The sequence below is a fragment of the Hemicordylus capensis genome, chromosome 5, assembly GCF_027244095.1.
Source record: "Hemicordylus capensis ecotype Gifberg chromosome 5, rHemCap1.1.pri, whole genome shotgun sequence".
NCBI lineage: Eukaryota > Metazoa > Chordata > Lepidosauria > Squamata > Cordylidae > Hemicordylus > Hemicordylus capensis.
The window spans coordinates 181,569,804-181,706,874 of NC_069661.1; the positions used below are offsets into that span (position 1 = coordinate 181,569,804).

Consider the following 137,071-nt stretch of genomic DNA (forward strand, 5'->3'; position numbering starts at 1 on the left):
TTTCCGGCCTTGTATAGTCACCCACAGGGTTTCTGTGGAGGACTCCAGTCCACTTAGGTTTTCTAGCTTGTTAGATTCTATCCCTTCTTTAACATACAGTGCTACCCCTCCTCCAAGGCGCCCCTCCCTATCCTTTCTATAGTTTATACCCAGGGATAACAGTGTCCCACCGGTTCTCACTGTTCCACCATGTTTCTGTTATGCCCACTATGTCTATTTCTGCGTTAGCAACCAAGCACTCCAGCTCACCCATCTTGGCTCGGAGGCTTCTGGCATTGGCATACAAGCACCTATACACTGAATCTCTCCCCTGATGTATGCTATTCTTTTGACTCTTTAACCTGCTGGCACAGGCTCCCGTCTGCTCTTTATGCGGTTCTGCTCTGTCTCCTTCTGTTTTATTTGAATTCTTTGCAGCCTCACACTTTAAAGGATGGCTTTTGCCAAACGGGATACTGCCCAGCTCCCATTGGCTGTTCCCCAGGTGTCATTTTAAAAGCTGTTCTGCAACCTTTTTGATTTTAAGTGCCAGCAGTCTGGTTCCATCTTGGTTCAAGTGCAGCCCGTCCCTTTTGTACAGGCCTTGCTTGCCCCAAAATGTGTCCCAGTGCCTAACAAATCTAAACCCCTCCTCCCGGCACCAACGTCTCATCCATGCATTGAAACCCCTCAGCCCTGCCTGTCTCACTGTACTTGCGTGTGGAACAGGTAGCATTTCAGAGAATGCTACCTTGGGGGTCCTGGACTTCAAAATGCTACCTATCAGCCTAAATTTGGCTTCCAGGACCTCCCGACTGCATTTTCCCACATCGTTGGTGCCGACGTGCACCATGACAGCTGTCTCCTCCCCAGCACTGCCTAGGAGCCTGTCTAGACGCTGCGTAATGTCTGTAACCTTCGCACCAGTCAGGCAAGTCACCATGCGGTCAACACGCGGGTCACAAACCCATCTCTCTATCCCCCTAATGATCGAATCACCCACTACAAGGAGGCCCCCAACCCCCAGAGGAGTATCCCCTGTGCGAGAGGATATGGGTTCATCATCCATGGAAGGGGTCCCTTCTAAAGGAGCATTTCCCTCTTCCTCAGACCGATGTCCTCCTCGCCCAAGACCTTCATTCTCCCTGACAGCAGAGGAGCTACCAGCCCTGGAGTGGGATGCCTCTATCACATCCCTGAAGGTCTCGTCCACATGCCTCTCTGTCTCTCTGAGCTTCTCCAGATCCACCACCTTGGTCTTGAGGGAACTGATTTGTTCCCTGAGAGCCAGGAGCTCCTTGCACCGAGCACACACCCATGACTTCTGCCCATGGGGCAAATAGTCGTACATGTGGCACTCTGTGCAATACATTGGGAAGTGCCCCTTCCCCTGCTGACCTTCTATCTTCATACTGTTTTAATTGGCTCTTTACAGTATTTAGGGAGCTTATTGTCCATTTATTAGAACGTTTACTAGGATAGGTCGCAGCTGTAATGGTCAGCTGTTTAACTGTCTAAACAGCCTTTCCCAGGAATATGAGGGATACGAGGGAGGGATATGTACTTACGTTCTCTTCTCCACCAGGCTCCTTGTGCTCCTTGTGATCACAGGGCTTGTTCCAGGCTCCCCCGCACACTTCCCGCTAAACTCCTGCAAAACTCCAACGTCCTGTTTGCTATCCCTGTTCACTATGCTCTGTTCGCTATGCTCTCGGGCCTTCACCTCATATGTAGAGTAGGCTTCCAACTGTCACACAGGATGTGAGTCAAAGGAATTCTTTTCTCAAAAAAAAAAGGGTGGGGGGAAGCCAAAAATGCAGGAGAAAAAGGCAGGCTGGCAGCAATGCTCAACAATGGCAGCATGGCTGAACGATGGGGGCAGCAAGGCTGAACAATAAGGCAAAAGCTCTCTCCTCTCCCACATGAGGCAGCAGAAAGGAAGAAATGGTGCCCGCTGCCCCTTTAAATACCCTGCAAAACCCCTCCAAAAATCCCCCCCACTCTTGCCACTTCTTTGACCTCCCACTGGCCAATGGGGGTGAATTTTACTCTTGCAAGCCTTAGAAGAGCCAACCTGGAAGAAGGAGACAATTGCCTGCAGATCAGCCCATGCTTTGCTATACCAATATGAAGGCTGGAAGGGCGGGAAATTCAAATCAGTGTCAAACAAAAAATGGAGACTGACTCAGAAATTGCCACAAAATGGAGGTCTGATACAACAAAAACTTTTGTAGCCAAAGCAGGGACTATTTGTTTTGTGCACAAAATTTTCAGAAAGTGCTAAAGGGTGATTCGTTTTGGCTAGAAAACACACAAAACGGGCTGTTTGGGGTACAGATCGTTCTGTACCCGAAACATTGAGCACATCCCTACAAAACATATCTCTTACCAGTACGGGTAAGAGAGATGTTTTGTACTCTGCAGGATAAATCCACCTAATGGCGCAGCGGGGAAGTAACTTGTCTAGGGAGCAAGAGGTTGCTGGTTTGAATCCCCACTGGTATGTTTCCCAGACTATGGGAAACACCTATATTGGGCTTTGGGCAGCAATGATATAGGAAGGTGCTGAAAAGCATCATCTTATTCTGTGCAGGAGGAGGCAGTGGTAAACCCGTCCTGTTTCTACCAAATAAAAACATGGCTTTGTGGTCACCAGGAGTCGACACCGACTCGATGGCACAACTTTACCTTTTTACCTGCAGGATAAATACTATCCCCCTGAAGAAGAGGATGTTTTTTTCATGTGTTTTATGCTGATTGGTTATGCACCACTTTTTTTGCATCTTCAGCCTTGGTTTTGTGGTGCCCCTCTTTTCTGTGTATCAACTAGACAGTATCCAGATCGTCACAAATTTTAGAGATGTTTGATCTCAAGGGATAACAGATTTTTTGTGTTTGTTCCCCCCCCCCCAACTTTCACAGTCGAGGGGTTCTATGGCGCTGCTTGATAATGGTGTATATTTTCCTGCTAGTTACTGCCTGCCACTCTGTAATGCTGGAGGTATGTAGCTGTGAGTCCTTGGGGACAATACAAAGCACACTCATTATTAACAAGCATGAATAATTGCTGTGTGAATAAAAGCTTTCCTGTGTTTAGAGCAACTAGGAAACGGGTGGAAATAATTATCTATGATTTATGTTATATACAAAACCATATTGTCTCACTTGGAAGAAACTGGATGTGTGTTAATCCCTCTGAGGCACCATTCTCTACATATTGCAAGTCTGAGGAACCAGAAATTCACATCATTCAGAAATTCACATTGTCGACACATAATACTATGTGTCATGTTAAAACTGCTCATTGTACTCGCTCCTTGGAGGGCATAGCTTCTTTTCATTCACTCCTTATATAAAGTTGCTGTTATCCAACCAACACTGTAAATCAGTATACAAATATCGAAAATATTATGCTAGTTTTCTGTTGCAAAATATGCATGTATGTAAATGCCATGTAGATAAAGTGGGGTAATCTTAATTAATCTCCAGACTAATGAACAGGATGGAAAGTAGGGTATCATTAGAATTAAATAATACAAACCATTATTTTTGCATGTTGCATTTTTAAAGCTTTCATATTGAATCTCTCCCTCCACCCCCAACATTTTCCTCCTGGTTTTCAATTTCCCTGTCCTTTCCCAACTATATTCAACTAGAGATTATAAGCCTGTGAGGCAGGGTAGCAGCTGGCAGAGGAATGGTAGATAACATTTCTTTCAAGAGAAATTCCACAAAGGTAAGATGGTCTAAAGATATGTTCTATTTTTTCTTATGTTCAGCTTGAAAGGTGGTAGGACAATTGGAGGTATTTATAACACAGTACAGTGCATTAAAAAAAAAAAAAAAAGACCAGGGAATGAAGAGAAAAGAGAATACTGCCAACAGTGTTGTTATATAGAAAGGGAGAAGCCCACAGTGCCACCATACCCTGAGTGCCAAAGTGATCAGGATCAGACTGATTTTGATTGGCTTGATTATGCACATGCTGGATCCCTCATCAAATTGATCTGATAGCATGGGTTACATTAAGAACATAAGAACAGCCCTGCTGCATCAGGCCCAAGGCCCATCTAGTCCAGCATCCTGTTTCGCACACTGGCCCACAAGATGCCGCTGGAAGCCTACAGGCAGGAGTTGAGGGCATGCCCTCTCTCTTGCTGATACTCCCCTGCAACTGGGGAGTTGCAGGGGAGTACATTGATCTGATGCATGTACTAGGTGATGGAGGGCTTACTTTGCAGTGATGTGGTGGACAGTCCTTCAACAGGCAGCATCAACATTATTTAAACATGCCATTTTCTTCTCCAGCCAGTAATGCTTTGGGGATGTTGTGTCCTTTCTCCAATACATTATTGGAAGGGAAATGGCTGCTCCCTTTGACCACCCATAGCATTGCCACAAGGCAGAGATACACTCCTCATCCCCAGCCCTCTAATCCAATCTGACCAGATGCCCTTGTACTGGATACCCTTGTATTGCATCTGGCTCTGTTGTGCAACTCATCAAACCCAATCCAATGAAAAAAATGTTTGATAAATCAAATTGATTTCTCAAAAATGTTTGATAAATCACACAAATCAAATTGGTTCTGGTTATCAGATTGATTCAGTGCACAACCTTAATAACGTAAGGAATCACTAAAAGTGCAAAAGAGACATGACACAACATTCATTTTTCCTAATGTTAAAATTATCCTAATGATTAAATGAGTGTTAATTAGCTTCATCACAACATAATGTTAAACTCTTACTAATAATATAATGATCCTAGAGAACACTGAGAAAATGAAAATAAAATGAAGCCAACTTGTGCTGCACACCACACACTCCTGCCCATGACCTTCACTCCTCCAGCTCTACCGCCCTCAGCCATCCAAAGGTGTTCCTCTTGCTAACTGACCACCCCACTGCTAACTGAACAAAGAGGCACATTTTAGAAGTGGTGATTCTCTTTATTTAGCAGGGGGAGAGCAACTGGCCCTATCCATCCCCAGCACAGCATCCCTCCAGTGGCTGTTGCTGGTGTCTCTCTTATGTTTCTTTTTTAGATTGTGAGCCATTTGGGGACATTTATATCCCCAAATAGATAGATTTATATCTATCTATCTATCTACCAACCACTTTGCGAGCTTTTGTTGAAAAGCGATATATAAATATCCGTTGTATTTGTATTTATGTCCTGCTCCCTCAAATGACTCAGCCCTTTCTCTTTTGCTGCCCCTTATGCCCTTGAACTTTCTGCCAGATCACCTTTTTGTTGCTTTCTCTCTGTCTTCCTTCAGATCCCTCCTCAAATCCCACTTTTTCAGTGGTGCCTTAGCCATAACCCTAGTCCCCACACACTCTTGTAACTAAGCCTAAATATATTTACATTAAATAATTGCATATTTTCCTCCTATTTACCTTGCATCCACTCCCCTTCTCTACTGTCTACCTTGTGTTTATTTCTAGATTGTGAGCCCTCCATGGGAGGGGCCTTTCATGTGCTGAAAAAGTGCCATGTTCATGGATAGTGTCTAGGGTGACTCTAGAACTAGTTTGAGGTAACAAAGGGGTGTAAGGAACACGATTGGGGGAATGAGAATGTTGCTATACAGTAAATACTTACAGAGCTAAGGTGATTGTCGGAGATCCCTGGACGGACTGTGGGTTGGGGCGTGGGAGGAAGGTGATACCCAAGAGCTTACCCTCTCAGAAGACATCGTATCACTTCTGTCCAGCTCCCTTCCAGTCCACGCCTTTCTGACTCCTGATGCAGCCGCCACCTCTGGTCTGGGAATCTTTGTCTGTTCCCCACTGTGTCGAGACAACACCACTTAAGAACAAATTCGAGGGCAACTCTCATGAGAGTTCAGGCCGAGGTCTCGTGAGGCCGTGGAATCTCGCAAAAGCTCCCCGTGTCAGGGACTCTATAAAACAGGGCTGGCCAATGATGAGGGGCCAATCCAGGAGGAGGGCGGCCAGGAGAAGGAGCTCTGTTACTCCTTCAGATTATCTGGGGTGGCAATGTGGGAGAGCAGCCTATGAAGTCAACAGGTGGTCTACATAACCAAGTACAGCCAGTGCCAACCAGGGGCCATAACTCTGAGGCCTACACTGCCCCCACCCCTGGCAAAGGGAAGTAGGAACTGACTGTAATTAATATTAGTTTACCTACACTACACTTGATCTTAGCCAAAAGGCCATGAAGTGATAGTTATGGATGAAGTGGGATATGTTACGGCAAGAAGCCAATCTGTCTACAACTTCCTTCAGATCAAGAGACGTTAAGGCTTTTCTCATGAGCAACCTAACCCAGTCTAGAGCAACTCAGCCTGGATTAGGTTGCTCATGTGGAGTGATCCCAGCACTCCCGCCCAGTCTAACCTGACTTTGAAGCCTGGCCTATAACTAGGGTTAAGGGCCCAAGCACACCATTAACCTTGGTGCCTGGGTTGTGCGGGCAACTAGAGTGCCTGAATCCCTGGGGAAACCCGCCAACACACTGCAGTTGGTTCATTCTGGGATTTGTGGAGGCCGGGACTTGTTTTCACAGCCGGGAGCAGCATGGATCATGTGGGTGTGTGGTGGCATTTCAAAGACATCAAGGACCATCATCTGGGGGTGGGAGAGGTAAGTTCCACCCTGCCTTCTCTCCCACCCACCAGGTTGTGTGCATTCCCCTTTTGGCAACTCTTAAAAATACTCATGATAGCCAAGTCCCCTTAACCTGTCGTTTATCATTTGGTTCCTCAGGTAATGTTGAGAACATTATACTGTTCTTCCTAAAGCAACACTTCATAAGAAGATAAGAACAGCCCTGCTGTTTCACACAGTGGCCCACCAGATGCCACTGGGAGCCTACAGGCAGGAGCTGAGAGCATGCCCTCTCTCCTGCTGTTACTCCCCTGCAACTGGTAATCAGAGGCATCCTGCCTTTGAGGCTGGAGGTGGCCTATAGCCCTCCAACTAGTAGCCAAATACTCACACAGTTCACACATAATTGTGCAATTATTCTGTCCAGGCAGCTGAAATCTGCAGGGGAGATGACCCTGCACATATGGTCTCGCCCAGCCCAGTTCCTAATCAGGAAGGAAGTTAAGGGGTTGGCCTATATCCTGGGATGCTGGAGGAATCAATCTACCTACCTACCTGGTTTCTGCTGCTTGTTGCAGGGTAGCGAAGTGAGTGAATGAGGCATTTTTAAACAATGGAGGCCTTTTAAAATAATTAATTCAAGCTATAGGATCATAATCTACTATGACAGTAGTGTGTGACGCTTTGCTGTTAAGTTCCATTTTGATGGATGGGGGAAAAAGAGGGAGGGGGAATATTTGAGGGGAAGTGCTTGCTACCTCTTGGAATCATCCTTGATAGTGTGTGTTTGATTTCTATACAGCCCTTCCAAAAATGGCTCAGGGTGGTTTACATAGAGACATAATAAATAAATAAGATGGATCCCTGTCCCCAAAGGGCTCACAATCTAAAAAGAAACATAAGATAGATACCGGCAACAGTCACTGGAGGTACTGTGCTGGGGGTGGAGAGGGCCAGTTATGCTCCCCCTGCAAAATAAAGAGAATCATCATGTTAAAAGGTGCCTCTTTGCCAAGTTATACTACTACTACTACTACTACTACTACTATTACTACTACTACTACTACTAATAATAAATTTTTAGTTTAATTGAAATCTGTAAATATTTGCCCATATTGATGCATTTTACTATCAGAATAACATTTCTATTGTCTTATAGTCCTTGTTCAGTCAAATTCCTGATGAGGTTTTTCATGCCATAGAATATCAAAGTTCTATTAACAATACTGGCACTAGATGGCAGTATGTCACATTTTAAGAAGATATTTCTTCCTATGACTCCCCCGCCCGCCTCCCCACACACACTCACTTACAAGGTGAATCAAGTCTCATTTTAGCTAATGGGAATTTTTGTGGATCATAGCATTATAGCCAATCCTAGAATGTGTTTCTTCAACAAGTAAGTGCTTAACTCCTTTGTCCACACAATGCCACAAGTGTTATCCCCATGCTAATCCTGGCATAAGTGTTTAGTATTGGGGTGTTAAACAAAATTCTGCATTTAAAATTTTTGAGCAGAATCTAAAAGTTATACACCTTTAAATCCAATTTATTTTGGTGAAAAATGTTTAAGCACACACCAGTTTTCCCTCTAATTTATTTCATGTGTGTGTGTAATGAGTTTTGTTCTGGGTGGCAGTATCCAGGCAGTGTGCATGCCCATGCATTCAGAGTGGGGTCTTCCTGATTCAACCACATTTGAGAAGCAGACACCCTCACATGCTTTACATCACTGACTTTGCAAAATAATATTATCTAATCTTAAAATTATGGACTGTTTAACCTTTGAAAGAGAGACTGTACTTTGTATTTTTAAAAAAACCTTTTAAAATATGCATTTGAATCAAGGTGCATACACAGAGTTTTAATTGCTCTAACAGGTTGGCATGTCACATTACATGCATTTGTTGAATTGGCACCTGCATTCGTCCAAAGTTAAGACTATATTGCAGTGGTTGCTAAGAAATATATAACCAATATAGAACAAATATATATATATACTGCTTTTTTAAAAAAAATCCCAAAGCAATTTACATAGATATAAAATAAATAAATAAATAAATAAAATTAAATAAAATTAAATAAAATGTCTCCCTGTCCCTAAAGGGCTCACAACAATCTAAAAATGAAACGTAAGATAGACACCAGCAACAGCCACTGGAGGGCTGCTGTGTTGGGGATGGATAGGGCCAGTTGTTCTCCCCCTGCTAAATTAAGGTAATCACCACTTTTTAAAAAGTGCCTCTTTGCTCAGTTAGCAGGATAGAAGATTTTATTCATTCATTTTAAATTAATACATATTTCTTATGTTTACCGGATGGTAACATACTGTGCTATCATTGGGCACCTCTGCAGCAATAGAATATAGCCCTCTTTCCCCCAGCACATCCTAGCTCCTCTTCTGGGTCAGCCATACCGACTGCAGGATCTACAGGGGTTCTGTGCCATTACCATTCCATTCCTGTAGACCAAAGACATGCTGCTGACGTCCTGCTTTTGTTCTGGACTGCCAGGATTAGCAATATTGGACAAGCCCTTCTAATCTCAAAGCTATCAGCAAATAGCCTCCTTTGAACAGGGTTATGTTTACACAGGTTATAGTTGGATAACAAAGGTAATCAAACCTCTACTCTTTGGAAATGTAGGGAAAGTCAGGATATGTGAATATAAAGATGGGATGTGTTTGTGCACAAATGGTCTTCGTTTTTCAATTTTTTGTAAAAGAAATGTGATACCAAATTCTCCGGTGCATTTTACTTTATGGTAAAGTTTCTGATTTGTGTGTATTAAGTTTTATTATGCATCATCTGTATATAAGATGTAAGCAACTGATAGAAAACATCATCATGTGCATGTGAATGGAAATAATAATAATAAATATTGGCTGACATCTGGACTAAATGACTCAACAGAAGTCCTATTGAAATTATGTTATCCTTTAGAGAAACTCTTGAGTAGTACAGTTGGGTAACTTAGTTGGTGTGTTTACTTTTAATCCAGGACTTTTTAGAATTCCTTGAGAAGCACCTCCATATCATGCCATAGCAAAATATGACTTGTACCCAAATCCTAAACATATCAACACAGAAGGGATCTCACGGATTTCAGTATACACACTTGCACGTGGTTTCCTTAGGATCTCAGCCCAAACCGTAAGCTAGAAGTTCAACAAACTTTTCATAATATCAGTTGGGGATAATGTTAATTTTTGCATCTGGCCAGGCCAGGTCTAATAAAACACACACATGCACACACAATCAAGCTGTGACTATCTTCCTGTAATTCTATAAAGATTGCATTCCCATCACATGATAACAATCTGTTATAATGCAATACTATAGACCCCCCAAATTCTATGAAGGTTAATTTCTTATGACCAACAACTGACAAACATAAAAGAAATGTACCTGATACACTTCAACAATGACTTCTTGGGGCAATTCAGACAATAATGAGTGTGGGTGGGCAGAGTGGAGAAGACAAGGATTAGCCTTCCCTTCCCTACAGACAACCAAGCCCTGGATCTTCGGCGCACTTCCCGTACACCCAGATGAGCAGCGTTCCGAGAAGGAGCGCAGATTGATATGCAGCTGGAACCTGTTGTTCTGGTCACCACATATCCCACAATGCACCGTGCTACATGTGCATTGCATTGGGCAGGGGCATAACTACAATTAGGCAGGGGGAGGCTGTTGTCTCGGGGGCCCCCGCCTTGGGGGGGGCCCTCAGAGGCTCTCCCCCACCCGATCTTCCTTTTGAAGTCATTTAAAAAAAATTCTCCTCCTTGTTCTGGCGCTATTTCCTTGTTGTTTGTCTCCGAGTCCACCCTTGGAGGGGCCCCTCAGAGGCTCTCCCCACCCAGCTCCTACCCGATCTTCCCTTTGAAGTCATTTTTTAAAAATTCTCCTCCTTGTTCTGGCGCTATTTCCTTGTTGTTTGTCTCCGCGGGTCCACCCTTGGAGGGGCCCCTCAGAGGCTCTCCCCAAGGTGTTATCTATACCTTGCAACTAGTTGGGATAGTTAGCAGAGACATCGGGCCAGAGGAAGGAGAGGTAAGCGGTGACGGGGGGGGGGCATTTAAGAATCTTGTCTCAGGGCCCACTCCAACCTAGTTACGCCCCTGGCATTGAGGGATTCCCCGGTCAGACGGACATTCTAGGAGCCCATCTCTGTGTCTCCTCGGGCTGAACTCAGCGCAATGAGACACACGGCACCCTACAGCTGGGTTGCATTTGCAGCCTTCACCTTGCCTAACAGCTGGGTTGGTTTGGAGGATTAGGAGGGCGGGAACCATCGGGATCTGCTGGGCTGCCCTTGCCTGGCTTAGGCTGGTTGTGAAAACAGTCCTGTTGACTACTAGTGATGGCAGCAAGCTGAACTTAACATGTAGTTGAGCCTGTGTGAGCATAGTTAGCACTGCAGTAATTGGTGAGTGGACAGTTCTCAAGTTTGGCACACAAATGGGCCAAATGATGTAGAAAGTGAATTAAGCATGATAGGGCACACATGGATTGTTTGCATAGGCATGGTACCTGTGGCTACCATCACATCTGTTTTGGTCCTCAAATATAAAAATTGAGTTAAAGAGGCATGACCAAAATGAAAGACAAAAATTTCAAGAGCAGTTTACAATAGCATATTTGTTGGAAGTTAAAGGACTTTGCGCTGTCTCTTGACTCAGACAGTGCAGGACAGACTAGTCAGAGGGCTAGAGGGTCAAGACATTGGTCACCCTTTCTCCACTGCTCTGACACTATCCCTTTGGATATGTAGATTGCTAATCTCAGGGATTAACTTCCTCTCTCTCTTCCCTTCCTGCCCTTCTACCTTGCAACATGGCAAGCTTCTCTCCCTGCACCATGTGTGCAGAGAAGATGCAGAATCCATCTGCATCCAACTAGATAGATATATTAGAGATCCTAACTTCTCACTTTCCTGTCTAGAATGGAGTTCCTTAATAAATGCCTTTTATATTGATTTGAAACTATGAATTGGCCCCAAGTTACTTTACTCTCAGCATACATGCATGCCCAACTAAATTTCCGCTGTGTTGTGCCTCTGTGCACTCTGCTATAATGAGAAAGGGATTCTCTCACCACAGAGAATTTCCAACAATATTTAGAGCCAGCAAAGTCACAGTGAAGGCTTTATTTGGATGATTTGTGTTTAAAGTCCAAGGGTTTTAACAAGTGTTTTTTAGACTTGCTAATTAGGAACAGTGTTTTAGACAGGCATATGTGTTGTGGTGCCAGTACAGTGTCAGAAACTATGTTAAATTGATGCTGAAAAGGAGTTGTGATCATCTTGCAAGCGGATATGCTAGTTCAAATATTTAGAATTGGGTGTCCTTTGTGTATGGTTAAAATATCGAAAGGTATGCAGCCTTAGCAGTAAGGGGGCAATAAGGCACACAAGGAACCTGTATCCAGACCCCAGAGATGCTCCCCACCCAAGCTGGTCTCACCTGACTGTTCAGACCTAAGTGTACCAGAAACCTTTTACATTTCACTGCCCACTCTCTGACATGGAATGCATCAGATGAGAGGTGGCTGAGACACAGTTAATGCTCAGCTCTGAGCTGGGGTGTTCTCCTTTAAGCATCCACACTCTGCAACAGAGGGGCAGAACCTGTGGGAGGTACGCACATAGCCAAGGGATATAAAAGGGCTCAAGTAGAGCTGGGATTCCATAGGACCAACTTGCTTTCTGAAGTTCTGCAGATTCATCTCACCTACCTTGGAGGGAGACTAGCAGGCTAGTCTATGCAGACTGGAGGTGGCTCTCCAGAAACTCAGGCAGAGGTATTTCTCAGCCCTGTTATCTTAGCTTCTTTAGGAGGAGATGCTGAATTAATACTGTTACTTTCTGCAAGTGTATTTTTAAAGAATTAGTTTAAATTTTATACTATGCTTTAAAAATCCTTATATTTAAATATCTTACAATACTCCAACTGCAAGCATAACTCAAACATCTATATATATATATATTTCTCCTGGGTGTGCCCAGGAGAAATGCGTCCCGGCAGCCCAGCTGATTGGCTGGATTGCGGGGGCGCCTGATTGGTCCTGGCAGCACACCCAGGAGAACCAGCGGGCCAGGAGTGTGGGCGGCCATGGTGGCCGCGGAGCCAAGGTGGCGGGCCCGGCCAGGTGAGGCGGCGGCGGGCCCGGGTGGAGCCGAGCCAGCGGCTGGCGGGCCCGGCTGCGGAGGCCCGGCCGCGGAGGCAAGGCAGCGGGCCAGGCGGCGGCGGCGGCAGGCCCGCTTGAAGCACAGATGCTCTGTGCCCGGGTCCACTAGTAGAAGTACTAATACTGATGCTCATCAAACCAAATAAGTTAATATATAAAATTTGCAAAGCTGCCTATCTGATGTCTCTGGGTGCCTCAGTGCCAAAGGCACCCCAATATAATCAATAATTCAAAATAAACTATTCTCAAATATCTAAATAACTACAGAGAGAGAGAGTTGGCAGTTATTTAAGTGTGTGTGTGTGTGTGTATGTGTGTAAATATATACTAAATAACAAAATACCAAGAAAAACAAATGTGTCAAACTGCAGTATATATTAATTTAAAACAGTAATAATAGCATCCAATGGTGAAGTAGCTGTGCTTGTTATATAATTTAATACTGGTTTCCAGCTCAGACAAGTATTCAAAATCCTTATGACTTCTTACATATGCAAATAATTTGGCCAGTTTAGCTAAATCTCAACGTTTTAAATAACCATTCAGACTTTATTGCTCAGTTCTGATCTTTCCAGTGCCTGGCCAGAATAATACTTGCAGCTGGATCGCACCACAAAGCACATGTTTTACAGTTAGCTATAGTCCCCTCCCAGATTTTTATTTCATTACTTTGTTCTCCTTGGGTGTGATTCACAACCTTGTCTGTATTACTTGGGTGTGATTCACAATCTTGTCTGTATTACATTGTCCCAACCCCACCCAATTCCCTGCCAATGCAGATGCAGAAAAATTCATGCGACAACCACAATAGCTGCTGCAATTAGTTTAACTATTCATTATTTTAACTTCAGCAATTTTAAGTACCCTCAGTGGGGAGAACAGAGTCCTACTGGTTTATATTTCTTGGCACTCCTCTTGGAAGCAGTGGAACTGCTCCAGTCAACCACTGCAATATCAGAATTGCAGCAGTGTCTCTGTACCATAAGGTATTCTGTCTCCCAGTTGTCCTTGGGAATGCTAAGGTTTGTCTTTCTGCACTAGCATCCAATGCTCAAATGATGCAGGGTGGAGGGGAGGTAGGAGGTTCTTAATCTGCAAGGTCCACCTACAATTTTAGTTAGCTTCTGTTCTTCTCTAGCTTTCTAAAAATAGTAAACAAGGTAGCCATCACAAAAAGTTTGTAAGTTGTGCCCCTTTTGTCCCCCCTCCTGGTAATTCAAACACTTGTACGGGAATCATGTAAGTGCAGCTGTTGACTGGTATGTAATCTAGTAATTGAAACATTATGGCATATATTTAGGAGTATTCACTCTTATTTTTCCTGCTTTCCCCCACTGTGTACAGTTTCTGCCATTCCTTTTCAAAGATATTTATTTTTCATCTTGATCATCAACATTCATTTTAAGCCACTCATCTTTTGGACAGGGTTAAAGTGGTTACATAAGTCATGGGGCAGAAAAATCAGTCATGAGAGACTATGTATTTTAACTTTGCATTTCTTGAGCATGGAAATGAGCATTTTATAACTTTCTCATTGTATCTCAACCAGGAAAGGGGCTTCTTTTACTTAAGGGCAGGGTCCCAACCTTGGCTCCCCAGATGTTATTGCAACAAATTAAAGCCTTTGTCTCAGAGCTAGCTCACATGGGGGGACAAGAAATGCTGAGTCATCCCTGGTGAGCTGCCTGGCTGGGCTTCTTCTAAAACCTTTCTATATTTCCAGTAGATTTAAAATGCTGCCACCAAGCACCCTAAAACTTGTAGAGAACCAGACCATCAGGTTGGGTGTTTTAATCCAAGGTCCCTCTGTAACTGGGTATTGGGCAAATAGAAAAAAACCTTCCATGTATAAGCTTACACAGGATGAGAAAAACTAATAGCTGCGGAGTGCTTGGGGATGCTTTTGCACCAGAGAAATTCCCCTTCTGCAACACCCCCCCCTTTTCCTGAGTTAAATATCAACTCTGAGAGACTTGTATAAAGAACAAAAACACACACACCAGTTTTATTCAATTACTCCAGACTGCTTCTGTCTGAGGCTTTCAGGTTTTAAACACATTCAAATACTCAGTAGGTTACAAAAATAGGTTGTCCTTAGGCTTCAGTTTCAGGTTAGGGTTTAGGCATTTAGCATTAGGCATTGAGCATTTAGGCATGCTTAAAGGTTTACAGAGTCTTTTGCAATGCCCAAGGTGGGTTGAGCATAGGCTAGTGTATCTTATTTCAATTACATTGCAGGTAAACCATATAATTGAACAATATCAGGAATATGCAAAGCACACACAAAGAAATAAGTTTCTAATGCAAAATCTAACAAACTGTTCCCTATGAAAACTCACCCACCACCTGATGAGAATCAAGCCATAATCCTATATTTCAAGAATATGCAGTTATTCCTTGTGAGAAACCTCCATGCTGATTTTGACCATGAGGGGGCAAAAACTCCATTCCCCTCAATGAGCCTTTCCACCCACACTTCTCTTCCACAAAGACCACTTTTCTTGTTCCCAGAATTCCCAGCAACCACTCTCTAGGTCCCACCCACCTGGTGTACTGATTGGCTGTCCTGGAGTTCACCAGCCTGTCAGTTGAGACAAGGGTTAACTCCCTGTTTAACCCTTTAGAGAACCTTGGCCTTCCAACTGTTTTTGAGCTACAACTCCCACCATCCCCAGCCACAATAATTGTGGCTGGGGATGATGGGAGTTGTAGTTCAACAACAGCTGGAGGGCCAAGGTTTCCCACCCCTGTTTTAGAGGGAGGAGAGGCTGACTGTTACAGTTGTTGTTATTATTATTATTATTTATTTATTCGATTTCTACACCGCCCTTCCAAAAATGGCTCAGGGCGGTCTACACAGAGAAATAATAAATAAATAAGATGGATCCCTGTCCACAAAGGGCTCACAATCTAATAAGCAACATCAGATAGACACCAGCAACAGTCACTGGGGTACTGTGCTGGGGGTGCATAGAGCCAGTTACTCTCCCCCTGCTGAATAAAGAGAATCACCACGTTAAAAGGTCCCTCTTTGCCAAGTTGAGCTATTCTGGAAGGGTGGTATACAAATCAAATCAAATCAATAAATAAAGTTAGCAGGGGTCTGAAGGGGTCTGTAACATTTGAGGATCCTTGATCTAAGGCATGTGACATTTTCAGACTGCTGTTCACGTTGTTGTTTGCTTCAGCCTCACAAACCATTCTCATTATCAGGGCCAAACTAAATATTATTTTTAAAAGTCTTTTGGATCCTGTTTTTGGAATTCTCATTGTCTTTTTTTAAACCAAAAGTAACTACACAGTTGCTTGTTCTGAACTGGGACCACAGCATGGGTGAGGGAGTTCAGCCTTTTCCCCTGATCACCTGCTGAAATTTCCCCTACAGTTGCTACTTGCTCCCCAAAGTGGTGTCCCATCCAAAAACCATCCAGGACAGGGTCATTCCCACATGTTTCTTTTGATCACAATACCTTTGCTGTGTCACTGCCTCCATTTATGTGCGATGTGCTGTCCCATCTTTCTGCGTCTATATGATATGCTACTGCATGTATTTCTGCATGGTGTTCTTTCTGGATTATTATTAAAAGTGTTTATATATTCTTTTCCAAAACTTTCTCCAAGTGGTTTATATAACAAAGCATATGAGAAGATGGCCCCTGGTCCCAGTAGGGCTCACCATCTTAAAACACAAACACAGATGCGAACACACAGAGCAACAGCCACTATGCTGGGCTGAACTGGGTCAGTTGTTCTCCCCTTGCTAACTATAAAAGAGCCACTACTTTAAAAGGTGCTTTTTGTCCATTTAGCACGGATGGATGCTTCTGTGTGTAGCACAGAAGAGCTGCCATAACTTCACTTGACTTGCAGTTTATGACTTGGCAAGCTTACTCAGTGAAGACAACGTACCTGCCAAATAGCATCTATTAATAACATATTTTCATGTGAAACTATTATTCATTATACTTACAGCAAATGGCTGTCAGCTGTTTGCATCCTTCCAGAACAGCACTCTTCCGAAGACATTCCCCTTCTGTTCTTGTTCTTCGCCACAATGTGGCAATGTAGGGCTCCATCAATGTAGGGCGATCCTAGGATTGCAACCTTAGCAAGTTCATGCTATAGGTGTGGTTTGAACTGAGGATTTCATAGCTCACACGCAGAGCATGTCTACTATGTTGCAGCAAATCACATCACTTGGTTTAGGACCCAGCTAGACATGTCCTACGGAGGCATGGAAGCATCTCTGACTGTTTTACAAATGCTGTAGCAACCCCACAGGTGACTGGTTTAGTACAGCCTAATCTGCAGGGAAAGATGGCTCAGTGGTTGGAAAATTTAACTTTTTACATGCACAGATGTTTTTCCTACAAGGACAAATATAAGCTTCAGGGTAGGGATTTTAATTGGGGAGATTTTAATTGGGGAAATGGTACAGGAGAGAAGGGTTAAAACTTCCTTGCCTCCTCCACGGTTCTTATCTAGACTGTGCCCATCTCCACAGCCTCAAATTGTAATTTTTAAAAAAGAAACAGAGGTGCATTTCGTCACTGTACTGGTTAGTTTAGCTGCTAGAGCTTATTGCTTCTCCAGTGACTGGATCCTTAGCACGAGGTTTAGAATTCTTAAATATGGGTTGACTTTTTTTTTTTTTTTAAGTGCATAGGGTGGTCTGCTTCTTGATAACATTGCTCGAAGCATGGAGATGTTCAAAAACGTTCCTGCTGACCCAAGCAGTGTTTCCTTCCAAGCTTGTGATTTGAGTGTTTCCTTAGCCTTAAGATATAACATGCCCATGTCAAGATGCAGACCTGCCAACATGTCCCTACTTTCCCATTCACTTGAATGGGAAAATAGGGTCATGTTGGCAGAGACAATGATGTGATAACAGTTTACTGCAAATTGCCACAAATGAGAGGCAATTGCTACAGGAAGTGGCACTAAAATTAGCAGTGGTGTGGGAAGTTGAGAAAGACTCATTTCACCAGGACTTAGCAAGCTGTGTTGTATTCCACTCACTTGTGAAGTGAATGGTGGTTTTCAAGGCCTGGATAGTGATTTTTCTTGCACATGTGAATTCTGTTTCCTGATTGATGAGCATAAGTGAAATTCTAATCTGCCATGTAACTGATCGTTGCATGACTGTTTTCTTTTCTTGTTAACGACAATGTTGTAACAAAGCAAATAAAAGTTTCCTCTTATATTCCTGGATCCTAAAAGCCATGCAATAAAACATGAGATCTGGATCATCTCCTTCTCTGTCTCCTCCATTCTTTATTGTCTTTCTGCTCTGCAATGCCAAGTCAGTTCAGAAGAAGACTGAAATTGTCCATGATTTGATCATGGATGAGGAAGCTGACCTGGCATGCATAACTGAGACCTGGTCTGAGGAGGCGAGTGGACCAGTGTGGGCTCAGCTTCTTCCTCCAGGTTATTCTGTTGTGGAGCAGGCTAGGGGAAGTGGGCGGGAGTGGGTGGGTGGAGTGGCTGTGGTCCATAAGAATACCATCTCCCTCACCAGGTCCCCTGTGAGACACTTGACTTATATTGAGTGTGTATTTCTGAGGCTTGGAACTAGGAATAGGTTAGGGATTCTGTTCGTGTACTGTTCACCCCGCTGCCCAACTGACTCCCTAACTGAGCTGACGGAGCTGGTCGTGGAGCTGGTGTTGGAGTCTCCTAGACTTTTGTTGCTGGCAGACTTCAAAATCCGCTTTGGGGCTGGCTTGTCTGGTGCGGCTCATGAGTTCATAGCAGCCATGACAACTATGGGCCTATCCCAACTCATGTTGCTGACCACACACGCGATTTGGTCTTCTGTTCGGATCGGGGGGTGTTCCGTGGGTGGGGGATTTGGTGATTTTCCCATTGTCATGGATGGACCACTACCTGGTTAAGGTTGGTTTCACAGCCACAACCCACCCCTGCAGGTGTGATGGACCTATTAGGATGGTCTGCTCAAAAAGGCTGCTGTACCCAGCAGGATTCCAAAAGGCCTTGGAGGGTTTTGAAGTTGATGCAGCCAGTTATTTTCTCGATGCCCTGGTGGGAACTTGGAATCCAGAACTCACTAGGACAGTAGACATGATTGCTCCTAAGTGTCCCTCCTAACCTGCTTCAAAAATGACCTCTTGGTATACTGAGGAACTGTGAGAGCTGAAGCGGCTGGGTAGGCAACTGGAATGCAAGTGGAGGAAAACTCAGCTCGAATTTGACAGGATGCAGCACAGGATCCATTTTAAGGCTTATGCGGTAGCGGTGCGAGTGGCAAAAAGGGGATTTTGGTCAGCATGCGTTGCATCTGCAGGTTCATGTTCGGCAGAGCTATCCCAGGTTGTGAGGAGTTTAATTTCTGCTCTCTGTTTCAGATCAGCTCCCAGAAGTGTTCTGCTGTGATGCTTTTAATGGGTTATTTGCAGACAAAATCTCCTGTATTCGGGCCGACTTGGACTACACTATCTCTGCAGGATCTATGGAGGAAGTGTCCAGCAATCCCTCTTGAAATGTTAGGTTGGAACAGTTTCAATATGTGACTCCTGAGGATGTGGACAAGCTGCTTGGGGCAGTTCGGCCTACCTCTTGTTCTCTGAATTCTTCTATCTACCAGGGAGATTGTTGGTGGTTGCCTGGTTAATATCCTAAATGCATCACTAAGGAAGGGTTGGATGCCTCCATGTTTGAAGGAGGCAATGGTTAGAGTTGGGGATGGGGGCACAGCTTTGCAGTGGTTCCACTTCTGTCTCTCAGGTAGATTTCAGATGGTGAAGCTTGGTGACTCTTGCTCCTCAAGCTGTTATATGGAGTCCTTTGGAGCTCCATTCTGTCACCAATGCTTTTTAATATCTACCTGAAACTGTTGGGTGAGGTCATCACGAGATTTGGTGCTGGGTGTTATCAGTATGCTGATGACACCCAAATCTTCTACTCCTTTTCATCTGCATCATCAGGAAATGGTGTTCATTCCCTAAATGCCTGCATACAGATCTCTCAGAGGTCCTTTTAGATCTCTCAGTGGCTTTTGACACTATTGATCATGCTATCCTTCTTGACCGCCTGCGTGGGTTGGGTATCGGGGGCACTGTCTTACAGTGGTTCCATTCTTACCTTACTGGGCGTGTCCAGTTGGTATGCACTGAGGACAGATGCTCTGACCTATGGCCACTCCTTTATGGATTCCCCCAGGGTTCAGTTCTTGCCCCTGTCCTTTTTTATTTATTTTATTTAATTTATCAAATTTGTACACCACCCCAAACTTTCATCTCTGGGTGATTTACAATAACATAAAACCAGTTTAAAACATATACAAAAGCTTAAAAACAATTTAAAAATAACCAGAAATTAAAACCCCAAAATATTAGGAAGCTGAGAAAGATGGGCGAAAAGATGGGTTTTCAGGTGTTTTTTGAAAATTGCCAGAGATGGGGAGGATCGTATTTCAGCAGGGGCCACATTCCACAATCTCGGGGCAGCGACTGAGAAGACCCGTCTCTGTGTAGCCACCAAACAAGTTGGCAGTAACTGGAGATGGACCTCCTCAGATGACCTCAATGGGCAGTGGGGCTTGAAATGAAGAAGACACTCTCTTAAATACCCGAGGCCTAAGCCGTTTAGGGCTTTATAAGTTATAACTAGCACATTGTAGTTTGTCTTTTTACCATCTATATGAAGCCGCTGTGTCAGGTCATTTCCCAGTTTGGGGTGAGATTTCATCAATATGCTGATGATACTCAGCTATATATTGCCATCCCAGACCATTTTGGGGATGCTGTTTCTGTTTACTCGATGCCTGGAAGCTATTAAGGTCTGGATGAATCAAAACAAGCTCAGACTGAATCCCACTAAGACTGAATTACTTTTATTCAGCCCTCGTAATGGCCAACAGCTGGATGTGAACCTTGTTTTAGATGGGGTGGCGCTGCCCTCAAAAGAGCTTGCTCGTGATTTGGGGGTCCTTTTGGACTCGCGCCTCCTGCTTGAGCAGCAGGTGGAAGCTGCGACCAGAAGTGCTTTTGATCAGCTTCATCTGGTTCGCCAATTACACCCTTACCTTGATTGGCAGGCATTAATGACAGTGACTCATGCCTTTGTTATCTCCCGTTTAGACTATTGTAGCGCTCTATATCTAGGGTTACCTTTGAGGACGATCAGGAAGCTGCAGTGGGTCCAGAATGCAGCGGTTCGCCTACTCATGGGTGCCAGAAAATATGACAGGGTAACACCTCTCCTACAGTCATTGCACTGGTTGCCTATTTGCTTCCGAGCTCAATTTAAGGTCCTGGTTCTGACCTTCAAATCCTTGTGGGGCCTGGCGCCTGTCTACCTACAGACCTGCCTCTACCATCCAGTTACATCCCATCTGGTTAGATCATCATAGATGGCCCTTCTGTTGGTCCCTGATTTCTGAGATGTTCGGGGCTCTAGGACCCATGAAAGGGCCTTTTCAGCTGCTGCCCTGCTCCTTTGGAACTCCCACCCCCTATAGATCCGGCTAGCCCCTTCCTTACCGATCTTCAAATCGCTATTGAAAACTTTTTCTTTGCCAAGCTTTTGCCCTGCAGTTCATTTTTCTGTTCTTTGGTAGTTAATTTAGTTTTTAATTTAAAATGTAATTTTTAATGTTGCTTGTTTGCATGTTGTTGTGCACCACCCGGAGTCTTCGGAGTGGGCGGTATATTAAATGTCTCAAACAAACAAATAAGTAAATAAATACAGGCAGTAATGGGCTGGATGAGGGGTAACAAATTGAAGCTGAATCCAAGCAAGACAGAGGTGCTCATTGTGGAGGTTCAGAATCTGAGGGATGAGTTGGATCTCCCTGTTCTGGATGGAGTTACACCCCTACGTACCTTAAGAGTACTCCCAGGTGAAGGTATTGCAGGTGGAGGCTATGGCCAGGAGTGCTTTCTATCAGCTTCGGCTGATTCAACAGCTATGTAGGGCTGCCTTTGTACATAGTTTGGAAACTTCAGTTAGTTCAGAATGCGGCAGCCAGATTGGTCTCTGGGGCAACCCAGAGAGACCATATTATGCCTATCTTGAAACAGTTGCACTGGCTGCCAATATGTTTCCGGGCAAAATACAAAGTGCTGATTATTACCTTTGGTGATATTACCCTCTGGTCTGTCTCCAGTTATCACTGGTACGTCTGTTGGCGAGTCAGAGGAGGGCCTTCTCTGTAGCTGCTCCTGGACCATGGAATGCACTCCCTGCAGAAATCTGTAATTTGAATTCTTTATTGGCTTCCAAGAGAGCCCTCGAAACCTATCTGTTTGGCCTGGCCTTCCTTCCAGGGTTTTTAAATTGTTGTAAATGGTTTTAATGTAGTAATGGGGTTTTTCAGGGGTTTTAAATTGTTCTGATAGTTTAATTGTTATTTTTATGGTGTTTAATAATTTTTGTTTTAACTGTTAATTTATTTTAATTGTTTTGTTTTTAATTGTAAACCACCCTGAGCCATTTTGGAAGAGCAGTATAGAAATTGAATAAATAAATAAATAATGTACTGATGAGGTGTAAGTATGTGCAACCTTGTGAGTTGATAGTGGCAGGATAGAAATAAAGCAATGAGGCATTTGGGGTGTGAGTTGGGGGAAGCGGAGGTAATGGCTGGTCACACCAGGAGTTGTGACTGATGTTCTATAAAAAGATTTTTAAAACCACCCACTGCTAATTATGAAAATGGAATCAGAAACAGCTGCTTGGTGTCCTTTTTAATGAAGATGATCTGGATGACAAGGCATATTCACCATAACACTCTTATTATAACGGAACACAAACATTCATATATAAGTAAAACTAATACTGTTGAATTCTTCAGCTATAGACAGACATCTGTATTGACATCTGTAGAGTTATTGAAATTGAAAGAAGGAGAAGCAGCAGCAGCAGCCGCCACCTTAAGTGGCACAGTGGGGAAATGCTTGACTAACAAGCTGGAAGTTGCCCGTTCAAATCTCCGCTGGTATGTTTTCCAGACTATGGGAAACACCTATATCGGGCAGCAGTGATATAGGAAGATGCTGAAAGGCATCGTCTCATACTGTGCGGGACGAGGCAATGGTAAACCCCTCCTGTATTCTACCAAAGAAAACCACAGGGCTCTGTGGGTGCCAGGAGTCAAAATTGACTTGACGGCACACAAGAGTGTGCCTTTAGAGTTATTGAGAGGATTTGTCTCCAGAAAGGGAACAAACGGTACTCAAGTTATTTGTTTACTATGACTAAGAAGCGATTGCAGATGCTTTTCATATATTTCACTTCAGAATTTTTCACTCCCGCTGCTTTTCAACCAGCAGATTGATGCTTTAGGGTCACTTAAGGGTAAATATGCAAACATTCAGTTATCATTACTAAATGAATTCTTGCCATTTACATATCATTATCCACACATGTGGCTACTAAAGGAAAATATTGAGCTAGTGACCATTTCATTGTACCTTAGGACAGAGGTTCCAGTGGGGGTAATTGATTAAAACTACATGTATTTTGGATTACATCATTACATATATATCTGTCTATTTAGCAACAATGTACTGGCAAACTTTTCCAGCCACACAATTCTGTAACATAATGTATGGTCCTGCCTAGTTAACCATGTGAAGAGATTTGTTTCCATGGAAACTAGAGAATTTGAAGTGGGGAACAGAGTTAGAACAGTGGCTGCTGCAGACACAATTTGCTTTACAGCCAAATAAATGAACATAGCTCACTTTAAAGATATTATTACTTTGACATTTCACCAGGAAAAATATCCTGGTTCAAGTGAAGCCCAGTAAACATGAAATCAAGCAGTGATGAAGAAAAGAATTGTAGTCTATAAAGAGTTTTGAGCTGATGAGCTTAAAGGAGATATGATTTACTCAGCAAATGAAAAAAAAACCATTTTCCAAAATATAATTAAAAATTGGCATTTAATGGAAGGCTTTGCTCACATTTTATAAAAGTGAATATCAGTCAGGAAAGTCATATGGATTCAGTGTGTGTTAAGGTTCAGGAGACAGCACTTCAATGAAGCTAAAAGACCATAAAAATAGGGTATTGTTTCACTGATTGTGCAGTTAATCTAGGGTGTTCACATTATTAAAATTGATGAGGTAATATATTTTAATAGATTACTTCATTTAATAGATAAGTCAATCCAATCAAAGATGGGGGTGGGAGGGAAGGAAAGGTGGAAAATCATTCATGGAGGATCTCATTTTTCCAGCCTTCCACTTTTCAGATTTCTGATAAAGCTAGTGAGCTAAGTACAGCTATATATTCTATGACAAATGATGAATGTTAGAGTTAACTGCCAAAAGTTTCTGTGAAACCTTCTATGAAGTGGTGGAAGGACCAAGTTCTTTGCTATTTTTAAAATTGATATGACCAGTGAACTGCACACAAAAATATGTAGACATAAGGGTTCCTTTCTTTGTAATGAAATTATATTTGTTTGAAAATATTTGTTTATGTATGTTCCCATTTGTCCATATATTTATCCTAGAACCTTTATTCTAGGCATTGGGACGATGAGACAAATGACTACGCATTCCCTAAGGAGAATTTTTAGTTTTCTGTATCCCCATATCTTCTTGGAGTTGTCAGAGTGATGCACTTCAGGAGAGCGCTACATGTCTTTTGAACCTGACATTGGTAGAGGTTTCAATTCTGACAATTCTCTTTTTTAATCCTTTCTTTTTGTGCTATTTATTGCATCTTTTGTTACTAAACATATGCAGCCATAAAGCTGTTGGGAAACAGTTGGCACACTGGGAAAACGAAATAATCTTGTAAACAGGTACATCAAGATATTAAAGATCACAAATCTGCATTTCCCTCACTTGCTATATTATGTCATCAACATCATTACGTTGTATGCTATATTATGTTTTATATATATGTGTTATCATCACATCAGGAAATGGCATTGACCCAGGGGCGTAACAGGGTGGAGTGGGCCCAGAGACAAATTTTTTAAATGGGCCCCTCGCTGATACACATACACATACTTCACATGTGACTTGCCTCTAGGGGGCCCCCAGGCAGCCGCCTCCCCTTGCCTAATAGTAGTTACGCCCCTGCATTGACCCCTTAAATGGGCTGGATGAGGGATAATAAACAGAGGCTGAATCCAAGCAAGACGGAGATGCTCCTTGTTGGGGGATGAAATCTGCAAGACAGGATAGAACTTCCTGTTCTGGATGAGGTTACACTCCCCCAGAAAGAACAGGTTTTTAGCTTGGGAGTATTCTTGGGCCCAGGTCTCACCCTGGTGCCTCAGGTTAAGGCTGTGGCCAGCTGTGACTGATTCAGCAACTCCACCAGTTTCTTGAGAATGACCTGAAAATAGTGGTGCACCAGCTAGTAACCTCCAGGTTGGACTACTGCAATGCACTCTATGTAGGGCTGCCTTTGTATGTAGTTTGAAAACTTCAGTAAGTTCAAAATGCAGCAGCCAGATTGGTCTCTGGGGTATCCCAGAGAGAACACACTATGCCTGTTCTCAAATAGTTGCACTGGCTGCCAATATGTTTCCAGACAAAGTACAAAGTGCTGATTACTACCTTTAAAGCCCTGAATGGCTTAGGTCCGGGTTACCTGAGGGAACACCTTTCTCTACAAGATCCCCACCGCTCACTGAGATAATCAGGAGGGGTCTGTTTTTGGGTGCCACTGGTCCATCTAGTGGCAGCCTGGGATTGGGCCTTCTCTGTTGTCACCACTAAGTTGTGGAACATGCTTCCCGTGGATATAAGAGGGTTATCTTCATTGGAAGCTTTCAGGAGAGCCATAAAGACCCATCTTTTTAGCCTGGCTTTTAATATTTAGTTTTAATATTATGTAGTTTTAATTGTAACTTTAACCTGCTTTTAATTGTTAATTGATTTTAATTGTGTGTGCTTTTTAATGTAAACCACCCTAAGCCACCTTTGGAAGGGTGGTATATAACTAAAAATAAATATTAAAATAATCAAATATTGTTTTCATTGATTTTGCACAGAAGTAGAATTGACGTCCACTGATCAAAGTTTTCTTTCAATACCATGTATGTGAGTGCTTTTAAAGCAGCATCATTTCCCATGCTCCAAGCTCTGTAACAGAGAGCCAGTGTGGTTTAGTGTGCCAGCCTAGGACCTGTTTTCCATTTTTTCCTAATGTATTCTTGCCATTTTGGCCCAATCAGCTTCTCAAGGGGGCTTGCATTAATAATTCATTAAAAATAAAACCAGGATTAAAATGAACACATAAGAGTATTCCACTACCAAATGCTGAAAGTAAGCTTGAAATCATAGTAGCCAGCATTACTAAGGATAAAACAAGCTGAGTTAAAACAGGCAGGAAGCCCGCCATGCCATTTCATTGGCCCATTGGAATACAAAAGTCTATTCCTAAAGCCGTAAATGAACAGTTGTTGGCCCACAAACAATTTCCTTCTAGCATACTGAAGAACTCTTTCAGTTCTAACTCTCCACTGCCTCATTGGTTTCAAGGAATGGGTAAAACTAATCGAAGCAAATGTGTAGCACACACTTGTCTGCATGCCTCCTCTCCCTTTCCCTCCCATGGTATGTCATTCATTAGGGAGTCCCACCCGCCCTGCCACACATGTTTACAGGGACAGCAACTGCGTGTGTGCCATCCACTGCTGTGCCCTCAATAGGCCTGACAGTCCATCTAGTTGTGACCTCTGCATTAATTAAGCTACAAGTTACTTATTCAATAAACCATTACTGCCCATGTTCCTAAAAAATGTAAGGCAGATATCTTGAAGAGCAGTTGCTACTGGGAATGTCAGCTTTTTCCTGATAATAGCCTCACTCTCAACCTTAAAACCTAATATCTGTACTAAGGATCAACTGGGTAAAGAGGTGGAATTCTGGTCTGTCCTCTATTTCTAGGACAGTGTATCCTCACATAGATTATGCTTTGAAAGCTTTTTCTGTTTCTCTGAATTTCTCCCTTGAGGACATGTGAAGGACACATAATCATGCTTTCAATGTTTCTATGAATGTATCCATCCATGTATCCATGTGGCTAACAAAGAGTAATTCTGGCCAACAAAGGGTAACTGTAGTTGCTCTATAATGAGTCGAGTCAGGTCGTTGGTCAATCTAGGTGAGTACGGTCTGCCCCAAATGGCAGTGGCTCTCTAGGGTTCCAGAGAGGGGATTTTCCAGCCCTTCTCAGTTAAGGATTGAACTTAAGGCCTTCTGCACGCCAAGCAGATGCTCTGTCACCAAGCTACCCCCCTACCCCAAAGTGGGTGACAGGCCTGTTGGCATGCTCATTGTCTAATCTTGCTAGATTTAATACACATTTTTATATTTTAGATCACACTCTTCATGTTTAAAAACTGAATTAATGACGGTGATTTCAGAATTTACTACTTTTTTTTAATTTACACACATCATCATTTACATGAACATCTTTAAATAGGAACAGCACAGAGAATGACAACGAGAGCCAGAGCAAAAATGCTACTGTGAGTTCTTCAGTAACCCGAGTGGACGTCACTCTAACCTGAACATAGTTTAGGATTTTAGAAAGCTGATTTCATACCACAGTCTAAATTCAATTCTTACATAAAAATACTTTTAAAAAAACCAATTTTGTTTTGGTATATGCAGCACCAAAGAGAAAAAAGTAACATACAGTAATTTGAAAAACAACAGCTTAAACATTTTTCTATTGAGAGTTTGTACTCATGTTTAAAACCAATGTTCCTTCAAGCTTCATTCATACCTGGAACAGAAGCCTGAGAAAACTATAAAGATGAATTTGTAGTACATGAATAATTAAAATACAGAGTAAAAACATACTCCACAATTTTTCAAGTATGCTATACAAGGTAGTGATTACATCTTTTTTTAAAATGAGGGGCCAATTTAGTGGATAAGATTAATCTTTTGAGAAAAACATTAATAAAACAATACAGTCCTGTTTTACTCAAAGCCTGGATGATGTCCCAGGAAACACCAAACAAACCATGAGTGCTGTTAAAGCACACCACTGCTTCTTTAACATGACACATATATATCCTTGGGCCTTCTATACAAGACTGTTTCTGATAGTGATAATACCACATTTGTTACAGGCTGTGATCCAAAGCTCAAGGCTCCAGAGTACTCACACAAGCCTGTGCTACAGGGTCTGCCCTTTGTTATGCTGCGGTATGCAGAGTGTTTCTTGAACAACAAAGGGAGCAGAGTGCAATAACTCCTATAACTGAAGGACAGTTATTACACCTTGACAGTGGAAAGAGAAAAGCAACTTCTTTATGAATGATACAAGTATCATTTATTTTGTTTCCATTGCTCAATGTTCCTCAGACTCCATAGTGTGCCAGAAATAGCCCTAATATTTTAAAAATACATGTTGGCATGTTTAAGTTATATATTTATAGGCATCCTCGGGATCCTCTGCTCGGTAGTAAGGTTATATCCCCCCTTCTATTCTGTTCAACATCACATAATCTTAAGAATTTGATGCAAAAAATCCCCGTTTTCTAGTTTTGGGGTTCCCCTGTTGGACACAAATGGCAAAATATGGAGAAAGGAGCAGTTCAATTCATTTCTGTTTTTCCACCCAATCCCTAAACCCTCATGTGTCATCTAGATGCATCCCAGAGGCAATGCTGTTTTCATGCCCTGGCTGCTTTGCAGTCCTGCACTTCATTGCCTCTTGTGGTAGCTGCTAACACTGCAGGCAGAATCATAGGCTCCTGTAACCCTGAGCAAGCCCCACTCTAGAAAACCACTCACTGGCCTCTTCCTGTAGGAGGAACTATATAAAGCTTCCTGACTGAGACAGGCTTTGTCTCAGTATTAGGGTCCTTTTGTGCTGGTGTGGTGTTTTGTTGCTGCTGGTCTGCTTGGTGTCCTCTTCGCAACTGCAGGCTTGTCTGACCCTCTGACTCCTGGTGATCACTTGGCTCTGACCTTCAGTGTGTGCCTGACTCCTGACTGATCCTCTGACCCCTGGCCACTGCTTGGCTCTGACTCTTGGCATGCTCCTGATTTCGGGCATCTGTCTGACCCTCTGACTCCTGTTGACTACTTGGCTCTGCTCTTCCGTGTGTTCCCGGCAACTACTTGATTCTGATCCATGGTATGTTCTTGGCTCCTGTCTGACTCTCTGGCTCCCAGTGTCTGCTCAGCTCTGAGTGTTCCTGAGGATGCCTCTTCGAAGTGGAGCTGGGCAGCAGTGGGGCTTCAAAGATTACACGTTACAATCTTGATTTGGAGATCTGCTGTGGACCCAAGATGCACCTCTCACTGCCTGCTGCAGCATTCAGTGGAGGTTTTCTAGGTGGGAAGAGCCCACAGTCCACTGGTGGAGCACATGCACAAGGTTTCAGGTTCAAGCTTCATCTTCAGTTAAAAATCTCAAATAAGTGGGGAAGACAAGGACTGCCTGGGACAGGCAGAACTTCTGCCAGTAAAAATAGAGAGTACTGGGCTAGATAAGCCAAGGGTCTGACTCAGTGTAAGTCATTTTCATTGCTCATGGCAGAAGGGGCCGATGAGGATGGTGCCGGGGGGTGGGGGGCAACAATGATGAGATGTACCTTTAAACCCTTTGCTACCACTCATACCTGGCAGTCCCTTCAAGCAGCGGCACACTGCCCAGCACCCTGTGCGGAGGCTGTCCTGCCTATGGCACTCATCTGGTCACTGCGCATGCATGGTACCCATTTGCATGGTCAGCATGGTGTTGCTTTTAAAAAAGTACCTCTCGCTGCCCCACCTCCAGGGCCACCCCCCACTCTGTGGCTGCCTCTGGCTCATGGGTACATCTGGGCACACATAACACTCTGGATCACAGCACGGAACATGAGTGGGCACAGAAGGATTCCATCTCGCTTTAAAAAATAATCCATGTAACAGAGAGAACTATACTGCAGTAAACAGTCAACTCTGGCAGTTAATTAGGTTGTGCTCTTGAAATTGTGCTACAGTAAACAATGCAATTATGTAAGCTTACAATTTGTTTTAGGCAACTTTGTTACAAGATAAGACAGAATGGAAGCAAGAAAGGACAAATTTAGCTGAATTATTTGGCTACAAACACTTTTTAAATTCATATGGATGGACTACTTCAATACTTTCATTTTATGGAGTACACAGCTGCAAAAATAGATAGCATCCTATTTATTTACAGTATATATATATACACATATGCAAATGAATCATGTCCTACAATACAACACAACTGCATAGATTCCTTAAGAAAGAAAGAAAGAAAGAAAGAAAGAAAGAAAGAAAGAAAGAAAGAAAGAGATGTGTACAGCACGTGAGTATCAAGGTCCCACCAGCCCTGTACATAATCAAGTCATTCAATGTTATCTTCACATTTGACAATAGAAGGCCTCACATTCACGAACAATGGACACATTCAGTTAGAAAATCCCAAAAGGAAATACTTTCCTGATGCCAAGTGCTCTCAGATGCTATAGGTCTGGATGAGGATAGAGGATATATCCCTAGTCAGAGAAAATCTGAGAGGCTTCTGAAAAGCCATTGAAGCCAATACATTCTACTGAGATTTCAGCCCTATTCAGATATTATGTTGTACAGGAGAATCTTGATATTTGTGGAGGTTATGTTCTGTGGTTGTACCGCAAATATGGAAACCATGAATATTGAGGCATTGTTTCAATAGGGAATTGGGGGTTAGGTTCCTGATTGCTGGGAAAATGCATACAAATGTCTATTTTTTGCCTCTCTCTATATATATTTTGTGGGGGCTGCAGGGGGGACTCCTTACCATGCTTTGCTGCTCCCCTGCATTATGCTGTTCCCCTGGAATTCCTGAAAACTGACTGAAAATCACCAGGCTTTTTTGTTGTTGTTTTTAAAAATGGGAGCCATTTTGTGGCTCCAAGGGAAAAAATGGAAGCCAGAAATAACCTCCACAGTCATTTCTGGGCACCTCCGACTTGTGGGTACCTGGGGGCGATGTGTCCCCCCCCCGCCCACATATGCTGAGGTTGGGTGTCTTTTACCGGCCACAGATCCATGAACTCGCAGATAATGAATACACAGATAATGAGGTTTCCCATACAGTTGCCTGTATTCATGAGCCCGTTGTGTCCCTCTTAAAAGTGAACTTGGGTACAGGCCCCCTCGAATGCTAGGCACAGATAAGAAGTGTACTACTGTACATGCAATGAAGAGATTAGCCTGCTTTGAACATCAATGTGGGAGGGAACACTGTACTTGCATTCAGCATCCCAAGAGTGCACCGCAAGCCTGGTCCTGGTGCTGACACACTTGGAAGCATCACCTCTATGCTGTCCATGCTTGTAGTGTTGGTCTGAAGAGACAAACACTGTAAACATGAACAGATTCATTCTGTGATTAGAAGGCTGGGGCATTCCATTTACTGTTAAATATGGGTAGTGGGTGGGTGGGGCTTTGGAGAACATCATTGTGGGGCAGGCTTTAGGTGTGCTTTCACGATGCTGTATTCACATACAACACCCCCCTTTTTCAGTATCTGAAGAGGGCTAATGTCTGAATGTGTGCACTGCACACAGATTGTATGTATGTTAAAACTTAACATGTGAATAGGGCTTTTGTCTGAACTACATCAGAAACATGATTGTGGGACTGGGACCAAGTAAAGAAAAATGAAACATTCTTGTTTTCATTTTATCCAGATTGTATTTGGTTTTCCAGCAATAGTGCAATATATCAAATAGATGAGGATTAGCTTTGCTTTTTCCCTCCCTGTTTTGCCACACCCAGGACAAAAAATTGTGATTTGAATGCAGGCAAAATGTGATTTTCCTGCAACAGACATGCTAGGTGGGGAAAAATACATTTAGATTTCTGCAGTGATCACACGTTTATTGTGCTATAAGTTAATAGCTGGAACAGCCCCTAGTACATAGGAGACTGGCTGGAACAGACCACAGGTCTAACTAGACCAGGATCCTGTTCCCACAGTGGCCTACCAGGTGATTCTGGGAAGTCCAGAATTAGGCACAAAGACAATAGTTCTCCCTTGGTATTTGCCCTTCAGGAACTGGCACTCATGGCTATACTTCCTCTTAACATGTAGACTCCATTTAGCCATAATGGTTAGCAGCCGTGGTTAGGTCTGATCTATTCTCCAGTAATCTGTCCAACTCCCTTTTAAGGCCATCTAAGATAGCAAGAATGTAAGCTCCTGGGCAATATCAAAAGGAAAGGCAGGGAAAGTGTAGACTGCGCCTGGTATAGGCTGCCAGAATTTTACTTTCTTTGAAATAATTCTGATTAAAATTCCAAAACACATTCATTAGATTTTCCATCTGAAATGGAGTTCATTAATTGTAGGGTAGTGGATTTGCCTAGTAGTGTGGTGTTGCATTGCAAAAATTAGTGATTCCTCGACTAAGGGAAACCAACTATCATTCAACTTTTGACAGCTTTCCTGTCAGTTCCATTGTGTGACATCAGGGTTCCCCCTTTATGGTACTTTGTGTGCTATCACCCCTCACGTTGCTAACAGCTTAATAAGCTCTGATAACTACTCACTGAGGCACCTTTTAAAGTGACAACTCGCTTCTTTTTAGTAAGGGGACAGCAACTATCCCTATTCAACCCCAGCACAGCGGGGAAGTAACTTGCCTAGGGAACAAGATATTATTTTCGGTCCAAATTCCTGCTTGCACACCTATATTAGGCAGTAGCGATATAGGAAGATGCTGAAAGGCATCATCTCATACTGTGAGGGAGATGGCAATGGTAAAGCGCTCCTGTATTCTACCAAAGACAATCACAGGGCTCTGAGGTTGCCAGGAGTCGACACCGACTCAAAGGCACAACTTTACTTACTTTACAGTCCTTCCAGTGGCTGTAGATGGTATGTTGCTTATGTTTCTTTTTCAATTGTGAGTCCTTTTGGGAATGGGAACCATCTTCCTGTTCTTTTTTCTATTTAAACTGCTTTGATAATGTGTGTGTGTGTGTTTTAGTATGTACATAGTCTTAATAATAATTTACAGTACCTGCAACCATACCAGAATCCCAAGATAATATATGGGAATCACTGGGCTGTATTGCTTTAGGACCTTTTCTTTGTTTTTATGACAATACATTACAGCACTTTATACATTGGTTCAAATCCAGCCACAATTAGCTTTTTGTATTATACACAAAGTCTAATGGAAAGATGGCTGGACTTGGACTAGACACTAAAGTTTAAATTCTTGCTCAGCCATGAACCATTCTCCCTCTCTTTTGATCTTGGTTCTCTATCTGCAAAATGGGACAATGTTGTTGAGAAGATAAACAAGACAATGCACTTTGCACACTTAAAAAGGGCTACAGAAGTGATAAATAATGACATTTTAAAGTTCTACACATACTAAAAAAACAGGCAAAATATTTACAAAAGCAGTTATGAAACAGTACCAGTTAAATATGTACAAGTTAAGAATTAGAATTTTGGTTTTAAAATATACAGGTGGCTGAATATCAGTAGGATAATAATTCCAGCGCCTGAACTAGATAAAACAAACACTGGTCGATTCAAACGGAGGATACTTGTGGTTCAGATATCCTCATTATAAACCAGGCCAAGGAAGATTTTTATTTTTTATTTTAAAAAGAAAAAAATCAAGTATTGGCTTCTACACTTGATAGCAGGCACTGAAATAACGGGCTACAATGCAGAGAGAATATATGCAGGTTGTCCACACATGACCCAGTATGCCCTGCTTTCTCTCTTTTTTAAAATGGACCACAACTTCTACTGTGTTGGAGGCTCATTTTTTATATTTTGGGAACAGTTTATTAAATGAAGTAGGGGCCTCAAAAGCCCTACTAACCATGCAATCCTTCGGACTGCAGACTTTGTCAGCTATAACTTCCTTTTCATTTGTTCCAGAACAAATCTTTGCTGTCTGAATACTTACTGGGGAACAAAGCTCTCTATATGCGTAGTCTATAAGTTCATACAGTTGTTCTCGATACTATTTGAAATACATCTTCCTGTATGGCACTGAGATGGAGAGCAGTTTTACTGTATTTACCTGAATCCAAGACTAGGGTTTTTCCAAGTTTTTTGATATCAGAAATCAGGAGGTCATCTTAAATTCAGAGTCCTGCTCCTTTCAAGTAAATGCAAGTATATCCTGTATTTAACCTCTATGTTTTAAGGGGGTAGCTTTAAATTCAGGGCCATTTTCAGTTTGGGTATATACAGTAATTAGATGCTCTTGGCTGGGGTAGAGATAGATTTTCACAACCTGTTCTGAAATACTCTGTATCTTAGCTGGTTTCTTGGTAGGTGGAATTTGTTGTATGCTAAACTCCCTTCATACTTAGAATGTGTTTACTGGGTTTTTAAAGCCACTTTTCAGATTCAAATGTTTCTAACATGATTTACAAAACAGATTAAAACTAACATCAGAAGTTAAAATCTCTTTAAAATATGTAAACAAACAAACAAACAAACAAACAAACAAACAAACCCCCAAACCTAAAATACACAACACACACATACCATGACCCCATACCATGACATAATAAACTAGGAATCGACTTAAATAAAGCTGCAGCAGCACAACACTCGTCTGAAAATGCCTAGCCCCCAGCAAAAGCCTGGCAAAATAAAAACATCCCCACCAGCCTCTAAAAAAATAACTTCTGGGGCAGGGCATTTCAGAGTTCTGTGGCTACCATGCTCCTGTAGAATAAGATAACCAACAACCAGAATAGATAGAAGCTGGAGCAAGTTTTCATCTGTAGATTTTAATGCTCAAGGGAACACAAGGGAGAAAATACTCCCTGAGATAGTCAGGACCCAGAACATTTAGGGCTTTACAGCACTATAAACTGAGCTCGGAAACAAACTAGTAACCAGTGTAAATGTCGCAAGATTGCGGTCTTATACTGTGTCAGCCCACTGGTCTATTTAGCTCAGTATTGTTTACAACAGAGGTTCCCAACTTGGGGTCCCCAGACGTTGCTGGACTACAACAGTGGCTTTTAGTCATTGTGGCTGGAGATGATGGGAGGTGTAGTCCAACAACATCTGGAGACCCAAGGTGGGGAACCTTAGTCTATACGCTCTGGCAGTAACTCAGCAGATTTTCAGACAAGGGTATTTCCCAGCCTTACCTACAGATGCCTGGGATTGAACTTGGGACCTTTTGCATGTAAAGCATTTACACACCCTCCTATGGTCTAGTCGCTTGTCAGTATTCAGACAGCAGCCCTCTGTGCTAGCTGACATTTCCAGACCACTTTCAAAGGCTGCACCAGTATATTACATGCGTCTTTTACCACACACCTCCATATGATGTGCTGTAACATTCTCCCTATAACTGATAAGGATACTGACCTTTTAACTTATCACTCCATGAATATGACCGCATAGTAATCAGTGTCTTATCTGTTTCCAACCCTCTTTTAATAGGGGACACTCACCAAACTTGCTCTTCTCTCTGCACTTAAGTTACAAGGTCTATTGGTCTCACTTCCTGTATGGCCTAGCCCCACCCCTGTACACAAACCACAAGTACAGCATTTGTCTCTTCAAACAAGCACTATTGTGAGTCAGTGCAAGGGGGGGGCTACCTCACACAGCATGAGGCTGTGCTGTAAGCATATAAACTGCATGTGGTTACAAGACTGTCTGAATTACTGAGCATATTTCGCTTTTGCCACATTAGGTTGAGAGGTCTCTCTTCTCTTGTCCTCTCCCTGCTTCTGTTCACAGGGAGGTACAGAGCAGTGAGCTTTCGAATCCTGGGCACTATAGCCCACTGACTGAGTGCTGCAGCTCTCTCTCTCTCACACACACATTTTCTCTCTCTCTCTCTCTCTCTCTCTCTCTCTCTCTCTCTCTCACTGGGTAACAATTGCACACATTAAAAATTGCCATAAATTCTGAAGACAGAATCAAGGGAATGGCATTTAAGATGCCTGTCTGCAGTGGCTTTTATATGGTTCATCTGTAATTCTTCTGAACGCCTCTTTCAGAAGTTGCACCTTCCTGTGGGAACAAGATCTACTCTCTGTAAAGGAAGGTTCATTGTTGCTTTAAATACTTCGTTTCAGTGTGATTGGGGCCCTGGTCTGAGGCTAATTTTCAAAGGTTCTTGTCCAACTGGGTTGGGAGGGTTTTGGGGTTTTTTTTTAGTTGAGGCAAGCACCTGTTTTGCTGCTGTGCTCGTTCAGTTTCATAACTATGTGTGATTCAGACTGGGATACTATTTTTTAGCTGCTGGGCCAATGACTAAGCCAATTGTTTCTTCTTTTCCCATGTATTCCTGCAGTTCCCCAAACTGAGTGCTTATTAAGGGGTCATCAGCACTGCAGCTCCAGTCTGAAGGGTGACAGTTCTGAAACTGGCAACAATCTATCCTGTCAATGCCTTCACATCCCCAAGGGGCATCTATTTTAACATAGCCCATTTATTCAAGCAAAACAAAACAAAAACACATGCACAGAACTAAGATTATAAATCAAACCAAATGTACCAAGACAAATCCTACAAAGGTGAGCTAGTAAGGCTTTGTGTACAAATTCTGCTGACAGAAATCAAAGATCTCACAGATTCACTGATGCACCAGCACAGCCAGGCATATGCAAAATTATCTCCAAGGAGGGAGAGCCAATTTTGATCAAGGCTGGCAAACTGATCTTAGATGAGAACACAATGGTGTATTCACTTGCTAGTATATAACTTGAGTAAAGAGAATCCATTGTTGACTGACACATACAAAATACCTATGGCCAATGAACAAATCTTTAAGAATGGAAAACTGTCCAGACCAACATTATAAATTTAATACTGATTCACTAGCTTTGGGGAACATGGAAATGTAGCATCTTTTTAAAAAGTAAAATGACTTTCTTCTGCAGGAAAATACATTCTACAGATATTTTGTTATTTGAATGTAATGTAGGAAACTCACAAAGAATGGGACAATTGACAGAATGGGGTCGTGGTGATTTTGGTGAGCAGCAAAATGGAAATGCATTCTTCTCGATGTCTCAATAACCTCAGGGGCTTTAGTCACTGTCTTCTTTCTGTATATACCCAGTCATAGATGACTAGAGGAATGCTCACCAGAGAAAACAATACACCTAGTGCAAAAAAGAGAGCAGCCTGGAACCAAAAGGAAAAAAGTACTTCAGCCAATAGAACTTATTTCCATAATGAGATGAACACATTGATAAGAAGCTTCAATGGCAAACAGATCTCAATAGTAAGAGCAGAGAAGATACAACCAGTGGTCTCTCATTTTTTTCATCTCTGTGTGGAATGAGTTTTGTTCTGGGCGGCAGTATCAAATCAAGGCAGTGTGTGCGCACCTGCATTCAGAATGGGGCCTTCCTGATTCAACCTGAGCGAGATCTAAAATGAACTAAGCAGATATCCAAAAACTTGTGAGCATATGCGCACTCCTTAGAGGGAACAGTGAATACAACAACTACACATTTAATCATTACTTTTGCAGTTATTCGTGGAGAATTGCCTTTCATACAGGGTTTTAAGTCCTGAAATGGAAACTAATTCTTACACAAGCCATATCCTGAATTATGCAGTGCTGGAAGGCCAAAAAGTCTTGGTTCTACCTATTGATGCGGCCTCTGCAGGTGTTGCAACACAGCCACAGAAGTCTTTAATTAACTCCTTAAGCTCTCCCTCTTGTTTGAACAGTCACAGAGTTTTGGTGGTAGCATTTCCTTTATGTATTTCAGATGCTCAAACCCATCCGTCCTGTATTTTGGCTCACACAAGGCAGTGAGTAGCCAAGCTGCACAAAAAGAGACTTCGGATGGGGCTTCCATCAAAATATGGGAGAGGCTTTAAAGAGCCTGTTGCCGGGGTCTTGCTGAACATGAGGTGCATAATAAAAGGGGGGTCAATTTGCTGAGAATCAGATGGGAAGCCTGTGGAGGCCAGACTGAGTGAGCCCCAGGCCACCTTGTTTACCATTTCAAAAGACTCAGATTAATTCTCATAAGTGACTTCCTTACTTGAAGACACTTGCAAGCATAATTCAAGAACCACAGCAACTACAACAAGGTGATGAAAAGCAATATGAGGCAAGGAGTTTCGAGGTCTTCTCTCCAAGCAACAAAAGCTTGACCAATAAGTAAAATACTTCAAAACAGGACAATATCATATAATAAATGAACGATCAATTTATTCAAATAATAATCTGAAAATGTAAAAAAAGCAATAAAATAAACTCTCCTCAAAATTGCAAATGTTTGTTTTAAACTTATAATACACAATGGGGCTTTTCACACAATGGCGAGCACGGGCAGGAGGGAAGGAAGGATTCCACTTACCTTCCCCCAGACGATCGCTCCTGAGCTTCTCGGCATGCAAGCCGCATGCTCACACAACCTGTGAGACTGGGAGCAGCGTGGAGCAACAGAGGCCAGGACTTATTTTCCTCCACATATCCCACAAGGCACCACATGACGAGCGCAGTGCCTTGGGGGATTCCCCCATCAGACGAGTGCTCTAGGTACCCATCTCTGCAGAGCCAAGGAGACACATGAGCCCGGCAGCTGGGTTAAGGGAGCATTTGCTCTCCTAACCTCAACTAAGAGCTGGGCTTGGGAGCGGGGTTAGGCTGGGCGGGAGCTCGGGGATCTGCACGGATCCCAGAGCTCCACACAAGCAGCCTAGCCCAGGCAATAAACAAAGAAGTCATTCACACAATCAAAAACTATGTTCTACCTGGGTTTGGGAACTGTGCGTGCTCCCAATTTTTGGTTGTGTGGAAGCAAGGTGAGAGGAAAACCTGGGTAGAAGTGATTGTGTGAAAGCAAGGGAGGAGGAAAAGCTACCCAGGTTTTCCTCCTACCTTGCTTCCACACAACTGAAAATTGGGAGCACATACAGCTTCCAAATCATGGTAGAACACAGCTTTTCATTGTATGAATGACCTCACTATTTATCACCCAGCTGTGTGTGTATGTGGGTGTCCCTATAAACTTCACAATGCCTGGACCAATTTGGAGCAAATTTAAAACAGTTGTAGGGACACCTTAACAGCATAGTTTGTGATGGTGTTATCCACCCCAATTCAAGATGGCAGACGTGAAAGTTTGAGGCACACATGGGCTAACTTGTGAACTGCTAAGATTTGAACCAAATTTGGTACAGTTGTAAGGACACATAGGAACACCTCAATGGTATAGTTTGTGGCGATGCCATATACCCAATTCAATATGGCGGACATGTGAACGTTTGAGGTGGAAGTGGGCTAACTTGTGAAAGTGGTAATTATCAATTCAGATTATTGTGAAAGGAAAGTAGGCAGATTAGTTCTTACCAGAACTGCTTTTATAATATTGTCCTGCTTTGAAGAATTATGCTTGCTTATGAAGAAACCACCAAGAAGAGTAATTTAAGAGTAAAGCAAAAACTGTTTATCCTATTTATATGAAACAGAATAGCAATACTGAAATTTTAAAAAAACTTCCTCCCCATTTCTTTCCTTTATCCAGCAATCTGAATTGCTTTTCTCATCAAGTAATAACATAGGAGGGCAGGGCTACATGATTCACATGCAAATAGTGGTTCATGAACAGGAAGAGGAAGAAGAAGAAGAAGAGGAAGAAGAAGATGAAGAGGAGGAGGAAGGACTCTGTTGAGCCTGTCTGAATGCTGCAAACTCCACAACTCAGAAATATGTTGTCCTAATTCAAAATGTGTGAGCAACTGGTGTAAGGTGAGGAAAATGTATTCTACAGATCATCATTCTTACGTGGTAACATTGTTATCACGTGCAGCCTAGCCTGGGTTAGGCTGCATGTGTGAAGAGATCTTGTGTGCAGATCTTGGAGATCCAGCCCAGCCTGACCCTATTTGTAAGCCTGGCTTTTAGCCCCTAACCTGTCTGCTGGGATCATGAGATGGGCACCTAGAGCACCTGTCCCATGGGGGCATTCCCCAATGCACTGTGCCTGTCAAGCGGGGCATTGTAGGATGCCCAGAGGCCAGGAGATAAGGCCCAGATCCTCAAAGAAGTGCAAATCATCTGGGAATGTGAGGCAAACTCCCAGCAGGTCTTTGGATCACCTGGGGGATGGCAAAGTCTGGGCAACCTCCCCGCTCCCTGCATGATTAGGAGTATAGCCTCAGTATGTTTCAAAACTGAGTCCTGGCCATCAAAATAAATTCCAGGACTAAGCCTTGATTCAGATTAAGCCCTTAGTACAACTAACTGTGGGACATATTTTTAGTGAGAGTTACACAAAGATAGAAAGGAAATGGAACAGTAGGTACAAATCCTATGCAAGGAAAAGAAACTAGCTGCCATTTCTATCTCTAGGCCCTAGAAATGGCAGTTGGGTCTAGAGTCTAGGTAAGCAGTGCCACGGACATTACTATTTCCATCTTTTGTCTTTAAGTTGCTAGTTATCAGTTCCTAAAATCATGTTACACAGCTGACTTGAGGGGTTATACAAACATCCCGATGCAATCAAATCTTGCAGTCGGCTCTGAGATTCCAATGCTCGATCCTTATATGTGCAGATTTGCCCTCCTCCTCCAATGAAATGAATGAGGATGTCTCCTCACACAGTAATTCCATTTGTTATAAGAGCACACTTGGGGCTTTTGACTGGGTGGAAACTAGGGATGTGCATGAATCGAAAAATGGGATTTGATTCAAGTTAAATTGAAACACATGGGATCCAATCTCCCCGAAACAGGCCTGATACGATTTGGACTGATTTTGATTTGAGTCAATCCGAATCAATTTGATTGCCTTTTAAGTTTAATGGGGGAGGGAGGCAGGAGAGGGAGGAGAGCCTCGTTTCATCATTGTTTTAAAAAAGAAAGAGGCGCTGAGGTGCCCAGTACCTTTGGAAGTGCAGAGTGCAGCAGTGGGGAGGTGGCAGCGATGTAAGCCGCCACCCCTGCGGCCTGCTGGTTGCTGATTCCAAAAAAAAGAGGCCCTCATCGGAGTGGTAGCTGCAGAACACACAGTGGAAGTGGTGAGGAGGTGGCGGCAACCTGACCCACCCCCAACTACTCAACTCACGCTGACTCTCACAACGGTACCAGATTTTCCTTTAAGTGGCCTCTGCACACGCACATGGAGGCCACTGAAAACGATAGCCTGGTGGGGATTTTTGCTAGAACGCCAGTGTTCTCGGAAGAAAAATGAAACAAAGCAAAAAGCAACCAACAAACCACCAGGCTATCCCTTTCAATGGCCTCGACGTGTGTGCATGGAGACCATTTAAAGGAAAGCCCAGTACCAGTGTGGGAGTCAGTGTGAGTTGCGCAAAGGAGGGATGGTTGATTGGGTTGCCGCCTACCCGCTGCTGCAGGCTCTGCAGTAGTACTGGTCCTGCCATGAGTCGTTCAAAGGTGCCTCTGCACCTCTTCTTTCTCAAAGAAGCCACCAGCGGCCTCAGGGGGATGGCAAGCAGTCAGATCACCACCTCCCTGCCGCCAGCTCTGCAGTTACCACTCCTACCAGGAGTGGTTCAAAGGTGCCTCCATGTCTCTTCTTTCGTAAAGGGGATGGCAGGTCAGGTCTCTGCACAATAAAAGTGATTTCGGGGCACCCCACTGCCTCTTTGTTGTTGTTTTTAAAGGCTGAAATGTGACTCTCTTCCCCCTCCCTCCCCCATACTCAAATTGATTCGAATAGATTCGATCTGAATCTGGCTGATTCAATTCAACTTCAAATCTAATCACCCATTTTAGGGTGATTCAATTCGAAGCTGAAACACTTGAAAAACAGCCAGATTTTAGGTGAGTCTATTTGAGGCCGAATTGATTTGCACATCCCTAGTTGATATGCACATCCCCATCAGAATCCTGCACTTTGCTTTCATTATACTTCAGGAAGTCTTTAGTCTTAGTCTTGCTTTAGAAAGGATTCCTGTGACAAAGCTTAGAATACCTGATCTATAAAACTTACCCAAATCCTCTGAACCAGTTTTGATCCATCTTGGTGTGTGATTTTTAAATACAGAGATGATGGAAGAATAAATATCAGCATATTGGCAGAAGTTACCCCTGTGACAACCAAACACATGAGTTTTGTTACAACAGACATATTCAAGCTTGCCATAAGAAAAAAAAGTTTCATAATAAAATATAATTAGAATACTGTACCTACAACTCCAAAAATATCCTTCATGGAAGGTATGAAAATAACTAACAGGTTGATAAACACCAAAAGGACCAAAGTAACCACAACATGTCGGCATAACTGAAATTTGGTTTTTCTAGCCAGCTCAAATAAAGATGAGCGCACCTGTAGGAAGAGGAAGACATCTGTCAGGCAAACTTTGCATCGGGCAGCCAATCTTCTGGCTAATACCCATCACACACACTGAGATTTGCCTAGCTTCAATCTCATTCCAGAGGGCTTATACGTGAGTGTGTGCATGCGCAAGGGGGAGTGGAGAGAGGGAGCAGGAAGTATTGTCTTTATTGCCACCAGATGCTGTGTATTTAAGTAGAAGGCATTTTATGTTAAGATGGCTTGTTCTAGTGTCAAAATTAATTACTCTTCTGCTAGGATGAAATTAATACTTCCCTTCACAGAGCGTACAAACTAGACTCCCGGTGAAAAATCACTCTCGAAAAGGATGAAACGAACTCAAGCCAAATATGTGCTGTTTCTGCTTTCTGGTGGCTCTTCTATGCTTACATCACAGCATGGAATGATTCCTACCAAGGGGCCAGGAATGGTGTCATGGGCCAGGAACTCACAGGGACAACTCCTGTGTTTTCTCAGGAGACCCTCATCTAGTCAGCCTCCATTGCAACTTGAGCTTATGTACTCCTATCCGCTACACCTCTTGTGACCCCAACCCTCAGTAGCCCAGGCAAGGACTCAAGACTGTTTTTGACAGGAGCTGTCAACGCTCCTGCTTCTGTACTTTAATGTTGATAAGGGAATGCAGAATGAAGCAAGGATGATATGGCAGAGAAAAATGCCACACAATCGTTGCTCCTGCCCCCTTGCTGAGCACATGCACCACACAAAGTTTAGTCGGGGAAGAAACAATGCAAAGTATGAGTGCAGACCTGTGGAAGTGGTAATCCAGTGTATATTTAGGTAATCTGGAAAGGTTGGGAAAGAAGAGCAGCTCTGATAAATAATGCTTCCTCATGGGAGTTGTATGGCACATGTGTAATAGGGCCCCACATCCCCCAGTACATAGTTGTCCTTGACACGCCCAGGAGAAAGAGGGGGGACACATGGGGAAAAGGAACTTTTCTTGGGTGAGAGGTAAGGGAAAGGCAAGGATCTGAGGATTGCTTCCTGAGCCTAGCAAGTGGGGCGGGGGGAATATTCCTTTGGGAGAGAGTCAAGAATCAGTGGGTGTGGGAATTATGAATTGGTACTTCAGCCACCTAATGGCACAGCAGGGAAATGACTTGCCTAGCAAGCCAGAGGTTGCCAGTTCAAATCCCCGCTGTTATGTTTCCCAGATTATGGGAAACACCTATATCAGGCAGCAGCGATATATGAAGGTGCTGAAAGGCATCATCTCACACTGCGTGGGAGGAGGCAATGGTGAACCCTTCCTATATTCTACCAAAGAAAAACCACAGGGCTCTGTGGGCACCAGGAGTCAACACCGACTCGATGGCACAACTTTACCTTTACTGGAGTTCTTAATCTCATTTGTGATTTTTATGAAATTTTGTACTCAGAGATTTTAAGCACTGCTATGGTGGCACTTTCGTGGATGTTTAGAGGGTGCAGGTTGCTGCTATACCATATCTACCCTTGGCAGGAGAAAATGCGGACGAAGAAATAAACTAAACAAAATGATAGTAGCAGCTGGGAATTTGAAATCTATTTCTGTCTTTCATCACTGTTTCCGGTTGGAGAAGAGACTGCTGACTTACAGTGAAAAACAAGACAGGGACCGTGAGTATGACTGCAACAATGACGGCCACGCGAACTGTTAAGACGAGGATGTCATCTTTACTCTGGTACTTGTGAAGCAGATCCGACTGCACATTTTCTGTGGGGAAGACAATGAGAGGACTGTTCAAGCAGTGAAGCAATTAATTCATAGAAGCTGTCACTTAGCAAGAGCCACCTCAAACAAGAAGTGATTAATCTGCAAACAACAGGGCTAGTGATGACACAAGTTGGATCAAAAACAGCATTTGGAACCATGCTTCACTGATCCCATCACTGCACATTCAGGCTGAAGCCTGATGCATACTTCCTTGGGACAAGTCCCATGAAACCCAGTAGAGCTTACTTCCAAGGGAACCTGCACAGTGTGGGCTGCCAATCTGCTTTGGCCCTGCTGGTGGGAGAAGGTGGTGCGGAGGCACTAGCTCAGTGGGAGAGTATCTGCTTTGCATGCAGAAGGTCCCAAGTTCAATTCTTAGGATCTACAGATAGGGCTGGGAAAGGCTCCTGACTGAAACCTTGGAGAGCCACTGCCGATCAGTGGAGACAAAACCGAGTTAGATGTACCAGTGGTCTGACTTGGTATAAGGCAGCTTCTGATGTACAGGAGCTTAGCCCAGAGCATTTAATGAAGCTCCTACTAAATCCAGCAGGTTGCTGTCAAACAGTGCAGGAATAATGACATTTGAAATTAAATCTATGGAACTATTATCATTTGGGATATTTTGAGAGTTTATAGCATAAAAAATTAATGAGTTTTATTAACTGTTTTCTTTAACTTTCTATATTTAAATTGTAGCTATTTTTCATGCGTACAGAACGCAATTAAGTAAATTCAACACAAATGGGGGTGGTGGGGGACACAGGAAAAGCACACATTATTTATTTATTTATCTATTTATTTTTACATTTTATATCCTGCTCTTCCTCCAAGGAGCCCAGAGCAGTGTATTGCATACTTAGGTTTCTCCTCACAACAGCCCTGTGAAGTAGGTTTGGCTGAGAGAGAAGTGACTGGCCCAGAGACACCCAGCTAGTATCATGGCTGAATGGGGATTTGAACTTAGGTCTCCTCGGTCCTAGTCCAGCGCTCTAGCCACTACACCATGCTGGCTTTTTTATTGTGCCAAAGGCAAAGGGTAAAATAAAATAAAAGATTTTTTTAAAAATACAGAGAAATTAAAATGCAGATCATAATGTAACATCTGAAGAAATGAGAACTCTACAGAAAAGCAGTATGAGTGCTGCAAACTCAGTATAAATCTGTCTAGTATTTATTGGCTCATATACTGTGCAGCATCCTGCAGCATTTTAACACAACATGCATGCAGTTGTGCATGAACACTGTGGTGCAAATACCAGAAATTGTACAGATGCAGTTGTGCAATGATACAGCCATTATTTCCATTACTTGCGACATTTGTGCAAGTACACTCTTGTGCAACTGTGCGCGTGCTGTGTGAAAACACCCACAGGATTTTGCACAGTATGTCAGCCACTGTATTCTGAATTATAAGGATGTACCAGATCATTCTAAACAATAAAACTCCAATGATAAGAGAAGGGGGCAAATTTGTTCTTGATGCAGAAGCTCTGCTCAGGTTACCCTTTTCTCTTAGCGAAAGGTTTTTGTTTTACTTTTTTTTTTTTTTACATTTTATATCCTGCTCTTCCTCCAAGGAGCCCAGAGTGGTGTACTACATACTTGAGTTTCTCCTCACAACAACCCTGTGAAGTAGGTTAGGCTGAGAGAGAAGTGATTGGCCCAGAGTCACCCAGCTAGTATCATGGCTGAATGGGATTTGAACTCAGGTCTCCCTGGTCCTAGTCCGGCACTCTAGCCACTACACTACGATGGCTCCACTTGGGCCCCCAGATTTTGTTGGACTACAACTCCCAGAATCCCCAGACATGGCCTTTGTGGCTGGGGATTCTGGGAGTTGTAGTCCAACAACATCTAGGGGCCCAAGGTTAAGAAACCCTGATCTATAGGATTTCCTGTGTCAGATATTACCTTTTGTGAGTGGCGAGGAAGAAGCAGTTCATCCCCATTTCACATAAATCAGGGGGCAGATTATAACACATGAATTTTTAACACACAACCACCACCGAACTATATTTTCTAACTTTTGTTCCAAAAGCACAGTAAGGCGAATGAGGCTACCTAGAATGTCATATGTGTTAGCAGGCAATGGTTACGTACCATAAAATGTCAAATATCCAAAAATAGCTGTCAAGAAGTACATGGCAAACATAGCAAAGAAAGAGATATTGGAAACCATCTGCATTCTTTTCTGCGAACGACTGCAGAGAGAGAGAGAGAGAGAGAGAGAGAGAGAGAGAGAGAGAGAGAGAGAGAGAAGGTTAAAGAACACTATACTTGAGTACATGCTGCAACAATATGCTTTGGAGCAAGCAATTCATCAGCAAGACAGCAGACTGCTGTGATCTCTAGGAGGTGACGAAGGCAAATGACTTGGGCCAAGCCCACTGTCCACTTCTCAGTATCTCCAGCTGGTAATACTGGTTCACAGGCTGCTTGCCTACAGGTGAGCCTTCACAGGTCCTTTTGGTCCTGAGCATGCTAACTGGGCAGCAGACAAGTCTGTAGTACATAGCTATTTTTGCAACCAGTGACTGAAAAACTTCCAGCTACTGACTGTATATACATGTCAAGCCCAGGTCACACTAACATCTCCCATGCAGTTATGGCACAGCAGCTGATAGTCTGTAGTGGAATCGGAATGTCAGTGTATGAACTAGCTCTAAGTTCAGCTAATAGTGTCCAACTCAGATACAGAACAAAATGAATTTGCACCTAAGACTCCAGCAGAATATGGGCAAGCCCCCTTACTCACAGAGATTCCGTTCCTCGCCTGCTACCATGGGTAATGAAAGCGCGAGTAACGAGGCAATGTGCCTATAGAAAAATGGGGGTGAGGTTCCAGAATGGGGGGAAAAGTTTAAAAAACAGCAGCAAAAAACGTCAAACAGTCAAAAAAAAGGTGACAATTACAAAGTTCTTACTGTTAAGGTTAAGGTTCATGCATAAAGAAATAAGGCCTCTGCCAACCAAAGGGTTCAGCTAACTGCCTTTCAGACATGTTTGTTAGCATCAGTGTTGGTTCTTTATATAGTGAAAAACAGTTTGAACATGGCAACTGATGTAAAGTGTATGAATAGTGAAATCTCTCAGATAAAATAACAGTCTGCTACCAGCCCAGATTTAGCTAGCTGCCTTGGAGCTAGACAGTGATTATTAGCTTCTGTATAACACCCCCTCTTCGAAAGTAATTGTTAGCACTGTTAATAGCTGTGCAGATCTAAAGAAAGCCCCACAGCCCTCTCAAATTACACCCGGGGTGAGCTGAGCCTTTCCAGTAGAAGGAGGATCCTGCTGTTTTCTCAGATTAGCAACCCTTTCCTCTGAGTAGCTGGAGGAGTTCAGCGTGGAACTCAATACTAATCTTCCACAGACAAAGCGGTTCATTAAACGACGAAACAACAAATTCTCTCTTACTCTTTCAGCTCACTGTAGATTGGAAGGACGGATGGGTGGCACACAAATGCAAAAGCGATGGTGGGCAGAGCATATACGGTCTGTTAAGAAAACAAATAAATGGAGCATCAGGAAAGAGACATTGTTCCCCAAATGGCATTTAAATAATCTTTAGCATTTCAAATATATTAGCTTGAGTTTTCTGCACTTTTCAGCAAGACTTCCCACTTTTCTTCCGGGCAGGGCTCGCTGGCTGTAACAACTGCATGACATGTGTGGTGCTGCCCAGCGTGGCAATGTTGCATTTCTGCCTGCCATGAAGATTTTAAAGTATCACAGGAGACGTGCCAGGCAAGCAGCTGGGAACCCTGTCTTGAAATGAACAAGGAGTGTTTTGATGAATGGGGAATAGCTGTCAAATAACACCCACAAACAAGCCCTGCTCAGACATTACATTATACATGCATACAGCTGTCTGTATACATATTTCATTTTTAAAGGGGGTATAGGCCCCTTTCAAATGTAGGGTGCAGATAGGAAGTGAACTACTGTGCGTGTACTAAACATAACATGTGAATTAACTGGACATGTGTACAGATCTTCAAGAACACCTTTTCAATGTAAGGATATCTCTGTGTCTAGTCAACATGGACCATGCTTTTTCTTGATGCTGATGTGCTTTTCTCCTTGAATGTTACTATATGCTTAAATTTACTGAATGAGGCTATTCTCACGATGGAGAAACCCCGGGCTAAGGGAGCCCAGCCTGGCTTCCCTCCATCGTGAGAACCACTGGGCTTGCAGGTGAGCCCGGTGGTTCAATGGCGGCTAGCCCACTAAGGCAGCCCTCCCCTTAAACGAGCACTCTGATAACCCCGATGTGAAGATTGTGAGACGCCCCCCGATCCCTGCCGCCCCTACTGCCTCCATGACAGTAACCGTGTGGATGGCCGATCTCGCTGCCCAGGGCAAGTTAGGCTCTACACACAGATCATGTGTAGAGCCTCTACACACAGATCATGTGTAGAGCCTCTATGTATGTGCATTTGGGTACCACAGTGCAGAAAATTCTGGGGGGAGAGGGGGGTGAGAGAGAGAGAGAGAGAGAGAGAGAGAGAGAGAGAGAGAGAGAGAGAGAGACACACACACACACTCACTCACTCACTCACTCGATCACTAATAAAGAATGATTTGCCCTCTAAATGATCTCTAAATAAATAACAAAGCAGAGTTTTGAAACTGTCTGTATAGAACTGAAATGACAATTTTATTGTGAAAAAACATACCTTGGAATTAAAAGTAACATACTTTGGCTGGCACATTTCATCAGCAGCAGCAACACTGTTGGAATAGTTCGAAGAAGCTGTTCCATTTGAAATTTTATCTTGCAGAAGAGGACAGGGTAGTTGAAATTTCTTGTAGACAACCTGAAATAAAAGAGCCACAATTGAACATTTTTAAACACCAGCTTTATATTAGAAGATAATGGATGAATTCGAACTGGCACACACACAAAAACAAACGCAAACCCAAAAAACTTACCACTATGAGAAAGAACACCATACAAGTCAGGGAAAAGCCACTTGTGTATCCAAGATATCCTAGAGAAATACAAAGGAAAATGTATTCAATAATTCATTCAGTCATCCCATTTATTTGCTCAACTGATCAGCATTTACAACTATAGTTTAAGTTTTGGTATTTTATACGAAACATATACCAGGACCATATGTTGCAAAACACATAGGGAAAGGCCATAGCTGGGTGGCAGAACATATGCTTTGAAACACAGAAGATCTCAAATTCAGTTGCTGGCATCTCCAGCTAGGGCTGACAAATATCCCTATCTGAAACCCCACTGCCCTTTGTTGCAGTGCGAGGTGAGCTCACTGCAAGCAGCAACTTTGGAGGTGAGGGAGTATACCAGCGAAGGACAGCAAGTCCTGTATTGGTTTAATTGCTATCACCATGGGGTGGTAATTTGGATTTTCTGTCTGAGTAAAGAATTCTGAATACACAACCTTTGGATGATAATGAGGCGAGTCTCGTTAGCGTGGAGAGTGGGCTTAGCCCGCTCTCCCCGCAGAAGGTCAGGCAGGGAGCCCTGGGTGGCCGGATTGGCCACCCACACGACTGCTGGCTTTGTCATGGAGTCGGCGGGAGCTGTGGGGATAGGGGGCTGAGCAGCCCCCAGAAGTTCCAGGATGCCCTGCGCAAGTGCACAGGGCATCCTGGGGAGAACCCCAGGGCCGGGAGGCTTGTTTCAGCCTCCCGGCAGGGGTCTCCTCATGTTCTGCTGTTCTGCTGCAGAGCAGCACCACAATAACACACAACCGAATAGACGGGGTTAGCGGAGCGCTTGCTCCACTAACCTCCTCTAAGGGGAGGGCTCCGTAAGTGGGTGACCCGCTTTGAGGACACTGGGCTCACCTGCCAGCCCGGTGGTTCTCACGCTCGCCAAAAAGTAGGCTAGGCTCCCTTAGCCTGCTTTTTGGCCATCGTGAGAATCACCTCAATGTGGTAAAGTGGTTAGACTGTCAGGATGTAAGTCAGGATAGCAAGAAAGATGTCTTAATAAAAGAAGATTAGACAAATCCATGGAGGACAAGTCTATCAATAACTATTTGAGGGGTATTTGAGGGACCGCCTGCTCCCAAGGGTTGCTGCCCGCTTGACTAGGACATCTGGGGGGGCCCTGCTCCGGGTGCCGACAATGAGGGAGGCCCGGCTGTCGTGCACTCGGGACAGGGCCTTCTCTGTTGCTGCTCCTAGACCCTGGAATGCTCTCCCGGTGGCCATTCGTTCCTCGGACTCCATCACAGCTTTTAGAAAGCTTTTAAAGACTTGGCTTTTTACCCAGGCTTTTACATAATCGTTTTTTACTGCTGTTCTTGTGTGTTTTTTATCTGCTGTCTTGTTTTTATGTATGTTTTTAGCTTGATGTTTTTACTGCTTTTATTATATGTTTTAATTTTTGTAAACCGCCTTGGGGTTTTCTTTTAACGAAAGGCGGTATAAAAATGTAAAAATAAATAAATAAATAAATAAATAAAATATTGGTACTGATGACTATACACTCTCCACGTTCCAGCTGCTGGGGAGCAGTATTGCATTTATCTCCTGCTCAGGCGAAGGCCATGAATACACCTCTGGGGGAGGGGGGCGGCTTCTTTAAGTGTAAACAGAGCCGGTGCTCCGTGCCGCCCAGCAGCCCCCGCGGCAGGGAATCGCTTCCGCCACAAACCTGGCTCCCATGGAGGTGAGCCCCCACCAGCAGCCAGGTGAGTGGCGGAGGGGATTCCCCACCGCGGGGGCTGCTGGGCAGCACAGAGCACCGGCTCCATTTACACTTAAAGAAGCTGCCCCCCCCGCCCCAGAGGTGCGTTCATGGCCCGCGCCTGCTCCTGCTTGTGGGCTTCCCAGAGGCATCTGGTGTGCCAAGATAGGGTTTGGGCCTCTTCTTAAGTATTCTGAGCTCCTTGGAGAAAGGGAGGGAGATAGATAGATAGATAGTATTTATCTAATCTTGACTTAAAATTCAAGCTTTGTGGGAGGAGAGATTACCCAAATTATGCATTAAGGGGCAAGCTCCAAATGGAAATGTAGAGGGTATTTGGTTACAAAACACAATTTTATTCTCACATTTTTATATCTGCAAATGAATGAGAACTGAAAGCTTTCTCTGAATGAAGAAAACTTCCTATACACAGGCTGGTCCAGACAATACTGTCCAACCAGTGAGGAGGAGTGTGTGTGTTTGCATGCTTCCCACTTCCTACCTGCTATGCTATTCTATCCCTGCATAGTCATGGGGTGGGGGGAGGGCAGAGTGTCCGAACTGCCCTGAATCACAGGATTACAATACTATTTTAAAGGAGTGCTGGAAGTCCCCAACAGGCAAATGGGTTATGTTCCAAATGTTTGTAAGTCAGATGTTCATCACTCAGCACACATAAAGTTCCCAAGAGACGATTTGATTGTATGTGCTGGATGGCATTTGTAAGTTGCAGACTTCCTTAATGTAATATATTATACGCATATGAATACAACGAATATTTATATACTGCTTTTCAACCCAATGCCCAAAGCGGTTTGCACACAGAAATAGATAGATAGATAGATAGACAGACAGATATTAAATGGCTGCCTGTCCCCAAAGGGCTCACAATCTAAAAAAGAAACATAAGATAGACACCAGCAACAGCCACTGGAGGGATGCTGTGCTGGGGTTGGATAGGGCCAGTTGCTCTCCCCCTGCTAAATAAAGAGAATCGCCACTTCTAAAAGGTGCCTCTTTGCTCAGTTAGCAGGGGTTGGCAGCATGATTGTGAAGCTTTGTTTGTAAGTACAGGTGTTTGTAACTTGGATGATTGTAGCTTGGGGAGTGCTTGTATTTCAACAGCATGATTAGAGGTGATTCAAACATTCTGCCTCTCATGTGATAATGATGCACAGGGTAGGGTGGTAGACAGTAGGGATGTGCATTAAATGGATTTTGCATTCTGAGTTCAAAATGAAACATAAATTGGCCAAAACCTTTGGTTGAAACAGCAGTCGAGCCAGTTGAATTTTGAACAAACTCAAAATGTGTTTGAGTGTGTCAGCCAAATGGAAGCCTGGAGAACACGAAACATCCTGTTGTTCCCCAAGGTAGCTCCTAGGGACACCAAAGTCGGTTGGGTGTTAGGGCATGATGGGTGCTACCTACCACCCAACCAAGCAACCAACCCACAAAAGAAATGGGCAAGCCAGCAATTTTTAACAAATTTTTAACCTTTCCCCCAAACCCCTATAGGATCCTAGGAGTGCACAACACAGCAAGTGGTTACTGTCTGGAATTTAAATAGAACCACTTACATTCTTACTGAAACTGAACCAATATTGTCCTTGTTTGGGGAATGAAAAAGACGTAATGATGCTGCTGGTTTTGCTTTCCTTCTTTTAAAAACCAGCCTATTCTATTTACCCTTCCTCAGCTGTCAGATGTTTAATGTTTAAAAACAAGAAAGCCAAATGAAGACATTATTTTGTCTCGGGTTCAGACAGCCAACTGTATTCAGACTGTACCAAATTGTAACCTAGCCTTCTTTATTATATGGTTCCCTATGGATAGTTTATTCTGGGAGCAAGGAGTGTGCATAAATCAGAAGACAGCACACCGCACTTGAAAAGATACCCTGAATGCAGCAGACAAACATTAAAACCATACTCTATTCTGAAGAAGGTAACTTTATCCTTACCTAAGTTCTTAAGAAGACACAAAGGAAGGATTATACAGAATGTCACAGTTACAACCAGAAGTCGCCCATCCACGTACCAGGCTCTGGAAAACATTTTCAAAAATGCAGGGTTAGCATCACTTTCTCACACTTAATTCTCTTTTTTAAAATGTACTTTAAAAACATGATCTCATGTGACTAGATACTCAGAAACTGAACCGTGTCAGGATATCCCAGGACAAGTATTAGACCATATAATCAGGAGATTTAGCTGTACTCTAAAGTAGCTCTTTGCTAAATGTGAGCCACAGGACTCTGCAGACAACCTATTTCCACAAAGTTACTGAGAAAAGTCTTGCCCAAGTGGTGAGAGCAATGCCAGGGGTGGAGCACACACACATGCCAACTGGCATTCGACATGGCCCAGCCTGTCAACACAGGAAAGGATTGCTCAACCAGGCAGACGGTTATTGCAGAACACCATGTGCTATGGAGAGTGATGTTCATGGCTAGCCAGCCGACAGCATGACCACATCTACCAAATGGAAATCCACACTGCTAGACATTCACGCAGCGCTCCATATTAACTTATGTCTTTGCATGTTGCCTAGAACCCACTTTAGTGATGACAGGGCCTGCGGTCCGATATGAGGTTTTCCTGACTATTCCTTCCCTGCAGGCACATCATCCAGTCAGCACTATTTCTATTGGGAACTGGTGCTGATGCTACTCAACAGCATGCAGATACATCAAGAGCCGTTCCCGGGGAGGAGCATGCAATGTGGAAAGGGGTCTGGCCAACACTTTACTTATGGAAAGATCCTCCCTATGATGTGGAACGCTGAGGTGCCCCAGCATTTTAATCACAAGGAGGAACTCTTCACAAGTACGGCACTTGTCTCTGCGAACAAATGCTTTAGTGCAGAGAGAAGTAGGGGTGGGGCTCATGCATGTCACAGCAGGGCCTTTCAAGCACATTCTCAGTAATGCTGTATCTCCAGTCTGCACAATTTATTACTTAAATTATTTAATTAAATGTGCCTTGTGTGCATGTGTAAGTAAGATAAAGTAGAAAAGAAAGCAAAGGAAAACCATTTTAAGTCTAATGTATAATCTTAGCCAGTTTTAGTATTATATTTAGAACTGTGTATGCACCATGATTCTGGGAAAGTGGCAAACACACAATAGATGTAACTATCAACTTTCCTTCAAAGGGCCAAACTAGATGAGACATCTATTGTGTGACTGAGGACTACACATTTGCTTCTTAAATCAAATAGTCGCCACACAGGACCCGAACTCAGATTAGGGCCGAAGTGAGGGAAGGGGGCTCCAACCCTTTGCCCCAATCCCAGTCCAGATTGGATCCCCTGTGGCTCCTACTTGCCCCATGAGGGAATGGGAGATTTCCTTTTGGAGTAAAAGCTTCCCACCACTGAGGCCATAATCCAGATCAGGCCCATGCAGCTGCTATTTACATTTACAAATATGCTGGCCCCAATCACGCAATAGGCATATCGCCTAGTTAGAGAACACAGACCCTCAAGTGGCAGGGAAATCATCATTTTAAGCTCATCCTGCCCCTTAAAATGTTCTGAGGTAACGTTTGGCATACACAAGCAGCATGACATCAGCATACAAAATTCCTAGAACTGAAGGCCCTTAAAGAAAAAATAAATCTAGTGCCTACCTCATCCAGACTCCAGAAGGCATTTAAAGTCAAGTCAGCAAAACCACAAATTAAACTTACGAAAATGTTTCGTCTTCTCCCATAAGAAACTTTATGGCAGCGGGTAGTTCATTTTTAACTATGAAGAGATAGCTCAGCATTGCTGAGGGAAACAAGGTCTTGTTAGAAAGTGAACATGGTAAATCATGACGACACCACACAGCAATGTACTTGGGTTTTCACCATACTATCCTCAGGGCTCATTCAATAGAGGCTTGTATACTCAAATATGATCTCTGAGCAAAATACATCCTCTGGTCTGCTTCAGACCAATGGGACACCATGGCTTCCCACTGTGAATAAGTCTCAGCCAACTGTGGGCTCACCTATTCCCCCTCCTCTTCTTTTGAAGTAGGGGGGAGAAGAGGTAAGGTTTTTACTTCTGCTACGAAGTAAACCACAGTTTTGCATTATGTCCAAACTCGGCAGCTATGGGTTTCCTGTTTTATCTGAACTGGGCATGTCTTAATCGGAACAGTGCGTGTATGTATTTTTAGCTGCTTGTTCCTTTAAAACACAGCTTTAAAACATGTGAGCAATATATGTATTTTGTAATCAGGAACCATATCCAACTACAAATGTCTCATTGGAAATGAGCTTCACAGTGCAATCTATGAAGAAAGCATCACCTCTAGGTAGTCCTACAGTAACTAATAAAATGACCAGTGCAAGTAATACTTTGCAATCTATGATGAAGAAATAGCTCCCAGGTAACCCTACAGTACCTAAATAAATGGGCCAATAAGGTCATCATTTTGAGTCATTCTAGGAAAGTCTCCAAAAGTAATTACCAGGCTTCACTTGCCTTTGGTACATATTGAAATTACTTTATTGGAGCTTGTAGAAGTAGAAAAAAGGCCTTATAAGGGATGAGGCAAGAGTTAGTCTGAACAGACAAGAATGCAAAGGTCAGTTGCTTCACTATGAGAAGCACCCACTACAGTTTTTTAGCATAATGCAGAAAATTTTATTTATTTTAATGTTAGATGTATATACCACCTTTCATTAAAATAATCTCAAGCTGTTTTACAATAAAAATTTTTAAAAATACAGAACTATTAAACAATGAAAACAATACAAATATTAAATTGGAATATAAGAAAAAATAAACATCTATTTAAAAAGTTAAAAAATATATACACATTAACACTATAAAACACAGCACAGAAGCTCATAGTTCAATGTTGTCATTTGGAGACTGGTGCTCTGCAGAGCGAGAGTTACTGAATGGAGTTCCACAAGACTCCATACTGTCTCCAATGCTCTTTAACATCTACATGAAACCACTAGGAGAGATCATGGGGAGATCTGGTGTATGGTGTTATCAATATGCTGATACCCAAATCTATTTCTCCTTATCAACTTCATCTAGAAATGGCATCACTTCCCTAAATGCTTATCTGGAGGCAGTAATGGGCTGGATGAGGGATAAACTGAGGCTGAATCCAAATAAGACAGAGGTACTGATTGCAGGGGATCAAGACCCAAGCAATGTCTAGATCTGCCTCAGTGGGGTTACACTCCCCATGAAAGATCAGGTATGATGTTTGGGAGTGCTCCTGGATCCCAAACATACTGTGGTTTCTCAGGTTGATGTAGTATCCAGGAGTGCTTTTTATCAGCTTTGGCTGATATGCCAGCTATGCCCATTTCTGGAGGTAAATGACCTTAAAACAGTAGTACATATGTTGGTAACTTCTAGGTTCGACAACTGTAATGCACTCTACATGGGGCAGCCTTTGTACATAGTCCAGAAACTACAACAGAATGCGACAGCCATGTTGGTCTCTGGGACAACCCAAAGGAACCATATAACACCGATTTTTAAAGAACTACACTGGCTGCCAATATGTTTCCGAGGGAAATACAAAGTGCTGGTTATTATATATAAAGCCCTCAACAGCTTAGGTCCAGGGTACTTAAGAGACTGCTTCCTTTGTCATGAATATTGCCACCTATTAAGATCATCTGGGGAGGTCCAGTTACGGTTGCCACCCGCTCATTAGGGATGCGCACAAACCACTAGGGCGACCACCAGTGGGGTGGGGAGTGGTTCCCTTAAAAAGCAGGTAAGCAGCTCCTTACCAGCTCACCTGCTGCCACCACTTTTCCCGCAATGGCGCCTGCTCTCCAAAAGGCTGTGTGCAGCTGTGGCACAGTTCCCTGCATGCTCTGCTCTGGCCATGTGCATTCATGTGCATTGCAGCCATGCAGAGGCTGCAAGGAACAGTGCCGCAGTTGTGCCCTGCCTTTGGGAGAGTGGGCACCACCACCGAAAAAGCGGTGGGGTGGCAGGCAAGCAGGTAAGAAGCTGCTTACCTGATTTTAAAGGGAGCTTCTCCCCACACCACTGAGCCAGTTCTAATGCCAGCACCCAAGCCAGTTCAGCGCTTCCCAGAGGTGGTGCCGAACCAGCTCGTGCACATCCCTACAGCTCGTTTGGTGGAGACTCGGGACCAAGCCTTCTCTGTGGCTGCCCTGGGGGTATGGGATATGCTCCCTGTCAAAATAAGAGCATCTCTGATTGCTTTTAAAAAGACCCTTAAGACACATCTGTTTATAAATATGTTAGATAGATAGATAGATAGAGCTACAATGGTACCACAGATGTTGCCGTACCATTAGTTCAATATTGCCGCTACAATTATGCTACAGAGACTGAATATTTATGTAGTTTCTGCACTTTGTCACACTATTTACCTCCAGTATTCTGAAGAGATGTAGATCCAAAAACAATCACCTTTCCTGGGGTGCCAAAGACTTGCTCACCAAGTTTTTCATAAACCATGCAGCCTGGTTAAACCAATTTGAGAAGTTGGAAATGAATCATGACAAGGAACAAGAAGATCAAACCACTATAATTCCTGTACATTTACCAAATCTCCCATTCCTAATTCTGTTTTCATCTCTTCAAGGAGGAATTGCATATAGAGAATAAAAAGGAGGAGCCGATCCAGCTTATCTGTAACCTCTGCTAACTGTGCAGAGACGCACCTTTGAAGTGCTGGCTCTCTTACATTTAGCAGAGGGACAGTAACTATTCCTATTCTGCCCAGCATAATGTCCCTCCCAGTGGCTGTTGCTGGTGTCTCTCTCCTTTGCCCTTTTTAAAGACTGCAAGATCCTTTGGGACAGGGAACCATCTCCTCATTCATTTTGCTATTTTGTAAACTGGCAGCTTTTGCTGAAAAGTGGGGTGTGTGTGTACGTGCATGTACACATACATACTAACTAATGGACACTTTCAAAAGTCAAGGAGTTGTCAGTTACATTTTGAAAGCTGTGAATTCAAAACAAAATTAGGCCCCTTCAACTGAAGTACCTCCTAGCCACCAACATTTATAATACTGAACAACTCAGTCAGCAACTTAAATAGAAATATTTAAAAAGCAGGGAATTATGTATCTCACGTTCATGTATACAAACAGGTATTCTAATACAAGTGGAATACCAAATGTTCTAACTCTGGCACTGGTTTAGACAATACATCCAACCAGCCCCATCGGTGTTCTAATTTTCTCCATCTGCGTGTGGATAGAATTTTGTTCTGAGCGGCAGTATCAAGACAGTATGTGCGCACGTGCCTTCAGAATGGGGCCTTCCTGATTTAACCTGATCGGGATCTAAAATTAACTGAGCGGACATCAAAAAACTTGTGAGCATGAGCACATGCACACGCCTTAGAGGGAACACTGAGCCCCACTGATTATATGGGGAGGAGTGTGGATGTGCTACATAATTGTTTGGGAAGCACAGTGTTTGAACTGATTTAAATTGCACATGATTCAAATCTCATGCACAGTACCATTAAAAAGTACTATTTAAAACACACTGTAAGGGGTGACCTGGACATCCTACCCAGGGCTTACAATCAGGGAGGGTCTAGGAGAGTCCAAGCCTTCCCAAAGATTTTAAGGGAGGCTTAAGGAAAGTGCGCCCAGGTGCAGTCATGATGAAGTTAGCTTCCAAAGTTCCTCCCAAATATATTTAGATTTTATTCTCTCCTCTCCCCCATGAATATATGGCAATGAAATGGTGCACTAGGTAGGAAAGAGATCTGTGCTTCCATGCTCTCCCCCTATGACCTGCTGGAGCCAGGTGAATGTTTTGTCTGAACCAGCCACAACATCATATTTTTGTTTATTGAACAGTCGTGTAAATATAGTTGGAGCACAAGTAAGGAAACAAGGGATTCCCAATGGCCATACTGCTTTCAGCACTGAGGTGTGCTGCTCCCCTCCTATTCATCTGTTTGATGTGTTATGGAATTCTCCTATCATACCAAGCCGGTTTGAGGAAGGATGCATATTGTTTGGGGCTGGCCAGTCTGTAGAACACTTGACGTATTTTGCAAGCAGTGGGGATGCAATTTTCTCTACCTTACAAACCCACCCATCTTGTGTACTCTGCTTATGTTGATCCAAGACAATGGGTGTCCAATCCAAACCCATGGGAAGCAAGGTGATATAACTGAGGGCACTGGGAGTCTCAAATGAGGGACACAGACAGTTGAACCAAAGCACCGTATTCCTGTGCTACCACAGCATTTTACAGAAACTGATGAGGAGAAGAGTGTTGGGAAATGTGCTAGCCTATCCTCTCCCTCCTGACCCAGTTCCTGTTCTGCTCCATCCTCATGGAAGGGGGAGCAGAAGGGCGGGACATATGGATGGTATTTGGCATGGCATTTAGTGGCAGCAGAGCCTGGGGGATTACTGCAGCATTTGGCAGTGGGGCAACATTTGGTACTGCTATATTAGGTGCCGAAACAGCATGGGCCACCTCCTGTATTTATACCCAGATTTTCCAAACTCAAACAAGAAGCTAAGATCACCATAGATTAAAACAGTAAGTTAAAAAACACAGAACCACCACAAGAATAAACAGCAGCATAGAATCAAGTCTGTATGTTTAATGCCAAATTTAATATACTGTAAGACTGTATGAAGGATTAATCATTTTCACAAATTAAAGTTGCACCTCTGTACTCAGTTGAATATACTTTGTCCTGCTGAAGTCATGGCCCCATCCAGCTCAAGTCAGTAGCACTTAAGTACAACTGAAATCAATGAAGCTTCAGTTAGTCATGACTAACATGTTCTATTACTCTTAACAGGGCTTAAGCACAACCGATTGTCACTATGCTGGAGGCCACTGTGTTTAATCACACTCAAAATTGCAGCCTCAAGGAGCGATCTACCAAGAACTGCTGCTGCTCCCCTTCCTATAATTTCATTTTTGTCTGCATGAGTATAGGGGTCAATTAATCATTTCTTTCACATACAAGTACAAACAAGAGTTTGGCTTCAGTTACACTAGTTAAATAAAGGGGATTTAAATCCATTTATCCATTGTACTAAGAGCCACTACTGTGCTTTTTTTCTGTTTTATAACATTGACAGGGAAACTCAGAAGATTATAATCGCCTTCATCCCTGTCCTCTTCGTTGGTAGGTACTGAGTTAATGTAGTAGTTTTGTTTTTTAAATTACCTGTTTCCTTTGCACATATTAACAGAAGATTTATTGAATAAATAGACAGCAGCGTCACTGAAATCAAAAGCAACCTATAAAAAAGGGGAAAGAAAGAACTCTTATAATAACCAAAATGTTGCACAACACTGCATCTGGAATGTTAATAGAAAGATTAGTATCTTTAAAACAATGGTCCCTATGGAAAGCCCCAATATTATTTTGCCTCCTTATTAAAACCTTAGTAAAAATCTAACATAGTTGTGCAGATCCACAAGTAATCAACTCAATATTTCAAAGTTTATTCACCCTCATAAGGGTTGTAATAACAACCATGCAAATTCCCCATAATCCCTGTTAACAATGAAATTAGTCATTAGATCATACAGTATTATTAAGTGATTCTGAAAAACTGGAAGACACAGCTCATCTTCAGCTACTTAATAACAGATTTTTTGAATTTATGAATGTGATGATTTAAATTTAGCAAATTCCTATATGCCAATCAAATCTACCATCAGTCAAGTCTAGTTCAGTTGAAACTTTATATTTTTTGATTTCCCAACAATTGCAACTGAAAAGTTTCAACTACTTCTAAAGTTTAATCCAATTTTATCTACTATTTGTGTTGCAATTGAAAACAGGTATTTTAACTGGAGCTTCACCTTCAAAGCAACAAAAACTTGGAGCTGGAATGAAACTGAACAAGGAGAAAAGCTAAAGTTAGGAGGATAAATTATTCATCTTGTTGAAAAGATTGCAAACATCAATACTAAGCAGGGGGGGAAATTGCTCAAATATTAAGATATTTCCTGCTTTTTGCACAAGAGGTAGATTAGAACTTTGAACACAGAATCATGGGCCATTCTTTTCCCTATGAAGTGTGATGAAGTTTCCTAAATATACAAAATCACTGTATATTTAGTGAAAGTTATATCCTAGACCCTTGGTAAAGGGGGTCGCGCTCTCTCTCTCTCTCTCTCTCTCACTCACACACACACACACACACACTCATACACACACTTTAAAAAAAATAGTTGACAAATAACAGGACATTGTTTTAACTTTCCAAATATTTTCTCTATTCCTGCAAGACCACCAGTTAAGCAGGCGAGCATAAACCAGCACATGTTTATACAATGTTGCCCTGTTAAATTATTGTCCATGTCAGCAAACTATTAGAGAAGGGAAAGTTATTGACTAGACAGTCTAGAAGGTGACTGTAATACAAAACCAATTAAAGTGCTTACATAGAATATTGCTAAGTGGTTAAACAAATCAACTGATATCTTTACAGGGGTGGAGTCACAGACTTATCAGTGATATACAACTTCTGAAAATGAAGTTTATGGATATGTCACAAGAAAATTATTTAATTTCTAAAGAGCAAGTGGCTTTATGTTGCTCAAGAATCAAATGGAGTTAGACTGAATAATAGTTTACAATGCTTGAGTAAAAACAACCTATAAGGTGTAGACACAGAGGGAAGAAATGATATTATTTAAAAATGAATGTCAGAAAAATGCCAGGTGATGAAGTCGGTCATACATTTGCAGGTTTGTAATCGACCAGAAGCTATTTAGATCTAATTCAGAAGTGTGCAATCTTTAAAAAAAACAACACTAAAAACAAAACAAAACTGTTAAGACGAAGAAAACAAAGTGTCAACACATGGTAAATTGTAGTCAGACCTAGGATTAGTGATCATAGAAATAAATATCAGCAAAGGGGAACCAAGTCTTAAGATGCTAGAATATAAAGCTATGCTGATGACCAACCCAACCCAGATTAGGGCATCCAGCCATGTGCAGCGCCGGGATTGAGCCTGATCCCGGAGCTGCCTCAGACAGCCTTTCACCAGGGTTAGAGGGCACATGTGCACCTCCACCCCAGGGCCAGGATTGTGCATGTGCTCAGGCTTCATGCAGCCCAAGCACATACAGAGTCACCTGCCCAATGTGTCCAACTCACAGGGGAATCCCCCAATGCACCATGCTCATTGCATGGTGCATTATGGGATTCCTGGAGGCTGGAACTCGTTCCCCTGGCTTCTAGTAATCTGCGCTGCTGGAAGCAGCACGGACCATGTGGGCATGTAGTGGCATGCCCAAGAAAACTGGCGGAAGGTAGGTCCAACCCTGCCTCCCCTCCCCCCACACTCACCTGCCTTAGCGACCAGGGATTTTGATCGTGAGAATAACCCAGGTCTGCACAACCCCCCCAGCTGTTTTTTAACTACAACTCCCATAATCCCCAGCAACAGTGGCCAATAGCCAGGGATTATGGGAGTTGTAGGCCAACATCTGCAGAAGGGCCAAAGTTGAGCAGGCCTGGTATAGCCTTTATATATTTTAATGGAAGCCCCAATGTGTTTTGCCAAAAAGGCCTTTTTCAGGGGCAATTACATTACTTAAAAAACTTCCATGATCTCACTGGTGAAAAATACACCTAACTAGCTTAAATCTAACTAGATTTAATTACCCCTGAACCCTATTTTGGTTGAAATATGTTTGGTGTTAAATATTAAAATATATTTTATAGCATCTTGAGACCCAAAGGCTATTCTCACGACTGCACAAAAAAGTGCTAAGGGAGCCCAGCCCAGTTTTGCACGGTCATGTGCAGCACTGGGAGCTGCATGGCGCCTGGCTGCTAGCCCTCTAAAATGCCCCCCACCCAAGATTAGTGGAGTAAGTGCTCCACTAACCCGTTTTTGGGATCGTGAGTTGCCATGGCCTGGCTCTTCACCATGACAACTCACGAGACCCCCGATTGGGAGGCTACAACAAGCTTCCTGGTGTCAGGGGGCTCCCCAGGTGGCTCCATGACGGAGCTCCATGACGGAGCCGGTAATTGTGTGGGTGGCCAATTCGGCCACCCAAGGTGGGTTGAATGCTCATGTGTGGGGAGAGAGGGTCAAGCCCCTTCTGGCTCTCCACACTGCTCATGTGGAGAGCCTCCCAGTCTCTCTTTGGTAGCATTTTGGTGGATGCTTCCTGAGGTTGTGTGTGTGTGTGTGTTTATAGAAATAAATGAAAACAGTTTCTAGAATATTGTAGCATGCAGACTATAAGAAACCAGATTGTCTGTTGAACCACTAGTGACTTGATCGGAACAAGACTTCACTCATGTACTCTATGATTTCCAACAAAGTAGTCCATATTAAACAATTCCTGGCCAACCCACTTCGGTCTTCAGTAACAGAACATAGCATATATGTTCACTAAGTGGATGCTATACAAAATCAGTTCCTGAGAGCTTGCAGACACAGGGCATTGCTTACATCCGCTAAATCTACAGCAGATGCCCCCAAACCTACTACTCCAAAACATGTGCTAGACAAATTAGGTCCATACATTGGAAAAGCAGCACAACGCTCTACTTTTAAACAAATATGGCATGACTATAACATGAAAGCTTGTTACAAATGCAACTATTTTGAGTTAATTTGACTATATAGTTCCCTATTCAGAAAATGTCACTTAAAGTAAAAACTTTTAAGTCTCATTGACCAACTAGGAATTACATGCTGCTGTAGTAATCTCCATTCAATCCATTGTTCTTTGTATTCAACAAGGAAATGAATAATGTCCTTGACACATCTGTCAGCTGTTGTATGGGCACTTTGGAAAAAGCAACATCCCTGTAGGATTTTTCTATGAAAACATCCTCTGCCCACAAAAATGGACTCCAATAGTAGATAATGAGGTCATTCACACAATCAAAAATGGTGTGCTCCTAATTTTTGGTTGTGTCGAAACAAGGAAAGAGGAAAACCTGGGTAGAACACAGTTTTTGAATGTGTGAATGACCTGAATACTACATCTGAAAGTTATGATCAGTTTTATGTTAAAAAAACCCAGTCTATGATACTGTATATCCCCCCAGAAACACTGTACTACAGTATCAAATGGCTAAGGAGGTGAACACAGCAGTTCTTGCAAGAAGCTAACAAGAACTGTTACTAAGCATGTTTTTACTCAAGCCATCAATGGCGCTGGCCAGTGTTTGACTTGGGTAGGAAGAATTCTCCAGTGGCCAGTGCTTAGTTGCAGATGCTTATTAAGGAGCCCCAAGTAATACGTTCTGCAAAAAATAGCAATGAAGCTCCTAATGTTAAATTCCCAATGGCAAGCAAAGGATGGTCCTACAGAAGAAAAAGGAACAGTTACAGTATTCTAATCGGCTGCCCTTTCCTGCCCTTAAAACTCTCACAGGCTGCTGTGTTTAAACTTGGCATTTTCCACAGCTTCCAATAAAGCAGCATGAAAAGACTGTTTGTTGTAGGGGCTGTGGCTGAGACAGTTGGACTAATGCCAGTAGCATCCCAGGGAGTTATATGAAAACATTAACATGACTGGCCTTCTGCAAATTCAGAACATACGCAGTGAACCTCAGAACATTCCACAATGCCCAAACAGTTCTCATGTTTCATATTTGAAACCAGACTAACAAAATAATGCTTGTCAAAATCCAAAACTAATTATGTGGAGAACATGTCTGTAGTTTCTGAAAAATTCTCTTCAGCTGATTATTGCCTGCTCCACACATGACTTGAAAACGGGGTGAACGTGATAGTGCCATTTACTTTGCCCACACTGCACACAGCACCATCATCTTCTAGCATCTTCTCAACACTGATGCACTGAAGATAGCTAACTATTCTTCAACTTGTCCTGAGAAATGTTGAATATGCACGAGGCAAGTGCTTCTCACCTTCTGCTAGAAACATGAGGCTCTACATAATGTGTTGCTTGTATCCTGTGAACCTTAAAGAGCTTGATGGCATCACATCTATTAATAAGAAAGGCTCAGAGCAGGCTGTATGCAGGCCAGAAACTTTAAGGCTATTCAGAAAATGTTGAGGAAATTTGAAGAGAGCAGGACGAGAAAGGGAATATCAGATTTAAAGTCATTTATTTTAACTTTTTAAGAACTCTTTGGCAGCTGTGCACCCCCCCCCCCATTTCTGCTGGAGTACACATTAGGAATGCCAGCATTTTTACTAGGCACTGTAGCTGTGCCTTCAATTGCAGCTTGGTGTGCAAGCATCAGCAGCAGGCATGAGAGGAGCCTATGATGTTTTATTTCTGGTCTGTTGGCAACCCCAGCCAGGTTTTAAAATAATAATAATAATGGCAAAGTTATTCTCACTCTCCCTGTGCAATCTCTTACAGGCTGATGTGACATTGGGCTACGGATAAAATGTGACTGGAGCAAGCTTTGCCTACTCATGAGCAAAAACCTTATGCCCAGCATCTGGCTGATCACTGGTCTTGGTGGTATAAGAATACATTTCCATTCCCAGGTCAAGCTAGCTTGTTGGCTTGTGACCCTGGAAGGTATCCTTCCTCATGACATATGTTATTTCTCACTCGTCTGAGGAACATGGATCTCTTTGCTTCGTAGGCACATTGCCAGGAGTTCACACTTCATTTGTGGCACATTTATCCCCAATTCTGTAGGTTAACTGAGACGTAATAACTAGCCCATTAGTTGCCAAGCCTCTCCCTCCTTCTACGCTGTCCTCCTAAAACAGCTCAGGGGATGAAAAGAAAGAGAAACAGAGCAAAGAAGGAGCATCTTCCTTTGCATTCACTCCTGCCCTTCTGTCTCTAGCCTTCAACAGAGTCATTTCAGACAGAAATGACTCAGAGGGTGTAAGGATGAGAGACCTTATGAGCAAGTGAGTGGAGGAGTCTCTCTCTCTCTCTCTCTCCCTCTCTCTCTCCCCCCCCTCTTCCACTTACTCACTCATCCCTGCTTGTTCCTAGCATCTTCCCTTTCTCCTACCACCCAAGCAGTGTGGCAAGAGTGTGAGACTACAGTCAGAGGTAGGTAGGAGGACAGGCATTTAGGAGGCCAGTGGGAGTAGCAGCGGGCAGGTATGGATAGGGACTTGGCTCAATGGATCCCACTTAAAACAGCCCACCACCACAACTAACTTCAGATAGTCAATCCACACAGGCACACACAAAATGTTTCTTTAAAAATGAGTACTGTTTCAGTACAGAAAATACCTTTAATGATACCATGACTCCACTAGAGAAATGGTGTGTGTGTGGGCGGGAGGGTTTGTACTGCTACTTAAAAAATAATTTTTTTAAAGGCCCAGGATTTCATTCTGCTTTAATGGGCTGTTATCTTAGAGCAATCCCATGAACTGACTAGCTTTACTACTCTCCCCCCAAAATCTTTATTTAAGGCCTTGTGTGAGCTCGTAATTTTTCCTGCACAAACTCCAGAGGAATGAATGGAAGCTGTGCTAGAACACCACTGTGTTCTTGCATGATTCCTATTCATTTCAACAGAGCTTGAACAGAAAAACCTCTCCTTGGGAAGTGCATCTATATTCTGATCCTGATGGTTGTGCAGATTCAAGGCAACATAGTTCAGATTAAGAGCTTTTTAAAAAGTTTTATTTCACTAGCTGGAACTCTAGCAATGCAAGTCTCTGCTTTTGATACACTGCAGTGCTATATCAAAACAGTGTAACCAGGGCTTGCCTCAGAACAGAGCTGTTTAGTTACAGTGTAAAACAAACAAACCTAGCATCCACGTAGGCCTCAGACTTATCCTTGATTATATGAAGCAGTTGTTTCTTTATAACACCCCCAAACCATTAAAAATAACAGATCTGAGTACTGAGGATCCATTCAAGGTCAGTCTTGAGTGTTTACAGCTTAGAATGTTATTCAACCTTTTCCCCTTTCAAAAGTAGTGTTTATGAACACTACTGTGTTCTTGCATGACTCTTCTTTATTTCAATAGTGACTGAACAGAAACATCTCTCCCTGGATTGTGCATGTGCATTCTGATTCTATGCATGATCATGAAAAGCAAAGCCCCACTGAATTCAATAAAACATATTCCCAGCTACGTATGCCTAAGACTGCAATCTTAGTCCATCTGTCCTGGCATGCTCAAATGAGTAATATGTGAACTGCTTTTAAAATCTCAGTCATTTTAAAATATCAAGTGCCTCTGTCTGGAGCCCAAACTAATTTTAATGCATGTTTGGGGGACTGGCACCAGTCCATTTTTAATCTATAAAATGTGTCTGGTTTAGAAAAGAGAAAGAGGAGAAGAACTTTTCAGGGAAGGAGAACTGTGTTCACAGAGGCTTTTATTTAGACCATGAAGTCACTGCCATGTTCTTTTCACTCTTTGGCACTTGTGGAAGATTGAAATAATTGGTGCTTTTAACACCTAAAGCAATTCCATTTTAATTAATCAAAACTTCTCAGGTTTGCTTGTTCAATTGCTAAGAAAATAGGGCAACTGATGAAGAAGCAAAATATTTGTTTTTAGAAATATATTCCTAAATAATGAGTTCAAACCTACCAACGCCCTAGGGCAGTCATATGAGTAGATTGTAAAAATGCAATGGGTACTGGAGACAATTTTGCAGTAAACACTGACAGACATACAATTTATAGATTACTGACCAGTAGGTCCTGAACAAAGAAAAAAAAAATCCTTATACTGTAAAAGGTTTGTAATTTTTTTGAGTTTTCAGCTCTGCCTCTGCTCAGATTCTATTTCAACAAAAGTATCTGTCCTACCTGAGGAACATTAGGTGAGTGATTAAAAATAAAACTACCAACATAGCAACACGCTTATACAAATATATGCTGCAGCCACACTTAGAATACTGTGTACAGTTCTGGTTGCCACACCTTAAGAAAGATTATAGAGTTATAAAGATGCAGAGAAGGGCAACCAAAATGATCAGGGGGTTGGAACGACTCCTCTATGAAGAAAGACTACATTTGCACCTTTTTAGTACAAAAAGAAGGTTGGTAAGGGAGGGAACATGAGAGAGGTATATAAAATTATGCATGGCATAGAAAAAGTGGGCAGAGAGAAATTTTCTCTCTATTTCATAATATTAGAACCAGGAGCCATCCATTGAAGCCAAATGCTGGGAGAGTCAGGACAGAGAAAAGGAAGTGCTTCTTTATAGTTTAATTATGGAATTAGCTACTGCTGGATGTGGTAATGGGTACCAATCTAGACTGTTTTAAAAGGGAGGGGGTGGTTCCCTCTTTTGCCCACTTGTGGGCTTCCTAAGTACTGCTGCATGAGGCAGGATGCTGGACTGTATGGGCCTGGGTCTTATTCAGCAGGGCTTTTCTTACATTTTTAAGAAACTGAACTAGGGGAGCAGGTATTTTTCATCATAAAAAGTTCACTATACAAAATCTTCAGCAAATCACATTTGCACGTTGATCCTAACCACATCTACTCAAAATGGAGTCCACTGAATGAGTAGATATAATTTCCAAGAAAGTATGTTTAGAACTAAAGCTATCTTAAGTGGTGGAGCGGGGAAATGCTGGACTAACAAGCAGAAGGTTGCCAGTTCAAATCCCCGCTGGTATGTTTCCCAGACTATGGGGAACATCTATATAGCAGCAATACAGGAAGGTGCTGAAAGTCATCATCTCATACTGAGTGGGAGATGGCAATGGTAAACCCCTCCTGTATTCTACCAAAGAGAACCACAGGGCTCTGTGGGTGCCAGGAGTCAACACCGACTCAACGGCAGTTTATGTTTAGAACTGAAGGCACTATTCAAAGAATTTACAGAATGAGGTCATTCACCCAATAAAACTGTGTTCTCCCCGGGTTTTTGGTTGTGTAGAAGCAAGGTGGGAGGAAAACCTGGGTAGGAGTGATTATGTGGAAGCAAGGTAGAAGGAAAACCTGGGTAGTTTTTCCTCCTACCTTGCTTCCATACCATCACTTCTACCCAGATTTCCCTCTTACCTTTATTTATTTATTTATTTATTGCTTGATTGTTAAATTTTTATACCGCCTTTCATTAAAAACAATCCTAAGGCGGTTTACAAAAGTTACAAAACATACAATAAAAATGACAATAAAAATATTAAGCTAAAAATATAAAACCAATCTAATTTAAAGTCTATAAAATACAAACATAAAAACTATACGCAAGTAAAACACATAGAAGCAGCAATAAAAACAATCATGTAAAGGCCTGGATAAAAAGCCAAGATTTAAAAAGCTTTCTAAAAACTGTGATGGAGTCAGAGGAGCGAATGGCCACTGGGAGAGCATACCTTGCTTCCATACAACCAACAATTGGGAGCACACAAAGTTCCCAAACCTGGGTAGAACACAGTTTTTGATTGTGTGAATGACCTCAATATGTAGGTGTATCCTGATACAAAACAGTATTTTAGGGTACATTATTTAGGAATAAGCAAGAGAAGAGTAAATGCCCTCATTTATCTTCGGACAAATTAAACTGAAATCCTCACTGGCTCAGAATCTGATGGCCTACTTTAGGGACTTTCCTCTCTGAAGTGCCCTACTTTTGAAGCTGCAATCTGATATATTATCATTTGAATTGCATTTTCTAAGAGTGGATGACAGTGGGGCCAGATGAAAACTATCTCATTTAATCTTGCATTTGCTCTCAGAAAGATAAAATAGCATTTCTATAACCATTTGTGACTAACCGGCATCTGTGCTAGTCACCGTTCTTATCTAGCTATAAATGACAGTTATAATCCAATATCTGAAAGAGACCAGTAAAATTAAGAGTAACAACTCTTAACAGAGTTGTAACAGCAGGAGAGAGGGCATGCCCTCAACTCCTTCCTGTAGGCTTCCAGTGGGCTCTGGTGGGCCACTGTGTGAAACAGGATGCTGGGACTAGATGGGCCTTGAGCCTGATCCAGCAGGGCTGTTCTTATGTTCTTAAGGTGTATCCTCACAGAACTTTCCCCATGATACCTTTTTGCATCTTAATGCACAATCAAATGTGGAGGAAGACTGGTGGGGAAGCCTCACTGCTTGGATCTGGTTCATCTTTGTCCTATGTACAAGTGGCTCATGAGATCAAACTGTGAAAGTCCTATAGAACTGAATAAGCAAGAACAGGGACAAAAATAAGATGACTTTAAACATCAGCAACAGTCAAGTTGCATGAAAATGTCATACTACTTGACTACAGACCACTTCATTTATTCACACAAGTGTAATTTAAACATTTGCATCTACTCCAAATGAACTATGTCTGCCAAATGCATTTTGCACATTGACTACTTACAAAAAAAGCACAATTCCTGTGTTGGCCAATGCAAAGGCAAGGCCTAATATTCCACTGCCCATGATGGCATTGCTGAGGTTGAAGACAGACATTCCTAATGATGTTGTGCCTTGAATCTGTAAAGATATGATAATAAGAAAAGACTCAACATTCCTATCACATAGAGCAAATCCTTAAATCACAAGTTTTTCATTACTGTTTATTTTGATAAGTATCCTGTGCTTATATTGTGTCCACTTGGTCAGCCAATAAGCTTTATTTTGATTCTGATGTTTGTGTATTTGACCTTCGGGGTTAAACATATGAAACCATCTCATTCAAAGTTAGACCACTGGCTCATCTAGCCCAATATTTGTCTACTCTGAATGGCCCAGTATCTCCCTGTCACCTGCTGCCTGATCTGTTAACTGAAGATTCTAGAGACTGAACCTGGGACCTTCTCTATGCAAAACACATGCATCACCCCTGAGCCCAGCCCCTCCCAATGACAGTATCTGAGGAGGAGGCTAAAACTGTAGGCTAAGAGAACATATGTACATGCATGAACAGCATTCAGCAGCCACCTCCCACAGCAGCTCCAAATACTTGCTATTGTTTTACCTACATATTCATCACATTTCTTCTTTTCCAAATGGCTGTTGGTTAGACTTCTTCTGCTCTCACGGTCTGAAATAAACTTGCTGGAAAAAACCAACACAACAGGAACACGTTTTTTTTTAGCATGACAATCTGCACAGCAGGAATATACATTAATGCTATTTATGGTGTGTAACTGCTATTCATTGAGTTTTGTGCTATTTCGGTGTTGTTTTGTGTCATTTTAATGAAGGCAACTTGAACATGGTTGTGTGAAAAGATGGAGCATAAGTAAAAAAATAGTACAGAGGTGGCATCATGTGGTATTCAAGAAAAGGCTCACAAAAAGGGATCAACACGGACAGTTAGGTCTAAAAAGCATAGAAGTCTGAAAAGGCCCAGATGCAGCTCTCCTACATGTTTCTGTTAAGAAAACTGCTCCCACACTGAACTTATGACCAGAAAGAAGGTGCTTTCCCACATCATTTCTGAAAATGCAAATGGACTTTTCTCCCTCTCTCACAACACTAGAACCACAGCACAACAAGAGGTTGTACGCACTTCAGACATTTGTGGAGCTGCATGAAGTTGTGTTGCTCTGCAATGTTGTGCAACCGCTAGTACAGGACAGTTCAACTTTGACATTCCAGCTGTTTTTGGACTACAACTTCCATAATCCCTGACATAATCCCCGACTACAGCTGAAGGGCCTACACTGAGCAGCCCTGAGCTAGTAGTCGACCATCTCCATATATATTTATACATACAAGAACTAGTTGGAACTTGCTTTGTGCAACGTCCTAGTGCTAGCACAACACTACTCTGGATGTCATCTGGAATTCTCCAATCAGTGGTAAGTTCATAATAGATGAAAACAAATACTTGGTAGATGTAGCCTTGGTAGATGAACCAGGAGTGCTCCCAACTGGCAGTCATGTAAACTCAAACATCAAGCAGGAGGGGAGAGTGAAAGTGTGGGAGGCGGGAGCTGGATAGGACAGGCACACCCAGCCCAGATTCTGTTCCCAGCATTTTATCAAGGGTGTATGAAAAACTGTCCTACCTAGTTCCCAGCTCCTACACAATAACTTCCCCCTCCTCCTACCCTGATGTTCAGGTTTACGTCACAGCCAATCGAGAACTGGCTCTCCTACCCTGGCTGGGAGCTCCTCCTACCCTGTTTAGGATCATGAGAATGAATCTACTATTTCAGACAGTGCAAAGTTGATATATTCAATTCATTGCCACAGTATTAAATGAAGAATAATGGAGATTATTCCCTTAGATGGCTTTAAAAACCGATCAGACAAATTCATCAAGGACAGATCCATAATGACGATTTGCAAAAGAGAAAGACCATGTTCAGAAGAACATACCTCTGAATACTGAAAATGAACCATTGGGGAGGGCTGTTGCTTTTATACCCCGCTTATAGGTTTCCTAGAGACATCTAACTTGCCACCTTTAGAAACAAAATGCTAGACAAGGTGGATCATTGATCTGATCCAATAGGGATGTTCTTATGTTGTCATGAAATTTGGGAAGGATGAATATAAAAATGCATAGAGACTCCTGAATTTGTCTTAGAAGGGCAATTTTAGATGCTATACAAGTTGTAGAGAGAGGATGTGCAAGTGAGTAGCAGATCTTCTGCTCATTATTCTGATGAGGTGACTTCACTGTGGAGAAATGCATGTTTTCAAGATGTGTCAAATCCTACTTCTCCCATTTGATTTATCCCTTAGTCCCCATCTTCTACTGAAACTAAGCTTAAATATGCACAACCACATTTACACATATTCTCCCCCTGTTACTCTTGCAGCCTCCTTTCTTTCCCTTCATCTGTTGAAATGACGATAAACTACTCAGGATAGGACCCTATCTCTTTGCTTATATGATTAAGAAGATGCACATTTCACTAGTGAATCTCTCTCAGGGCCAAACTACATATTTACATTAAGCTCATCATTAACAGATGGGTTTAAGAGATGGGTTTCACAGGAATTGAAAAGGGAGTGTTTCTTTCTTTCTGATAAATAGCCACAGGGGATAATCCTGATTCGGACTGCAGTGTAGTGCAGGCAGAAGGCTTAACACTTTTCCTCTGCACTATTTTCTTAATAACAACAACAACACTAAGTGGCTCCTTGCCCTTGAAGCAGCTATTTTCTGCAAATGGAGAAAACATTCCGTCAGAAAATGGCACAGCAAGCATTAGTCCCTCCCCTTCCCTGCACACGATGGTCTCAATTTCTCGTAGGTGCTATTTATCAAAGAATCATTTCATGTCCACATCCAGTTTTAAGCCCATCTCTTAATCACAAATTCAATGTAGCACATACTCTTTTAGTTTCTAGAAGTTTGCTGGTAGCATATTGCATCCAGAAGTTCCTATTAGACTATTAGACTGCTAAGTTACCTATTAGATTGCTATTCCTATTAGACCATGTGAAGTTACAGGACTTCACAATTAGATATCCAACAGTTACAGAGCAACTGTATACATTAGGGCTGTGCACAATCACAAATTCTTCTCCAATCCAATCTGGAACTGCAGATATCAGTTCTGGGTCCAATCTGGAATCACAGATATCAGGTCCACAGATATCATTTCTGGGTCCTTCAGAATCCAGCTTCAGAATGTGTTTTTTAAATTGGTGAAAATCCCCATAGAAGTCTATGGGGGAAGTAAAACAAAAGTTGGGGGTGGGGAATAAGGCTAGCCATCCATTGTATTAAATTAATTTTTAAAAGGAACCTGGAAATTGTATTCATAGAGAATTACAGAAGAAGTGATGTAGTATCCGAGAATCTCATGGGAAGTGATGTAATATCCAAGAATCTACTGCTTTATTTTTTTAAACTGTAAGTAAAATAACTGGCTTTAAAAAAAAAAGAAATAAATGCATGGGCAGGCAGGCTGATAGATAGATGGCAGAAGATGGCTTCTCCTCCTCAACCATGATCTGAAGAAAAAAGGCAGTCTCCCACCACCATTTGGAGCTCCTAAATACTCTGGAATTCCTCAGATGGTTATCAAAGAACTCCGGACTGAAACAGACTTCCCTACTTTGGATCCAGAATATCTCCGATACTCTCTGGAATGGCCCATATTAGGCCATTTCCAGAATCTTGGAGCCAATATTATTATTATTATTATTATTATTACATTTATATCCCACTCTTCCTCCAAGGAGCCCAGAGCGGTGTACTACATTCTTGAGTTTCTCTTTCACAACAACCCTGTGAAGTAGGTTAGGCTGAGAGAGAAGTGACTGGCCCAGAGTCACCCAGCTAGTTCCATGGCTGAATGGGGATTTGAACTCGGGTCTCCCCGGTCCTAGTCCGGCACTCTAGCCACTACACCACGCTGGCACATTCCTAGTAAACGTATTTACCCAGTAGTGAGTTCCACCGTACTCAATGGGGCTTACTCCCTAGTAAACATATTTAGGATTGCAGCTTTAGAGATTTTAATGTAAGCAATCTAGAAATGTCAGATTTGAGAAAATAAGCTCTGTCCTATTGTGACACACTAAAAGAATTACGAGTTATTTTTGTAATCTTGACTAGTGCTATCTAGCAGAGTCAAGGGACATTGCTAAGTCCCCAAAGGATGTGGGGCCTGAGCCCAGACCACTGCAGCACCATAGACACAGCAACATTTTTTTAACCTTATTTGTAGGTTTAAAAAGGGCTCAGGGACCAGGCTCCTGCACCACTGCGGGGGGTGGCCACCATTGCTGCTGCCACTGCCACTACTGCTTGTGGCCACTGCCTCTGCCACCTTGATGGCGGCAGCAGAACTGAACAGCACACTGCTGCCAGACATGCAAAAAGCCAGCTGGGAACTGGCATGTGTGTACCCGTTGCCACTTCCCTGGTCGCTTCTCACATACCTGGCAGCATGCTGCTAAGCTCCTCTGCCACCATCCTTGCAGCAGCGGAGGAGGAGGAGGAGGAGGAGGAGGAGGAGGAGGAGGAGGTGAGGTGAGGGAAGTCTAGGATATCCCCCTCCCAAAAAAAAAATATTGGTGCCCCGTGCTCCTGTCCCACCCACCCCCACCTGCCCCAGCAACACCACTAGTAGTGACTACAGAGACACAGGGCTAGGAATATCCAGGGTTTTTATATTTAACCTTCACCTACATATGCTGAGGTCTGAACCTTACATATGCAGGGCATCTTCTATTTGTCTGGTTGCACTGCAGGAAACTGTGTTGAGTTGCTAAACTGCTCTTTGGAGAGGTCATTATAGTAAATTTGTCATTATAGTAAATTCAGAATAGACATTTTAGCTTCATGTTCAGAAGCAGTATTACCTTTGAATAAACAACAACATAAGAAAAGCCCTGCTGGATCAGACCCAAGGTCCCTGTAGTCCAACATCCTGCTTCCTACAGAAACACCAGCCAGGTGTTTCCAGAAAACTCACAAGGAAGTGGTGCTGGGAACTATCAAGAGGAGTGAGCATCCCCTTCCAGCCCTAAAGGTGAATGCAGTCCACCCTCTTTGTGGCTTAAAGCCACTGGAAATAGAATGACTGGATAGATCCAGCACATCTATCTTTATGTTCTGAACTTGGTATAGCCATTTTTAGAGGATTGCTCTGGTCCCCTGTTAACTGGGCAAAGAGGCACCTTTCATAGTGGCGACTCTTATATTTATAATCACAGAGACCAGTCCAAGTTAACTCAGCAGCCTACTTTTAAGTCCTAATTTATATTAACAGTTGATATTTAAGCACATGCTTCTGTCTTTCAAAATCAGTGGGGCTTAAATCTGACGGGATCATGTCCCATAATAACAAACACAGAGCCAGCTAAGGAAGCCGTAACTAAGTTCCACTGAAAGCAATTAGAATTAAAGTGGTACAACTAATTTCTTCCATTGGGTTCAATGACTCTTGGTCATTATTAGCTCTAGTTGGATTGAGCCAGAAAACATATGAAAAATTAACATAAAATAATGAAGATATGCATGCAGGTTTTGAAAGATACTGATGCAGGTATTCTGATTGGGAACATCTATTTTATTTTATTTTATTAAAGATTATATAATTTTCTTCTCTCATATGACCCTGGTCAGTTTGCAACATGAAATAAAACATATAGATAAAACAAGTAAAAAGCCACCAAAAATCATTAGATGAAAATAATAAACGATACCAAGCAAACCAACAACAAATCAAAATACAAATAATAAAATCAGCTTAAGAGTGTATTAAACTCTACATTCATCTCATGAAAGGTCATGATTAATAGGGTGTGCAGAACCGATTTGAATCAAACCAGGTTCGATTTGAACTGGCTTGGTTCAACCAGTTCAAACTTGAACTGAATTGGCCTCAAAAAAAGGCAGCCAGTCTGAGTTTGAACCAGACCGGGTCTAATATGGACCGAGGGGCAATATGGACCAAAGGCCAAAATGGTTCGAGGGGCTATGCTTGTGAAGAGGAATCTGGTGGGGAATCCAGTGAATCTTGTAAAGGGGAATCCCTTTACAAGCAAAGGGGTTCCCTGCCTTTTAAAGGATTCTAAGGGTGGCTGGGAGGAGAGAGGGCACCTTACTGGCTTTGGTGGCAGCTCCAAACCCCACCAGCCCATTTGTATGACCCCCATTTGTTTGACTCCCGCATGGCCACACACGGTCATCTGTGTGACCATGCACGGAGGCTGGAACCAGGGAGGTGCTGGCTCGCACTGCTGGGTAGGGGAGTGCTGACAGGGTTTAGAGGAACTGCCACTGCTGCCATGCCACCGAAGCCAGTAATAGCATTTATGAAAGTTAATTATATGAACACTCAGATCTGAGCTTCCAGTTATCAGCTTTTCCTAGTAAATAAATTTTTAAATAAGAATTTACATAACAATTAATGAAGCCATTAAAACCCCCCGACACAGATAAAGTTTAAGTCTGTGTTGGAAAAAGAGCAGTTCTTCTGACTCAAAATCAGCCAAAGAAATATTTGACCTCTTTAGCTTTTAGCTTGCTTACCTCAACCGCAGTAAGTAGCACTAGACCTCCTGGGACTGTAGCACTTCAGAGTGCAGGTGAGGAATGCACTTTGAATATCCCCCTTTACTGACTTAAAAAAATAAATAAAGTGCTCCCTATACATAGAAAGGTTAGGCTATTAACTCTAGGGGTGTGCACATATCAGTTGGGGTGGTTTGGTCAGCAATAGAACGGAATTTGTACCGAACCATGGGTGCGTGGACCAATTCGGTCAAACCAATCAGCTGAGCTGGTCAATACAATGAACCAGTTTGAACTGTTTCAAAGCGGTTTGTAATTGAACCGCTTGAACTGGCCCAGTTCACAGTGTTCCGGTTCGATCGCAAACTAATTCTGCACATCCCTAATTAACTCTCTTCCTGATTTTCCATGAGCACAGAGTTTTTGCTGCTGTGGAAAATTTAAACATGCAGCCATATCACCTACATCCTGAAGAGAGAAAGCCCCTGGAAGGGCTCTCCCTAAACATGCAAAAGAGCTCTGAGTGATACTGTTGTAGAACAAGAGATGAAGAGATGGTGCTGTTTGTTGTCAAAGGAAGGCAGGATAAGCCTTGATGAAATACAAACTTTGGGTGTGTGTGTGTTTGAAATATGCAATCTGAAACAAACCTGCCTACAGGTTCTACTACAGGAGATGTAGAGCTTGGTGTCAAAAATGGATGGGTCAGCCTTGCTATAATATAAACCTGTCTGAATAATTTTGGAACTATTTTAGTTCTGGATCAACATAGCCACCTTTTTGGTATCTGCACTGCAATATATCCAAAGATTCAGAGATATCTAGGACAGTGTTCCCTGTAACAGGGATTCCCAGATGTTGTTGACTACAACTCCCATCATCCCCAGCTGCAATGAGCGCTGGCTAGGGATTATGGGAATTGTAGTCAACATTTGGGAATCCCTGTTACAGGCAGCACTGATCTAGGATCAAAACTAGTAATATAGTCCAAACATTTCTCTGATGTATAATGCTATTTCATTTGATTTTGTTTTGAATGGCCAGACATTTTTAAATGCTGGCTTTTTGTTTACTTTTATGTTTGTACATTCGTATTAAGCACAATGACATTTGAATAAATTAGTATTCTATCTTTATTTCTTTTTTGCCGATGCCCAACAAACAAAGGGTAAGCACGAAATTCAAATTACATCTTCAGTTGGAACATGACTCAGTAATGAATAATTCACTAGCTGTGCTTCAAGTCAGAAATGCTGTTTTTAAACAGTGTGTTTTCACATGGTGAAGCTTTGGCAGTGGAAAACTACTCACCTATTCATCTGTCCATTTTCTACCTCATTGGAATCATTGCTGATGTTGTCATCCTCAGGGACTGTCATATTCTGCAACTCAACAGTTAATTCTACTCTTGCTTTGAAAGGCATCTTGAATTACAGACTTATCCTGAAGTTTGCTTGGTCTTTGGAGATCAGTGGTAGCCAAAGAATGAGACCAGCCACCTGAAAAATAAAAAGAAAGCAAGTCAGAAGAAAATTGGAGAGCAAGAAATGAACAATAATTATATTTGCAAAATAGGCTCTTGTTTCAGATTTTTGGTCCGAATGGCCTAAATTTATGAAATTTTACAAGCAGTAGAGAGGTGTTTAATAGATTCACAAATAGTGACTCAAATGTTCCTATTAGATTGTTTTTCTCTTTTCCCTGTTTAAATGTCTTTACCACTTTTCCACATGAGGTGCCCATCCCTGCTAACTGGACAAAGAGGCACTTTTTGAAAAGGATGGAGTTTAACAGGGGGACAACAACTATTCCTATTCAATCCAGCCCAGCATCCCTCCCAGTGGCTATTTCTTTTTATATTGGGAGCCCTGTAGGGATAAGGAACCATTTCCTCATAACTTTAATATTACAATGATTTTGAACACTTTTTTTGGTTGAAAAACAATAAAAGAATAGTGGTGGTCATCCAGACAAATGAAGGGTAGTGCTGGTGAAAGGCTGTTGTGCTAACTAGTCTGGAATGCTAGCTTGTATTCCAGATTACTGTTCCACTAGAGCGAACCTGCTTGCGCTAGTGCAACAAGGTGGTGACCTGTGGCCTACCTTGTATGTTTTGTAGGGAAATTTTGCGCAAAAGCACAATTCTGAAATTCCACTTTGCACAAGAGCACAATTCTGATTTAGCACAACTATGTGATCTTTTTGTACCAGGACAACTTTGCTCATTGTACAAGTGCTTCAGTAGCCTAGCCAATAAAATGATGGTGATGATAGATATAACTGAAAGATGTACAAGGCGAGTAAGGGTGGGTTCACGTTTAACAGCGGCATGTAAGTAAGAGAAAATGGCCAGTTCCTGGTGAGTGCACACTCCCAGAACTTCTGTCTCTTCCAAGTCATGTGACGTCACCAATGGCAGATGGATATTCAGTTATATCTATATCAGGTATATCCATCTGCCATTGGTATATTCAGTTATATCTATACAGGAGAGGACACCTCTTCTTGTGTCCCCTGGTATATTCTTGTTGTTTGCGGGCGGGCGGCGGGGGGGGGGGGGAATGGTTCAGATTAACACACCCACATGATAAAGGAATGAACTGGGAGGATGTCAGGATGTCTGGGAAAGGTGTCAGGATTGGCACATTCTTGGAAAAGCTCCTTCTTAATCACATGGGCTGTGATGGGGGGGTGTAGAGTAGCATCAAAAGTGGCCTGTGGTTAATTTTTTTTTAAGTTTAACTTCTACAGATGCAGAGGGAACATGGACAAATCCTGTCAGAGTGTAAAGTTTGCTTTCACTGCCAGCTAAAGAGCTTGAATTCCATTTAAGACTGCTAGAACCCAATGTTTGGATAAAAATTGCATGATTACCTTCAAAAAATGAGATTTATGGGGTATTTGCACTGTGGATTCTGAGGAGCCTTCTGTTCGGAAAATTACTACCATAGGATGGCTAGCAATATGATTAAAATCCACCCCCACAATAGCAATGGGCAAATTCATAGCATATTAATGTGTGTTCCTTAAAATGGTCAGTCTTCTTTTTCCTGTTGCTGATGTGACTCTGGGTCATCAGAATGGACAGAAACAAGAAGAAGCCAAGAAAATGGGATAATGGACAAATTTAAGAAAACTGGATTAATATCCTACTTCAGCCCTGAGTGCCTTGTATTAGTTTTTCCATCCGTTAAATTGGAATAATAGTACCTGATACTACAGGATGGTTGCAGAGACAAATGAGATGAAGGCTAAAAAGAATGCTTGTCCTCAGCTTCTGTTGCACTCTAGAACAGATCTGCACAACCCATGAGCCATGGAGCTGAATGCAGACTGCCAGCCATGTGTGACAGCCCATAAACCATCCTGTTACACTGCCTGCCTGGCAGTGCAAAAACAGGAGTAGTCTAGTACCTGGCACAGTTCACAATTCCTGGCTGGGAACTGTTATTTGACTGGGTGGATAATCAATTGTTTACCAGCTCTAGGATGGCCAAGCAATGAAAGCCTGCGTGGGGCTTTGTAGATTCTCTGGGACAAAGTAAAAAGGCTGTGCAGGAATGACTCCGAATGGTAGCAAGGTTACTGAGTGCTCGCCAATAATATTTCCCTCACTCTCATTCGGTCCCCAAGTTTTCAGTCACTATATATTAAAATAATATATAACACTGCCCCTCTAGTAATGGGCCTCGCCACTCCTTTCTTCCCCCAAATTAACATTCCTGGACTCAACCCTGAGGCTATAACTCAGCAGAAAGGGACAAAACCTGCTCCAGTAATGTGAATCCCCCATGGGTAGGAAGGAGGTTTAACCCTCATTTTAGTGGTATTTCCCTACACACCCTTTTACCATTTGCCATACACATGAATGACTGCCACTGACTGCTTTGCAAAAAAGCAAAGTACTGCACATGGAGACATAACTGAAGTGGGGGCCTAACCTGTCCTCTGCTCTGACACTAGGTGACCTGACATCTTCCAACAGGTATGCTGGGGACAAGGAGAGGACTCTGTGCATGGACTCTATGCATAAAGCAAAAATGCTAGCTTCAGAAGTTTCTGAAACATCACCCACAGACTTTTGCAGCCACAAGGGCTAGGATATAGGAGCTGTGTTTTAAAGGAAAGCTATGGCATCTGGGATGTTGAATTCTGCGTCCAGTACAAACTACTGCAGTTCTCCTGTTGTTGCATAGAATACATACAGGTACTTTATCTGCGAAGTCAATAAAGTTGCAGTCCTAGGAGAAGGTGCCATTTCTCCTAGCATGGTGGCACTGTGAAGGTACAGTGCCCACAGTCCTCTTCTCCATCTCTCTGAAAGAAAATACTTTCTTTGCTTCTTATAAAGAAGCATACATCTCTTCTTATAAAGAATGCTGCTTCTTCTAAAGAAGCATATATCTCTCTACAACCAGTTCCTGGTTCCCTCAGCATCTCCTTTACTCCCTTCCACACTCAGGTGCATCAAGGTATCTCACTCTCTGAGTGTCCCTATGTGTCCCTACAGCTGTTTCAAATTTGGTTTGAATCGGTTAGACTTCTGCATGATTCCTTCCACACTCAGGTGCATCAAGGCATGATCTCTATCTTGCAGACACAGAGCCGAGTGCCTTGAGGGCTCTGCACCACTTTTCTCTGGAGCCGGGCTGTGTTTTGCTGTGGAGCCGGGATATCTTGAAGCTGGACTGCATTTTCCCAGCCTCCAGAATGCTGTGCTGCCAGGAGCAGCATGGATTATATGGGCACACGAGCCATGTGGCCCACAAAGTGAAGATCATCTGGGGAGTAGGTAGGAGAGCTCGTGCCTCCCCACAGCCTTCCCTGCCCAGAGAAAAAGGTCATGTGAACAACCTTGTAGATTGCTGTACATGACAAATTTGGCCTTTTTTTGCTCCACATATGCTCAGCCTGACTGATCACAATATCCGATCACAATACTTTTTCGAGTACACATAGCAAAAAAGATACATGATGAAGCTTTCATTCACATTCTTGAACAGTAATTATTTCCATGCAGGAAAATCTTAACGTTGGAAGCAATCTTGTTTCCACCCCCCACAAATCTAAAAGAATACAACAGATTTCTTTTTTTGAATCATAAACTGCAACTGTTTCTGTATTGGGGGCTCCCATTTGGTGGAAATCTACCCTGCTGCCTTCTACTTTATTTATTCTGTATGCAAGGGTAGGCATCCGACAGCCCATGGGAAATCCACCATGCAGTCTATCGCCAATTGCTTCAATAGTCACGTGTACTCCTTCTAGTGACTAACTTCTCACCTCCTCTGTTGGATTCAGGAGAGTGGGAGCACTGCCATAAGATACAAAACACTGCCATGAGATACAGACTATATTGCTAGTCTGAATGCTCCATTCTATATTCTCAGTAGCTTTCCAAGGCTACATGGGTTCTATGAAGGCTCTACACAGATGTACAAATTAATATCATAAATGAACACTACGTGAGGTCTACTCAACTTCTTGAATAGGCACAGATACTGCAGATTTGGGCTTAAGTTAGTTATCTCTACTTATAAAACAAGTAGCTTTGCGTACCAGTGGTTCCTACAAACAAATCAGAAGTAGAAATTTGGCATCCTAAGAATATGGCTTTTCATTTCTTAAGTGAATAAGGATCTAGCCCTGAAGGCAGAGTTACTAGGCTTGAAAAGTGTATAGGCAACCATTGAAGCTTTAGAAGCTTGGAACAGGTACAAGAGAATGGAGGCTTCAGTGCTGGCATTGCTCTGCAAGATTTCTCTTGAATAAACAATGCAAAATGTACACATATGTGCCAATTTATATAATGCACGCAAGACACAGTATTCACATTTATTTGGAACAGTGTTTTATCCAGACACAAGTCTGATCGTTTTTACTGCAAACACATAGTCCTTTTGTCCTTTACAGAACAAAATAATTCTCTTGCTCGATCAGACCAAAGATTCATCCAGATTAACATTCTGTCTCCAACTGTGGTCAGCCAGATATATTCACAAGCAGGGTATTAAGGTAAGGTCAGTCTCCTGTTGTGTACCCTTCTGCCCTGGTTCAAGCCCCAAATCTGGTTGTGAGCAACGGGTTATGGCCTGAATTCAGCTTCTTCACTGAGGTCACCCAATCCTACAATTCTGTAGTTCTCCAGAGTTTAGCAGAACTGCTATGTTGAGCCAACACATCTAAACATGCATGCAGAAATACATAACTTTTAGCAGAGAGTCTGCTGTGGAAAAGTACTCACACTACTCGTTGGGCACACGGACCCTTCGTCACTCTCTCACAGGAACCCTATATTTCCAGTTTTCAACAGAAGCCATATTTGCCAGTACTGACTGGCTGGCCCTGTGTCAAGCACAACGTAACTTGCTCCCCATTCTCAAAGCAGAGCTATGCACAGCACTGATTGGCTAAGCCCAGTTACAAAGCCAAAGTAATGTTTTTCTTCACACCCAAGTATATATATATATATATATATATATATATATATATATATATATATATATATATAATAAATTAGCAAATAAGTGCAGTAGATGGATAGTGTTGGATTTAGAATGAGCAATCTGGTTTCAAGGTTATTGTTCAGCAATGGACATTCTAGGGGTGGGTTCAGACATCACAGCAGTAAGGAAGGTGGTGCAGACCACTGGTTCCAAGTGAGCATGGACTCCTTGCACAAACTTGTACTTCTGCCCCTTTCATGTTGTGCAAACCCACCAATGGGGATTCCTGAGAAGCGCTTCCCTACAGGAACCCAACACCTGTAACAAAGATTTAAAGTTGGTTACAGATGTTGGGTTGACAGAAGGAAGTGCTGCGTAGGAACCCGACATTGGTGGGTTTGCACAACACAAAGGGGGTGAAAGTATTGGCTTGCACTCTCTGGGAACCAGTGGTTTGTGCCACCTGACTTGCCAAAGTGATGTCTGAACCCACCCTAAGTGACTTGAGCCACTTTATCTGCCTTTTATCTTTCATTCTTAAATTCCAACCTATACAATGGGAACATTAAATAACCATGTGGAGAACTGTCATGAAATAATGATAACAACAACAATAACTGTACAGCACTTTATACATTCAAATCAGCTATGAAACTGCCTTCTTCTACTGCCAGAAAGCTTAATTTCAAATGTTTACCTTATTTTAGCTTGGCTCTAAACACCTATGTGGTCAAGAAGAACCTCATAAACAGTGTTATTTGAAAATAAGACCAGACATTTGGAAGCGGCTATGGGGTTATATATTAAAAAATATTTGCATAGAATCTCTTTCTACCTGGCTTTAGGGAGATTTCTAGATGTATTGTACAGGACACTCATTTCAGCTATGGAACTCAAATCAATCTGCATGCAGGCTGAAATTGGATTCAGTTTTCTGTTCATTGATAGAATAATCATGTCAGAAATGCCTTTATTTATCTCACTGAAGCCTTCAAACCTACAGCTTGAGTTTCACATAAACTGTTTCCTTTATGTAAAGGCTGAGATATATGATGTGTGTCTCTTTTGGACCCACTCCCTCCCCAGCTGCACCTTTGGACACTCTTTCCAAAAAATAAAATAAAATACTATGATCAACAAGGGGCTAAGGACATAAAGAATAAAATAGCAAGTATGGAATTGTGAGTATTGTAAAGTATTAATTTTAAAAGCAAATCATCAAACAAATGCATGTTGCAAGCTAGGAAGGAAGTTTCCACAGATGAACCAGCTGCCAGAACAGAAAGTTTAGTACTAGCTATTAAGTCCCAAGACTTTGCACAATGACAAACAGAAATATATACACATTAAAAGACCAGAAACTATTTGTACCAAAGAGAATACAATGCAAACAGGCTTGACTGTGATAGCTGCCGCTTTTAAAAGGAGAAAATGCCTAGGGCACATGACCTAACAACACTGATATAAGCAAAAGCAACTAATATTGTTTCACCATCAAAATACTTCTGTATTTAAGGACAGAGAAGATAATATCACCTTGCTGGAAATAAAGCAGCTTGATTAAACAAACAGCCCAAGCATTCACATGTATCAGTGCTGGTCCTTCCTGTGCCTCTGTGTCTATGCAGTCTTCCAAGGAGCAACTTGTTGAATGGAAATTTAAGAGCAGGAAAGGGCCAGTGGAGAAGCCAACAGAAAAGACTAAGCAACTGAAGAACTCTGAGGTAATAGTTACAGCAATGGACAGACCAAACAAAGGAGTGGCAAAGAATAGGATAGGTTCTACACTGAGTTTCCTTGTTGCAAAGGATTGAGTCTGCACATAACAGGGATTGGGGGAAGAGTTTCCAGAGCAGAAGATATGATTCCTGGTGCACTTGGTCCCACCATATCTTTTCCTAGAAGTTAAGAGCCAAGTGGTTCCATTGTTATGCTATGGATGGACCCAATATTGTTTCCAGGTCCAATTGAAGATGCTGGTATTGATCTTTAAAGCTTTGAGCCCTGGATATCTGAAGGACTGCCTGTTCCCAAGGGTTTCTGCCCACTTGACAAGATCATCGGAGAGGGCTCTGCTCCGTGTGCTGACAGTGAGAGAGGTTCGGCTGTATAGCACATAGGACAGGGCCTTCTCAGTCATTGCCCCCAGGCTTTGGAATGCTCTCCTAGGTGGCATCTGCTCCTCAGCCTCCATCACAGTTTTTAGAAAACAAGTAAAAACATGGCTCTTCACACAGGCTTTTATATGAGAATACAGTTTTTACTGCTGCTGTTTTGTGTTTTTTGTGTTACTGTTTTATATTGGGTTTTAAACTTTTAAATAGAGATATATCATATTTATATCTGCACTTTTTTGTATTTTAATTGTACATTTTAAAAATTAGATTATAAACTGCTTTGGGAATATTTTAATGAAAAGCAGTATAGAAATCAAACAGTAAATGAATGAATGAATGAATGAATAAATATTGGTCACATATTCAGGAAAGCTATGTTTTTAAAGTTTGTAAAGGAATAATGCAGAAAAATAAAGGATTTACTACCAAGTTGCCAGCTTTTACTATAGCCCTGTTCTCATGACCATGCATAGCATATTGTATGTGTAAAGGTCCTGACACCATGATCCCTGCTCCCCACCCTCTCCAGCCACCATGTTGAGTATATCCTGTTTGGTCATATGATGAGGATGTAGTACCTGTTTTCACTATTAAGCTATATGAAAAAACAGGGCCTCCACAAAAATGGTAGTAGTTTGAATGGGAACATTCGTGTGAAACTCTGGTTTATCTTAAATTTGACTATTTTCACTTATCATGGGGAAATCACAAATCATTAAGGAACAAATGTAAATCAATTTAGGTTCAACAACATCCCCTCTGTGATCTCTGTAGAAAGACATAGGAAAGGGTGCAGATTACATATACTTTTGCTAATTTTTTTCTCCCCCTTTGAAAAACCTCTTTTTGGTTTTGTTAAGTATAGGAGTAGCCTTTGTGTGTGTTGATACCAGGACCTACATTAGATCTGTAAGTCTAATGTAACTTAGCAGAATGAGGAACCACTGTAATTCCAGGAAGGTTTTTAACTGGCCCAAGATTTCTGACTGTCTTCATAGATCCTAGCACTCAGCTACAACTAATGTATTTAATCACAAGGGAAATGGTTGTGAAATCACAGATCAATACACCATGAAAGAGTTTTTCATGAAATGGGGAAGTATGGAGACAATTTCCCAGAGGCAGAAGAGAGAAATGTTAAAAAGGCAATTAATTCTCTATTGATTGTTAAAAATGTACTAAATATCGGGGATATTTATGTCCATTTCATCAACTTGCATGTTGTCTGACACATCACATTTAACTTCTCTTATCCTGTTTTCATATTTGGAAAATAAATTTTATTTATTTATTCTAGAATGAATATGCCACCAACTAGCCAGGAAGCTGATGAAATATTTAAAATACAAACAATTAACAAATATGAAAACCTCACCATAAAACCTTAAAAAACAAGGCAAATGCATGCTTAGCAGCTTGAAAAGTACTATTGTAAAGTGGCTCAGGGACTCAAATTGTGTTATATTCAAATCACTTAAATGTGACTTTATTATTTTTATCAATTAGAATATTTAGGCTTTTCCAAAGCACTGGGATTTTCAACCACATGTTTCTCTGGATCAGAGGCGTCCTTAATTATCTTGATTCTTTGGTTTCCAACATTATGAAATAATGTTCCCAGAGCTATTTGGGTTGAAGGGCTATTTATGCAGCATAAATGGAAGACTGATTTTAATATTTACATATTCCTTTAAATATGTTTTTCTCACCCAAATATATTACAAATATATATTTATTTAGGCCTAAAGACAGCCATTGGAGAGGAAGGGAAGGAAGCAGTGAAGGAAGTAAAAAGAAACGTCAAAATATAAAATGTGGCTAAACAGGATGTTCTGAATGCGTAAAGATGCAATTCTATCACCCAACTGCGGTTCCATTTTTGCCACTAAACCTGAATTGGAACCCTTGGTTTGTAGTGAGTTTTGCTGCTCAAACTGGCAGTTCCAAGGCACCATTGTGTTGTCTGAATGCTGCAGTCACTGTAACTTGGGTTTCGTGAGGAAGCGCCTCCCGCTACCATAAAGAGGTTGTTTTTTAATTTATTTAACATATTTTTATACCGCCCCAAACTTACGTTAGAAGTGAGAATTCTAAAGCAATGCTCTGCAGGGCTGCTCAACTTCGGCCTTCCTGCAGATGTTGGCCTACAATTCCCATAATCCCTGGCTATTGGTCCATGTAGCTGAGGATTATAGGAGTTGTAGTTCAAAAACAGTTGGGGGGCCTAAGTTGAGCAGGCCTACTTGAGAGATTACTGCAGAGTTTACTGCAGTAACCTCTTCTGGCCACTAGAGACATAAAGAGTTGTGTTAATAGGTCTCTCAGTCAGTAAAGTGTCAGAATTGTTCAGTTGTTGCTGAAGGCAGCTAGTGAATGTTTGTGTATGTTGTTCAATGGCTCTCTCTTAGTATGTGATGTTTAGTTTCTTAATAAATCTTTCTTTTTTTAACTCAATCTAGTGTCTCCAGATCATCTCTTGGGCTAAATGTTGTTACCACCAGAGCATAATCTGCTGTATGAGAACGTCAATGTTTCTCCTCACACCCCTCCACAGGGTTATGGGCCCAGAGCTCTAAGACTGGTGAAAAAAGTCTGAACAAGAAAACAAGGTTTTCTCAAGGATAGAGACAGGACATAGAAGATTGAAAAATTACAAGGTCCAGATTTTGAAGTGTGGTCTTTCAAAATGGAGATGCTTCTTTAAAAAGCCATGGATCAGCAGGGTCTTCTTACACACTTTAATTTGTGCAGAGGCAATGGGCAGCAACACAAGTCAAGTGAAGAAAATGCTTTAAACATTTATCAAAAGAACAAAAAGTGTTTTGCCTGTAAGGGCCCCAGACACTTGATGCCTCAATGTCCTCAGAACAAACAATTTGCAACCAAAAAGGAGGTGATACCACATTTCAAGAGAAGCAAGTTACCTAAGCATACAAAGAAGAATGCATGGCAGCAAGGAGAGAATAAGTCTGACAAACACAAAACATATGTTGCTAGTACAGAGAAGATCTTAAGAGCTGCAGTAGTTCTTCAAAATGTAATGCTGGAATTTGTATTGATTCAGGTACAACCAGCAATTTGAGTAAGGAAAGAGGAAGGTTCCAATTTTTCCAGCAGATGTCTGCTGAAGATAGAAGGTCTGAAAGGCTACACTGCAAAAAGGAGAAACGGTGAAAAACTGACTGTTGAGGATGCATTCACTGCTTGAGCCCATACTTGAGTTCAGTATGATGTCAGTTAAATATGCTACAGAGAAAGGTTATGAAATGAAATTCAAAGGAAAACGCTTTTTTAAAAATCACAGATAAAGATGAGCTACTTATGAGAGGAATTTTACAAGAAAGTGGCCTATTTGGTGGATTGTATAAATAAAGAGGCCAAAATTGCAAAGCAATGTTCACATTAAAAATGTTTGAATTTATGTCATAGAAGAATGGACCACAGAGATCCCAACTGGAGAGGCCAGAGGCCTAAATTTAAGACACTGTGATGTAGAGTCCAAGCTTGTCATCTTTGCTAAGCAGGGTCCACCCTGGTTGCATATGAATGGGAGATTACATGTGTGAGCACTAAAAGTTGTGAGGAGGCTAGTTCATGCCTCCTCTGCCTTGAATTTGAACTTGTAACCATCTGTTTACTTGCTGTGATGTTTTTAACAACTTTTTTGGAGAAAAAATATCTTGTATTTGTGATGAACTAGACTCCACAGTTACCACAGTCTATTGCAGAGGTTCCCAGCAACCCCTCTTGTGGGACTGAATTGGATCACTTTCAGTTTGTTACTTCTGAGGATGTGGACAAACTGACTGTACGCTCCACCACCTGCTCTCTTGACCTTTGTCCAACTTGGCTTATTTCATCTGGCAATCATATTATCAGAGAGGGTCTGGTAAATATCATAAATGCTTCTCTGAAGGAGGGCAGGATGCCTCTATGTCTTAAGGAAGCTATTATTAGACCTTATTTGAAGAAACCTGTATTGGATCCCTCAGAATTAGCTAATTACAGACCTGTCTCTAATCTTCCTCGGTTTGGCAAGGCGATTGAGCGAGTGGTTGCTTCTCAGCTCCAGGCAGCTTTGGATGACACAGATTATTTAGATCCTTTCCAGACTGGTTTTCGGGTGGACTATGGGGTTGAGACTGCCTTGGTCGGCCTAATGGATGATCTCCAATTGGTGACTGCCAGAGGGTGTGTGACTCTGCTGATCATTTTGGATCTATCAGTGGCTTTCGATACCATTGACCACAGTATCCTGCTGGGTCAATTGAAGGAGGTGGGATTGGATGGCACTGTCTTACAGTGGTTCTGCTCCTACTTCTCTGGCAGATTCCAGAAGGTGTCACTTGGAGACTGTTCTTCTGAAAAACAAGAGCTAAAGTGTGGAGTTCCATAAGGCTCCATACTGTCCCCAATGCTTTTTAACATCTACATGAAACTGCTAGGAGAGATCATCAGGAAGTTTGGTCTGGGATGCTATCAATATGCTGATGACACCCAGATCTTTTTCTCCATACCAACTTCATCAGGAAATGCCATGAACCCACTAAGTGCCTGCCTGGACATGATACTGGGCAGGATGAGAGATAACCGGCTGAAGTTGAATCCTTAACAAGTTGGAGGTACTGTCTGTAGGGGGTTGGAATCCGAGAGATAGTTTAGATCTGCCTGTTTTGGATAGGGTTACACTCCCACTAAAAGATCAGGTTCGTAGTCTGGGAGTGCTCCTGGATCTCAAACTCTCCTTGGTTTCTCAGGTTGAGGCTGTGGCCTCGAGTGCTTTTTATCAGCTTTGGCTAATATACCAGATACGTCCATTTCTGGAGACAAATGACCTTAAAATGGTGGTACATATGCTGGTAACCTCTAGGCTTGACTACTGTATTGCACTCTATGAGGCAGTTCCCACGATCAGTGGGAGCCACCTGGGGAAAGTAAGCGGCACGAGCAGGCAGTCTGCTCTCCCTGCACATGAGCAGGCAGTCTGCTCTGGGTGGCTGAAACAGCCGCCCACACGACTGCCGGCTTCATTATGGAGCTGGTGGGGTCTGGGAGAATCGGGGGTCGCGAGCGCTCAGGGCATGCTGCAGAGACCCCCGAGCCGGGAGGCTGCTTTTCAGCCTCTCGGTCGGAGGTCTACTCATGAGTTGCTGTGGCGCGGAGCTGCGCTGCGACAACTCACGATCGGAAAGCCCAGGTTAGCAGAGCGCTCGCTCTGCTAACCTGGGCGTAAGGCAGGGCAATTAAGTGGGTTACCTGCTTTGACTAAACCGGGCTTGGCTGCAAGCCCGGTGAGTCTCATGATCAGTTGGAAGCCTTAGCCTCTCGGCCACTGATCGTGAGAATAGTTTCTATGTGGGGCTGCCTTTGTACGTACTTCAGAAACTACAACTGGTACAGAATGCAGCAGCCAGATTGGTCTCTGGGTTTCCCTGAAGGGACCATATAACACCGATTCTAAAAGAACTGCACTGGCTGCCAATATGTTTCCGAATGAAATACAAACTGCTGGTTATTACCTATAAGGCCCTTAACGGCTTAGATCCAGGGTACTTAAGAGAGCACCTTCTCCGTCGTGAACTCTATCACCTATTAAGATCACCTGGAGAAATCTAGTTATGGTTGCCGCCAACTCGTTTGGTGGCAACTTGGGACCAGACCTTCTCTGTGGCTGCCCTAGGGCTTTGGAAAGCGCTCCATGCTGAAATAAGAGCATCTGCTTCTCTGTTTGTTTTTAGGATGACCTTGAAGAAGTATCTGTTTTCCCAGGCTTTTAACTGAAGTTTAAATTTTAATGTGTGTTTTTATCTATTGTGATTTTTATCTGTTTTTATGAAGTTTAAATGTTTTGTTTTTTACTATGTTTTAATCTGTACACCCTAGAGATTTCTATACTAGGCAGTATACTAGGCAGTATGGAAATGCAATAAACAAACAAACAAACAAAAATAAAATAAGATGCTCACACATGTAGCATCCCTTAGGGGATGGAGCTGCTCTGGGAAGGTTCCAAGTTACCTTCCTGGCATCTGCAAGACAGGGCTGAGAGAGATTCCTGCCTGTAACCCTGGAAAAGCAGCTGCCAGTCTGTATAGACTATACTGAGCTAGATAGACCAATGTTCTGACTTGGGATATGGCAGCTTCCTATGTATATGTATGAGGGCAAAGGGAACTAAACCCAACTTTCCTCAACTCAGAGAAAGAGAGACACAGCAACCTCTTGAGTTGATACACAATGATATTTGTGGGCCCATGAAGATCAGTTCATCAGGGGGAAACAAGTATTTGTTAACTTTCATAGATAATTCTATGAACGAATTATCTGAAAAGAATACTATGAAAGAAAATACATGTTCAAGATATGTATTAACTTATTCAATTAGTGAAAAGAACCAAGTACTTGAAAAAGTGAAGAAGTACGTTGCAAGAGTTTGCAATAAGTTTGGAAGGAAGCCTCAGATTCTGAGATCAGACAATAGAGAGATCAGACAAATATCTGAAAAAGGAGGGCATCGAACATAAAATGACAATGCCATATACTCCAGAACAGAATGGCGCTGCTGAAAGCAAGAAAGAATTGGTCCGTAATAGAAATGGCCATATGCATGCTGCTGGATACAGGGCTACACAGTAAGTTTTGGGGAGAGGAAATTATTATTATTTATTCGATTTCTATACCACCCTTCCAAAAATGGCTCAGGGTGGGGTTTTTTTTGACTGCTACTTATTATGACTGCTACTTATCTACAAAACAGATTGCCTACTAAAGTTATAAATACAATACTATTTGAACTGTGGCATGAAAAGAAGCCTAATATGAAGCATATTAGAGTTTTTGGCTCAAGAGCACATACATATGTGGTATCACCTCCTTTTGGCTCAAGAGCACATACATATGCGCCAGTGTCTTGAAGAACCAAATTCAACTGCAGGTGCGAAAAAGGGATATTAGTTAGCTATGCTCCAGGATGCAAAGGGTATAGAATACTTGATTTTGCCACAAAAACTGTAACAATGCAGCATATGATTTATTTTGATGAGAAAGAAAAGTCAGCTGCTGATTTTTTAAATTAAAAGACATTAAATATTAATAATGTCTAATAGTAGTAGTAGTAATAATAATAATAATAATAATAATAAGACATTATTAAAAATATTAAATCAGACTTTCAGATTCAAAAGGAGCTGGAACGAGAAAAACCAGAGAAAGTAGTTGATGTAATTATTGTGCCAACTAACTATCCAGAGGGACATGAAAACATTAAGGCTTAGCAATAGCAATAGCAATAGCACTTACATTTATATACCGCTTTATAGCCGGAGCTCTCTAAGCGGTTTACAATGATTTAGCATATTGCCCCCAACATTCTGGGTACTCATTTTACCGACCTCGGAAGGATGGAAGGCTGAGTCAACCTTGAACCCCTGGTCAGGATCAAACTTGTAACCTTCTGGTTACAGGGTGGCAGTTTTACCACTGCGCCACCAGGGGCTCATATGTAGTATGTATGTAGTCAGAGATAAGGTGCTCAGCAAGAACCAACAAAGGTGTTCCAGCAAGACAATTATCATATATTACTAGAGAAGAAAATATGCAAGAGGGTGGATATAGGAGGATATTGATAAAATGCCAGGTGATCAAGATTGCAACTGAAGAAAGTTGCAGAAGAAGAGATCTATTCTCTACATAAGAATAATACTTGGATACTTATGAATCTACATATGGGGAAAGGGTGAAAATGGGTTTTCAAAGTGAAGCACGATGCAGAAGGAGATGTCCAATACTATAAAGCAAGACTAATAGCTAAAGAATATTCTCAGAAATATAGTGAGGATTATGATGAAACTTTTGCCCCAGTAGTAAAACACTCTTCTATAAGTATGCTCCTTTGTACTGCAGCTGCAATGAAGATGTATGTAGAACATTTAGATGTCAAAGCCGCATTTTTACATGGTGATATTAAGCAGGACATTTACATGGAGCAACCATCAGGGTTTGAAGAACCTGGTAAGGAGGGGCTTGTGTGTAAGCTCCAAAAGAGAATTTATAGTCTAAAGCAAGCAGCAAGAGCCTGGAATACAAAGTTAAATCAGTTGTTAATTAAACAAAGGTTTATTCAAGGAAAAGCTGACTAAGAGCCCCTGGTGGCGCAGTGGTAAAACTGCTGCCCTGTAACCAGAAGGTTACAAGTTCAATCCTGACCAGGGGCTCAAGGTTGACTCAGCCTTCCATCCTTCTGAGGTCGGTAAAATGAGTACCCAGAATGTTGGGGGCAATATGCTAAATCATTGTAAACCGCTTAGAGAGCTCCGGCTATAGAGCGGTATATAAATGTAAGTGCTATTGCTATTGCTATTGCTAATTCAAAGTTTAGAAACAGATATACTTATATACTAATATATGTTGATGATTTGATTGTTTGTTGTCAAAATAGAGAAGATAGTGATGAAATTGTAGAGCATTTAAACAACTGGGGAATAAAGCAACTGGAGAACATTTCCTATTATCTTAGAATACATACAAATAGAAAGAGAACAAGATGGAGGTTATCTTCTTAACCAGAAATAAAAGATAAAAGACTTGTTAGAATGTCTGTGTCTTACAGATGCCAAGGAAGTCAGCACTCCAATGGAAGCTAACTTCTTGAAGCAAGATGCAAACAGCGAGCTTCTTCTAGACAGTAGGCAACACAGGAAAGCAATTGGAAAACATCTGTATATCGCCACAGTAACAAGACCAGACATTGCTGGAACTGTGGGATTTTTAAGCAGAAAAGTGAGTACACCCACCAAAAATAATTGGATTGCAGTTAAAAAACTGGGTAGATACCTTAAAAGTACAGCTCATCTAAAACTTAAATTGCCAACCAGTAGTAATCCTTGACTAGTGAGTTATGTGGGTGCAGACTTGGCAGATGACAGAACAAATCATAAATCCACAGGTGGATACCTGTTCTTTTATGGAGGTGACACGATTAGTTGAAAACAAAACACTGTTGCTCTTTTCTCCATGGAAGTGGAATATGTGTCAGCCATTCAGGCTTGCCAGGAGATGCCATGAATACACAAATTGTTGCAAGACATTGGAGCTGATGGATCAAAACAAACTAAATCGTTTGAGGACAATCAAAGTTGTATTTCGTTTTCACAAAGGGAGAAGACAAAATCCAGAATACAGCATATTGACACAAAATACGATTATGCATGTAATATACAAAAAAAGGTCTGGTGTAGTTGAAATACTGTCCAACAGAGAAGATGATAGCCAATGTGCTCACAAAGCCATTGCCAAGAGATCATTTTCTAACATTGATTAGCGCTCAAACAATGAGGAGCAGTGTTAGGAGTGAGAATTCTAAAGCATTGTTCTTAGCACCGCAGTAACTGCTTCTGGCCACTAGAGGCATGAGGAGTTGTGTTAATAGGTCTCTGATTAGTTAAGAGCCAGAATTGTTCAGTTGTTGTTGAAGGCTAGTGCCTGTTTGTGTATGTTGTTCAATGGCTCTCTGTTAGTATGCGATGTTTAGTTCCTAAATAAATCTTTGTTTTTTGAACTCAACCTAGTGTCTCCAGATAATCTCATGGGCTAAACTTCTTTACCTCCAGAGCTATGTGAGGGCTTTAATGTTTCTCTTCACACCCCTCAACAGAGGTCAGCTCTGAGCAGTTCAAAAATGTATCCGTTCTAGAGCAGCCATGTACCTTGCTGGCTATCCCAGAGCGAATGTTCCATCTCTGCCATCACTAGGGACGTGCACGGAACTGGCTGGAACGGTTCAGTTTGAGTCTGGACCAGATTCGAACCTGACCGGACCAGTTTGGTCCAGCACCCCTCAAAACTCCCCTGGTTTGGTTGGGAGAGAGAAGTGTAGACAATAAGATGAGTATTCGGTAGATATACCTGGGAGCATTTCCCGCCTGCCCTGACAACAGAAATGACAGCTGTGGGGTGATGAATGAGTGCTCTGCTGCACTTTTAAAGTTCAAAAGACTCAGACGCTGCACTGGGGCACACAGTGCGAGTTCCACTGAAGCTAATGCAGGAACACTACCACATTAACCCCACCTGTGTTCCCCTTCTTCTTCAGTCAATTAAAGAAATACAATCTTCATTTACATGTGAGATGTGTGTTTCGGTTAGCAGCATTGATAAATTCATAGTGGGGTGTGTGCACGCTGGCATATCGGGGAAGGCTAGAAACTCAGGGGTCCTGTGGTTCTGGGTTGCCACAGGAAAACTAAGGATTCAGAGAAGTTTTAAGGGCAAAGCCTATCTTCCCCTTCTGAGGGGAAGGGGATTAGTTTGGGGGATTGTTAGTGCTACAAGCAACCAATTCTTGGACTGCTTGGGCACCTTCCAATGCAACCTTTAGTGAGGTGCCTTTCATGGAGGAACTCTACTTAGAATTCCTATCAAAAGGGATATGAAAGCTGCCAAGGAAAGAAAAAGAGGTAGGCATGCAGGGAACCCTTTTATGGAGCTTGCACCTGATCTGGGGCAGCTGTTTCTGAACCCATTCTGTTGAAGGAGTTGCATGTTTGGTCTGACTGGACACTAGTACATGAGGTGTCTAGCATGGTTGTGACATGTATGTTTAAAGTGCATGAGCAGAGGTAACTGCTTTGGCTGGCACCTGCACCCATCATAATAATTGGCATTATTTGCCATACCTTTCTCAAGGTATAGCCTGCCCCTATTTTTATGAGGTCACTCAGAATGATGAAGTGCAATTTATTGCTGCCAAGGAAACTTTCCCCTAAACAAGATGACCCCACTTTTGAATTGGGTGTGCAATCTTCTGGTGTCATCCTCAAGATTCTCAGGCCAGCTGTACTTCACCTGTGCTCCAGAGATTTTCTTGCAACTCCATCATCCTGGAAAGGTAATTTAGCAGATGTTCCCTTCCCTTCCCGGGACCCCCCACCACCTGTTATTCCAACAATAAATGGGTGTGTGTATGAACAGGAGTCCCCAACATACAGGGGTAGGATCCCAGTTAAGTCTAGTCTACCTTTCACCAGTATAGGTAGGAACAGAGTGGCCCAATCCTTTCTTCCCAGGGGAGGGAGGGGGGGTCCCCAAGTCCCTTCCTCCCCAACTGGGGAAAAGAGTTTGTCTTTCCCAAGGAAGACTAAAAGAGGTCACCAAAAGGGATCCTTGTGACAAGCCATGTTTCTGAATGTTTAACTTGAGTCTGCCAAACTGTCCAGACTGGAACCTATGTGCAGCAACACTGCAAGTGGGTTCCATCTAGGGAGATTCCACTTGCTGGTTGTATGTTCCTTTCCAATGCAACTGCCCTTTCAAATCCAGGAAGCCTGCACTAATTCCATCAAGCCCCCTGTTCTTTAAACTAGGGTGTGCTGAATCCAGATTAATCCTCCTGACCAAAAGTGGCGCTCACCTGGCTTTCCCAGGTGCTGCCTTCCCAGCCAGGTAATAGGTCCCAGAACCACCCACTACAATTACTGTGCATGAGATCTGCCTTAGACGCTAGTAGCATCTGTGCAGCACAAACTCTATTGAACTGGCCCTTCTCTCTCCCACCCACCCACCCACCCCTCCTTCCATTTCTCAGTGAGTTTTCTGTGTTTCTCCCCAAATATCCCCTTCCCATCTGGAAGAGCACTTTGTCATCCTGGGGCATCACTAACCATGCATATGCATGGTTGTGTAGCTTAGGAATTCCAGGAAAGTCAGTGCTATAAGGAGCGGCAGGAAAGAGTTAATATGTTTTCCCCCCTGCCAGGGTGGAGGATCAATACTGAGAAGACATCATAGCACAGTGCACGCCCCCTCTCACATCGTGGCCAATAGTTGCTGGGCAGCTGACACGCTGACGCTGACGCAATGCCCAGTTTGACAATGCAAGCAGATTGGAGATTGGTGGGATGGAGCCTTGGTGGACTAGGAAGAAGGAGGGGCTATTCTGGGCCAGCGGTAATGAAACTGGAGTTGCTCAATTGTCTGCAGCTCAATTCTTGGGTTCAGAAATTAAACACAGGTTTGTTTAGCTGAACTTTGGTGCGTCACCTGAAGAGGGCCTATACGTAGTCACCGTTCCCATCTCTAAACACACAAAACTAAGTTGTGTGTGCATGAGAGAAAAACAGAATTACTATGCTGTGGTGTGGAGGAGTCTGGGAGCAACACTGTGGCTTGGCATGTTCCTCTTTGTATTCACACAATGTCTTTCTTTTAAAAATGGATTAGATATCACTGCTATGATGTGAGATAAATGTTGTATGTAAGAGAGTTTTGTGAAGCATAAGTGATTGGTACACTGGTACTGGATTGGCAGGGGTAGGTTGCTTATTATTTCACAGCTATGTTCAGTTTTCAAGACTCAGTAGCAGCTAAGTACACCTACTAAAGAATAAATTCCACTGAGTTCACTGTGATTTCCTCAGAGTATTTTTTTGCTACATTTAAACCCCACTTTTCTTTTATAGAACTCCAAGAGGTCAATCATCCAGGCACTGACCAAACCCAGACCTGCTTAGCTTCAGCACAATTACTGTACTGTATGCCTTCAAACATGCCCTGAAATGTAATATGTACAGGACTGCATCTTTCAGTTGTGGGCTATGGAATTTCCAGGAAACTCACATTATTGGCCAATTAGACAGGGAGCTCTCATAGGAGAAGAATGGCAGATGGAATGGAAACTTAACCCTTTTGTCATCCACATCACCCACCACCACCCGAGTTAGACTCACTTCCAGTTCTGGAATGCAACAAGAGGTCATTCACACAATCAAAAACTGTGTTCTGCCCATGTTTGGGAGCCATGTGTGCTCGCAATTTTCAGTTGTGTGGAAGCAAGGTAAGAGGAAAACCTGGGTAAAAGTTGATTGTGTGAAAGCAAGGGAGGAGGAAAAGCTATCCAGGTTCTCCTCTTACCTTGCTTGCTGGGAGCACACACAGCTCCCAAACCTGGGTAGAACACAGTTTTTGATTGTGTGAATGTCCTCGAAATGTAAAACTGCTGAGCGGATCCTTGCAGAAGGGAACTGGTGGGGAAAGCAGTCTCTCCTGCCTATGCACTTTTTAAACAAGTAAAGAAAGCTCTGGGCATGGTCTGAGGGCATATGATACAGCCACTTTCTGAAGCTAAGTAGGTCTGTGTCTGGTCAGTTGGCTGACTACTTGGGAAGTAGGAATGTAATAAATAAATGTAATTTTAAAAGTCCTTCAAACTGTACTCTTTACAACAAACACAGAAGGTAGTCTGGTATTATTAGTCCCAAAGGGGGGAGGTTGAGACTGATGGTTTGCCTAAAGCTGTTCAGCAAGTCCATAGCCGAGCTACAATCTCAGCTAGGAGTCTCACATCTAATGCTTATAAACACTACACCAGCACAATGCATTGAAATAAGCATCTACCTCAGGAAAGTAGGTGACAAAGCAGGCTCCCCTGTCTTAATGTGCTATGCTTTATTTTTATTTTCTTGAGCAGCTGAAAATGCCTTGACAAACTATAAAAATGCTGAACATTGGAAACAGGCCAATTCACACATTATGCTCAATGCATGTACAATTTGTGTACAATGTATGCACGTACAGAGTTGCATGGACATATTTGCACATTAAGTTCAACATGTGTACAGCAATACAGGTCTCACCTGAGCCCTATATTTAAGGGGACCTGTTCCCAGGTTCACATTTAAAATGTACGCATTTACAGTCATTCAAATATGTACATGTGTTCAGACACTTGTACTTTTGCGCAACATAATGTCCGAAAAGGGCTTTAGTTGGCTTCTTGGCCAGTTTGGATAATACTATGTCTGCTGGTCTAACCATACCTGAGAAGGGCATATGCATATCATGCATACACATGTCTTTCTGCCCTCCTGGTGTGCTGGAGCACAGTTCATTAATTGTATGGTGTGGGGTGTGTGTGTGTGTGTGGCTCATTCAAACCAGCCTTCTGTATGTGCTACAAATACTAGTTTAAACTAGTATTTGTAAAGTGTGTAGAAAAGTGGATTAACCACCTGCTTACTTGCTTAGGGAAAAGAACACAGTGGAAAAGGTGGGAGATGGGCAGAACGTAAGTGCTCATCATGTGCACACACCCTTATTGCATGTGACTGGGTGGGTGAATAATGCGTCATCTGAACTGGCCTACTGTATGTATTTTATGCCAATTACAATAGGATAATAGAGGACTCAAAAGTATTTCGTTGTTCTTGAGCCACTGTTAAACCAAGAGGTAAAATGATTACCGAAATGTATTAAAAGATACATTCAGTATAGCTTATGAAATAAAAGAAAAAGGTGACATCTGCCAGAATTTTCAGTTGAACAACTGAATTTTGAAGGAAAACAAATAAGCCTCTAAAGTGAATATGCCTAGAAGGAATATATGCAGACAGCACAATGCAGGATGATCTACTAATACCTGGCACATATGAACAAGATGCAGATAAAACTATCTGCTGCCAATTTTTAAAAAAAGGATCTGCATGAATGCAATAAATGATAGCAATAGGTTATATTCTAGCCAGTTTGCAAAATAATAACAATTTTAAAAAATAGCTATACCAGTGATGTGCAATAAAAAGACAGAAGCTAACAAGTAAGGATGCGCATGGTACCAGTTTGGTGGCCCTTCATGTGTCTCCGATCCAAACGGAGGGCGGTTCTGCCAGTTCGACAGCAGGAAGGGTGCATCTTTAAGGGCAGGTGAGGGTGGCACTTACCCCTCCTGCCGGATTTCCCCTGCCGGCGCTCCATTTTGCTAAAGCCCCTCGGGGTGGCAGCATACCTTCCTGCCACCCCATTGCTGCATCTCCCAAAAGTATTAGATGCGCTTGCATGGCGTGTGCATGTTGCGCACCCGGTTACTTTTGGGAGACGCAGCAATGGTCTTTCCTGAAATGGGAACAAAGACCTGAAAAGATGCTAGATCCATATAGATGTAAGCTGGTGCTAGGCTTGGATTCCTGGCATGCCCCAAATCCTGGCATGCCCATGATGCAGTTGCATCATGAGATATGAAGAATTAATTTAAAAGTCAACTGTAGCATGTTTACTTTATACCTACATCCACACCTCTTGAACAGAGGTGCACCTAGGTAATTACCTAGGTAATTTTGGAGCCTGGACCTAAAGGCCTTTGGAGGGCCCCCTCCTCTGCAAATTAAGCATCATCATGCTCTGCCAGGTGACCACACCACCCAAGAGAGACTAAAGAAGATTTGGGGTCCCCCAGAGGCTGTGGAGGCCCTGGACTTCGGACCCAAAGTCCAGGGGCAAGAGCGCCTCTGCTCTTGAACGCTCAATAAAGTCCTACAGGATCAGTTCTACCACCATTTTAATTTCAGTTTGCAAGTGGTGTGCAAATATATAAATGCATGCATATGAATCATGAATGACACAAAGATTACAAATGTGGTCTGAGAGAAAGAGAAAATAGAAACCTGAAGGGTGGGAGGGAACGTCTAAAAAATGAGAATTTGAATTTACTGTTAAAGCAGTCAGCATCTTGGCGGGGGGGGGGGATGTTATTTAAGACTGAGTGGTCTGTAACCAAGGTTAGGTTGGGAAGATGGTTAAAAAAAAAACCCCAATACACATTTTGTCTCTCCAAAATATATAATGTGATAGAGGGTAAATGCAGCTTAGTTGTAATAAATATGCCCCTGTAATGTTCCTGAGCTGGAGATGAAAAGTCGTCTACCTTTTCAGAAGAGCAAAGACAGAATGTTCCCCTCAAAAATGCTAGAATTCATTCTAAGCTGTCTCCTCTCTCACGTTCTTCCACCGATGACCTTTTTCTCTCTCCTTTGGTCCTTCAAAGGGTATCAGGTTTGCTAGGAACTCAGAAGCTAAATCGCAATCGAAAACCGAGCTGAAGGAGCATTTGAAAGAGAGCACCTTTTCTAAAGAGAGGACAAAGAATTCATCTTCTTCCCGCTCCCTCCCCGCCTCCACCGCCCTCAGCATTACAGGCTGCAGACCGTAACTCACTTATTGTAGAGCTGCTGTCCTGCTGCTTTTAGGATATTAGGACTACCCTACAGAGATGTGGTTTGGGTCCCAATCTCAATTCGTTCTTTCCCTGGCCACGATGTATTTTATTAGGATATTTTTCTTGTCCTTTAAAAAAAAAAAAATTAAGTGTATGAACGAAAGCGGAAATGAGCAAGAAACTAGTCATCGCTACATAAAGCTGGCCTCCTACTACGCGCGTTTTTCATATTCGTGTAGAGAAAGGAGAAGAGAGAGCGAGGGAGGGAGCGAAGCTACGCCGATTTGCACTCCGAATCCTCGCTAGTAACGCATTAAATCGCCGCCTTAACGTAAGAAAGGCAATAGAGAGAGAGAGAGAGAGCAGCGCCTGTTCCAGAAAGTCTCTCAGCGTCCTACCATGAGGCATCCTTTCTGTTCTAGTCCACGAGGGCGGCTGCGGTGTGCAGCTGACACACACCAAACGAGCCTTTTCCAGGAGGGCTCCTTTTGGCCGCCCAATACCCTTAACAGATGGAGGCTAGAAAGCGCTCCCGTCCGCTCACTCACCACCAGCCATGTGTCCTTCTAGCTGTGCTGAAGAGGCCCTTCTCTCCCACCTTCTCTCTCTCTCTCTTCCCCGCCACCTACCTGTTAAGCAGACAGGGTCCTCTTCCCTCCTGGTCTCCACGAGAAAGAAATCCCCGTCCAAGGTGTCTTCGCTGCCCCGCCTTCAGCGTTTTGTTGCCTGCGTCCTTTGTTAGAGGATCTGGGGGTCTCGTGTCTCTTTCCCTGGCAGATCCGTTTGCAGGAAAGCGCGCCTTTTCGGATTTGTGTCGCTTAGTTCGGAGGGAAAGGAACAAAACAATAAATCATAAGAATAAAGCCCGCAAAGGGAAGTGTCTTTCTGAGCCGGCGTGGCGAAGCACGAGTCCACAATCAAAGGGGAGATGCTGCCAAGAACGACCTTCAGCTTTAGCGGTGTAAAATCGAGCTCCTCGCTCCCTGACTCCTCCTCCAGTGTACGTATGAGATGTAAATTGCATCTAGCCCACTCACTATTTCCTCATCTCAACTGAGCACCGTTTGTTCTAAAAGAAAAAAAAAAAGCCCAAAACATTCTTAGCAAAGCGATGAGGTTTGCTCCGGAAATTATGATTGTAAAATAAAACGAAGGCTCGGAGTATTTATTCGCTTTCGCGATTCCTCTCTTCTGTTCCCTGCTCCTTCGCAGGTGGTGGTCTGTGCCACCGAGCATCTGGCCCACCGAAGGCCTTTTGTGTGCTGCCGGACTGCTAGAACCATCTATCTCAACTGGAACGCCGTCATGTGCTTTGCGCGCGTGCCCTCCGTTCCTTTTAGGCTGCAGCCCTGCATAGATTAAAATTTCAGGGGAGTCAATCCTACTGGATTTAACTTCTGAGAAAATATGCACTGGATTGCACACTTAGGCCTGACTGAGTGACTGTTGCTGATTTGCTACTGATGGTGAAGACAATTCCGACTCCCCTTCTTCATTTTCTCTGGGAGGGGGGATCACAAGCCGTCAAGCTCTGCCTGAGTAGAGCTGCATTGTGGGAGTTAGTTGCAGCAACTCAAATACAAAGAAACGAGTTCAGACTGTGAGTCTCTTTCTGTCTCTGTAACCTGTATGTCTCTCACCACATGTGTCAGGTATACTTGGCTCGCTCAGCGGGGTGAATCAGCTTTTGCTTTCATTAAAAAAAGGAAAGGAAAGCTGGCCATGTATGATTCCCTGTTGCCTTTTCTACTACTGGACTGATCCCATCACTGCAGAGCCGGACTAAGGGCAACTGATGCCCCAAACACAGCCCAACAATGGTGCCCCCCTTGGCCCCTTCCATTGTTTAACTGACAAGACATTAAGACTCAAGCAAATTATTTACTTATACCTTAATATTTATTTAAATTTTTAAAAGTTTTCTTCTAGATTTTTTTTAATGTAAAACAAAACAGTTCCACTGCCTATAATTTCTTATAAATAGCCAAAACAGAAGGAATGATTGAGAAAAATATTTCATCTTCAAGGTCAGACATCATAACATACGACCATCTTTTACATGAAGTTTTATCAATATTTTGTACTGCTTTTACAGTAATCTTTCGCAAATCAATGACATTTTAACTTCAGATACATAGTGTAGTAGTTTCTCGAAACTTTAGTTGCTCACTGAGCCAAAGAAAACATTTTTTTTAACAATGCAGAGTAAAGTCAAACACGGCAGATAAAAACAATTACAAAAAATCAACTAAAGTTGAGTGTGGCAGTGAAATACAAGGGGGCAAAAGGAATGCAAGGTGACAATAAGGGAGGCAAAAAGAGAGTTTGAGGAACATTTAGTTAAAAGTATCAAGGAGAATAATAAAAACTTCTTTAAATACATCAGGAGCAGGAAACCTGCCAGGGAGGCAGTTGGACCGTTAGATAATGAGAGAGTGAAAGGGATTATTAAGGAGGATATGGAGGTTGCAGAGAAGCTCAATGATTTCTTTGTGTCCATCTTCATGGCAGAGGATACTGAGCATATACCTGTTCCTGAACCAGACTTTTCAGGGATGGAGGCTAAAGAACTGAGTCAGATAGAAGTGACAAGAGATGATGTTCTATCTAAACTGTCTGGAAAAACGGAAAACTAACAGATCGCCAGGGCCAGATGGCATCCATCCAAGAGTCCTCAAAGAACTCAAACGTGAAATTGCCAACCTCCTTGCCAAAATATATAAGTTATCCCTGCAATCAGGCTCTGTGCTGGAGGACTGGAAAGTAGCAAATGTAACAACGATTTTCAAAAAGGGATCCAGGGACAATCTGGGAAATTACAGTTCGGTTAGCTTAACGTCCATTCCAGGCAAATTGATGGAAAGCATCCTCAAGGATAAAATTGTCAAGCACATAGAACAACAGGCCCTGCTGGGAAAGAACCAGCATGGCTTCCGCAAAGGTAAATCTTGCCTCACCAACCTTGTGGAGTTCTTTGAGAGTGTCAACAGGTGTGTGGATCAAGGTGATGCAGTTGACATAGTATACCTGGACTTCCAAAAAGCTTTCAACAAAGTTCCTGATCAAAGACTCCTGAGGAAACAGCAGTCATGGGATAAAGGGACAAGTACACATGTGGATTGCAAACTGATTGAAAGACAGGAAACAGTGTAGGGATAAATGGAGAGTTTTCACAATGAAAGAAAGTAGAAGTGGGGTCCCCCAGGGATCTGTATTGGGGCCAGTGCTTTTTAATTTATTCATAAATGATCTAGAAGTAGGGATAAGCAGCGAGGTGGCCAAATTTGCAGATGATACCAAACTCTTTTGGTTAGTGAAATCCAAAATTGATTGTGAGGAGCTCCAAAAGGATCTCTCCAAACTGGGGGAGTGGGCGACAAAGTGGCAAATGCAGTTCAGTGTTGGCAAGTGTAAAGTGATGCACATTGGGACAAAAATCTCCAACTTCAAGTATACGTTGATGGGATCTGAGCTGTTGGTGACTGACCAGGAAAGGGATCTTGGAATCATGGTGGACAGCTCATTGAAAGTGTCGACTCAATGTGCAGGAGCTGTGAAAACGGCCAATTCCATGCTAGGGATAATTAGGAAGAGGATTGAAAATAAACTGGCTAATATTATAATGCCTTTATACAAGACTATGGTGCGGCCACACCTGGAGTACTGTGTACAACTCTGGTCACCACATCTTAAAAAGGACATTGTTGAACTGGAGAAGATACAGAAGAGGGCAACCAAGATGATCAGGGGCCTAGAGCACCTTTCTTGTGAGGCAAGACTACAACACCTGGGGCTTTTTAGTTTAGAAAAAAGACGACTGTGGGGAGATATGATAGCGGTCAATAAAATCATGCATGGTGTGGACAAAGTGGAGAGAGAGACATTCTTTTCCCTCTCACATAACACTAGAACCATGGGTCATCCCATGAAATTGATTGCCAGGAAATCTAGGACCACCAAATGGAAGTACATGACATTACCTTGTAGTGGTTGCTATAGGGTTCAGAAAGATCTTAAAAATAAAAGCTCTTCTTTTTGTCTAAATTTTTCCAGTGCGCTATTCTCAAATATATTTATGAAAGAAGGTCCTTTTGGTTTTCAGAAATTGTTGAGGGTTACAGCCACACCTGTCTATAAATGTACATAAATTTCATTTCACACAGAGAATGTGTCACTCTGTGAAACAAACCACAACACAGTGAAAATGCATGAAGCTGGTAATAAAAATTAGTATGAAATAACCTTCCCACCATGCTTCTGGAATGGAGGTATTTGTGAAATGTGTTTCATCTGGGTTGTGCTTGGGCAGTTTAGAAAACAAAGCAAAGCAGAATAAAAGGTTACACAAGTTTACCTTGACAATGCTAAAGCCTCAGCTCCCTTCATGATGGAATGTTTGTTGACTGTATAGTTTCTAAAGCAGCTCTGTACTCATCACCAGAGCTGTCCTTAGGGCATGGCAAGCAGGGTGACCACCCCTCGTCCTGCTCTTTTAACCCCCATTAGGATTAACTGGAAGGGGGCCCCCTGCACTGGCTGATTGGCTCCAGACCCCACACCCCACCAGGGCCCTCTAAGGACAGCCCTGCTCATCACTATTTTAAATTAAGCTCAGCAAAGTATTATTTATGGGTTGCAGTTTACTTTGTGACTCCTTCTACATTCCAACAGCTTGTAGGTATGATGCATACATGTTATCGAGCTGAGTCCAGAATCTGCCTGCTGAAGAACTGGTTTGCCTGCAGAATATTGGTTCTCCTAGGAAGAATTAGAATTCTTCATGTGAAGCCAGAAGGATTACACAGTATGACATCAAAAGGATCATGTGATGGGAAGGGAAGCAGGTGACAGAGGAGACCTTGTAAGAAGTGGCTTGAATCCTTAAAGCAGTCAGGAATGGCTAACTCTGTTAGAGGACTGTTAAAGGACAGCTAACTGTGGGGATGCTATAGTGCCACCATGGGGCTGAAAGACTTACCTGAATCCAATTTAATTTAAAATGAATTACATGTGCCTTTCACATTAATCATCCACAAATGAATGAAAATAACATAGGTTTAAAAAATGTGAAGTTGCATGGATAAGATCAGCAACAACAAATTACATATCAGTGCTGTTCTTTGCTTGCAAAGACCCTGCTTAACCATGGGCTCACTGAGTACCCTTGGGACGTCCCTTTTGTTTAGCTTTCATCTCATACCTGTGTGAAATGAGAAGAGTGGCCTGTTATAAGGAAAGATAAGATGAAGACTGCAGAGCACCTTACATATTGAAAAGCTGTTACATGCATGGTGGTGAGCATACTGTATATGAAAAATGGCCTGGCTTCTTATCGTCAGGGTGACCAAGATATTGGACAGGACAATTACAGAAGATAAAAGTGAGGACAAGGGTGTAGCTATGATCTATTTTTCAAGCGGTACCACTTTGGCAAAACGCCTTCAATGTGAGAGCCATTTCCCATTGTGCTGACTTCCACACAGTTCTGTGCTTTTTTCAGTGCTGGATGGGCCCTTTAAGAGAGGTGGAGCCTTCTGTTAAAAGTTCTTTGAGGAAAGCACTGGGTAGGGCTACATTTCCCAGCACTTTGTTGCACTATTTCCAATGAAGAACACTGCTATAATTCAGTGGGGGCGGGGTGTCTCTGGACCCCTGAGGGAGGGGTTGGCACTGGCTGGGCAGAACTCGCTCTTCACTTTCCTTCTGTCTCCAGAATGATGCAATGGCATTCTTCTGGCTTCTGACTGGAGGACTCACCTTGGCTTCCTGCTGAGGTATATGTGTTGAAAAAATGTTTCTGTGACAGGGGTCTGCATCATGCATGGGATGTGGGTGATCTTATTTGCATATGAGTGGGAGAAGAGATGTGCTGAAAATGTTTAGTTTTCACCATGCCTTTACAGTTCTTCTGCAGCAAAGATCTGGGGCAGTGAGAGAGGTGTATCTTTGGTAGGCGCCAGGACCAGGGGCTTATCTTCACTTTTTGTACCAGCATCCACACTCCAATGTTGCTACACTCCTGGGTGAGGAAATGTAAACAGAGGACCAGTGTTCCCTCTAGCAAGGATTCTCAGATGTTGTTGACTACAACTCCCCTAAACCCCAGCCAAAGGCCATTGTAGCTGGGGATGCTGGGAGTTGTAGTCAATGACATCTGGGAATCCCTGTTAGCAGGAACAATGCAGAAAATGGAGGCTGGCTTTTTCAGCCCCTCACATGCTCTTCTCATGATATTACCCCTCTCCCTTTTGAGTAGTCCCATTTTGCTTACAGCCTGATAGACACTCAACCACCTGAGTTTGCCATTGGTATATACAAGTGGGACTTGCAACAAAATGTAGTTTCTCCTGAAACTTGATGCTCACTTTACTAGTGGCTCATGCAGACCAATTTCTTTTCCATCCAGCTGTATTCTTTTTTCCCTGCTGACACCTCAACATTCCTGGGGGGTGGGGAATACTGAGCATTAGGATGTTTGTTAGGAGTGCGGTTTCTTTTATTTTTCCTTTTAATTTACAAACTTATATACTTCTGCATATTTAGAGAGTCCCTAAGTATGTAGAAATTGCTACCTTCTTTGTATCTGGTCCCATTTTGCTCCCCATCTGATGGACACTTAACCACTGTGTTTGCTATTAATCTTATATACCCTATAAAACAGAGTATATCAGATTTTAAAATGGCCTATTTGTTTCAATCATGTGTTGTTGGGATTCATTTTCTTCAGTTTCTGGCATCACACATTTGATTTGTGGGATGGGCAGTCTACAGTAGCCCTGATATTGTCATTGTTTAGATAGACAAGGAGGGACCAATCCACATAGCATCAGGGGCGTAACGATGGGGGGGGCAGGCAGGGCACGTGCCCTGGGTGCCACTTTGTTGGGTCAGGTGGGGGGTGCCAAAAAGTGCCACGCCCCCATTCCCCCCTGGATCGCCCGGCGGCGGGTGGTGGCGGTGGATCGCGCGGCGGTGGCGAGCGGCGGCGGATCGTGTGCCCCATGGCTTGTGGTGCACAATGGTGGTGGGACCGAGTGAGCGCGGCGGCGGGCGGCGGCGGATCGTGCGGCGGCGGCGGGCGGGGTGGCGGCAGATTGCCGAGTGCGCAGGCCTCGGCGTCGCTCTGCGCACTCGGCGATCCGCTGCCGCCCACCGCCGCGCTCACTCGGTCACGCCGCCACTGTGCGCCACAAGCCATGGGGCACACGATCCGCAGCCACCCGCCACCACCGCACGATCTGCTGCCGCCCGCCATGGAGACCGGCCAGGGCACAGGAATGTGGGGGGGGGGGCGGGGGTGCAATTTCAGGGGCAGAGCTTGCCCTGGGCGCCGTTTTCCCCCATTACACCTCTGCATGGCATGTGGACAGTTGGACCAGATTTTGCTAATAAGCACTTCTGACCTAAAGAAAATGTGGCCAAAGTATAGTTTCAACAGCCAATGTTTAGTTTTAATATATGTATTAATCATTTCCTTTCTTTTTCAATAAAGAGTTATGTCCAAAAGGGAAAGCTTGATGCAGCGATGCATCCATTGGAAATGGACATCCATCATAAGTATTCATTAACTGATGCAATCAGTACACTTATTTACCTGTCTAAACCGGAACTCAATAATGCCAAAGTTCTGGCAACTTGTATTTGAAATTTTAGTACTTGTGGTTTTTAGCAGTATTGCACTATGAATAGCATATGTCTGGCAAATGAATTATTGCACATACATTTGTGAAAAAATTTAAAGTTGCCTTCCCCCCCACCCCTTTTTTTGTAATATAACATACAGGACAGTGTTTATAGTTATGGTAGTTCAATCCCAAATCTAAGTCCTTGTGGTAACAATTAACCAGTAAAAATAAAGTTTTGTGCTGAGGAAAGGGTTTTTTTGCCATGAGTTAAACATTTAGAAGGTAGCTCACTACATTTAAGAAAGTCATTTCAAGTAAATATTGATTGTTAATATATCTAAAAAGAATAAAAGCCGTTGTCAGCCTAAGGGCATGTCGACAAATGTAGCACAGAACTGGTTTGACAACTTCTTTCAAAAATGAAGAAGTTGACATTTTGTTAACACAATGCAAATAGTATCAAATGCCATAAAGCTGCTATTTCTGCTGTTATGTTATAGCTCATAGAATCAATCGCATTTGTAAATCTCCACTGACCTAAAGCAATGCTATGAATTTCAGCTTTCATTTAAGGAACAACCACATTTATAGTCCTTAAGGCTGCAAATATAGATTTTTAGGTAAGCGGATGGAAGAGGGAAACCGGATGGGATCCCTTTATGTCTTTTAAAGGTTACAGGTGTCTTGATAGCTCCTTAATCCCTTCCATGGCTGGCAGAAGCAAAGGAAATATTTGAAAATATGCTTAGTTTGTCTAATTTTGTGCAGGCTTGAAAATTTGGCTTTTTGTTTTTGTTTTTGTATTTTATATAGCTAGTTCTGAAATGTGTACTGCACGGCTTAGTCAGAGGCTCTGGTAATATTTTGTAAAATAATAATATGGGGAGGGGATTCCCCCCAACATCAGGTGCTAGGGAACACCAATGGAACACCAATGCCAACTTTCCCCTGCTTGTGGCTTCCCAGATGTACCTGGTTGGCTACTAAATGGGCCTTTGGCCTGATCCTGCAATCAGTAAAACATTTTAGTCTGAAATGCATATAATTTTTGTCATAGAAGATGTGATTCCCCCTTCCTTCACAACGTGGAGAGTGGGGAAAAGTTGTTTAACCATAATATTGTCTTTCCTCAGCCATTCCACTTGGAATGAATATTTGGCATGCACATTCATCATATGGAATGGTTTGCTAATTGCAACTTATACTTCATTTTTATAGCTTTTTTAAAGGTAGCAGGCGTTCATATGTGTCTATCACCATCCATCTATATATCACTAGTAAATCCAGCTTGCATTCTACAAATATATACATATATATTTGTATGTATACACACACACCTGGTTGGTATTTAAAATACCCCTTACCACATGTGTGAATAATAATAATAATGATAATAATGATAATAATGATAATAATAATAATAATAATAATAATAATAGGCGCAGATGGAGGAGGTGTTGGAAATAGAGGATACCACCGTTGCTGAACTGTTTCAAAATCAAAACCAGGCAACCTCCCCTTTGCCTTCACCTCAAAAACCCAAATGCCGTTTAACAGAAAAGCAACAAGAACTAAAGCAAAAAATAACTGAGCACATGAACCAAACAACCACCAGGGTTCAACTTCCCGCTCTAAAAACAGTTGCCAAAAAACAACTTGCTCAGGTATTAAAAGATGTCAATGCTGCACTTGCAGAAATAAGAACCAATAATTTGCAAGAAACAAACCAACTAATGTACAGTGCAGCAACAATAACAACACAAGAGCTCGGATATAAGATCAGTGGACCTGTAAAAAAAGAAAGCAGTACATCACCTAAATGGAAGATTCGATTAGAAAATAAAATCTCGAGGCTTAGATCAGATGCTAGTAAATGGAAAGATATGAAAGACAAGAAGCTGAAGAATGAAAACACCAAACAGTATCTGACCCAAAAATACCACCTAGATTCAAGGAAAATTAGAGAAGTCCTGGAAATAATAAAGCAGCAAATAACAGCAGTGTCAAAGAAGATTAGCAGATATGAAGCCAGAATTACACAACACAAGCAGAATCTCCTATTCCAGTCGAATCAGAGACGTTTCTACCAAAGCATAGAAGGAGAAACAGCAAGAAACGTAGAAACACCAAATAAAGAAGAAACAGTGCAATTCTGGGGGAAATTATGGGACAATCCAATAGATTATAATAAAAAAGCAGACTGGATGAAGGAGGTCAAAAAATGTAACCAACAAATGCAAGCTCTAATAATAACACCAGAATTAATAAGTGAAAGAGCAAAGAAAATTAAAAATTGGACTGCGCCAAGCGACGATGAACTGCATGGCTTCTCGCTTAAACACCTAACAAGCCTTCATAAACAACTATCAAAACAGTTCAATCACATTATGAAAGGCGGTGATATTGAACAATGGCTAACAACTGGGAAAACTCATCTCATTATGAAAGACCCAGCAAAAGGTGCAGTTCCAAGTAATTATAGACCGATAACCTGCCTGCCAACCATGTTCAAATTATTAACTGGAATAATAGCAGATGAAGTGATGCAACACTTATTAACTAACAAAAAGCTTCCAGTTGAACAGAAAGGAAATTGCCCGAACACCAGAGGCACAAAAGACCAGCTGCTGATTGACAAAATGATTTTAGAAAACTGCAAGAGAAGAAAAACAAATCTAAGTGTTGCATGGATTGACTACAAGAAAGCCTTCGATTCATTACCTCACACATGGATACTAAAATGTTTAGAAACAACTGGTGTCAGCAAAAACATTCAGATATTTATTAAAAAAGCAATGAGCATGTGGAGTACACAGTTAACAATCAATGGCGAGGCACTTGGACAGGTTAGCATTAGAAGAGGCATTTTCCAAGGGGACTCACTATCCCCTCTATTGTTTGTAATCGCCATGACCCCACTTTCACAAATACTAAACAAAACAAGCCTCGGATACCAAACATCTAAAACATCCAGTAAAATCAACCATCTGCTATACATGGACGATCTGAAGTTGTATGGAAAGTCCCAGTCAGAAATCGAATCACTGCTAAACACTGTCCGTATATTCAGTAGCGATATAGCAATGGAGTTTGGACTAGACAAGTGTGCTGCATTAATAATGAACAGAGGGAAAATAACAAAAACAGAAGGAATAGAACTGCCCAATGGAAGCAACATCAAGAACCTGGAAGAGAAAGAACGTTACAAATACTTGGGCATTCTCCAGGCTGATAACATCGCACACACTGAAGTTAAAAGAAAAATTGGAAGTGAATACATCAGGAGAATCAGAAAAATCCTCAAGTCCAAACTCAATGGCGGGAACATCATACAAGCCATAAACACCTGGGCTATACCTGTTATTAGATACACTGCAGGAATAATAGACTGGACCCAGGCAGAGCTAGAGACGCTAGATCGTAAGACCAGGAAAATCATGACCATCAATCATGCTCTGCACCCCCTCAGTGATGTAGATAGGCTCTACCTCCCTCGCAGCTTAGGTGGAAGAGGAATGCTGCAAGTCCATCAAACAGTAGAGGAGGAGAAAAGAGGCCTTGAAGAATATATCAAAGACAGTGAAGAAGATGCACTTCAAATGGTCAAGAACTCGAAACTATTCAACACCAATGAAACAAAACAGGCCTACAAGAAAGAACAAGTCAAGAACCGAGCAGAAAAATGGAGAAATAAGCCCCTGTATGGTCAATATTTACACAATATAAGTGGAAAATCAGACATCACCAAGACCTGGCAATGGTTTAAGAATGGCAACTTGAAGAAAGAAACAGAGGGTTTAATACTGGCTGCACAAGAACAGGCACTAAGAACAAATGCAATAAGAGCAAAAGTAGAAAAATCCACAACAAACAGCAAGTGCCGCCTTTGTAAAGAAGCAGATGAAACAGTGGACCACCTGATCAGCTGTTGTAAGAAGATCGCACAGACTGACTACAAACAAAGGCATGACAAGGTAGCAGGAATGATACACTGGAACATCTGCAAAAAATACAAGCTACCTGTAGCCAAGAATTGGTGGGACCATAAAATTGAAAAAGTTGTAAAAATATTATGGGACTTCCGACTACAAACAGACAAACATCTGGCACACAATACACCAGATATCACTGTAGTCGAGAAGAAAGAAAAACAAGTCAAAATAATCGACATAGCAATACCAGGGGATAGCAGAATAGAAGAAAAAGAAATAGAAAAAATCACCAAATACAAAGATCTACAAACTGAAATTGAAAGGCTGTGCCAGAAGAAGACCCAAATAATCCCAGTGGTAATTGGCGCCCTGGGTGCAGTTCCAAAAGACCTTGAAGAGCACCTCAACACCATAGGGGCCACAGAAATCACCATCAGCCAATTACAAAAAGCAGCTTTACTGGGAACAGCCTATATTCTGCGACGATATCTATAACCATTGACAATAAAATTCTGGCATCCCAGGTCCTTGGGAAGGACTCGATGTCTGGATAAAACAAACCAGTCAATAACACCTGTCTGACTGTGTAAAAAAGTAATAATAACAATAATAGTAGTAGTAATAAATTTATTATTATTATTAGTGCTGTTTAGCAACAAAAATTGTTTAGATAGCAAAAGGAATGATAAGATGGTTCCCTGTCCCAAAGCAGCTCACAATCTAAAAAGAAACACAAGGAAGATACCAGCAACAGCCACTGGGAAGGACACTATGAGGCTATTCACACAGCGGAGGAAAACCGGGCTAAGGGAGCCCAGCCCAGTTTCCTCCATAATGAGAACCACCAGGCTTGCGGGCAGGACTGGTGGTTCAATGGTGGGTAGCCCGCCAAAGTAGCCCTCCCCTTAAATGAGGTTAGCGAAGCAAGAGCTCCACTAACCTCATTTTTAAAAAATTGTGAGTTGCCACGGTGTGACTCCGCACTGCCACAACTCGCAAAGAGACCCCGACTGGGAGGCTACAACAAGCCTCCCAGCCTTGGGGGTCTCCCGATCCCTGTGGCCCCAAAGTGGCTCCGGAGCCAGTTATCGTGAGGGTGGCGGATCTGGCCACCAAGGGCTAGCAACATGATCGTCTGTGGGGAGAGTGGGTCAAGACCACTCTCCCCGCCAAAACCTCCTCAGTTTTCGACACTGCTTGTGTGGAGAGCCTCTATGTTGAGTTGAAAAGGGATAGTTGCTGTCCCACATTTAACTGGTACCACTTTAAAAGTGCCCTTTCCCCATTTAGGATGGGTAAGTTTATAAAGTTTATATAGAACTTCTAAAGGTCATCATTCAATTTTCTATAACATATGCAACTTAACTTGCTCCCTCCTGAAATACTGTCCTATATTATGAGGTCAGACTATTTATGATGTAATCTACTGTATGATGAAACACTATCTCATACACTGTTATAAGGGTGCAGATGTCCAGTTATTATGAAAATGCCCTCATTTGAAGTTTGACCTGTCTAGCCAATGAGAAAATGCTGCAACGGGTTTGCGGTACACACCATCTCCACTATTCCAAGGAGTTTTCAATGTTCTGTTTTAGGTATTCCTAATACACAGGTGCCTTGAATTAATTTAAGGTTTCTAGATTATGGGGAAATGTCCTAGCAGTATTAATACTCCCAAAAGTCACACACAAATCCTAGATCTAGTTCTACAAATAAGTATGTACTGTAATATATTAAAATACATATAGACAACATTGTACAGATGCAGTTTTCAGTGTGCAACTGTCAAGTTCTGAAGATGAGATTTAGAACAGCTGCTGTGAAGATTATCTGGCGAAGTCTTGATATAAATATCATGATTTCCTGATCTTCTTACAATGTGCATAGATATAAGAGGCAGATATGATAGTTAATCACTGTGCTTTCTCTCTTTCTCTCTCTCATTGGAGGGTGAATTTACTTGTGATGGGTTTTGTGATTAATCAGCAGCAGACTAAAGAATTTACCCACTCCACTCACAGAGCAGAACGCAGAATTTAGTTGTTGCAGCTATTTCTTCATTCATTCATTCATTCATTCATTCATTCAATTTCTATACCGCCCTTCCAAAAACAGCTCAGGGCGGTTTACACAGAGAAATAATAAATAAACAAGATGGATCCAGGGGCGTAACGAAAGGGGGGGCAGGCAGGGCACGTGCCCTGGGCACCACTTTGTTGGGTCAGGTGGGGGGTGCCAAAAAGTGCCACGCCCCATCCCCCCCTGGATCGCGCAGCGGTGGTGGGCGGCGGTGGATCGCGCGGCGGCGCGCGGCGGTGGCGCGCAGCGGTGGATCGTGTGCCCCATGGCTTGTGGCGCACAGTGGTGGCGTGACCGAGTGAGCGGGGCGGCAGGTGGCGGCGGATCGTGCAGCGGCGGCGGGCGGGGTGGCGGCGGATCGCCAAGTGCGCAGGCCTCGGCGTCGCTCTGCGCACTCGGCAATCCGCTGCCGCCCCGCCCGCCGCCGCATGATCCGCCGCCGCCCACCGCCGCGCTCACTCGGTCACGCCGCCACTGTGCGCCACAAGCCATGGGGCACACGATCCGCCGCTGCCCGCCACCATCGCATGATCTGCTGCCGCCCGCCACGGAGACCGGCCAGGGCACAGGTATGGGGGGGTGGCGGGGGGCGGGGGTGCAATTTCAGGGGCAGAGCTTGCCCTGGGCGCCATTTTCCCCCGTTACGCCTCTGGATGGATCCCTGTCCCCAAAGGGCTCACAATCTAAAAATTTATAGAAGACACCTGGAGATTCTTGTAGAATCTAAATACTAAGTAGATTTATTGATGAAGTACACTTTGGATAGGAAAGACCTAATTCTTTCTATAGGCTACATAATGAATAGGGAGGGGGAGAGAGAGAGAGAAAGAGAGAGATATGTTTCCATCTGCTCTCCAAGAGGAAAGGAAGGGATTCTGACTCATCACAGGAAATGCCTGAGGAGTCAAGGCAGGGGGTCATAGAGTAGAAGTAAAGCAGGGACTGGTAAGGAGACCCTCACTAGTCACCTTTACTCCCAATGCCCCTAATGGTCATTAGGATAGTTGTCGATGCACTGGAGCTCAATATCCAACCTCTCTCTCTCTCTCTCTCTCTCTCTCACACACACACACACACACACACACACACACACACAATCTCCCGCTCCATCTGAAGGTGGGTGCTCAGCATTTTTGGCCATGCTGCCAAGGCAGGATCAATGGCATGTGAGTACTTTCAGAGAATGCCACCAAGCCAGGCAGTGGTGGTATGTTCCTAGCTCAAGTTGGGTGAGGGAAAAGAAAAAATGCACCCCAGAAGGATGAGGAGAAGAACAAGAACAATGTGTCCTAGTAGGTGAAGCAGGACAGTAGCAGTGGATGGTGCAGTGGCATCCATGCAGGGACCCAGCACTGCCTCACACTGCCTCATGGAAGGGCCACCTCTGCCTTTTTGGATTAATTATCATAAGGTTGGCATCCCTAGCTAGTGTGAGTTCAATAAAAATTATTTTCTGTATGAGATTTTAAATATTAACAATACACGTAGCTTTTAAAAACCTTTTCTTACTAAAATAACAAAAAGAATGCTGGGAAAACATTTGAAAGGCCGTACTGATGTTACCCACTTATAGAAACACTAAGAGAAATGATAAAATACCCATTGTAACATAATTCCACAGAAACGTGCCTTATCAGTTTGTTAGAAGGAGACTGTTGCTGGACAGGCTGTACCAAACAGGAACAAACATTCCTAACAAGTGGTTGGAAATGCCTTGTAGTACAGCAGATTTGGCACAACATCACAGTATAATGGTAGGAAATCATGGGACACACAGAGCAGAACTGGAGCTACCATGTAGCAGAGTGAAACAGCCTACTTCAGGCAGAAGAGGGTGGGCCACTTCTCAGGGGCAGCCCCGTAGCCCAGAGTACCCATGAGTGGACTGCACAGGAAGGAAGGTGAAAAGGTACCACCCTTGTTTTCCCTTTCTATTTGGAAAGGGGAGAGTTTGAAAGAAGAACGGAACTGAACTGTGTTTAATGGGATCAAAAAAGAAAGGGGTAGAAAGCAAGGGTATTGGTAGGTATGATCTGGGCCCACAGTCCCCCTTTTGATTGTTAAATTCAGTTGTAGCCCCCCCAAGAATAAATAGGTATGTTTTTTAAAAGTCTCTAATATTATAATGCAACACCTATGAAGAAGGAAGCAGCAGAGCGCTCTCTTCCATGTTGTGTGCAGGTGCCTCCACTGCTGCACTTTCTTCCTGGAAGAGATCACAGAGGAGGGAGTTGGCTGATGAGATTCAGGGCTCTGTGCAATTCATTGGGGGGGCCCATGCCCCATGGACCACCTCCTAATGATTGTTTTAATGAAAGGCAGATGAGAGCTGGTCTTGTAGGAGTAAGCATGACTTGTCCCCTTAGCTAAGCAGGGTCTGCCCTGGTTGTATATGAATGGGAGACTTGATGTGTGAGCTCTGTAAGATATTCCCCTTCAGGGATGGAGCCGCTCAGGGAAGAGCAGAAGGTTTCAAGTTCCCTCCCTGGCTTCTCCAAGATGGGGCTGAGAGAGACTCTTGCCTGCAACCTTGGATTGGCCACTGCCAGTCTGTGAAGAAGACAATACTGAGCTAGATAGACTGTCTATCTGTCTGTCTCAGTATATGGCAGCTTCCTATGTTTGGTATACAAATTTAACAATAAATAAATAAATAATGGTGCCCCTGGGGAAAAGGAAAGGGTGCCATTTGATGCTCCATGGAAGAAAAATATTGTGACACACGATAACATTAACGCCAATCAAACCATAATAAGCCCATGGAAAGCAGATGATGGGCACCCATCAACCAAGAAACCTTTTCAGCATCTATTGATAGCTGTCAGGTTTCTTATAGGTCATGTTTGGTAGTACCATCACAGAAGAGTGATCAGGTATGATCAAGTAGCATAAGATAGACTGTTTAAGTACAAGCTGCATAAGATGGAAGAATAGAAGGTGTCTTTGGAGAGGTTTGGACCTCTTTTGTGACTCATTTGAATGGGGAAAATAGTCAATATAGATCACCCTGGAACTTAGCTATAGAATTATTCTTTCTATTGCAAGTTAGTAACGAATTACTTGACATTAAGGGTGTGTCTAAGGATTAGTAAGTACAGACCAGAATACTTTAAATCCGTATGCCTAATTGTTAAATATTTCAGATACTTATTTTATTTTCTCTGAATTCATTGTATAGAAGAAGTTTTAAAAATTCTAAGCTTTAGGCATGAATGCTCTAAAATACTCATTTGAAAACCAGCCTGTAAGTTAATAGGGTAAAATGGTATTTATCTATATAACATAGTTAGATAGATAGATATGATAATTATAATTATATCCTATATTGGGGCACTTGGATGCATAACAATTTTCATGAACACTATGGTTTTATAACAATGAGAAAATTAAATAATGTTTAATGAAGTGCTTTAAGAAAGAAAGGTGCTAAAATAGATGACTTGCTTATGTGCTCATAAATGTTTCCAATGAACTCAGTTATCCAATAATTTTAAGGGGGGGGAAGCAGCCATATTTTTCTTGACAGTTCTTTTATACATGCTTAACATAAAGTTCATATAGCTACTCACAAGATTAGAATTATAGAGGTATTGGAAGGTCTTGCTGAATCAGGTTCTTAGTAATACAGACTTGATTAGTTAATAATTTAAATCCATGATGCTCAAGAGTTCTAACAATCTATATAGCAACAATAACCTAAAGAGAAAATGCCTTTTCAGCAGAATCACACCAATAATCCATTAACAGCAAACCAAAGTGGGGTGTTTTTTTGTTTTGTTTTTTAAAGGGAAAGGAATTCAAGGTCTGAGTCAAAGCCTCTGGGAAATACTCATGGGTTTTTCTCTTCTCCTACCCCTTTATTGATTTCAGTAAACTGGTTCTAGCCAAATAAATGTAATAAAATGGGTATCCAGCAAATAACTGAGAATTAAATAGATTGGAATTAAATGAATGGAAGCCACAAATCTTACATATACGGGCCTTTTAAAATAACTAAATAATAGTTGACATCCAAAGCAAGGAAGCACCAAAGCAGTGATAAGAGCAGCCTAACAGCCTGTGGCGTAACAAGCTCTGATGGGTCCTGTGTGCAAGAACGGAACATGGGCCACATCTGATCATTTCCCCAGAGGGATCAATGAGAAACTCAAAAAGATTAAAAACCTCTGAGAATTATTAGCACTCTCTCCAAAGCAGAACTCCCAGGATAAGACTAGTATTGTATATGTGTGTAGTGTAGATAGGTGCCCTGCAGCTACATCTCTCCGCAGTGCTGAAGGATGATACTTTGCCCCTACCTCTGCAGGAGGCAATTGTGACATCACCTGTTTCTCTATTATGATGCACAGAGTGTCTCCATGGTGATGGCTAAAGCTCCATCACCAAGCTTTAGTCATCAAGGTGTGGAGGATACAGGAGAAGAAACAGCAGGAGAAGCAGCAGCACAGGATAAGAGGCGGGCAGCTAGGTTCTCCTCCTCCTCCTATCCCAAGAAGAGATGGGATAATCATGGCAAAGCAGTTGTGCTCCTTTTAAATGTTCAAATGGCTGCCAAGTAACAAGTATCTTTCTGTTCTAGAACAGGGATTTGTAAGGACTGAAGACAGTTTGAAACCAAGTGATCCAGCAGATGAGACTATGTCAGCATCTCTAGATGCCAAATTATCTTGCTTCCTTTCTTTGTTTGGCTTTGTTTGGCTTTGTTAAGCCTTTGCAAAGGCTTAATTCTAGAGACAGTACAGGAAAAGATACTACGTTGCCCGGAGAAGAATCTTCTCCCTGGAACAGACCAACTTGAACAGAAAACTACAGAGAAATGGACACCAATAAGACAACCGTTATTTTGGGTATCATCTGGGAAAGCTGAAGAAGAAGAAGAAGATTCCACCAAGTTTAAGAAAATGAACTCATAACAAAAATGGATGCAAGATAGGGAGGCTATTCCCACAATCAGGTGAAATCGGGCTAGGGGAGCCTAGCCCAATTTCGCCTGACTGTGAGAATCACTGGGTTCGCGGGTGAGCCCGGTGGCCTCCAGGCGGTTAACCTGCCAAACTACCCCTCCCCTTAAACCAGATTTTTGGAGCGAGTGCTCTGCAAACCCATTTTTTTAAATCATGAGTAGCCGCGGGGCAGCTCTGCACCGTGGCTACTCATGAGGAGACCCCTGACCGGGAGGCTGAAAAGCATGCTCCCAGCTCAGGGGTCTCTTCAGCATGCTGGAGCTTCCAGTGGCCACTCAGCCCCTGAACTCCCCAGCCTCCGCTGGATCTGTGACAGAGCCAGCAGTCATGTGGGTGGCTGCTGTGGCCGCCCAGAGCAGACTGCTGCTCGTCTGCGGGGAGAGCGAGCTTAGCCCACTCTCCTCACAAACCCTCCCCAGGCTCTTCTCATGGATTGTGAGAAGAGCCTCAAGGAATGATGCAAGGTGAACATTCTTTCAGAAAAAGGGAAGCAAAAAACTTCAGATATTAGCATCACTAACACAGAGGTAAGTGCTTTTTTATTAAAGAAAGCAGCCATTTGGTTTCTTTCTTAGAGAATGAGAGGCAATGCCATCACAACAAGCTTTATTCACAGGAAAAGACTTGACTTGAAATGCGTGGTTTGCAATCAGATTAAGAAAGCAACAAACTCATTACAAAAGGTCTGATGATACACACTATTGCACTATTTCAGGATAGAGGAAGTGTAAAAGATCACAGGTGGTCACCACCACTATAGAGGTAATTCCTTAAGAAGTAAGTCCTTTTTTGCCAAAGGAAATGGCTACTTGGTTTCTTTTCTGTCCCACTGGCCTCTTCAAATCAGCCACAGAAGACATTTATTATGACTGAACATTGATCTGACCATTTTGATTACTGTTTTTCAGACTGAAAGGTAATTTTCCAGTTTACAAGGAACTGCAATCTATCTGTTCTTGCAAAACAAAAAGAGTTACTTCTCCAAGGTAAATTTAAAAAATAAGGCCTTTGTCTTGCATGGGAACAGACCTGTGCAGAGAACTGGATGGAGGGGCAAGCTTTATTTGCAGGAAATGCTTTGGCTTGAAAAGGAGAAAGCAATTCATGGTTTCCCACAAGCCTAAGAAAGCAACAAACTCATAACAAATAGTCGGGTGTGAGGTAAGGAACATCAGAATTGTTGCTTTGCTTCAGGATGTGTGAAACATCACCAATGTAGAAACAGACTCTTCTTTATTGCTAATGGAAATGGTTGCTTGGCTCCATTTCTAGCCCACTGGCCTTTTCAGACTAATCATTGAAGCCTAAGTGTGTGGACTTTCAAGGATATTGGTTGATTGTTAATGATTTTTTAAAAAGTTTCTAAAAACTGTTTAAAAGTGTCACAACTGCTTTGTTTCATAGCAGAAAGTTACAGAAGGTTCTGCAGTTGAACCCTGCCCCCACCCTCACTCTATCCATCATTCAAGCCTGATTTGAAGGAAACTGCTTCTTGTCTTCATACCAAAGTACTACCCTCATTTTTGCACCCTGTATTGTATAATTCCTGAATGGCTGGGCAGAAACCTATCAAAATTCCTATTGGAGTAGCGCATGATGGTAGCATTAAATGTGTTGATTGTCAAGGAGATCAGTGTACCTGTTGATTTTTAATGAATTCCTTTTTGTTTGAATTTTATTTTAAAAAATCATTAAAAATCAACAGGCAGACTTCTCTCTTTGGACGCCCACACATTTAGGCCTACAATCGTGTAGGAACACCATGTAAGATTTCAGAGCTTTCTAGCCAGCCATTTGAGAGCTATTAATACTTTTGAGTTTCCCATTGATTCCTATGGGGAAATTATGATGTAAGGGGCAAATTTGGGTGTATCTCTCCCTAATGGTGGCCCATGTTCATCACATATGGTTTCTCCATTGTAGATCCACTCCCACTAACAGCACTTCCAGACTAACTGTACTAGTGTACTGGAGAACGGGTGATTTTTGACAACTTCCCCTTCTGTAGAAACCTTCAGGGATATATTTTTGGGTAGCACAGAGGGCTTCCTGGGGAAGTGGAAGTTGTTAAAAATCATCCCTTCCTCAGTGCACAGCAGGATGCTTTCCCTTTCCCCATTACTCACTTATTCACTATTCAGGAATCCAGTATGGATTCCCCTCACCACTACCACCATGGCTGCTATTTGCCCTGGAAAAATTGTTGCAAATGGAAGCTTTCCCTCCTGGGCAAATAGTTGGTTGCCCAATCTGTTATGGAGCACGACAGAGGTAAAGTGTTAAGCATCCCACCCCCACGTCATGGTCTTCACCCATAGGGGCCCAATCTAGCTACTATTTACTAAATAAAAACAAGCATGCTAGCTCCTGTTGCTTTAATCATGTACTTAAAGTAACATCTTGTATGACCCTAAGAGGTTGCTTTAGCCACTAGAGGACACAGGATAACCAACTGGCAGTTGCTCATAGGGAATCTTTGACCCATCACACTGCAGTTGTCTATTCCTGATATAAACAAAGGTTACTGAGGAAAATACCCCAAATCCCTTGCATTGATAGTGCAATATTTCAGCAGTTTTACCTGCTATAATCTACACCAGAGATGAACAGACTTCAGGCTTACAAGATCAACTTTATATTTTGCAAGAAGCTCAGGGTCCAGCAGTTGGAGCTAGGTGTAAAATAGTGACTCAAGGGCAGACATACACTTAGAATTAAAGATGAGGTATTGAGCACATGCTCAACTCTGGGATTTATAGTCAGTATCAGAATTCAACTTTACAACCCCTTCCACATGAAAAGATACTTGGTTTTCCTATTTGTTTCAGCAGCCTTGTTCTTGCTATTGTTAAACAGTTGGGCATTCAAAACCTTTGCTAATCTACTGCAAATTACCCAGAACTCTACCAGGAGATTCTGATCTACCCCAAATCCCCAAATGCAAAAAAACATGAGGCCACTTTGGATGATGCAGCCCCCAGGCATTCATAGTTAGGAAGGGGATGCATCAAGAGCACAGGCATCAGATGTCCGGATGCCCTTGCAAATCCCTTTTGTTATGTGTGGGGCTGTTCATCCATATGGCTGAATGGGTGATATGCAGGATATACAAGTAACTGGATCTTATAGAGGAGGCATTTGGATGACAGCCCCATCCCATGTGATAAAGAGACACGCCAGGAAGGCACCAGGATGTCTCAATGTGTGTGCTCTCAGTGTGCCTCCTGGCTTATTGTGTGTGCTGAGGGCTGTATTCTCTGAGCTGGTTCATGGTCCAGTGGCCAGTTCCTTATGTCTCTGGGCCAAAGAAAATTTGCTATAAGAGATATGTGATTGGAACTCTGCACATTTAAAACCACTTTAAACTATGTGCTGCCTCTGGTTTTGACTGGCAAAGCAGTGCTAGGGAATGGGTGAATAACATTTCCCTCTCCTCTTCCTCAAAGCTGCTATGAGCCCCCAGAAGAAGAAAATACAGGTGTCTGTATTTTTTTTCAGTTGAGGGTCTTATAGCAGATTGTGGGAATTAGATGCAGAAAGTGGCACAGGAGAAAAATTACTGCCAATAATCCAAACAAAATATGAGCCCTAGGACTGACTGTCAGGAGATCTGATTGTGGATCTCCTTTCTCTGTTTCATCTAGAGTTGCCTTGCCCCCTAAAATTCTGGGTTTCACCCAGATTTGAAGCAGCTCACCCAGATTGCTTAGTCCACACAGATTCACCAAGCTTTCACCTTTCATTTTTTAAAAAAGCTAAGCTCTAGCCCTTGTAGAAGTGAAGTTATTAAGCAAAACGTGCAGTCACTATTCTGCTAAAAATTATTTTCAAGCCAGTTTACATGATATGCAAATTAGGCACCCGGATTTGGAAAGCCAGAATAGAGCTAGTTTTAGCTCTAGGTCTGCCACTTGCTCAGGATCAATATTTGCTTTTCTATTTTACTAAATGAATCTTGCTTTTCTTGTTGTAAAGTCAGTAGCCTACAGGAGCCATTCTGTATGACCTCTGTTTTCCTAACTCTGTCCCTGTTTCAAGGGTGCCTTTTAGCTTGAGGTTTTCTACTGCTTACTCCTCAAAACCACAGAATTCTGTTCCTCCATGGAGAACATACTATTTTGATGGCATTTTTAAAATTAAGAACATACCTATAAGAACATAAGAACAGCCTTGCTGGATCAGACACAAGGCCCATCTAGTCCAGCATCTTGTTTCACACAGTGGCCCACCAGATGCCTCTAGGGAGCCCACAGGAGGCAAGAGGTATGTGCATACCTTCTCTTCTGCTGTTGCTCCTCTACAACTGGTATAGAGAAGCATCATGCTTCTGAGGCTGGAGATGGCCCACAGCCACTAGATTAGTAGCCATTGATAGACATGTCCACCATGAATCTGTCTAAGCCCCTTTTAATGCCATCTAAGCTGGTGACCATCACCACATCCTATGGCAATGGATTCCACAGATTAATTATGAGCTGTGTGAAAAAGGACTACTTCTTGTTGGTCCTAAATTTCCCAAACTTGAGTTTCATGGGGTGGCCCCTGGTTCTAGTATTGTGAGAGAGGGAGAAATATTTCTCTCTGTCCACCCTCTCCGCTCCATGCATAATTTTATACACTTCGATCATGTCTCCCTTTAGTCACCTCTTTTCCAAAGTAAAGAGCCCCGGATGCTTGCTGTAGCCTAGCCTCATAAGGAAGGTCTTCCCGGCCCTGGATCATTTTGACTGCCCTCTTCTGCTCCTTTTCCAGTTCTACAATATCCTTCTTAAGATACGGTGACTGAAGCTATACACAGTACTCCAGATGTGGCCACACCATCAGGGACTTAGCAAGGTTGGAGTGGGCCCAGAGACAGATTTTAAAATGCCCCCCCCCCCCGAAGCTCAGCTCATGAAGTAAGGAAATCTTAAATGAGGCTGAATAGTGGTATCAAAAAACGTAGTAAAAATTATACACACACACACACATGAACATCATCCTAAATTTTTTTTAAAAGGTTTTGTAAATTGTGTACGATGCAAGTCATTTAATGGTACTAGAGAAAGACATGCTGTTCTGGTAGCTCCAGGTCTTAATACTCACATCAATTTCGGAGGATGACTACAACTGAAGGAAGCCCGGGCGGGTTCACAGCTGGGGGAGTCAGTCATGTGACTTGCCTCTGAGGGGCCCCCAAGGCAGTGGGCCCCCAGACAACTGTCTCCCCTTGCCCTATTATAGTTACGCCCCTGCACACCGTAGATTTGTATAGGGGCATTATAATATTAGCATTTTTCTTTTCAGTCCTCTTCCTAATGATTCTTAGCATGGAATTAGCCTTTTTTACACTGAGACGGCACTTTCAATGAGCTGTCCACCATGACCCCAAGATCTCTCTCCTGGTCAGTCACTGAAAGCTCAGATCCTATCACCGTATATGTGAAGTTGGTGTTTTTTGACCCAATGTGCATTACTTTACACTTGCTTACATTGAACCACATCTGCCGTTTTGTCACCCAGTCCCCCAGTTTGGAGAGATCTTTTTGTAGTTCCTCACAATCCGTTGTGAATTTAACTACCCTAAATAGTTTAGTGTCATCTTCAAATTTGGCCACTTTGCTGGTCACCCCAACTTCTAGATCATTTATGAACAAGTTAAAGAGCACTGGTCCCAGTACCAATGTGGACCCCACTTTCTACTTACTTCCACTGTGAAAACAATCCATTTATTCCTACTCTGTTTCCTGTCCTTCAACCAGTTACTGATCCACACATGAACCTGTCCCTTATTCCATGACTGCTATGTTTACTCAAGAGCCTTTGGTGGAAAACTTTAGATTTAGGGTGTTTGCCTGCCTGCCTCCCTACTATGATTTCTATTGATGTACTGGATGATGTCCCATAATAAAAAGGTATTTGCTCATGCAGAAATATTAGGATCATATTGTGTGAATTCTGTTGTGTTCTTCTGTTACTATATTGTATTTGCGCTTCCTTTGTGGTGGTGGTGATGACGATAAAAGTACAAAATATAAGTCATACATTATTGTGATTACAGTTAAAACACAAAAAAATGATAAATTTGAAAAATTTATCGATATATGAATATATATTGTCTTGAACATTCATATTCAAGAAATTCATAAATCCATCTTCTTATAAGGTTATTTGTTAACAGTTCCTTCAATTTCCTATAGTATGTAAGATTTGACATATGAGTTATTGTTCATATATTTTATTTTCAGTTTCAGGACGTGTGGGTATGTGCATGTGTGTGCATGCATGTGCTTGTCACATTATTTGCATTTTGGGATTTCCTAGTCAGACCAATTTTAGAACTCTTCTAAACATGCATTCATGGGATATAATGTTTCTAGATCTGAACTATTTGTTTTCCAAGTTATTCTTCAAAATCTCTAATGAAAGGAACAAACATCTGAAGTTCTGATTATCCCATTCTAACCATTAATCCCAGCACTAATCTGAGTAATAAATCTGTGTTTGAAATATGATTAATGGATGTGGTCATTTATATATGTCAAATTCATCTGAGAAATCTGACAGGAAATGAAAGACAAAAATTGCCCTAATAAAGTAGTGCCTAGTAAAACATGTGGTTTTAAAGATATTTTTTGTTTGATCCTCTTTAAGGATTAATATGGCTATTTGGGATATGTGTCTCCTATATATGGTAGAAAAAGATAAGACAGAAAAGATAGTAAAAGGTACTCTCAAGTTATATAATGTTTTAGTCACAAGGGAATGAAAACCCATGCTAAAGTTAGCAATGTATGATGCTTGAATTATATTCCATAGGATGATAGGATCTATATGGTAAGCCTACAGTAAATAGCTGATGCCTGTTTGGCTAAAGTATAATTTGGAAAACAAAATTCCTTCAGTTTAAGATTAGCTTTAAGGTGCTACAAGTGTGGAAATTGAAACAAGGTACATATTCAAGTACAAAGTCTTTATAGTTTACATGGCACAGAATTTAAGGTGACCACACCATGTAAACTATAAATACTTAGTACACTCATAAATATTATGGTGGCTTTACAAATTAGCTCCATGTATCCAGATTTTGCCTTGGTCTTTCAGTTTAACGTTGGGCTGGGGAGGGATGAATCCAGGAAGAATTCAACAGGTGCTGCTTCCCCAATACTTGCTAGAGATATAGTTAATGAATTTTTGCCTGATTCATCTCTACAAGGCACAGTGCTCCACCCAAATAACACATACAATAGTAAATGTCCAGGCAGAAATTCAGCGGGTCCACAATCCATCCACAGTCACTTCCTACAAATACACCTGGTCAATTTCTGTTTGATGCATTGTGATATTATCAAAGGAAGAAGCCTGGTGTGTCCATCTTGTGCAAGGTGTTCCCCTCTCAAATTCAGTTAATGGGGAAGCTTTGTGATACATGATAGGAATTTTTGAGGTGGCAGAATGTGATGTTGTGCTATGTTCAGGGCTGGATTAAGGGCAACTGATGGTGCCCCCCCTCGGCTTCAGCCTGCTGCCCCCTTCCTCCTGAAATACCCCCTCCCAGCTAGTTTCACTCACCCCCCTCTCTGCCCCCTTGGGCCTGCTGCCCCCTTCCTCCTAACACCCTCACTGCCTGCTACATCATACTTTTTATAAGTATTTCATTTTATTTGTCGCTGCTTGGGGGTGGGTGAGTCACAAATAGTGGCTCCTCATTCTGCCCCTCTCAACCATCCTTGACCACCCCAGCTGCCTGTGCACCAGCCCGGGGGGGCTGGTTTGCGCGTCTGACCGGCAGTGTGCGTCAGGAGAAGGACTGGAAGAAGAGGGGTGAGTGTATGCGTGCGCATGTGTGCACCTTTTGTTGTCCCCTTCCCTAGTTGGTGGTTCTAAATAGGGACTCCTGTATTTTGCAATACATTTGGGTGTGGGGAGGGATATTTTGTGATGTATTGTTGTGTTGTTGTTGTTTGTTTGAAGTTATGTTGCTTCTTTTGCAGGTTGTTGCTTGTTTCGCAGGTCTCTCCCCCCCCCCCCGGCTATTGTTGTTATTAGGTTGATGATTGCTATTGTATGTATTTTGCTTGCTTGCTTGCTCTGGGTGGAGTGGGTGGATTTTGTTAAAGGGGTCATTTAAAATATGCTAGGTAGGTAGGCTTAGCAATTAAATTGCTGCCCCCCCCCAAAAAAAAAATTCAAACTACACTTTTCACTAAAGAAGGGTTTCATTTGATTTTAGGTTCCCCAAGCTTTGACTCCATCCCTCCCTGGTAGGTGCTGTGTCCTAACCCCCCCCCAAATCTATTTTCCCTATAATAAATAAACTCCCCCCCCTGCAACTACTCCACCTGACTGCCTGTGATAACCACACAGGGCTCCCCCCCTTTACTTAAAGTTTAACAACACTCCCTCCCCGATTGGCTTTTACCTCACCTCAGTTGGCCTCCCCCCCCCGCTAAAAGTCTTCCCTTCACCCAATTGGCTTTCCCCCAAAAAATTCCCTCCCAGCTCCAAATTAATTGGACTTTTTTGCCCCTACCCCCCCTTCCAAACTATTTTTTTGCCCCTTTCCGGCCTTTCTCATACAGTCTCCCACCTTTACTATGTCTGAGCAATGCGAGTGCCGTGTTCAGGCCAGGCCTCGCCTAAGGTTGGCAGGCAGAGGTGGGAGAGGCCGGGGGTGGGCTGTGCCTGTGGCTGTGGGGCAGAGAGGGAGAGGACGCGGGGATGAGCCTGACAATACCCCAGTCCTCCCCATTGCAGAATTCTTTGCCCCAGCTGAGGGGTTTGCCTGCAGGCTAGATTTCCCCCAGCCTGCTGCGGGCAGAGGCAGAGGCACTAGGGCTGTGGCAGGTCCCTTGGCACCAGGTGCTGCTGGGGCACCTTGGAGACGCCACCTCTGCCAATGTCCTGAAGATACACCTTTGCCCTTATCCTCCAAGTCTGATGACTCCTATGAGTTTCAAGCCTCTGCAGTGGAGATCCACCCCCACCTGCTGCCATAGCAGCCTACAACTGCAGAATAGGTCCCTGTCCCTTAAAGCCTCAGCTCAGCAGTTCCTAGAAGATAGGGGAAGAATCTGGGGCATTGGTCCAGGATCAGAACTATTAAAGGCCTCATTCTGAATGAGCTGTTGCTAAAGCAATGTCCTGTTTTCTTGAGTGGATGCTCAGCTCTCAGCTTGGGAGTTTTCAAACTCCTGATCTCTAGCAGTTCTGACCTCGGTATTGATCTCTAGTAGGGATGTGTGAATTGATTCAGGTACAAAATGATTTGTACCCAAATTTAGCTGATTCAGGTGATTTGTAGACAGAACAAATCACGCCTGTGCTCAATTGCCAAGATTTGGGTGCAAAAGAAATCACCCCAGATTCAGACCCAAAGAATTCCGAGATTTGGACCTCCATTTTGTGGCTAAAGTGGGTTGGGTGGTAGTCCCCAATGAGTGCCTGCTACCACCCAAATTTCAAGGAAATTGGGCAAAGGGGTGGTTTTTAAAATAGTTTTTGAAATTCACACATCTTTAAGCTTTTCCCCATAGGGAATAATGGGGATTTCATCAGCCTTAGTTATAACTCCCAGGGGGTGGGGGACACCAGGGTGGCCCAGAGCAGGTTGTGGTGGGTGGTAGTGCCCAATAGGTGCAAGGAGGCTACCACCCAGATTTCAAAGAAATTGGGCAAAGGGGTGGTGCTGTGTGTTTTTAAATGAAGCTGGCATGTCTTTGTGGCAGATTCGGGGCAGAAAAGGCAGAAATGATCCTTCCAGAGAATCTACTCTCAGAACACCTCAGACATTGAAAACAACAAAACCCAGTGCCCCATGGGCTTGTTGTTTTGGGGGTGGTTGGCACCCTATGTGCCATACACCACAACCTGCTCTGGGCCACCCTCGTGCCCCCCAAGTGGAGTTATGGGGGTACTGAACCCCCCTATTATTTCCTATGTGAAAAAAGCTTAAAGACGTGCCAACTTCATTAAAAAAACACACAACACCACCGCTTTCACCAATTGCTTTGAAATCTGGGTGGTAGCAGGCACCCATTGGGGGAACTACCACCCACCCACCCTTTTTTGCCCTGAATCGATTTGAATTTGGAAAATTAGGGTACAAATCGAATCTATGGTGATTCAGAGGGGGCAGATTCAGATCCAAAACAAGCAGGGGTGGTTCGGTTTGGGTACAAATCGAATAAAAAAAAATTGATTTGTGCACATCTCTAATCTCTGGCTGGCCTGGCCTGACCAAGACTTACCTAATCACAGGAGCCTGACAAATCTGATCTGCCTTGCCTTATGCTAACCATTGGAATCCTTGTGCTGATCCACACCTGGAGCGGGACAATCTGTTAATCAGCTGATCATAGTATGTACACACACACACACACACACACACACACACACACACACGTAATCACATAAAAAAACTAACAACGTTCACCATTTTTTGACACTGGGGATATATTTCAACCTTTTGTTGTGGGTCCATAGGAGGTTTTTGAATAAGATGTTCTCTTTAATAAAAGGTAAAGGTAAACTTGTACCATCAAATTGGTGTCAACTCCTGGCACCCACAGCCAAGTGGTTTTCTGGTAGAATAAAGGAGGAGTTTACCATTGCCATCTCCCATGCAGTATGAGATGATGCCTTTCAACATCTTCCTATATCGCTACTGCCTGATATAGGTGTTTCCCATAGTTTGGGAAACATACCAGCGGGGATTCGAACGGACAACCTCTGGTTTCCTAGGCAAGTTACTTCCCTGCTGCACCATTAGGTCTCAAAAAATGTTCATTGTTAGCACCATCTAACAATGGCTTTTGTCATGTCTTTTGTCTCGCCCCCACTGCCAACAGGCTCATCTGGTATAATGTCTAGTAATGTTTGGAACGGTAAATGAAGCAGTGGCTTGTTCACACACATTAAAGATACTCAAGTCTTGTTAAGTATATCACAGTGCTTGCCTGTGCCCAGTCAAATGAACCATACTTTCCCCATGTAAGCTAGGCATCCTGGTACAGCCATTTGAAATGACCTGTCATAAAATACACACATGATTTGATTTGGTCTGGAAAATATTTGAGTGCCTTTTCAAGCTGAATAGGTGAAATGTTGAAATCGGTAACCATCAGAGTAAACCGCAATTATCTTTGCTTTTTTGATTCTGGAAGTAAGGTTTTCCTATTTAACTCCTGTTTTTTACAGCTCTTGTAAATACATGTGTAGTATAGTTACTAAATTTTTTCAGAGCCCCAGTGGCAAAGAATATCTAAGCTTGCATATATGATTTAATACCATGTAAAACAATGATGAATTTAAGTTCTGCTAATCCAGTTAAGCTCTTAAACCTGCATTCTGAAGTCAACAGTCCAGAGGCTTAAAACTGATGGCCAAGGCAAGGTGAGAAGAAATCTGTGACAGGATTGCCTTCAAACAACTTTAAAGGAGATACAGGGAGCTCCTATTTTGACAGGAAGGTGGTGCTGGAGATGAGTTATTTAATCCTCGCCCGCCCCTGCCCGCCTCCCTGCTATTTTTATGATCAAAATCTCCTACACACACACACACACACACACACACACACACACACACACACACACACACACACACACACCCCTGCTGTTAGCCACACTAGAGAAAATAACACAAATATCTGTATGGTGCCTGTATTTCCCCTAGTGAGGAAACACCTCATTTCTTCAGCACCCTGTTGTGATCAGAGTTGGGGACCCCAACATTAAGAAAAAAATTAGGAGAGCTGATCTCCTGCACTTTTGGCCCCAAGGCCTGAGAATCACAAGTGATTTTTCCTACTGCTGCCATTCATGAAGTGTTAGTAACTATCTTGTTGTTCTGGATTTCATCATTCACACAACTGACAGCTGAACAACCAGGTATCTTCTAAATACATGTAGCGCTGATAGCAAAGGCTGTGTGTAATGAAATCAAGTCAATAATATAAGCCATTGACTTTCAATGTTCCCAGATAAAAACTTGGACCTTAGGCTGTAATCATATGCAGACTTTCCTAAGAGTAACCTGCACTCAACACAGTGGGACTTACTTCAGTGTAAACATGGTATGATTGCACATTTAATCATACAGTGAATCTGCATTGACTTAAATACATTTCCATTAGGGACAGCCGAAGACATTTTGGTGCCTGAAGCAGACTAGTCAAATAACGTTCCCCATGGTGAAAAATAATATAATAAATGAAATAATTGACAAATTGCTTCCATTTATTATTTATTCGATTTTATTGGTACCCCAAAATCTGCTACCTGAGGTAGTCCATCCTGTCGAAGGGCTGGGCTGACCCTGGTTTCCACAGGGGCAAATATTTTAGGGTTCCAGTTTCTAAATTCCTTCTTATGACAGTGGGCCTGACACAATGTGGTAAAACTGGAAAATTCTATTCCACCCCCCCGCCCCCCGCCATGGAAATGTCTTTGTTTTTTCATAGTTGTTCCAAACCAATTTTTTTTTTACATATTTGAAAGAACAAATCCATTTTAGCAAGTGTATTTTTTAATCCCTTGGTGAGATTCTTTAGTAAATCCTTTTTGGTATAAACATGATTTCAGGCATTCTCTAAGCAAGGTAATTCATAAGGAGAATGAAACCAGTATATTATTGCCACTGAAGAAAACCAAATGTTGGTTGAAACACATTTGGCATTGGCTAAATTATTCTATATGCTCCTCTTCAGTTACCATTAGACTGTTGGACATATTAGGACTTTTTGAGAGCATTCTTTTGAATCAATTGTTACATCTTTTTTATCTCTTCTAGGGATGGACTTTACTACCTACTAACCTGCAGCTATTTATCTTACAAGGACTTCATTGAACTGTCATGGTTTTTAATGTTTTTTAAAATATAGGATTATACCTAAAAATGTAATGTATAGGTGTGTGTACACACACCCCTATAAATTACACTGTACACTCTAAATTTCACTGTACACTTGTATGAGTATTGAACATAATGTGTGAATGGGCGTATTGTCATCTTCGGAGCGAATGAATCCTGAATGAAAATTTAGGATTCATTTCCTCCGAAGATAACAATACGCCCATTCACACATTATGTTCAATACTCATACGAGTGTACAGTGCACAGGTACAGATCTGTACATGGGTACAGTTATTCATACATTCTGTTGAACACAGGTGCAACAGTACACTTTCTATTTGTACCATGCATTTGAGGAGCCTGTAACTCGGTTCACTTTTAACATAAACACAGGTACAATCAGTCACACAAACAGATGTACAAGAGTAGAGCCCGTGTACGGCACACTCGTACGGCATAATGTTTGAATTGTGTTCAGGTCAGGAGACACCTAACTCAAACCTACTCTTCAGAGGCTTTTCTTGGGCTGGTCACCATCTCTCTAACATACTTCACAAGGTTGTTGTAGGATCCTGGGTGGGGGGGCAGACTATGACAATGAATGTTGAACCATGAGTACCACCCTGGTTTCCTTTTAAGAAAAGTGATAATACCAAGGTAGTCACATTAACAACAACAATGCTGATTTGTGGCAGAATCATCCTGTTTTCTAAGCATTCCTGATGCATTCCTTTACCTTTAGTGGTTTGTAAAGTATATACTTTGTTTTGAGGATTGGCTCTAAAAATTACAGGCCCACAGAATCTACAGAGTGCATCTTTCCCCTGCTCAGAATGCATAAACTTCAAAGAATATTGGAGTTTCCCTCCAATCTTGAACATCTGTAGACAACCCTACACAATCCCTTGGGATGTGTTTTCCATTGGAGAGAGACTGGATTAGTTTTGGTCAGACCCTGATGAGCATTGAAGGGATACATCTGACATTAAATGTTAATAACATTTGATTCACTGAAGTTATTTGAGAAAGTTTTGTATGTATCTATATTTAATTTCTTTTTAGTTTACATATACCAGTGCAGTTAGCATTGTCATTACAAGTTACAGGCATGAATAACTTTCTGAAGAGTCTTTTTGGAACACCCATGACCTTAATAGCTGATTAAAAGAACATGTGTCTCATTTGTATGGAGAAACATTTTAAAAATCTTACTGTTGCAATATAAATTCATTTTCGCTACACTAATTAAATGCTTTTTAAAAAAACCAAAACAATACACTCTTAAGCTGGGCTGCACTTTGAAGTCTAAATGGGCTTCGGATTTGCCCCCAAAATTGAGGTAATGTGACCTTCTTAAGATCAAAATCCTCTCTTCTACATTCCACTCATTAACTACTGAGCCTAACATACCATTCCAGAGAGAGGAGGAATTGAGTTTTGTGGAAATATTACCTCAGAATCTATTCTAACATTAAAATCTTCTTAGCTAAAGAAAGTATTACCTGTTTCAATAGTTTAAAAGCCTTCTAATTTAAAGTTAGTTAAATTTTAAATTGTTTTAATGTTTTAATTCTGTTTTAATTTGTACTTTTTAAAATTGTAAACTGCCCAGAGACATAAGTTTTGAGTGGTATATAAGTTTATGAAACAAACAAAAAATTGTTTCAAATTATGAAAAAAATATGAATACGGAAAAAGGAAAAATGGAAGACCATCACTCACCCACCAAGTAGTTCCATTGACTTGTATTGTCATAGTGGGTTGTGGGTTGTCCTTGGGTGAGGAAGACCTAGATTAAAACCTAGGGCTGTGTACAGAAGCAGATCTGAACTGATTTCAGTCTGATTCAGATACAGTTGTATAAATTTGCCAATACAAATTGGTGGTGCTCATTGAATTGAGCCAATACAGAGAGCCAAATCAAACTGGATCTGAAGCATCTCCCAATGAAATAATGGGACATCACAAAAATGCCTATATTTGTTGTTTTGTGTCATAATGGTGTAAAACCTTCGTGTGTAAAAATTTCAGACAGATAGGGGTTTCTAAGAAGCCAGTTTTTAAAGTTTGAAGTATATACTTCCTCCCCCTATAACCTTTATAACCAAAGTATATACTTACTCCATCTATAACCTTTATGGTTTCTTTGGGTGCTTGAAGGCAAGGTAAGCAGCCCCTTCTGATGTTGTCTTCCAAGTTACAGGTAGGAATGTGCATGAGCCAGTTGCATGAGCCAGTTGGGCGCTTCCAAAACGAAGCGCCATACTGGCCCTATTGCCAGTGTTTGAACCAGCATGACTGATGTGTGTGTGTGTTGGGGGGGGGTGTCTTTAAAAGAGTAGGTAAGGAGCTCCTTACCGGTTCGTACCCGCCTCACTGCTTTCCCCTTGCCAGCGCTAGGTTTTTCAAGAGATACATGGGCCTGCAGTGCTACTTCCTGCAGATGCACCAGCCATGTGTGTGCTGCAGGAAGCAGCAATTGGGGCTTCAGAAAGCAGCCCTTCAGCCCTGCATGTCTCTTGAAAGGTACAGTGTCTCTTGAAAAACAAGTGTCTCTTGGAAAATGAGCCAGTTTGGTACTTCCTTGTGGACATCCCTACTCTCTCTCTCTCTCTCTCATAATATTTTTATATTGCCTTTCCTTAAAATAATCTCAAGGTGGTTTACAAAACATTTAAAACAATACAAACTATGTGTAGGGTGGGAGTGCTTATGTTAAATATACTTGTTTTTCTTTCAGAAATCTAATGTGACACAAAGCTTGCCCTCCATGCAGATTTACTTTGCCCCTGTGGAGCTTCCCCAGTCTCTTTTTCTGGTGCTGCCATTGAGAAAGACAGGCATCTGACTAGGGGATAATTCAGAAGGGTAACTTGAATGATGGGGAAACATTACAATTGGAAAAGTGCTATTTTAATCAATGTTTTCTTTTCTGTCCCAGTAATCTTAAACTGAGTAATCAGTGAATTAAATAGAGTTTGGATCTTTTTAGAGGCAATACTACTCCATAATTCAAGCTAGTGTCAAAGTATTTTTGGTTGCCTTGTACGATGAATCTTGAGTTAATTAAATAGATTTACTAATACCAGTACAGCTGTCTAACCACTGCACTTATCTACAAATCAATAAGGAAAAGGTCGGAGCCTCCTGATGTAAATGTGAACTGAGTTTCTCAAGGACATGTGATAACAATTCTCTTTGCTCCAGGTTATTACATCTGCTTGGCAGCCTCAATCCAGTTCAGAAAAGTCCAAAGCACAAAACACTTCATTACTATCTTGTATCCGAAGCTATTGATTTATGATCTCAGCTAAGAGTTTTGCATACAGCTCTGGTCACCGTTTCTTAAGGAGGAGATTGTAGAACTGGAAAAGGTGAAGAAAAAGTCAACCAAGATGATCAGGGGCCTGGAGCACCTTTCTTATGAGGCTAGGCTACAGCATCTGGGGCTTTTTAGTTTGGGGGAAAAGGTGGCTATGGGGAGACATGATAGAGGCATTTAAAATTATGCATGGAGTAGAGAGAGTGCACAGAGAGAAATCTTCTTCCTCTCTCACTAGGACCAGGGGTCATCCTATGAAACCGAAGGCCAGGAAATTTAGGACCAACAAAAGGAGGTACTGTTTCACACAGCACATAATTAATTTATGAAATTCTCTGCCATGGAATGTAGTGATGGCCACTAGCTTGGAGGGCTTTAAAGGGGGCTTAGACAAATTCATAGAGGACAGGCCTATCAGTGGCTACCAGTCTGGTGGCTATAGGCGACCTCCAGCCTCAGAGACAAGATGCCTTAAATACCAGTTGCATGGGAGCACCAGCAGGAGAAGGTGTGTCCTCCCCTCTTGCCTGTGGGCTTCTCAGAGACAGCTGGTGGGCCACTGTGTGAAATAGGATGCTGGACTAGATAGGCCTTCAGCCTTATTTTAGCTGCTCTCCTGTAAAAGTTGTTTAACACGGTGTGGGAGCATGTTTTTATCCGAAGGAAGAGATGCCAACAATCCCCTATTCTAACAGGCATCTATTCTACAACAGACAACTCCATAGAATGTGAAAGATGGGTTTCCTTCCATCCCTATTACCCTGGGCAGGAGTTGCCAGTGCTTTGTTGTGAAGGGTGACATTGCACCTTTAATGCACAATGCAAGTAGCAGCTTCTAACCAAGATGCAAGATGCTGCACAACTAACTAACCCTCCCTGACATCCTGCTGTGAAAGGCCTATAACTCTCTGGTTCAGTAACTGACTTCAGTTGCTTGACATATTTGAGATCTTTATCTGATAATATAAACCTTGGCTTCCTTCCTGCTTCCTTCCAATAAGATCTTAAGCTAGCCACAGTATGTATTCTGGTCTTGTGCCTGTGCATTGCTGAACAATCTTTGACTCTAGATTTCCCCATGCGCGGCTCATGAACTGTCCTTTAGGAGGGTGGCGGGCGGCTTCTTTAAGGTAAACGGAGCCGGTGCTCCGTGCCGCCAAGCAGCCCCTGCGGCGGGGAATCACCTTGCCGCTCGCCTCCGCGGGAGCCAGGTGAGTGGCAGAGGCGATTTCACGCCACGGGGGCTGATGGGTGGCATGGAGCACTGGCTCCGTTTACCTTAAAGAAGCCGCCCGCTGCCCCCCAAGAGGCGCGTTCACGAGCCGCACATGGATTTTCCTATAGAGTAGAGAGAGAGGATAGCACTTGCACCTGTGCTCCCCTCTCTCTCCTAGCATAATTTTTCTTCTCTTTGAGCTCACTTAGACATTTCATCTTTCTCATTTATATTAACAGGGATTTGTGCATGCAAGATTGGGATCACCTCCTGTCACTGGAGCATTACTTCAAGTTCCGAGGTAGCATCCCTACACAAAGAAATATACTGAGAATGCCCCATCTAGCTGGGTTTGTCGATCACGAGAAAAACAATTCTGTGGCATCTATTTCTATGACACAAACGA

The 137,071-nt window shown here is 42.5% G+C and overlaps 1 protein-coding gene across 2 annotated transcripts; it reads right to left on the bottom strand.

The window, feature by feature from the left end:
* Nucleotides 1–27,095: 27,095 nt before the first annotated feature.
* SLC38A1 (solute carrier family 38 member 1) lies at nucleotides 27,096–102,175 on the bottom strand. 2 transcript variants are annotated; one of them, XM_053255193.1, is made up of 17 exons: nucleotides 101,323–102,175; nucleotides 100,693–100,821; nucleotides 77,460–77,647; nucleotides 70,198–70,273; nucleotides 69,594–69,709; nucleotides 59,534–59,607; nucleotides 56,743–56,835; nucleotides 54,064–54,145; nucleotides 52,335–52,417; nucleotides 48,637–48,695; nucleotides 48,381–48,521; nucleotides 47,116–47,195; nucleotides 45,799–45,899; nucleotides 43,577–43,695; nucleotides 41,825–41,966; nucleotides 41,628–41,725; nucleotides 27,096–36,832 (listed from the first exon to the last, which is right to left on the bottom strand). In XM_053255193.1, exons 3-17 carry the CDS (start codon nucleotides 77,570–77,572, stop codon nucleotides 36,740–36,742), a joined length of 1,470 nt encoding a protein of 489 aa, XP_053111168.1. In that variant the 5' UTR covers nucleotides 77,573–77,647; nucleotides 100,693–100,821; nucleotides 101,323–102,175; the 3' UTR covers nucleotides 27,096–36,739. The 2 variants fall into 2 exon arrangements, with proteins under 2 accessions (XP_053111168.1, XP_053111167.1); XM_053255192.1 differs by lacking the exon at nucleotides 100,693–100,821.
* Nucleotides 102,176–137,071: the final 34,896 nt, after the last annotated feature.

Coding starts and splice junctions, on each gene's coding strand:
- SLC38A1 (XM_053255192.1), bottom strand. CDS start 77,572: ATGCCTTTCAAAGCAAGAGTAGAATTAACTGTTGAGTTGCAGAATATG. Junction 48,696..52,334: donor GTGTCTTCTTAAGAACTTAG/GTAAGGATAAAG, acceptor GTATTTCTCTAG/GATATCTTGGATACACAAGT. Junction 41,726..41,824: donor GGATATTTTTGGAGTTGTAG/GTACAGTATTCT, acceptor TGGTTGTCACAG/GGGTAACTTCTGCCAATATG.